General features: G+C 46.2%; 5 protein-coding genes and 1 long non-coding RNA gene across 14 annotated transcripts; 3 read left to right on the top strand and 3 right to left on the bottom strand.

The window, feature by feature from the left end:
- Positions 1-24220: 24220 nt before the first annotated feature.
- Positions 24221-46768, bottom strand: Abcd1 (ATP binding cassette subfamily D member 1). The gene is made up of 10 exons (XM_021656361.2): positions 45417-46768; positions 42202-42382; positions 33679-33821; positions 33428-33596; positions 32231-32325; positions 28683-28828; positions 28197-28342; positions 25869-25953; positions 25533-25658; positions 24221-25448 (listed from the first exon to the last, which is right to left on the bottom strand). Exons 1-10 carry the CDS (start codon positions 46314-46316, stop codon positions 25241-25243), a joined length of 2199 nt encoding a protein of 732 aa, XP_021512036.1. The 5' UTR covers positions 46317-46768; the 3' UTR covers positions 24221-25240.
- Positions 46769-46897: 129 nt separating this feature from the next.
- On the top strand, positions 46898-75039 carry Bcap31 (B cell receptor associated protein 31). Of its 3 annotated transcripts, none has more exons than XM_021656364.2 (8): positions 46898-47038; positions 48257-48392; positions 50883-50983; positions 55494-55641; positions 71457-71592; positions 72498-72618; positions 73252-73352; positions 74637-75039. In XM_021656364.2, the coding sequence occupies exons 2-8, from the start codon at positions 48301-48303 to the stop codon at positions 74673-74675; spliced, it is 738 nt and encodes a 245-aa protein (XP_021512039.1). In that variant the 5' UTR covers positions 46898-47038; positions 48257-48300; the 3' UTR covers positions 74676-75039. The 3 variants fall into 3 exon arrangements, with proteins under 3 accessions (XP_021512039.1, XP_021512038.1, XP_060231234.1); XM_021656363.2 differs by lacking the exon at positions 46898-47038 and adding an exon at positions 47049-47188; XM_060375251.1 differs by lacking the exon at positions 46898-47038 and adding an exon at positions 47310-47328.
- A 3722-nt stretch (positions 75040-78761) lies between these two features.
- On the bottom strand, positions 78762-88226 carry Slc6a8 (solute carrier family 6 member 8). Its single transcript, XM_021656377.2, has 13 exons — positions 87306-88226; positions 85588-85719; positions 84548-84797; positions 83999-84131; positions 82631-82765; positions 82434-82537; positions 82209-82333; positions 81587-81699; positions 81333-81470; positions 81153-81255; positions 80955-81055; positions 80711-80881; positions 78762-80372 (listed from the first exon to the last, which is right to left on the bottom strand). Exons 1-13 carry the CDS (start codon positions 87565-87567, stop codon positions 80232-80234), a joined length of 1908 nt encoding a protein of 635 aa, XP_021512052.1. The 5' UTR covers positions 87568-88226; the 3' UTR covers positions 78762-80231.
- Positions 87396-97374, top strand: LOC132650118 (uncharacterized). The gene is made up of 2 exons (XR_009588493.1): positions 87396-87534; positions 97042-97374. It is a non-coding gene; the product is annotated as an uncharacterized LOC132650118 (long non-coding RNA).
- A 2390-nt stretch (positions 97375-99764) lies between these two features.
- Positions 99765-104288, top strand: Pnck (pregnancy up-regulated nonubiquitous CaM kinase). 7 transcript variants are annotated; one of them, XM_021656383.2, is made up of 12 exons: positions 99765-99817; positions 101080-101149; positions 101501-101632; positions 101919-101993; positions 102090-102228; positions 102431-102554; positions 102760-102835; positions 102930-103042; positions 103123-103201; positions 103273-103360; positions 103487-103628; positions 103894-104288. In XM_021656383.2, exons 2-11 carry the CDS (start codon positions 101082-101084, stop codon positions 103619-103621), a joined length of 1029 nt encoding a protein of 342 aa, XP_021512058.1. In that variant the 5' UTR covers positions 99765-99817; positions 101080-101081; the 3' UTR covers positions 103622-103628; positions 103894-104288. The 7 variants fall into 7 exon arrangements, with proteins under 7 accessions (XP_021512058.1, XP_021512053.1, XP_021512056.1 ...); XM_021656378.2 differs by lacking the exon at positions 99765-99817 and adding an exon at positions 100199-100324; XM_021656381.2 differs by lacking the exon at positions 99765-99817 and adding an exon at positions 100357-100569.
- Positions 104289-117123: 12835 nt separating this feature from the next.
- On the bottom strand, positions 117124-121192 carry Dusp9 (dual specificity phosphatase 9). Its single transcript, XM_021656403.2, has 4 exons — positions 120997-121192; positions 119872-120431; positions 118873-119313; positions 117124-118567 (listed from the first exon to the last, which is right to left on the bottom strand). Exons 2-4 carry the CDS (start codon positions 120386-120388, stop codon positions 118236-118238), a joined length of 1290 nt encoding a protein of 429 aa, XP_021512078.1. The 5' UTR covers positions 120389-120431; positions 120997-121192; the 3' UTR covers positions 117124-118235.
- Positions 121193-140660: the final 19468 nt, after the last annotated feature.

The raw sequence follows: 140660 nt of genomic DNA, 5'->3' as shown, positions 1-140660 counted from the left end.
ACAGGAAATTTCCCCCAGAATGGCCTGGATCCTTCTGCTATAGGAGGGAAGGGAGTGGCAGTAGAAGCTAGCACCCCTGCTGCTTTTGTAGGGCATCTTGGGGCCAACTAGCCTCAAGGCCCACGATATAAGGTCCCTTCTAGTTAGTTTAGAGTTTATTACTTCTATAATAAGCAGCAGCAAGCTCCAGGGTGAAGTTCCAGGTAGCCATTGCTGAGCCGATTGGTTGGCTGTGGGGATGGGGAGCCAAACAGACAGCCTCCTTACATTGCATCCCATTCCAGGTTGGCTCCAGCTTTCTCATTTTAGGTCAAAAGTCTTGGTTCTTGCTCTCCTAGCTCCACTGCCAAACTCCCTGGGGGACACCATGCCTGCAGGTCTCATACAGGTGTCACTGTGGTGTCTGACAGCCTTTGCTTGACTAGCTTGGTCAGCCCAACAGACTCTGGCTTTTCCTTGTCTTTGCAGCCTTGAGGCAGTATCCTTAGACCCAGTGGTTCCTGCACATGATGCCCAAATTAGCCATAGCCCCTACCTACCTGTGGACCACCAATGATCTGAGGAGCTTCTGTGCTAGGAATGGTCCTGGTGGAGCTCCAGTCTCCCACCCCACAATTCAATTGTGTCCAGCCCAGCACATCCCACCTGGCCCAAGTTAGGAGCCCAACACATCCTAGCCCGCCCCTTTGTCTAACAGTACAAGGCAGGATTTTCATCCCTTTTGCTTGCTTCAGCATGTGTATGGTTGGCTATGAGGACCTGACTGGTGCTGCTAAAATCAGGCTACTGTCCTGGGTAGGCATTTTCTAGCGTCAGACAAAGTGCCCATTTAGAGAGAAAGAAAAGGTACATATACAATGATATTAACACATTTTGTCTTCCTCATGACTTCAGAAGGAGCTTTGGTCATTTCCTCCAGATAACAGGTGAGGAAACCAAGGCAAGGAAAGTTTCACAGCTAGTAATTACTGTTACCTATAGGGTTCTAACCTATATCCATCTGGCCATGTGGTCTTGAATTGTGAACCTTGGTAGGCATAGGGCAGGGTGGAAATGTGTGACATGCCCCTGTTCTGTTGAGGAAACAAGTAGTATTTGTCTTCTTACTGAAGCATAAGATTGGTAGTGGGTGCTGCTGAGCTCAACAACTTCAGCTTGCTTTTCCAGGTTTTCTCAACAGCTCAGCATTTTGTCAAGTGCAAGCAGACAGTCCTGGGATGAAGAATACAGGGGGGCCTGGACCAGAGATGCTGTGGCCATGGAAAGAAACAAGTGCATTGCAGATATGTTTGGTAGTGCAGACATAGGATCTTGAAAACTTAGTACTGGATAGGTGCAGGTGCAAAGATGGGAAAATATGGGAGCTCTATGTCCTGGAATGTCCTTTATCTACAGGCTGGTCAGCAGTGAGAAAGTGCATAGGGATGAGGAAGAAAGATGAAGGAGCCCACGAACAAGGGGAAATGGCTAATGAGACCCTTTGAATATGGGATGATAGCTTCTGTTGGGGTGACTGGTGTGCTCTGTGCTGATGATTGTTTAGAAAATTTCAAGCCAAGTCAAGCCTTTAATCCCGGCACTCAGGGAGGCAGAAGCAGGCAGATCACTGTGAGTTTAAGGCCAGCCTGGTCTACAGAGTTCCAGAACAACTAAGAATATACAGAGACTTTTCTCCAAGTTGGGTATGGTGGCACGTGCCTTTAATCCCAGCACTATTAAGATAGAGGCAGGCAGATAACTGAAAGTTCGAGGCCAGCCTGATCTGCAAAGTGAGTCCAGGACAACCAAGGGTACACAGAGAAACCCTGTCTTGTAAAACCAAAAAAAAAAAAAAAAAAAAAAAAAAAAAAAAGAGAGAGAGAGAGAGGAGGGAGAGAGGGAGGGAGGGAAGGCAGAGGAAAAGAAAAAGAAGAAAACACAAACATCTTCAGTTCAGTTCAGTTTTGAGAATATTTTTTCTACCTCTTTCTTCACAGATGAAAATGCACCTATGGACAAGCAACCTCATTCCCTGTAACTTCACATGTGAATGTCCTGCGCAGGCTTCTTCCACGCCACCCCCCCTCCCCAACACACACACACACACACAGACACACAGCAGACAGGAGCAGATGCAGCTGGTAACATCAGTGACATATGGTGACCCCAGGGGCAAACATCTTACATAAAGTGAACTATGCTGCTGCAATCCTGCACATAGCCAGTTCCTCTTACTAACACCCTTTGCAGATGTGTCACCCTGCTCTATATAGATTCATTCATTCATTTATTCATTTATTCGTTTATTTATTTATAGGTAGGGAGGCAGCCTTTACTGGTCTGCTGCCATCTCCTGGCTGTGTGCCTGGGTTTCCACGTGCTTGCTAGGAACTCACTGGTCAGAAGAAATATGGACTTCCTGCCTCTCCCAGCCCCCACTGCCACTGTACAGATGTGGTGTCTTCAATATACCCAGTGCACTTAGCACAAAAAAAATATTTTATTGGGGCTGGAGAGATGGCTCAGAGGTTAAGAGCACTACTGCTGGCTGTTCTCCCAGAGTTCCTGAGTTCAAATCCCAGCAACCACATAGTGGCTCATAACCATCTATAATGAGATCTGGTGCCCTCTTCTGGCTTGCAGGCAGAATTCAGTAAAATAAATTAATTAATTCAAAATTTTTTATGTTATGTTTATGGCTGTTTTGCTTGCATGTATGGTATGGTCCACATTTGTGCCTGATGCTTTGTGCCTGGAGAGGTCAGAAGTGAGCATCAGATACCCTAGAATAGGAGTTACAAACAGTTGTGAGCTGCCATATGGGTGCTGGGGACAGAACCTAGGTCCCCTGCAAGAGCAGTCAGACTCTTAACTATTGTGTCATCTCTTTAGCTTCAATATTTAATACTTTCTTTTTGAAAACAGGGTCTCACTGCATAGCCCTAGTTGGTCTGGGACTCAATCTGTAGATCAGGCTGGCCTTTAACTCACAGAAATCCTCCTACTTCTGCATCCTAAGTGCTGGGATTAAAGGTATGTGTTACCATACCTGACAGAGTTGGAGTTTATTAAAAGATTTTAAAAATGGATTTTAAACACTTGAGTTAACAGAAAGAAAGGCACACAAAAAAGTAATCCACACCAGAGAATCTATGGGATTTATGTTGCCTTTCGTGGACTACTAGTTTGTTTGTTTATTTTTCTTTTTTGGGGCAGAATCTAACATAGTTCAGGAGGGTCAGAAACACACTATGTAGCCAAGGATACCCCTGAACTTCCGATCTTAATGTTTTCAACCCAAGTGCTGAGATGACTAGTGTGTGCCACATCCTTGATCCCTTTGCCTACCCCTTGAATGCCAAGATTATAAGTGAGTGCCACCAGGCCTAGCTTGACCTCCAGCTTCCAATTTCTTTATCTTTTTTTTTTTTTTAATTTCAGACAGCGTGTTAGATTTATTACTGAACATGGTTTAGTTGGAGAGCATCACAGTGGAAGTCCTCAGAAGTAGAGAACCCACCACTTGGCCAGAGGTCTATGATCGGTGATATACTCAACACTGTGTAAACCTGGCTGTCCTGAAGCTCCCTCTGTAGACCAGGCTGGCCTCCAAGTCAGAGATCTGCCTGCCTCTGCCTCCTGAGTGCTGGGATGAAAGGTGCGTGCTACCACCACCTGGCTTCCTTGTATATTTTTGTCATCCCAGACTCTCATGGATGCTAGGCAAGTCCTCTTTTGCTGAGCTGTATCCCCAGCCAATAAAATGTCCCATAGATTTGCCTACATGCTGATCTTCTGGAGACATTTTTCTCAATTGAAGTTCCTTCTTTCCGATGACTCTAACTTGTATCAAGTTGAGAAAAACTAACCAAAACAACGGAGATTGCATCATGAGGAGACTGGATCTCTGACATCATCAGTGCATTATTCCAACCATGGATCTATAATTTGATACCCTTACTGGAAGGTTCCAGGGATGTGGAGTGTAGCTGGAAAAAGTAGGTCAGTGGTGGTGGGCCTTTGAAGGGCATATCTTGTTCCTGTCTTCTGCTCTCTATTTCTCTCTGCTTCATGGCCACTGTGATATGAACAGCCTCCTCTGTCACGTGATCTTATTACTAAGATGCTCTGCTTCCCATGGGTCCATAGCAATGGCTAATCTATTACCAAGGGTCACTGTCTGGATTAAGCGTTTCCAGGTTCTTGGTGTCTAATTAAAGGAAGTAAAAAGGGCACACATCTGTAGTAAAGTGACAGGGAGACTGCTTAAAAGTGAAGCAGTAGTACAAATAAAAAATAAGCTGTCACAGCCAGGCACAGTGGTGCACACCTTTAACCGGAGGCCTGAAGAGGTGCATCTCTGTGAGATCAAGGCCAGCAGGGTCTACAAAGTGAGTCTAGGACAAAACAAGACAAAAATAAATAAATAAAAGCTGTCAGAGATGGAGAGATCATCAGTTAAAAGGACTACATGTTCTTGAAGAGAGCCTGGTTCCATTCCTAGAAACACACAAGACAACTCATTATTGTCTATAACTCCAGTTCCAGGGGGATCCAATGCCCTTTTCTGGTCATTATGGGTATCAGGTACATGCATGGTACATGGAAATACATTCAGGAAAAACAACAGTAACAACAAAGCTTTGTATATTTTGTGGAATTTTTCCTTCCTTCCTTCCTTCCTTCCTTCCTTCCTTCCTTCCTTCCTTCCTTCCTTCCTTCTTTCCTTCCTTCTCTCCTCCCTTTCTTCCTCCCCTCTTTTTTTCTTTCTTTCTTTTGAAATGGTTTCTCTGAGTATCCCCACCTGGATTCACTTGGTAAACCAGGCTGGCCTCGAACTCACAGAGATCCACCTGCCTCTGCCTCCCTGAGTACTGGAATTACAGGTGTGTGCCACCAGTGCATAGCTTAATTTCATTCTTTAGAAAAGATATATTTTATTTCTAATTATGTGTATGTGGAGGGAAGTGCAGGTACCTGGGGAGGCCAGAAGATGGCATCAGGACCCTTGAAGTTGGAGTTACAGTCAGTTATGAGCTGAATTATTACTGCAAGAGCAGTAAGTTCTCCTAACTGATTAACCATCTCTCCAGCCCCAAATGTCATTCTTTTACATATACAAATAGTAAACTATTTGTTAAAAGAACTGTCCTTTCTTTCTTAGTTTGTAGTTTTGGTACCTTGTCAAAGGTCATTCTACCATATACTGAGGAGTTTTTTTGTTTTTGTTTTTGTTTTCTGAATTCCTTATTGTTTTCCATCAGTTTTTCTGTCTGTCATTTAGTACTTCATTGTAATATGTGTTACTCTGCAGTATTTTGAAACCGAGAAGTGTGTTTTCTGACTCTGTATTGCTTTTTCAGAATTCTTGTAGCTATTTGGAAGTGTCTCTTGAAATTCTATATGAAGTTAGGATTGATTGTTTCAAGTCAATTTTTTGTTTTTATTTTTGTTTTGTATTTTGAGATGGGTTGGGGGAGTCATGTTGGCAGTTTTTGTTTTGTTTTTCAAGGCAGAGTTTCTCTGTGTAGCACTGGTAGGCTGGCCTCAAACTCAGAGATTGCCTACATGTTTCTAGTGCTAGTGCTAGATTAAAGGCGTGTGCCACCACCACTCAACTCTCTCTCTACCTCTTTCTCTCTCTCCCTCTCTCTCTGTCTCTGTTTCTGTCTCTGTCCCTGTCTCTCTTTCTCTCTCTGGTACTGGGGATTGAACCCAGGACCTTTTGCATGGTAGGTGTTAACCAAGGCCACATCATTTTTAAAGTTCCTCCATTTTGGTTAAACAATGACAGTTCCCCAAACTAAGTAATTTCATTCCCAAAGCTAAAGTAACTTGTTTTTCTAGATTCTTGTCCTCTGTGTTCCTTGGACCACCCCCCAGTAAAAGCTACAGGAGATGTTTATCGGTCACCTGACATTCTTTAACTCACCACTTATCTTATCTCCCTAGCTATACCTAGCAACAGCAATCTGTGAAACAAAAACAGGAAAAATTTTCAGTCCTTTTTCCCTTCCTTTTCTTCCTTACAAGCCTCTAAGAGGCCCTCTGGGTCTTACAATAGCAATCCACCTTCCTCAGGTCTTTTTTTCTGAATAAAACCTGGACTGTAGTTGAATTGCCCCTTGTCTGTCTTTTCTTCTCACCAAACTTATGGCAGACAAGTGCTCTGCCACCCTGTTAGTATATGACATGTTCTTACTGAGTTACTCACACTGGCCTTGAACTCACTATGCAGCCCATGCTGATCTCCAATTCCTGACCTTCCTGCTTCCACCTCCCATGTATAAGTACACATGCTGGCTTCATTCTTATTCATATAATTAATATGTTCAATTTATTATTATTATTGTTATTGACATGATCTCACTATGTAGCTCTGGCTGTCCTGGAATTTGGTATGTAGACCAGGAACTTTGAGACCTTTGAGCTCACAAAGATTCTCCTGCCTCTGCCTTCCAAGATTAAAAGGCTTGTACCACACACTAATTTTTTTTTTTTTGTAATTCTTCTAAGTTTGCTATTTAGATCATATCCTTCCACAACAAAAGAATGGAAGATCAGTATGATGGTGGTCATTTGACAGAAGAAAAGGTGAGCTCAAAGTGCCATCCTCAGTTTTAGTCTTTGATAAGCAATATTTTTCCAGAGACATGTCCCTACTGTAAGGTTTCCGAATTTGTTATCATATACATTTTTTAATTTTTAAAGATTATTTTTATTTCATGTGTGTGAGGGGTTTACCTTCATGTATATGCATGCAGGGCCCAGTGCAACCAGAACAGAGCATTGGAGCCTTGTGTGCAGTGTGTGTGTGTGAGAGAGAGAGAAAGTGAGTGAGAGAGAGAGAGAGAGAGAGAGAGAGAGAGAGAGAGGTATCAAAGTCAGCAGACAAAAAAATAATCTCCTTCCACCTTGTGGGTCTGGGAACTGAACTCACTTTGTTAGCCTTAGGCTTGATAGCAAGCACTTTTTTTTTATCCACTTGAGCCACTTCTTGAGGCCTAAATTGTGACCCTCCTGCCTACCCCTTTTAATATATCCTATTGCCATATACCACCACAACTGTCATGTTGCCTTTTATTATTTTTTTAGTATTATTAAAATTAGCAGGTCAAAACAAGGTGCAGTAGCTTACTGTTTTGTTAGTCCCATCACCCCAAACAGAGGTGCAACACAGGACCTCACACCTGTCAGACAAGCATTCCAGCAGGAGCCGCACCCAACCCTGATCAACTGCTTTCAACTGTAAACATGGTTCTTTCATCTTGTTAAAGTCAATACACTTCAGAGAACACAAACCCTTTCCAGGAGTCATTTGAAGAATGATAATGAAGTCAGGCAGTTGGAGAACAGTATCTCCTATTCCCCCGGGGCCACTGTGTAGCCTTTTTCCTCGTCCCATAGAGCCAAAGCTCTGCCTTTCTTTGTTTTTGTTTGTATTTGTCCTAATGCAGAACTAAAAGATGGACTATATTTAATGTGACAACAGATTTTTTTAATCTGTTCTTTTTTTTTAATCTGTTCTTTTTTATAATATATATTATTGAAATTTATTTTAATATATGACTTTTTGACACAGGGATTCTCTATGTAATAGCCCTGACTGTCCTAGAACTCACTCTGTAGGCCAGTCTGGCCTCACAGATCCTCCTATTTCTGTCCGCCAAATGCTAGAATCAAAGGCATGAGCCAGCACACCTGGCTATTTTTATTATTTTTAATTGTGCATAGGTGAGTATGTGTGTGTGTGTGTGCATATGGGTATGTGAATGGGAGTTCAGGTGCCCTAGGAATCCAAAAGCAATGAATCCACTGGATCTGGAGTTTCAACTGAGCCACCTGATGTGGTGCTGGGAACCTAACTCAAATCCTTTGGAAGAGTACCAAGTGCACTTAAGCACTGAGCCATCTCTCTAGCTCCTGGTCTGTTCTTTTTAATTAGCAAACTACAATCACAATACAACGGATCTCAAGAACTTGTTCATTTTATAACTTAAATTGTGCCCTTTAGCTGACATTTTCCCCTTCCCCATGCTACCACCACAAAGCCCCCTTTTTAGCCTAGGATGACCTCAAATTCCTGATCCTCTTGTGTCTACCTTTCAAGTTCAAGAATTGCATGCATGAACTACCACCCCCAATAAGTTCAGTCTTTTTTTTTATTCCACACTGTTTGGAGCACAAATGTCCTTGTGTCCACAGAGCAGTAAGGAACCAGGATAGTTAAACATACAGGGGCCGCTCCTCAATGCAAGAGACAGAATACTTGTTTACCTGGCCAGAAATATTGGAGTGGATATTGTTAATGACCTAGTGACCCTTTTGCTACTGAGGTGATCTCACCCACCTTCTGCTGTAGAGGCAGACCAAATCCCCTAGAATGTTTATCCCAGACTCTCCCTCCCTATCTTCCATTAATTGAAACCACCCTTAGGGAGGGGGGGGTGTTACGTGTTCTTTTTTTTTTTCCCCTGAGACAAGGTTTCTCTGAGTGGCCTTGGTTGTCCTGGACTTGCTTTGTAGACCAGGCTGGCCTTTAACTCACAGAGATCTGCCTGCCTCTGCCTCCCTGAGTGCCGGGACTACAAGTGTGTGGCCACCTCACCTGGGTTGTTACTTGTTCTTCATGGACTGCTGACCTCTATGCTATCTCAGTTGGAGACCACACTAGATTCTAGACCCTTTAGCTATAAAACCTGCTCATGGTCACATGTACTTTCTAAGTAGTTGGCAGAGACCAAGAATCCCAGGCACGTAGTCACGACGAATGCTGGCGCCGGAGGCTGCAACTAGCCTTGACCACCTGAATAGATTGCTTCCTGAGACCGGGAACCACCCCTCACCTGATCTCCCACCTGATTCCCCCACCTGATTCCCCCACCTGACCGGAATCACGAGATAGCCTCCTGCCCCTCTCCCTCCAATTTTTTACTTCCCTATTCTTTGAGCTTAAAAGTAAAGCTTTGCCCCACAATAAAGGGACTTTGACAAGGAAAACTGCTTGGTCCCGTTCTTCTCCCTCGCCCGTTTTTCTTTCAGGCCTGGTCCTCTTTGAAGACCCCACAAATTACCAGTCCCGCAGGCGGGTACAGGTGGCGCCCAACGTGGATTCGAAGCAGGGACCACTGCCGGATGGAGGTTTGCATGGATGGATCTGGATCGCTCAGAAAACACCGCGATAAACCGAAAGTAAGATCGGCCGCTCGGGACTTGTAAAGACGTACGTTCCTGCCACTCCACGGGAAAAATACGTCGGGTAAATTTTTCTCCAACCCATAAAAATGGGCCAACAGTTGTCTAAGGAGGCTGTATTCATGACCTCAAGACATCGCTCAGGGAGAGAGGAATTAGAGTTAAGAAAAAGGATTTGGTCCTTGCGGAGCTCCTATCCTTTCCCCATCAGACTAACTCCCCTTCTTTCTTATGATTTACTGTACTCTGCCAAAGGTTTGGTCATGAGTCTTTGCTTTGAAAACACTGCTAGTTAGTCTTTCAGATGCGCTCAGTAGACTCCTGTCATACGTTCAATGTACATCCCATCTGTCATTCTAAAGGAGGATTGATCATCTTACCCCATGTCCGCTCAATTGATTATCTTTTTTAGGTGTATAGATTTCATTATGTTTATCATATCTTATAGGTCTATATAAGTGAGTATATCCCGTGTTTGTCTTTCTCCTTCTGGGATATTTCACTCAGAATGATCTTTTCTAGATCCCACCATTTGCCTGCAAATTTCATGATTTCCTCCTTTTTGATTGCTGAGTAGTATTCCATTGTATAAAAATACCACAATTTCTGTACCCATTCCACCATTGATGGACATCTGGGTTGTTTCCAGGTTCTGGCTATTACAAATAGAGCTGGACCAAATATATCTGGGCACAGGGTCTTTTCTGAGACTGACATTCAACCAAGGACCATGTATGGATATAACCTAGAACCTCCACTCAGATGTAGCCTGTGGTAGCTTAGTAACCAATTGGTTTCCCAAAGTGAGGGGAACAAGGACTATTTCTAACAGGAACTCAATGACTGGCTCTTTGGTCTCCCCACCCCCGAAGGGAGGAGCAGTCCTGTTAGGCCACAGAGGAGGGCTTTGCAGCCAGTCCTGAAGATACCTGATAAAACAGGATCAGATGAATAGGGAGGAGGTCCCCCCTATCAGTGGACTTGGAAAGGGGCACGGTGGAGATGAGGGAGGGAGGGAGGGACTGGGAGGGAATGAGGGATCAGGACACGGCTGGGATACAGAGTTAATAAAATGTAACTGATAAAAAAATAAAATAAAAGAAAAAGGATTTAATTAAGTTCTTTGTTTTTGTGTTGGATTAAGTTCTTTTGTTTTTGTTTTAAGTTCTTTTGTGTCCATGGTTTGCTATTGATGGGCCAGAGATATGCCTAAAAGTGGGATCAGGTTGGAGCCTGCCCTCTCGATGACCTTAGAGAAAGAGGTCCTCCGGCCGAGATAAAGATAATAATTGTCCCCCCATTATTACTATTACCTAGCTTTCCCCGTTTTTCCCAAAGAAGGCCCTGACCAATTAGACCCCTCAGAGGAGAGTGATTTGAAAGAAGAGGCTGACAGGTACCATAACCCTGATTGGCCGCCTACACTTGGCAGTGCAAGCAAATGTTAAGAGATAGTACAGGAAAAAGAGCTGGTACCAGAAAGTCTCCTAAAGAAGAGATAGACCTCATCTCATTAGAAAGTGAGGATAAAACAGTCAGGGGAAGAAACTGCTAATCTCATAGCCTACTTCCCTTCCGCCCAAAACAAAAAAGGCCCCCAGGTGGGCCCGGGCAAAGGGCGTGGAGCGGAGCTGTAGCACGAGGAACGGGGACTCTACTTGTCTCCTTCCCACTCCCCTACCGAGGGCCAGGCTTGCGGAGAACTGGGTGGATGAGAACGCCCAAACCCTCAGACCTTAGGCAAAGGCCTAAGATCTGCCTCTGCCAGCTGCAGAGCTTAGCAGGACTGCAGTTTACCCTGTCCCCTCCCACCGAATTCAGCCAGTGTCAGCTTCAGCCACCTCTCCGAACAGAAACCAGAAAGATAGAGCCACTTCTAGTTTTAAAGATTAAATTGTGTTCATTGATAAATTCTGAGTTTTTCTAGTTCTGACTTAAAATCATGGTTATGCTCTGTATATATATTTAAATGTTTAAAAAGCAGGTACCGAGGTTGTTTTTTGTCTTTGTCTCTGTGTTTTGTTTTTGTGTGCTGGCTGTAAGTGTCTAAATGTTTCTGTGCAATGTTTGTGCATATAGTACTTTCTGTTCTCTGTTCTGAAAATTCCTCAGAGCTCGAGGTGTCTGTATCTGGGTAGCAAGACGTGATCAAAGTGGTCGCACTGTTGGTCACAGCTGCTGAAGTTCAGGGGGACTATGAATAGGCCTAATGCTGATCATCCCAGTGAGCTGAAGACAGGAGCTCAGCCAATCACTGCTGATGTATCCAATGATCAGCTTAGCAGGGGTTGAAGACCCCGGATTCCCACCTAAGACAGGCACGGTTCCCTTGGGATTATGGCCTTGTAAAAATAAAATAAAGGGGGACCTGTCAGGGGCCTTCTGGCACCTTGCTGCCCCCTGAATTACGCCACTGATTTTCAGGAATGCTGGGTGTGTTACTCACCATGGCCACCCTTCTACGAGGGCATAGCCTTACCATTAGAAGTAATTACAACTAATGATCCTAATGCCTTACAGTGGCAGCACCCAGAGGGAGTCGGCCTCACAGTCACACAGGTGTCCGGAATTGGAACGTGCCTATTGGGACCTTTTATGCTTCCCCCGGTGGCCCTACAAGAAACTTGCAATATTGCTCTTGTTGTAAATTCAAGCTTTACATATATTGTTGCACCCAACGGCACTGATCTTGCCTGCTCCACTGGTCTTATCTGTAAGCTCCACCTTTTTAGCCCATAGAAATTATTGTGTCCTTGTACGGCTTTTCCCAAGACTGACTACATTCTGAGGATGAATTCCTTTGGTTTTGGGAAAAAGGGGTATGTCCAGTTAAACGTGAGCCCTTAACTGTCATTACTCTAACATAATTCTGGAGCTCAGAGCCGCTGGAGCTGGTACAGGCATAGCCTCCCAGCAACAATTTAATCAACTCTCCCTGGCAGTGGACAAAGACCTACAAGATTTGCAAAAAGGCTTACAGGACCTAAAAGATTCTATGGTGTCCTTATCTGAGGTAGTTTTACAAAACAGGCGCGGTCTAGATTTGGTTTTTCTCCAGGAAGGCGGACTTTGTGCTGCACTCAAGGAAGAATGCTGCTTTTACACTGACAAAACAGGCTTAGTGCAAAGCAGTACCGGTAAGGTTCGCTCCAGTTTGGAGGAATGAAAACGGAATAGAGAGAAACAAGAGTCCTGGTATCAAAATTGGTTTTCCACTTCTCCTTTATTATCCACCCTTCTTCCTTCTATTCTCGGTCCTTTTGTGGGCCTTCTCCTTCTCCTCCTTTGGACATTGGGCATTTAAAAGACTAACTTCCTTTGTTAAAGAACAGGTGGAAACGCTTAACAAAGGCTCTTCGTCAGTTCATTACCATCAGCTGGCTGTTACCGATAGCAGTCAGGAGTCCCCTGATGTGCCTGAGGAAGATACCTCAACAGCGTTTGACTTCACCCAGCTAGCCAGAGAGTTGCGCCCCCATAAATATTTTAAATGGCTGCGGAGCTATCAGTGACGGGAATATTATGATGCCAAGCCCAGGGACAAACCTACGAAGCTGTGATAGCAGTCAGTGACGGGAGTATTGTGAGTCCACACCTTGGAGGCAGGTCACATAGCCTAAGACAGGCTGGTCACCTCACAATAGCTGTGACCACAGCTGATGACGGGATTATTGTGAATCCAAGTGTGAAGCCAACTCACATAGCCTAGGACAGGCGGATCACCTCAGATAACGGTGCTGGGCTTGGATGCTCATCATATAGCCTAAGACAGATACTGCGCCCACTTTTCTTTATTACAAGAAAGGGGGAAGTAGTCACACCTTCAGCTTTATTGTGCATCTGGAATTAGATTTTTTTTTTTTTTTTTTGAAAACCTGGAATGGGAATGATTGTTGCCTGGAAACTTTTCCCCAAAATGTACTGTGTTTTAATTATGCTGACAGCGAACTTCCTGGCTATCAATCAGACTCCCCAAAGCCTGATCCAGGTTGATGAACTCAATCCTAATTGAGTATTTATTTATTTATTTGAGAAGTCACAACAAGATTGAGGCTGTGACACTTAAGTTTATTGCAAGGAATCAAACTTTTTAACCCTTACCAAATCAGAATACAATCGCAGCTGCCAGGATCAATAAAATGGTAGTTGCCATAAAACAATGTTGTGTGCAAGCTATACAGGGTATACAGATTCATGTTTAAGACTGATTGTCCAGTTCTATATGCTTTGACTTCTAGGGAACACCGGCAGCCTGAATGCTTCACTCCATGAATGTGCCTCAGTTTCTCAGGAACAGAAAGGCACACAGGAGCCATGGACTCTAACCTGAAAAACCAATGACAAATGCCTCCCAAGGCAGCTAGACAGGACTTCTGTGATTTACCATCCCATTCAAAAATTTCTAACAGCCTTTTTGTCCATAATGTCATAAGATTTAAAAATGAAATAATGTGTGCTTTTCACCACAATCTCTTCATTATAGGTATAGAATACATCATACACAAACTTCTATCACAGAAAAAACAGTCTTTCCTTTCCTCACCCATCATGGAAATGCATATGACCAATGTGGTAACTGCTTGTCCACAGAGTGAAAGTATTAATATATTTTATATTCATATGTTAACTATCTTACAATTAAAATAGACAACCTTACATATAAAATAAATATTTATTAATAACAATTTTAACATACAAATGATTCTGTCACAAAATTAAAAACATGGAAACAGTGACTTCTAGGCACAAGTGAGTTCACAAAGACTGTAGCAGATCACACAACATGTGCCACAGTTTCAAACTATGCATTCTGACCTAGAAGCTATCTGTAATTTATACCCACAACCAAAGGGAAAATCTATTTTCTCTAATGGAGTGTCATTGGGTTTACCAAGGCCCCATGTCCAAGTGTAGTTGGCCAACACAAAATAAATTCTAGGTGTTTATTTGTGTGTGTGTGTGTGTGTGTGTGCGCGCGCGTGTGTGTGCGCGCGCGCGAGCGCACTAAGGTGGGACTTTGTGTCTTGGCATTATTGTCTTATTTGTTTTTGTTTATATATTTGTTTTATGTTTTTTTTTTAAAGACAGAAGGGAAATTGGGTGAGTCAGGTAGAGGGGAGGAGCTGGGATGAATTTAGGGAAGGGAAAAGCATGATCTGCTGGGGCCAGCCGGGCAGAGTCAAACGGTTCTTGAGTTGGGAGTGAGGATTAAAATTAATAAAATAAACACACAGCACACAGGAAACTTTTTAAAGGTCCAGACTCGACAGTCACAGCAAAAGGCACAGCAAAAGGTAGGCTGCTTGCAGCAAGCAGTGCCAGCAGCAAAAATCTCGTCTCTGCCTCCAGCCTTCTGACCTAGTTCTTCCCCTCTTTCCTGTCCTCCGGCTCCTCCCATTGCACAACATTGTATCTAGTTGCTTTACTGTGTCCTGTTTACACAAGAGTTGAGACAGGATGCTTGGAGCATCATCTTCAGCCTTCTGCAGTAACTGTCAGCCTGTCTTTTTATTGTAGAGTTTCTAAGCCAGAGTAGAAACATCTCAGAACAATGGTTAATTCGCACAAGGAGCCTGAGGAAGAGGTGTAACCCTCACAAGCTATCCCACCTGTTGTCACAAACAAAAGGAGATGGACTTGCAAGTTCTCCTCTGCCATTAGAGAAGGTCCAGTAAAAGCAGTCTCCGCTGAGATTAAAATAACAAAGCAGGCTGCTGAGTCATGGCTCCCGACAATGATCAAAATATCTTGTATGAATTTTTGGAAACCAATACTATTTAAACATTGACAAAATATATGATTCTAAAGAGTATAGATTTTTTGGTTTTAATATTCACAATTTTAACCTCATAAAATGGTTTCTTTGATATGTTAGATTTTTTATTTTTTCATTTTATTTACTTTACATCCTTGTAGCCCCTTTCCTCCTTCCATCTCAGTCCTACCCTCTGTCCCTCCCCTGTACCTTTTCCTCAGAAAAGGGGAGCTCCCTTTCCCATCCACTCCAGCTCATCAAGTTGCATCAGGACTGAGCATGTTCTTTTCTCCCCGTGCCTTTTCAAGACAGTCGCACCGGGGGAAGGGATTTAAAAGCTAGCAAGTGAGTCTTTGTCTGATGCAGTCCCCATTTTCCTTACAAGAGCACCCACGTGAAGCCTAAGCTGCCCATCTGCTACACCTGTGTAGGGGGTCTAGGTCCAGTCCATGCATGGTCCTTGTTTGGTGCTCAGCTTCAGCAGACCCCTCTGAGCCCTGGTTAGTTGGCTCTGTTGGTCTTGTGGCGCTTCTGTCATCCCCAGGTCCTTTTCTGTCTCCTCCCGCTTTTCCACAAGACTCCCTACACACCACCCAGTGTTTGGCTGTGCAGTCTCAGCATCCGTTTTGAGGCATTGCTGGGTAGAGTCCCTCAGAGGACAACTCTGTAGGGCTCCTGTCTGCAGGCTTATCTGAGTATCATTCGCAGTGTCAGGGGTTGGCACTCTCCCATAGGCTGGGTCTGGTTGAGCCAGGCATTGGTTGGGCATTCCCTCAATCTCTGCTCTACCTGCTCTGTCTTTATCTCTGTACATCCTGTAGGCAGGGTAAAATTTGGATCAAAGTTTTTGAGGCTGGGTTGGTGTTCTCCTCCCTCTACTAGGGGACTAGTCTAGTTAGAGGGTGTTCTCTTCCGTCTCTGTGGTCTCTGCTACTAGGAGTCTCTGCTTGAATCCCCCTCACATCGTCGCAGGAGCCTACCCTGACGTGGGTCTCCAGCTTGTCACAGAGCTGCCCCCACCTCAGTTTCTCTTGTTTTCTACAGGCCTTCTGTCCTCTCACCCTTTCCTCAGGTATGATCTCCACCCTCTTAACTCTCTGTGGCCCTTCTCCTAACTTGAGGGCACAAAGAATAAACATTTTTAAAGATTAAAAAAATTTAAAACTACAATAGCGAATTAATGACTACAGAAAGAGGGAGACTTAGTCTCTTGTAGGGATAAGCCCTCTAATTTAATTCAACATAAAATAGTTACACACTACATAGCCAAAGCTCCCACTTTCTTCTCCAGGCTCTAGCTCAGTGAGTTTCCCATGACCTCCCCATCCATACCTTCTCATCTATGCCATTTCAGTCATGTTCATTACTACTCTATTCACAAGAGCTAGAACAATAATTATTTTAAAAAGAGGTCATAAGTTTGAGATGTAATGGAGAGGCATGGGAAAATTTGGAGAGTGGAAATATTGTAGGGGACCAAGGAAGGAAAGGGAAGGGTGCAGTGATAGAATTTTTGTTTTAATACATTTATCACAGAATTTAAAACATCTACAACTTTAGAACTAGAGATATTGTGCACTGATTAAAGTGATCCTTGTTCTTCATTAGAACTAAGGTTAAGTTCCTAGGACTTACATCAAGTGGCCAAACTGCCTGTTATTTCAGCTCCGGGGAATCTAACACTTTACTACCTCAAGTATGTGAACACACATAACATATAGAAACACACACAGAGATTTTAAATTCAATAAGAATAACATTTAAAGTATAGCTGGAGCCACAAGATACTACAGAACTAATCAAAATATTACCTCAGAAACACAGAAAGAAATCTATATCTCGTGTGGAAGTTCAGAATGGTCATTGTGGCTTCTGTTTGTCACCAGACAAAAGGATTATCTTTACAATAAAGGACTTCCAAAAATGACAAATGAAGAACTCTATATTAAACAACCTTAATAAATATTCTGTAAAAAGAATGAAGTAGCCTGGCAGTGGTGGTGCATGCCTTTACTCCCAACACTTGGGAAGGCAGAGGCAGCCTGGTCTACAGAGTGAGATCCAGAACAGCCAGGGCTACACAGAGAAACCCTGTCTCTAAAAACAAACCAAACAAACAAACAAACAAAAGAATGAAGTATAGGAACTCTAGATAGTTGGCTACTTGTATCTCCTACTTTATGTATCTTGGTTAGTGTTTCACAAGCTGACCTGTATATTTTTGTTTAGTTTTGTTTGTTCGGTTTTTCAAAACAGTTTCTCTGTGTAGCCCTGGTTGTCCTGGAACTCACTTTGTAGACTAGGCTGGTCTGGAACTCAGAGATCCACCTGCCTCTGTCTGCCCAGTGCTGGGATTAAAGTTGTGCACCATCACTGTTCAGCCAAGCCTGCAGTTTTAAATGTTTAAAAAAGTATATTCTGAAACTGAAGAGAAGAACAGTGATTGCTCTTCTGGAGTACATGGGTTTGATTCTTAGCATCTACACAGAGGTTTACAAACACCTGTAGCTTCAATTCCAGGGGATATATAGCACAAGCTAACCTTGAACACATCTTCCTAGCTCTAAATGTTCTGGGATTACAGGTGTTTGTCACCACACCTGGCTTCTAGAAGAAGCAGCAGCAGCTGCTGCAGCTGCTCCTCCTCCTTGTAATTTTATTTCCTTTTCTGGTAGAAGCTGCTTCTGTTCCTCCTCCTCCTTCTTGTAATTTTACTTTTTTTTTTTTTTTTTTTTTGGTAGAAGCTTCTGGCCTTTATGGGCACTGTATACACATCATGAACAAGACATATGTGCAGCAAAACACACATATAAACATTTAAAAAGTTAAAAAGAATGTGTATTTTGTTGCTGCTTGCCTGGAAGATTCTGTAGATATCTGTGAGCACTGCTGTTGCTGTTATTTTGTAATATTCAGGACACCTGCTTGCCAAGCCCTCCACCACTGAGCCATCCATACTTTTGGTCCCTCATGTAGGAATTTTTAAACTCAATGGAAATGGAAACACATATCTTCCTTTTGAAATGTACTGTTTTTGCTCCATGTTACATTTGTGACAGGCATCCAAGCTGCTGTGTACCAATTCAGCTTGTGTTGCTGTGTGGTATCTCAGTATGTGACTCACTGATATTTTTCCTGTTCTACTAATGGCTATTGATTAGGATTACTTCTGGCTTTTGCTTGCGGGAAACAGAACAGCTTTACAAGTGTACTTTAGGGTCATTAAGTTTTCTAGAGATTGCCTAGGAGTGAGCTATTTGTGCTATAAACTTGCTTATCACAACAGAAAATACCTATTGTTTTCCAAAGGGCTTGTCCCAGTTCACATGCACCAGATAGGGGAGCTCCACATCAATGTCAACAATTGCCACTGTTGAACTTTTCAATTTTTGATTTTTGCCAATCACTGCACACACAAAAATCACTATCACTTTAATTTGCATTTCCACAGACCATGTGCTCTGCCCCTGGTCATATGCATAAGGTAAGGCCGATCACCTTTCAGTATGTAGGCATGATTATTTGTGTGCCTGTACTATATGCTTGTGTGTGTGTGTGTGTGTGTTGCGGAATGCTGAGACAGGTGCTCGCTATACGACCTGACTGGTCCTCTACCTCCTACATGCTGGAATTATAGGTATGCACTACCACACCCAGCTTCTGAAAGTTTCTTTCTCCTTGCCTTCTTCCTTCCACCTTTCAGTCTTTTTTCTTCCTTCCTTTCTTTCCTTCTCCTCCTCCCCCACTTTACATCAATTAGGTCTCAGCCCTGAAATGTGATATATAGTACAAGACCTTGAACACTTCTTCCTAGCTCTAAAATGTTCTGTGATTATAGGTATAATCCCACCACGCCTGGTCTCTGGCAGCAGCAGCAGCAGCTGCTGCTGCTCCTTCTTGTAATTTTACTTCCTTTTTTTTGGTAGAAGCTGCTTCCTCTTCTTCTTCTTGTAATTTTACTTCTTTTTTTTTTTGGTAGAAGCTTCTTATAGGGATTTTCTATCTATTCTTTTGTTCTACATACCCCTACACTCATCATTTTGTTTTCTGAAACACCTGGAGCCTCCAAATTTTATGTCTACCCATTCTTACTTCAGGCTATCTGTCATCATTTTTACCCTAAGTGTTCTAATTTTTTTTTTTTTTTTTTTTTATATTTCGAAAGACAACATAATTTTTGTTAGCATATAATTAAACAAAAGAATACAATATGTAGAAATAAGAACAGGCTGGTGGTGACATAGGACAAATGACAACTTAGAGATATTTTCTACTGTTTATATTTAAAAATGGGAGCCAGAGCAGTGGTACATGCCTGTAATCCTCTGGGAGGCAGAGGCAGGAGATCTCTCAGAGTTAATCTCAGCAGCACATGAGAGGCAGAAGGGATCTCTGAGTTCAAGGCCAACCTGGTCTACAGAGTAAGTTCCAGGAGAGCCAGGGCTACAGAGTAAAACCCTGTCTTGAGCCCCCCTCTCAAAACAAAACAAAACAAAACAAAACAAAACAAGAGTTCATGCTTCATTTTCAAAGTTGGAATATAAAGACTTGTCTTTGAGTTTGCATTCTGTGCTTGCACTGTTTCAAAGCAAAGGGTAAATATTTCTGTTATCCCAAAACTCACAGGCCAGTAGAGGAGGTAAGTATGTAAGAAAAGAAATTAAGCTAGGTGTGGTGGTACACAGAGGATCTCAAGTTCTAGGCTAACATCGACTACAAAGCCAACAAAAATCAAAGAGGAAAGGAGGGAGGGAAGGAGTGAGGATTGGCTCTTATGATTTACCCATACTGGGATGTGGTTCTGGCCCATATCAGTTGAACTGAATCGAGTCAGAGAGCCAGTGAAACTGGAACATTTCTTTAAAGTGATGCCATCACCAATGCAGGTGCCATCCAGAGTCACTTGTCAGCGGTGAGCATACTTAATTTTACTTTAAGATTTTTTTTTTCTGGACATGATGGCCTTGAATTCAGAGATCCACCTGCCTCTGCCTCCTGAGTGTTGAAATGAAAGGTCTGATAAAGCCTCATCCAATTTGCTTAAGTCTTTTAGGAGCTGTCTTATTTTTCTATTGCTGCTATAAAACACCATAACCAAGGCAACTTATAGAAGGAAGGGTTTATTTGGGATTCATAGTTACATAGGGATGAGTCCATCACCAAGTGGGGAGCCTGGCAGTAGGCAGGTAGGCATGGCTCTGAAGCAGCAGCTGGGAGCTTACCTCTCAATCCACAAACAGGAAGCAGAGACAGCTAATTTGATTCTAATTAAATGGCAGGAGTCTTTTGTAAAACCTCAAAGCCAGCCTCTAATGACATACTTCCTCCAACAAGGCCACACCTCCTAACACTCCCATCCTAAAAAGTCACCAGCTGGAGACAGAGTATTCAAATGACTTATGGGAGGACATCTCATTCAAACCACTACAGGGACCTTGACTCAGACAAAATCCACAGTTCTTGCCTCTTACACAGAAAGCCTTTCAGGAGAAGCCACAATGAAGCAAGAGTTCGGATTTATTAAAAACAGAAAGAAAGGGGGCTAAGGAAATAACTTAGTGATTAATAGCCCTTATGGCTCTTGTAGGTGACCCAAGTTCAGTTGCCAGCATCCACATTAGGAAGATCACGTCCACTGGTAACTCCAGTTCTACAGGAATCCTATACCTCTGGCCTCTGAGGATATCTGCATTCATGTGCATATACTCACACAGACATGTACCATCCGTAAAACTAAAAGCAACAAAAAAGTGCTTAAAAGGAATGAATCCAATCAGGGTGCAGTGGGGACACACACCTGTAATCCTAGCACTCAGAGAAGTAGAGGCAGGTGGATCTCTGTGACTTTGAGGCCAGCCTGGTCTACAAAATGAGTCCAGGACAGCCAAGGCTACACAGAAAAATCCTGTCTTGAAAAACAAAAACCAAGAAACAAAACAACAAAAGAAGAATAAGTAATACCCGAGAACATGTAGACTTCTGATGGAACAGTTTATTAAAATTCTTTTTGAGCGGGACCTCACTATGAAGCTCTGGCTGTTCTAGAACTTGCCTGCCAAGCAGTGGGATTACAGGTGTGTGCCACCCAGCTAAAATGCATTTTGACATAGATTTTAAGTTTGGGGGTTAGAGAGGCACTTAGGGAAAGCATAAGGCATACTCAGAAGGCTTCTCAAGGAAGAGTAGAAACTAAGTGTCTTAGCACTAATCATATATACTGTTTTGGTAACTCTTTAAGTTACATCTCAAAAGTTGCTAAGAATTTTTTTTTCACATTCTTTCTCTTTAAAATTTTTTCTTAGATTTACTTTTTATGTATATGAATGTTTTCCCTGCATGTCTGTCTGTATACCATGTATGTGCCTGGTGCCAGAAGAGGGCATCAGATAAGGATGGCTATGAGTCACATTTAGTTGCCAAGAACAGAACTTAACAGAAGGGCTACCTCTGCAGCCCCCTCTCTCCCTTATGACACCCAAGATTATAGGGTGGCTCCCAAGTTACCTTGGATAGGGTTAGAAAACCAAGAGCCACTAGGGTTAGAGAGACACCACAGTGGGTAAAGGTGCTTGATGATGAGCCTGATGAATTTGATACCCAAGACCCACATGGAGGAGAAACAGACTTCAGAAGTCACCTCAACTCTTCAACTTCCTCTACTACCTGCCTCTTTGATGGCCCTTGCTCAGCTGAACACCATGGGCTGTAAGGGCTGCTACTCATGGCTTCCTCCTCATCATGGGGGACTACATCATCTCCACATATCAGCCCCCTTTTTCCAATCTGTTTCTTCCTGAAAGGGTACTACTCCCCCAACACACAGCCAAAACCCTGGGTCACCTTACCATCCCAATTGTCAGATCTCCTCTTTAAAATTCCAGACCTCATGTCCGCTCAATTGATTATCTTTTTTAGGTGTATAGATTTCATTATGTTTATCATATCTTATAGGTCTATATAAGTGAGTATATCCCATGTTTGTCTTTCTCCTTCTGGGATATTTCACTCAGAATGATCTTTTCTAGATCCCACCATTTGCCTGCAAATTTCATGATTTCCTCCTTTTTGATTGCTGAGTAGTTAGTCTGATGGGGAAAGGATAGGAGCTCCACAAGGACCAAATATATCTGGGCACAGGGTCTTTTCTGAGACTGACATTCAACCAAGGACCATGTATGGATATAACCTAGAACCTCCACTCAGATGTAGCCTGTGGTAGCTCAGTAACCAATTGGTTTCCCAAAGTGAGGGGAACAGGGACTATTTCTAACAGGAACTCGATGACTGGCTCTTTGGTCTCCCCACCCCCGAAGGGAGGAGCAGTCCTGTTAGGCCACAGAGGAGGGCTTTGCAGCCAGTCCTGAAGATACCTGATAAAACATTATCAGATGAATGGGGAGGAGGTCCCCCCTATCAGTGGACTTGGAAAGGGGCACGGTGGAGATGAGGGAGGGAGGGAGGGACTGGGAGGGAATGAGGGATCGGGACAGGGCTGGGATACAGAGTTAATAAAATGTAACTGATAAAAAAAATAAATAAAAAAAAATGCTAAAATTTCAAAAAAAAAAAAAAGAAAAAAAAAAAATTCCAGACCTCATTTGAGGCAAGGCCCTGCTTGTTTCTCTTGCATCCTCTCAGCATCTATCTATCTATCTATCTATCTATCTATCTATCTATCTATCTATCTATCTATCTATCATACCTACCATCTATCATTATTTTTCCATCATCTGCTATCTATAAATAATCTTTCCTGAATCATCTATGTATCTACTGCCCTTTTTTAAAATTTTTGGCTTTTTTGAAAGAGGATCTAAGTGTTGGCTTTAGTTTACCTGGAATATACTAGATAGCCCAATATGGCCTCAAACTTATGCCAATCCTTCTGCTTCAACAGATTGAGATTATATACCCAAGCCATTATGCCTGGCTAATTTATTGTTCTACCAATCCATCACCTATTTTTCTATCTTAATAGCAATCTATGTATCTGTCTATCCATCTATACCTATTTATTAACCACTTGTTAGTGAAATTCACATAGGTCTCTTTGAAGTACACAGTTCAGCTGTGTTTTGTAAATTTTCAATATTGAACATTTTCATCATCTCCCCCCCCCAAAAAAAAAAAACCCTTCTATTCATTAAACAACTTCTCCCCATATCCATTCTGTCAAACTGCCACTGTACATTTGCTTTGTGTTTCTATGGATTTGGCTGTTCTGGATATTTCATTTAAATGCAATCATATAATACTTGGATCTTTGTGTCAGTCTTCTTTATGTCAGTAGTATGTCTTTAAGGTCTGTGCATGTTATAGCATGTGTTACTGTTTTGCTGCCTTTTGTGGTCAAATATATTCTACTGTATGGGTTTGTCTGTCTTTTGCTGGGCACTCAGGATATTGTGAATACTGTATAGAAGCTATACAATAACCATCTATCTGTGCCATGGGTTTCTAACTTGGTTCTTTGGAATGACTTGAGAGTAGGAATGCTGGGCAGTATGGGAACTCAGCTTAGTTCTATGAGAGCTGCCCACACCATCCCTTCCCCATGTCTAGCAGCACTGTTCTGCCCTATCTTTAGCAAGGGTCCACACATAGCTCCACAGCCTGCTTGACACAGAACCCAAGGCCAATCCTATCATGCATAAGTCCCCTTAGTGACCTTTTGTCTCAGTCCAAGCCTTTCCTTCCCTCTGCACTGGATTCTTTCTCTGCACTCACCCCTGGACCTTTGCACAAGCTGTTTCCTCTTCCTAGAAGGTTCAGAAGCACCAGTGCAACTCAATCCCAAAACCACTTCGGTGCTCAGCTTACCTCCCTGGCAGCTCACTGGCTTTCTATAAGCAGGGACTAGACAGGGTTCCCTTCTCTCCTGCAAAGGGATCAAAGTCATTTGGCCTAAGGTATTTTAGAGCAATGATTGGTAGCTCTACTTCCCTAGGGTACAAGTGGTATAACCAGAGAACACTGACTTTGAGTCAGCTGTTGGCACTCTTTGAGTCCCATGGGATTAGCAGCTGGATCAGTTTCTCACTTGGGCCCACGTCTCTTCTTTTTTTCCAGCCAACACTCTGACCTACCCAAGAATTTTTTGTTATTGTTTGGGACAGGGTCTCACTATATAGCCCTAGTTGTCCTGGAATTCACTCTGTAGACCAGGCTGGCCTTGAATTTACAGAGATCTGCCTATCTCTACCTGTCAGGTGCTGGGATTACAGGCATGTGCCCCAGTGCCTGGCTCACTCCCTAGAACTTCTACAAGACACCAAGTCCAGGAGGCAAGAGTGTTTTCCAAAGGTTTTTACTGAGGACTGAAGGGGCACCACAGCCAGAGGGCTGAGGGCCCAGGAAAGGCACACAGTGGCAGTGGGGGGGGGGTCTTCCTCTTGGTGAGGGCTGGCTTAGCAGACACAACACCTCCTGTGACCCCTCTTTGGCACTGAGCTGGGAACATGGTGCCCTCACTCCTGCTTAGCTGGCAGAGGACAACCCCAGTGGCAACTGGCAGTGTAGGCTGGTGAGGGGCCAGGTTTGGCACCAGAGGCTGGGTAGATTGAAGGGTCCACCCAGTCACCTCTTGTGCTGGCAGGGTGTTCATGTTGACAATCCAGAAAGCTATAAATTGGGAATCCAATAAATTAGGTTATAGAAGGTAGAGGAGTCGGAGGGCCAGGGCTACATTCTTATCATGGCTCAGGAAAAACACTGTCATTCTTGGGGTTACAATGGGGAAGGGCACAATTTAGACCCTGTCTGATCCTGGACCCCATTTGGCAGAACATGGCACACAGGCGGGGGGAGGGGAGCGGCAGTGTCCTGTGGGACAGGGGTATTGGCTGGCCACCCTAGGGGATGGCAACAAAGGGATGGACCAAAGGAATGATGAGGATTTGGGTTTCAAGAGGGATGTAACCCATAACCACTAGGCTTGTCACATATTCTGGCTGCTGGCAGTAGGGGGCCAGCTCCTACTTACTTCCTATGGCTCAGCCATGCTGGTGTAGGGTCAGGACTGAGGACTTCCAAACCTTCCACCCTTCCCCAGAGAAAAGTAAAGGACACATTGCCCTGAACAGGGCACAGTTCATGGCACAGACCCTAGAGTGGAAGATGGGCTGGGAGTTGGAAGTAGAGTGTCATATTCATATCTACTTGCTTAAGAGTGGGATCTTCAGGGAAGTCACGTAACTGGCTAGAAGGCTTGGGAGAAGACATGCAGGGCAGGGAGGGTAGGGTAGGAGTTGCAGCTTCCTTCATGTAATCTGAGAGCCTGGAGAAGGGTGGAGGCTGGGGGAAGGTGCTTAGTCAAGAGACCAGGGCCTGAACTGGGGCTGCAGCCTCGCCAAGGATCTGGCGGAGTTCTTGAAGGCGCCCCTGCATCTTGGGGATGCCTGCCAGTTGCTGCTCCAGGCGCTGCTTCTCCTCAGTCAGGCTCAGGCGGGTCGCAGAGTCCAGCTTCTCAAACTTCCAGCCTCCCTCCCCATCAAACTGCAGCAAGTGTGTGTGGTACTTCCTGAACAGGAGAGGGATGGGAGGCTGTCATAGCTGCTTTCCCACTTCAGGTAGCAGCCTCTCCCACAACTCCAAGAGCACCTACCATAGGGAGGGCCGATGGGTGATGGATAGCAGTGCGATACCAGCATCCTTGGCTGCTTGGAAGATCTTGCCTTCCACATCAATGCTCACTGCACTAGTGCACTCATCCAGGAGGGCATACTTGGGCCTTGTGGCGGGGGTGAAGAGAAAAGCTGTGAATTACCCACCACTCTTCAGCTTCCAGCCCCTGCCAACTACTTGTAACCTACAGCCCTGCTGAACTGGAAGGGGTGAAGCTCCTCCATGTAGCTGTCTTCCTCTTACTGGGAGCACCCATTTTACCTCTCTTGTAGGGTCCAAATTAATGAATGTCCTTGAAAGTCATTGCAGTGCTCACCTGTGGTAGAACATGCGTGCCATGCCAATCCTCTGCTTCTCACCTCCAGATAGGACATCCTTCCAGTCACACACAGCCTCCCAACCTGGGCAGGAGGTGAGGGACTCAACTCAATTAAACGAACTCAGTAGAAGTTAAATGAGGCTGATGGAAAGCCAGGCCATATTTGACCCTCGTAGAACTTGTCTCGCTGCAGACTTCTGCTTGGTGTCTTCATCTGCCTGTAACACTAATTACTGAGAGATTTGGAACAAAAATTTTCTCCAGCCTGGCCTTTGGAACAAAAATTTTCTCCAGCCTGGCCTAGTGGCACACACCTTTAATCCCAGCACTTGGGAGGCAGAGGCAGGCAGATCTCTGTGAGTTTAAGGCCAGCCTGGTCTACAAAGTGAGTCCAGGACAGCCAGGGCTATACAGAGAAACCCTGTCTCAAAAAACCAAAACCGAACAAACAAAATCTACCTGACAGGACACATGCTGCAGGCTTTGGAAAGAGGGTCTTTCCAAATGTGCTCAGGTTGTGGTCAAGAGGGCGAACCCTAATCCAGTGTGACTGGTACCTTTATAGAAAATGGAAATTGAAACACAGAGACATGTACAGAGGGAAGATGATATGAAGACACACAGTGAGAAGTTGGTGAGCTACCAGCTGAGCAGAGCACCTCATAGTCTCTGAAGGAGCTAGCCTTGCCACACCCAAATCTGTCTCCAGAATGGCAGAAAACAAATTTCTTTGCTAAAGCCTGTGAGTCTGTGGTACTTAGTCATGGCAGCCCCAGGACACCTAATTACTTGCCAATGAAGAACCTGTCAACTCTGCCCTATGCAGGCAGCAGGTAATGAGAGTAAAGAGCCTCAGGGATGGTTAAGTGTTCCCCCCAGGACAGAGGCCTTTGTCAAAGGAATTGGGCTTTATCTCATGATCTAGTGCCACTATGCTGGCATAGAGGACTGATTAAGCATGTGAGGAAGGTGATTTGTCAGGAGTATATGACTGAAGTCCTCTCCTATCAACCATCCTGTGTTTCTATATGCCTAGAAGTTTCCTTAAGACATGTGAAACACTTTAGGTTGTCCTGTGGTGAAGGGTAACCATGGTGCTAATTCTAGCCACTGTCATACATATAATATTGGTGGAACCTGCTGGGAAGACAGAAGGCAAGCACCCTTTGTCTCTGTCCTTCACCACTTCCTCCATCCTATGGTCTGGGGGACTGTATTGTGATAGCTAGAGCAGTCATATTGTATCATAAGGTAACTTTAGGAATGGAAGCCCCATGCCCAGCATCATAATTTTGTATAAGAGTATGTATCCTTGGAGTCTATAGTGAACACTTCTGCCCCCAACTGTGGTCTATTTCTTTTGGAATTTACAGCACAGTAAGATAAACCTATAAATTATTTGAAGCACTATGGGAACCAGCATGTTACCATTACTCAGAGTTGAATTCAAGCCAAAAAAGTTGCAATGGTTGGCTGCAGGTACTAGCCATTAAGGGCAACCACAAGACCCTGGAGATGTTGCTCAATAAGCTTTTTCTTCTCAAAAGCTATTTTGCCACCTGCTCCTCCTTCTTGAGGACTCTCCTCAGAGTTATGCATAACTCTGCTCTCTACTCAGATTCCAAGCTTCTGTGTAAACAGAAACATGTGCCTGGGGTTGGAGAGATGGCTCCGTGGTTAAAAGTACTGACTGCTCTTCCAGAGAACCTGGGTTCAATTCCCAGCACCCACATGGCAGCTCACAGTGTCTGTAACTCTAAGATATGACACCCTCAAACAGACATATACGCAGGCAAAACACCAGTGCACATACAAATAAAAATAAATATAAAAATGTAAAAATAAATCTTAAAAAAAAAAGGAATGTGCCTTGCTATCTAACCCTACCAAGAGAGAAGGGTCAGGCTTGCTTAAATGTAAAATTGACACCCTTATAGACATACATGTAGGCAACACACCAATGTATATATAATATGAACAATATTAAAAAAAAAAAAAAACTCTGATCTGTCAGTTGGTTACCTACAGCCTTAGAGCTTTCAGTGTCTCACAAGCTGCAGTGGCATCCTGTCTTGCTGTCATCTCGCTCCCCAAGGGTCTCCTAGGTACCCAATGAAGTAACTGCTGTGCTACAAGTCCCCTTTCTTGGCATCCCTGCAACCTGTTTACCCTTCCTTCCTGGCAGGCACTTTGAACTCCTAAATGCTGAGGTAACTCTTGTCCCCTGGGACTGGGGTAGAGGCCAGAGGTAGGTTGGCAACAGGGTCCCCATCAGAATCTTGGGACAAAGGGTGATTGGTGTGTAACCCTGTGCCCTGCCCCTACCTCCCTCCCGTTGCAGGATGTGGCGGAGATGCACAATGCCCAGGATGGCTTCCAGCTGCTGCTCCGAGCAGCCCTTCCTCCGCATGTCCTCCACAGAGTCGGGATAGATCACTTGGTCACGCAAGGAGCCCACGGTCATGTAAGGCCTGTAGAAAAGATGCATGTCCACTGGGGGCAAGGGGTCCCTGTTTCCCAACAGTGCTATGTCTTAATATGCTTCACAGCTTTCTAACTGCTGACATACCACACCCAGGCAGTCTCCCAACTAACATGTCCATATAGTCACATATGTGCATGGACATAAGTATGTATATCACCTTCACAGACCCCCCACCCCCACCTCCTGATCTGAAATGGACAGGAGTAGTTTGTGCTCTTGGCTACTGGGATCTTGTGTAACATCCTGGCATCCTTTCCTGAGAGGTAGACTCTTCAGATGCACAGATGGAAAGAAGTGGAGAAGGCTTAGTGACTGGGTTTACTCACCTCTGAGGAATATAGAACATGCGCTGGGGTGGGGGTTTATAGAGTACACCACTGTATGTGGGCCAGAGTCCACCCAGGATTCGGAATAGAGAGCTCTTGCCACAGCCATTGGGGCCTGTGATGAGCAGGTGCATGCCTTCTTCCACCTGTGGAAGAATCAGGGCATGACATTCAGAGCTTAATTCTCTTTCCCCATACCCTGGATTACTGTGCCCTCCTTCTCAGTCTCATAAAGTCTTTTACATCTGGGATGGGATATAGCTCAGTTTGTAAAGGTGCTTGGGGAGCACACAGACCATGGGCTTAATCCTCAGCACCACATAAAGCATGTATACACTTCAGAGGTTGAACCTAGCACTTCAGAGGTTGAAACAGGAGGATTATAAGTTCAAGTTCAATTCAACTTAGCTACACAGCAAATTCAAAGCCAACCTGGGCTACATGAGATCCTGTCTTAAAAAAAAAGGAAGGAAGGAAGGAAGGAAGGAAGGAAGGAAGGGAAAAAGGAAGGAAAGAAGAAAAGCAAGGGAACCAGGTTTCTATAGACAAGGTGGCAGGTGGGAGGGGTCTTGCTATGTTGCCTAGGCTGGTCTGGAACTCAATCTTCATGTCTTAGATTCCCAAGGGCTGGATGAGATTTTTAAGTGTGCTACTAAGCCCATTCTTGTTGGCAAGTGACTACAAGGCCACAGGGATGAGGTCCAGAGTATGGCATTATGCATATTCTGTATTCTGTATTCAGGTGAATACTCAACTGAATGCTAGGTCTAGGATACAGTGGAATGCATAAGGCATAGTGAATGGGTTTACTCACCTCTGAGGGATATAGAACATGTGCTGGGGTTGGGGTTTATAAAGCACACCATTGTATATGGGCCAGAGTCCACACAGGATTTGGAAGGGGGAGGAAGGGAAGGGAAAGGAAGAAAAAGGGAATAAAAAGGGAAGGAAAGCGAAAAGAAGGGAAGGGAAGGGAAGGGGAGGGGAGGGGAGGGGAGGGGAGGGGAGGGGAGGGGAGGGGAGGGGAGGGGAGGGGAGGGAAGGGAAGGGAAGGGAGGAAGGGAAGAAGGGAAGGAAAGGGAAGGTTAGGGAAGGGAAGGGAAGGGAAGCAAAGGGAGGGAGGAAGGAAGGAAGGAAAAAGGCAAGCAAGGACTTGGTTCTGTCCCCTAAGGCCCCAACATTCCTGGATAGCACAAGCCAAACACAGGGACAAGAGCCCACCCCCCCCCCCCAACACACACCATGGTCAAATGAATGAGTGCATTCTAAGATAGTCGAAAGTAGTCTATGCCTTCTGACTACCTCAGTGGGATCCAAGTGTAGTTTCAAGAGGTTTTCTAGAACTGTGTAGGGAAGCTGGAGGAACTGGCACATGGATATAATCTCAACATTTGGGAAGTAAAGGTTAGCTTGGTCCACAAAGCAAGCTCCAGGACAGCCAGAGCTATACAATGAAACCTTGTCTTACACACACACACACACAGACACACACACGAACTGCCTGGGTAAAGTTTTTTGTTTTATTTTGAAAATACAAAATAAAAAAGGTTCTAAACTGGGTGATAATGGCTTATGCCTGTAATCCCAGCATTGGGGAGGCAGATCTGTGAGTTTGAGGCAAGCCTGATCTACAGAGTGAGTTCCAGGACAGACAAAGCTACACAGAGAAACCCCATCTCAAAAAAAAAAAAAAGTTTTAGATGTCAAGACTAACCTGTTAGCACATAGTCTACTCTGTCCTCAGGTACCAGGGGTCACAGAGGATGGCCCCTGGGCTCAGCACTAAGGGCCTCAGTGGCCTTTAGGCCACAGAGTAGCTGTTCACTGGAGTTCTGGCAGCACTGGCAGGAATGAGAGTTTAGTCCATTCAGTGCCACTGTTAGCTAGTCAGAGAGCCTGGGTCACAGAGGAGACAAAGCACTCCACAGCAGAGAAAACATTGGCATTCCCAGTGTCATCATCCTCAGTTCCTTTTTTTAGTGTAGGTGTTTCCTTATCTAGAAGTGATAAGGGTATTGCTCCATAGGGTTTCCAGGAGGATCTAGGTTCTGGCCTTTGATTTGCCTTGAGCAATGTGACAGGTTGACCTGTGTCCCCTGAACTTATCTGAAGTCCTATGTCGTACTGTGTCAGATTGAGACCTGTCATTGTACATGCAATTAGCTAAATTAACACTAAGGCCTACTAGAGAGGAGTGGGCCAAATCCAACATGGCTGGAGTTCTTACAAAGAGGGAAGATTTGAATAGACACAAATAGAGGAGTGTGCATGTGTATGAAGATAGAGACAGAGAGTAGGGTGACAAAGCAAAAGCAAATGAACCCTTTCTGCACCTCAAAGCTAGACTTCTGACCTCCAGAATATGGAAGGAGGCCATTTCTGGTGGTAATGCCACCCAGTCCAGAGGAAGCCCCAGTTTAGGGAAGCCCCAGGACATTCAGCAGGATGGGACAATTGGCTCTAGAGAACAATAGTGTCATGAAGTATCAGGGTCCCTCAAGGCCCAGCCCTACTCCTCTACTTGACTCCTAGTCAGTGTTGCTCTCTATCCAGCTGCATTCTGCTCACCCAGGGTACAGTGTCTTTCCTTCCTATTATTTCTTTCCAGGGCCAGCCGGGAAACTATCTACTTTGGGTCCATCAAGGACCACTCTAATATGTTGTGATGTTTTAGGGAAGGGGCATGCTCCGTCTACTGTCTCAACTAGCTTTCATGAATCTTGCCCTTCTTCTTCCTCTCTAGGCTCAGTCAACCCCTCAGTGAAGTCAGGAGCCTGATATTCCACCTCCTTTTGCTTCTTTCCAGCTTCCTTCCTTTTGGAGACATGGCAGGCCCTGGCCTCTTTGTCTCTTAGCTCCTAACTCCTGTTGTGTCCACCTATCCACCTCCTGTACTCTGAAGAAGGGCCTCTGCTCATCAAATGATAATCAGACTTTTGGTGGCCCTTACTGTACTCTAGATCAGAGTCTAATTAGGGACATTTTTATTTGTTTATTTACTTTTTTTTTTTTTTTCAAGACAGGGTTTCTCTGTGTAACTGTTATGGCTGTACTAGACCCAAGGCCAGGCTGGCCTCGAACTCATAGATATTTGCCTACCTCTGCCTTCCCAGTGCCAGGATTAAAGGTGTGTGCCACCATACCAAGCAGTGGGTACTTCTTAAGGGCACCCCACTCTCTAATTTACCTATGGTTTCTAATGCCCAGCCTAGAGTTCAGAAAAGCCTGGTAGGATGAACAAATGATCTGAACAGGAGCACTTGGGTAACCCTTGGGCAACCCTGGTAATTGTTAGTCTCTTTTATCAGCACTCACACTATTGCTTCAGAACTCATAGTCAGAGATACGTTGGTCTCTCAGCCTGACCTTGGCCAATCTTCCACGCAGACTTGGGGACAATGTCGCTGCTAGCACAGCTAAGAGAGATGCCAAAGGCTAGGGTTCACTGATGCAGGTGGCGAGATAACCTGGAAGTGTACCCTGTCCCCAGCTCCTTGATCCAGATTGGTCAGTAATTTAGGTTGGGCATGCTCTTCCACTTGACCTACCCTGATGTTGAGGCTGGCCACTACCACCTCTCCTGTGGGTGTGATGATGGGTATGTTCTCACAGATGATCCCCTGCTCCACATCCACCACCTGGCCTGTAGAGAGAAGGCATGGAAGGACAGGAACACAACATTTTACTGCTTTCCTGTGCCCTGTTGCTTATCCCTTGTTCTGTTGGCACAGGCTTAACCTATCTTAATAGCAGACCCCTGGTTCCCCAAACAGTATGGTGTGTTACAGGGCCACATGGGAAAACAGAGGTCTTCCAACAAGTCAATAATCTCAGATTCAAGTAGCATGCCCTAAGCTGCCACCTTTTTTTCCTCTGGAACCCGAGGCATTTAGTGGGTACTCTTGTCCTACAACAATGCTCACGGTGACATTGTAAGATCAGCTTCAATGCCTGGGCTCCTTTGCTGCAGTACTCTGACTCCTCTGAATTGGCTGCTGGCTGAACTTTCTTTTGTGCTTTCACGCTCTCTTGACTTTTTTTTCTTTAGTTTCTTTTTGGAACAGGGTCTAAATACTACAGCCCTCACTGATCTTGAATATGCAGCAATCCTGCCTAAGCCTCCCAAAAGCTGGGATTACAGGCATTAGTCACTTAAGAATTTAAACATTTATTTATTTTAAAATATCTTATTTATTTATTTTATTTTAGACAGAATGCTGATCTTGACATCACCAAGCCTGCTTTATGTGGTAGTACAGATTGAACTAAGGGCCTTATTTATGCTAGACAAACACTAACTGAGCTATATACAGAGCCATATAAATCTTTTTTGTTGTTGTTGTTGCAGTGTTGGGAAATGAACCCAAGTTCTCATACATGCTAGGTAAACACTCTATTGTTGGACTACATCTCCATCCCTCACTGCCTTAACTTCTCTATTTGCTTTGTATGGGTGTGCAATACCTAGCACTTAGAGGCCCCTCTCTCTTAACTAGTAACTAAGACCAACACATTTGGAAGAGTGTGTCAGCACTCAACTGGTAGCCAGTGCTATGGAGAATGCAGGCTGTTGGGCCAGCCCCCTCCTGAGTGACCTAGTCTTAAATGACCTTTCTGGCAATGAGTCCTGAATGGATGAGACAGGGTACACAGGGGTCTCTGAGTGGGTGGTATGGGAGGAGACAACACAGTAGGTAGAGAGGTTGAAGAAGCATTCTGCACAGAGGGTATCCAAGGTATCTTACCTTGGATCTTCAGGGGCCCCTCTACATGGACACCAGACTGTATTATGGCCCCAGGCTCACCCTGAGCCTCTTCTAGATCTCCTGTCCTCTTAAAACGACAGTGTTGGACATCATCAAATACTTGGAACATCTCGTATACCCTGGCCGTGTAGCCAGCCAACTCTGTCACCTATAAGGAGGGTGACATGAGCTCAACCATAGCCAGTTTGGAAGTGGGAGGGCAGGCAGAGTGGGAACTACACTGGGGTCACCTCCTTGTAGGATGACATGATCCTCTCGGTGGCATCCGCAGCAGCTGTGAGGAGGTTTCGGGCAATGGTGAAAGCTTCTGTGCGTTCGCTAACCAGCTCCTCCTCCTTCATTTCCAACGCTGCCTTCTTCATGGTCTCTGAGTCTGCAAGCCAAGATTGGTGGTAGGAGAGACAGTGGAAAGTCACAGATTCATCATGGAAAACATAATAATTGTATATAAAATGTTATGACAGATACACAGGGCACTTATGTTCTTCACCTCACAGCACGGATGAAAACTAACTCACAGGAGAAAATGGGCAAAACTTGTCGTTGGATATGATTTTTTAGCTATGAGACGAGAAACACCAGCAACCAAAGAAAGACAGATCAACCAGAACTTCAAAATTAAACATATTGAGCACTGAGGGACATCATTAGTAAACTGCAATGGCAATATGCAGACTAAAAAGGAATACTTTTCAACCACATGGCTAGTAGAGGTGTAGTTCTCTGAAACTTTCCTTAGCCCAGAGCAACCCAGCATTTGGGTGGTGAAAGCAGGAGAATCTTGAGTTTAAACAGCTGGCAAATGATCCAAATAAGACCCTTATATATAAATGGGCCATTTCAGTGATAGGTATTTCAGTTGTCTGAAGGCTAAGGCAAGAGGACTGCCACATGTTCAAGGTCAACCTGAGCTAGTATGAAATGTTTTCTTAAAAAAAAAAAATTAAAGACATATAAAGAGCAATAGAATGAGCTGGTGAAGTGGCTCAGCTGGTAAAGTTGCTTGTCACTAAGCCTGATGATCTGAGTTTGATCCCCAGCATCTATATGGTAGAAGTTGAGAACTGACTCCCAAAAGCTGTCTTCTAACCTCTATATGTGTGTAATACCATGCACACTTCCTCATCCGACTAACAAAATAAGTAAATATTATGCAAATATTAAAAACATTGTTTATAGAAAGTTTACTAGACACCATTCATCATTAAGGAAACTAATATCACCAAGAAATAATATGTCATCTTGACCAGGGAAGCTGCAGCAAAGGGAGGTAAGAGGAGACATTGGCCAGGTGAGAAGTAGGACCCCTATCCATGCCTCATCCAGGAGGAGATCAAATGGAAAAACACTTGGAAGTTCCTCACGAAGTTAAAGAGTGAGTTACCAAAGGACCTAGGAATGCCTCTCCTAATTATAAACAAAAACATGAGCTCACACAGAAGCTCATTGTATTGAATGTTCATAGTAGTGCTATTCATGATAGCCAAAAGGTGGAAACAACCAGCCTTGTCTGGCAATGGATGAGTAGATAAAGACACTAAAGTGTACCTTTGTTTTTTGAGACAGGGTTTCTCTGTGTACCCTTGGCTGTCCTGCACTTACTTGCTACACACACCAAACTGGTTTTGAACTCACAGAGATCCACCTGCTTCTGCATCCCTGAGTGCTGGAATCAAAGGTGTGTACCCCCATACCCTTAACATATATCTTGTAGAAGAACAAAACTGGATCCCTCTTTCTCACCCTGTACAAAATTTAATTCTAAACGAATCAAATGCCTTTGTATATTGGTATAAGGATACACTATTGAAATCCCAGCACTTGGGAGGTGGAAGATGAGGCTCAAAAGTTCAAGGCCCTCGTTGGCTACATAGTAAATTCCAGGTCAGCTTAAGCTACATAAAATCCTGACTCAAAAAAAAAAAAACAAACAAACAAAGAAAAACAAACAAACAGGCTGGTCATGGTAAAACAAACAGGCTGGTCATGGTGGCACATAAGTTTAATTTCAGCATTTGGGAGGCAGAGGCAGGTAGATCTCTGTGAGTTCGAGGCCAGCCTGGTCTACAAAGTGAATCCAGGAAAGCCAAGGATACACAAAGAAACCATATCTCGAAAAACCAAAAAAGGGATGGGGGCAAATTCAACGAACAGACAATTCTTAAAAGATGAAGTACAAATGGTTGATACATATACATAAAATATTTAACACACCAGGCCAATGGAATGGCTTAGTAGGTAAAGTGTTTGCTGTGTGAACCTGATGACCTAAGTTCAATTTCTGGAATCCATGTAAGGTGAAAGAGAACTGATTTCGCCGTTTTCTGACCTACACATACATTCTGAGTCTTATGTCCACCACACCATACACATACAAGAAATAATAAATGAAAAAAGAAAAATGTTGAACAGCCTAGCCACCAAGGAAATATAAGTGAAACTATCTCAAAGTTCTAGCATCCTAGTGAGAATGAAAAAGAAAAAGAAAGGGGCTGGAGAGACGGCTCAGTTGGTTAAGAACACTCACTGGCTGCTCTTCCAGAGGACCCAGGTTCAGTTCACTACACCCACATGGCAGCTCACAACTGTTAGTAGCCCCATTTCCAGGGGGTCTGACACCAATACTCACAGACAAAAATACAAGCAAAACACCAATGCATATAAAACTAAAAAGAAATAACTTTAAAACAAAAAAGGACAGGTTGAAGAGATGGCTCAGAGGTTAAGAGCATTGGCTGCTCTTCCAGAGGACCTGGAACCCACACAGCAGCTCACAACTGTCACTAACTCTAGTTCGAGGGGATCTGACACCCTTATACAGATAAACATACAGGCAAAACATCAATGCACGTAAAATAAACGAATAAATAATAAAATAAAGTTAAAAATAAAAGGAAGCTAGGCAGTGGTAGCACATGCCTTTAGCACTTTGTTTTTTCTTGAAAAACCAAAAATGCCACCCCTGACACTAGTAATAATATTCTGCTGTACTTGCAGACAGGAGCCTAGCATAACTGTCCTCTGAGTGGCTTCACAGAGCAGCTGATGAAAATAGATGAAAAGACACACAGCCAAACATTAGGTGGAGCTCAAGGAGTCTTATAGAAGAGGGGGACCTCTAACAGCAGGAGCAGGGGCTGTCTGTTGCCTGCCCACAAATCCTTTTCTCCTAACTGGTCAACCTTGTCTATCCTTGATGGAAGATGTGCCCAGGCCTACTAAAATTTGATATGCCAAGGTGGATTGATATCCATAGGAGGTTGCCCCTTCTCTGAGAAAAAAACAAAAAAACAAAAAACAAACAAACAAACAAAAAAAACAGCCATGAGGAAGGGGAGAGGAGGGAGGGACTGGGAGGAGAGGAGGGAGGGGAAGTTCTGATGTAAAGTAGATAAATTAGGGCTGGAGAGAAGGCTCAGAGGTTAAGAGCACTAGCTGTTCTTCCTAAGGTCCTCAGTTCAATTCCCAGCAACCATATGATGGCTCAGGCATACACACAGACAGAACACTATGTAATAAATAAGTAGGATCTTTTAAAATTAATTACTTAATGGAAAAAAACCCAAACCAAACAAATAAAAATAGAATGACAACAAATGCTGGAAGGATGTGGGAAAAGGCGAGCCCCTTTATATTTCCAGGCAGGAACGAAAACGGGTGCAGCTGCTATGTCATTGTAGAGGTTTCTGAAAAAAGTAAAAGTAGAATTCCCATATAACCTATCTGTACTACCTAAAGGACTCTAAGTCCTACCACAGAGTTACTTGCACAACCATGATTATTGCTGCACTATTAACAATAGACAAGAAATGTAAACAGCCTAGATATCCATCAATAGATGACTAGATAATGAAAATTGGTACATATATACAATGGAGTTTCATTCAGCCACAAAAAAATGAAATTATGTCATTTACTAGAAAATGGATACAAATGGAGATCATCATACTAAGCAAATGCTGGATTCAGAAAGACAAATATGTTTTCTAAAATTTGTGAAAACGGAGACTAGCAGGGGCAGGGAGAGAGACAGAAGAATGTAACAGGAGCTAAATCTGGTCAGAGTACATGATATAGTTGAATAAAAACACCATTATGAAAGCCGGGTGTAGTGACACATGCCTTTAATTCCAGCACTTGGGAGACAGAGGCATGCAGATATCTCTGAGTTCAAGGAGAGCCTGGTCTACAAATTGAGTTCCAGGACAGCCAAGGCTATACACAGAGAAACCCTGTTCTGGAAGAAACAAACAAACAAACAAACAAAAATGCCTTTTCTTTATGAAACCTATCACTACATACAATGAATATGTAGTTAAAAAAACAATTATAATAGGCCAGATGGGATGACACATGCCTATTTCAAAAGAACATACAATGAAATATTAGTCAACCATAAGAGGGAGCAAAGGACTGGTTCATCTTCCAACACAGATGAACCTTGAAACAATTTTGCTCAGTGAAAGAAGCCAGACAGCAAAGGTCACATACCATAAGATTCCATTTCTATGAGATGTACGGAATAAACAAATCCATAGAGATAGAAGGAAGATTAGAGGGTGCCAGGGACAGAGTGAAGGAGGATTAGGACTGATAATTGATCTGGAGTTACCTTTAGAAGTAATAAAAATGTTCTGGACTTAAGAGAGTAGTGATGGCTGCAGAATTGTGAATACATGAAAAAACCTGAGGTATATGTTTTAAAAGGCTGAATTTTACTGTCTGTTAATCACATCTCAATAACACCTATAAAGAAAAAGATCTGCAATACCTTCAGTCACTACTGCTGAACATCTGGATCTCTTCGTCCAACACCTAGTGAGCTTTTTTTCTGAAGTGTGACTTTTCTCTTTCTGACTTTGCTTTCTCCACCCAAATTATTCCTCACATCCTACTCTGCACCATGATTTCTACTCCTGCCAACAGCCATCTCTGATTTCTCACAATTATCAGTCCTGTTTAAACCTGTTTTTTTGGTCACAATTTACATCCCATGGTTATGCCCTTGAAGTCTTCTTAGTTGACAGTTTTGATTTTCTTGACTTTGTGATCCACAGAAGAACAAGACTATTATTATTATGTAATATGTGAGCACACGTGCACCACTGCATACATGTGGAGGTTAGAGGACAGTTTTGTGGAGTAGGTTCTCTTCATTTTTATGTGGGATCCAGAAATCAAATTTAGGCCAGGCAGTGGTGGTTCATGCCTTTAATCTCAGCACTTGGGAGGCAGAGGCAGGTGGATCTTTGTGAGTTTGAGGCCAGCCTGGCCTACAGAGCGAGTTCCAGGACAGCCAGGGCTACACAGAGAAATCCTGTCTCAAATAAACCAAGACAAACAAATCAAATTCAGATTGCCAGGTTTTCAAGGCAATCACCTGTAACTGCTAAACCATCTTATCAGTCCTAGGAGCAAGATTTTTACACAAGGAACCTGGAAATGATAGTAGGTAACAGGAAGGAAGCCAGCTCTAAGGGCCCTTGGGTTCAGATGGGTAAATAATAAGTGCCCACTGGGGAGTCATCAAGGAGCCAGGGCTCTGGAGCTGAAGCTGTAGAAAGAGGTATCCAGGATATATGTGGCCCTCAAGTGGATTAATGGCAGGGGTTGCTCAGGGAGGAAAAGATACAAAGAGTCACCTCAGAAAAGTTTGAGAAGGAAAGGGAACAGGATGGATGGATGCCTTTGGGGCCTGGCCCAGGAAATGGGGGAGGGGAAATGAATGCACTTACGGGTGTGGTGAGCTAATTCTAAATATCCTCCTTTCTACTGTGTCTTCAAAGACATAGCTCCAGTAGGCAGCAGGGACACTAGCCTTCCTTCCCAACATCCCTTCAGCTTTTCCTTTGACATAAACACAAAGGAAGGGGCTCCACAGGTTTTTGTGGCTAGGACATTCTGGCAGCAGCTAGCATTTTCTAGAGGCAGAACCTCCTAGGACCTTTGGAATTAAGGCTTTGCAGGAGAAGCTTACAAAATACTGCAATCCCACCCCTTTTCCAGCCCTGGTGCTGCCAATGCAGGCCAGCAAAACAAAGCTTATCTAAAATCATCCCCAGTGGTTAAGTGGCTTCCTCTCTGGCTTTCCTTGAATCACTTGCCATATCTACACCCTAATCCAGCTCACCATAAAAGGTGAGGAAGAGAAATCATACAAAAAAGTGACATACATAGAGAAGCAGTATTTAGGTGAGCAGTAAGATAGAGCACATAAAGGCTTGTGGTCAAGATAGGCAGAAATTGTTAAATGCTTAAAAAAAAGTTTAAGTTGTACATGACTGAAGGAAAAACAACAGGTGATCTCAAGAATTTTTGAGCAAAAAGAAAGACTGAGATGCTAGAAAGCCTAAATATGGCTCAGTGATTAAGAGCAGTTGCTGTTTGTTGTGGTTTGAATCAGAATGGCTTCCACAGGCTCATATTTTTGAATGCTTGGTCCTTAGTTGGTCAAACTGTTTTGGGTAGGATTAGAAAGTAAGGCCGTGTTGGATGAGGTATGTTAAGGGAGCTGGGGATGGGCTTTGAGGTTTCAAAATCCCAGGACAGGCTCAGTCTCTCTGGCTCTTTGCCTCCAACTTGTAAGTAAGATATAAGTTCTGAGCTACTGCTCCAGCGCCATGCTTGCCTCCCTGCTGCCATGTTCTCTGCCATAATGGTCATGGACTCATCCTCTGAAACTATAAGCAAGCCCTCAGTTAAATGCTTTTTGTTTTGTTTTGTTTTGAAGATAGGGTTTCTCTGTGTAACCCTGGCTGTCCTGGAACTCAGAGACCTACAATTGCTAGGATTAAAGGCGTGTGACACTATGCCTGCCTCAATGTTTTTTGTTTTTGTTTTTTATAAATTGCCTTGGTGTTTCTTCATACCAATAGAAAAGTAACTAAGACCTCTTACAGAAGACCTTGGTTTAGAGGTTACAACTGTCTGTAACTCCAGTTCCAGGGGATCTGATGCCCTCTTCTGGCTTCTGCAGGCACAAGAGGCATTCATTTGATACACAAGCATATATAGAAAGAAGCAAAACGCCCATATACATAAAATTTAAAAAAAAAATTAAAAAGAAAAACATGCATATTTGAAAGAAACACAAGTCTGATGAAGGAGTAGCAGAAACCCACATCTAAACACATTGCACTAAAGCTGGAGAATACCAGAGAAAGAAAATGATAAAGATACCTAGAGAGAAAATGCATAATACTAATAATTAAACTGCTTTTAAAAAATTTAACAGCTATTCAAGAAGTGAGAAGACAATGAAATCTTGTCAAATGACTAGAAGAAATGAACTTTGTGCTAAAATTTTATGCTTACTCTAAGTAGCTTAGAAATAAGTGTGAAAAGCTATTATTTTCAGACAACAAGCTAACTGAAAAAGACCCCATAATACTTTAGCTAAAAGAATGTTTTAGCCAGGCACAGTGTAATACCAGCACTGGGAAGGCTGAGGCAGAAAAAAGGCAAGTTCAAGGCTAGTCTGGGCTACAAAAAGAGATCACATTTCAAATAAAAACAAACCACAAGAACAAAGAGTGGACTTCTGAACTAAGTCTATTGGGAAGGATGATTGAAGTGTAGGAAGGGAATGTTGAGCAGAGAAATCAGTAGGCACATGGGTGAGTTTACCACACATCACACAAAGCCATATGGAGAATGAAATGTACATGATAGTCATGTGTGCTGGCACACAGCAGTAATTCCCAGCACTTGGGAAATGGGCAGGAGGATCAATAATTCAGTCATCCTCAGCTACATATTGAGTTCAAGGTCAGCCTGAGCTGTAAGAGACCTTATCTCAAAAATCAAAACACACAAAACAAACCAAAAGGGAAAAAAAAAAAAAGAAACTAATGAAACTAAATTTCAGGTTGGGCTGTAATGACTAGTTTTATGGGGGTTGTTTCCCTAGGTAAACTATTTTTTTAAATTTTTATTTCAGTTTTATATTAATCACAGTTTGTTTACTTTGCATCCCAACCCCCTCCCTCATTCCCTCTCAATCCTACTCTCCCTCCCTTATCTCCTCCCTGCCTCTTTCCAAGTCCACTGATAGGGGAGAACCTCCTCCCCTTCCATCTGACCCTAACTTACCAGGTATCTCCAGGACTGGTTCCATTATCTTCCTCTGTGGCCTAGCAAGCCTGCCCCTCCCTTGGGGGGGGGCAGGAGAGGTAAAGGGGGCAGGAGAGGTAAAGGGGCCAGTCGTTGAGTTCATGTCAGAAATAGTTCCTGTTCCTCTTACTAGGTAGGTAAACTATTCTAAGGCTTGGGAGGAGGGCCTTCAAGGACAACCACTAAAAGTTGAGTGGATAAACTGCAAACCAATAAAGGAACAAACAGAAATAAAGACAACCTGACCACCACCAAAGTTAGCAGGTAGGGCAAGCTTCCTCCCCCTCACTCCCAAAGGCAATTCGTCAGAGCAATTGTTTGGAAGAAACCAAGGCTGGGGTCATGAAGAGGCTCACCCAAGCCATGTTCTATGCTTATCTTCAATTAAAATTGGACTGAAGATATGTGGATAAAGGGTACACATATGTGGAGAAGTGTTATATAGTATTCCTAAGTTGTGGTCCTGTGTTAGGCTTCTTGGCACCAAGGATCATGAGATACATATGTGGCAGCAAATTGCTCTGAGGAATACCTGACTTCTGATAATTGGAAGACCAGTAGGGCCTCAGCATACCCAGGTAGAAGGGGAAAGTAGGCTGGTTGAGCTCTGGGCCCTAAGTCCATGGAACCTTGGCTCTTACCTGACTCTGCATAGCCAGTGGCTGTGATGATGGGGACAGCTACCATGAGCAGGCCAGATGCACTCCACACATATTTCATGAGGAACTGTTCCAGCATGACATACCATAGGCGCTCCAGCAGGATGAGGTTGATTTGTGAAGCCAGGTCTTGATAGGAGTGCTCTAGTAGTGCCAGTTCCACCTGCCAGGTAAATAGATATTCAGATGTCTTGTGACAACTCCTGGGGGGTGATGGTAAGAGTCTCTAAGTAGGGCCTACATAAATGCTTCGGTGTCTGATGGCCACAAGGCCAAGGGCTTAGCAACTGTATTTGTGGTGGGGCCAAGTCTCAAATAAGAGTGATGGTAAAGGACTGTCTGATGTTACAGGGCACCTCCTATCCTCTCAACTACTGCTGTGATTGGGACACTCACCATTCCTCTCTGTACCCTGCCTGGGCAGTTTCTGGATCCAGGCCACTGAGGGTAGTTGCCTTTCATCTTCTGCTGACCCCATTTCTTTGAGCTCCCTCTAGTGCCTCCCCACTCCAGACATCAAGAGCAATAGTTTTTCCACCTTGAACTAAGCAAAGAGCATTATAAGAGAGAAAATGATAAAGTTCTAGGTTTTATAAAACTCACTCAACAATCTCAGTCTACTTAGACCTCATTTCGTGCTATATTCCCAGGCTCTTTTCTGTAAGAAACTTACACTGAATTTCCCCACCAAAACCAGGTGAATATGCTCTCAAGCCTAGTAGAAGCTACAGACAGGCTCAAAGGAGTCTAGAAGTATCAGGAAGTACTCACGGCAAGGTGACTGTGGTATTTTGGATTGCTCTGCCCTCCACCCCCATGCCCAAACAGCACCGTACCGTTTGTCAAGTGTTTTTACTTCTTTCTCCCATTTTACTGCCACACACCTCATTGTGCATGTTCTCATGTCTATTGTAGGATACAGAAGCAGACAGAAACAAAGTGACCTGCTCAAACTCATATTGCCTAGACGTTGCAAGCAGTGTAGAAATGTAGACTGCATAGGCTGGCCTGCTAAGAGAACCAGATTCTTAGTTTTGAGGTATTGTGGGTAGAACCTAGGGCCTTGGGCATTCTAGGCTTCAAGCATGCTAAGTGAGCACACTGTGCTATATTCCCAGCCCTAGAGAATGAAACTTCTTTTTATTTTTATTTTTTGAGACAGGGTCTCATTATATATTCCTGGCTGGTTTGGAATTATTTATGTAGACCGGGGCCAACCTCAAATTTGTGGCAATTTTACTGCCTCTGCTTTTCAAGTGCTGGGATTAAAGGTGTGTACCACCATGCTTGACTTTTTTGTTGTTTTGAGACAGCCTCACTCTGTAGCCCAGAAACTCACTATGTAGCCCATGCTGGCCTTAAACTCACCGGGATCTTCCTGCCTCAGCTGGATAGCTAGAGTCTTACAAATGAAGATGATTTAAGACTTACTTTTTTAGTTGGGAATGGTGGCACACGCTTGTAGTTCCAGCACTCTGGGAGGCAGAGGCAGCCTTGTCTACAAATTGAGTCAAGGACAGTGAAGGCTACACAGAGAAACCCTGGCTCAAAAATCCAAGAAGGAGGTTGTGTACACTAGTAAGAATATTGTGTACTCCCAAGCCACCCATGGTGGCCTACCACCCCATACAGCTTTATAGATGAGGATTAGACAAGCAGGCAAAACATATATACAAGGTCCATGTGTCCCAGCAAGTGAACTCTATTGCTGAATGTGCTATTTCCTGAAGCTATCCCAGAAGTCTTTTTAAAAACAAGTTTTCTCTCTTTTGTGCCCTCTGTGTAGGCCTGCTCATATAGTCCAGCTTTCCTTAAACTCAGCCTCTCATTCCTGAAGTGAGTGCACCACCTTGCAACACCCTGGTAATCTAGGCTCGTGGCTTGAGCTGGTAGCAGTGCCAGCTAAAGTTGATGGTGTAGCTATGGGTATTGTGCCAAAGTGCCTCACCGAAGGCCCTGGCTGCTTTCCAAGGCCCTGCAGCGCAGCATTCACGAGAAGAGAATGGAGAGGGGTTATAGTGAGGGTGAATTACTTTTTTCTCTTAATTTGAAACCTGACCTGGACCAGCAATACCTCTCTCTCTTTTCAGAATGTAGAGATAAATCTTTTTTAAAAGTCAAGGACAAGCCTGATTCTCTAAATGATATGCAGCCAATGGGACAAGGTCCTGGGGCAAGTGGCTACCTGACCCAGGAAACATACACAGGCCTTCATGAAATGGGTGCTTTTGTGTCCCTCCCCGGCCCCAAGCACTGAGGAACTGAAACCAGTCGCCCAAACGGACACAGCCTGAGGCAGCTGCAACTATAGGCACAAGGAAGGGGACGGGCTGCTTCAGAATAAAGCTTACACTGGCCTAAAGTAGCCTTTCCCACTGTCTGCCAGGATCCCCTGGCCCCAGCCCACCTCATGGAGTGGCTGGGATCTGGGCGGAAGGGTGGCTAAGAGCAGACAGACTGGGGGAAAGGCCATGGGGGGAGGGTGGGAGAGGAAGCTTGTCAGGCCTCCATGGCAGAGGCTGGGGCCAGGCATCCCCAACCCTGGGGGTGGGGTGGGGGGAGGCAGCTAGCATGTTGCTTGCTAAGCCTGTCAGTCACTAGCCAGGCATGCCTGGGGCTCTGACAGCCTTGACCCTGAGTACAAACACAGCAGCAGCCGCAGTGCTGAGCTCTGCTTGTTAACCTCTGCTTGGGCTGAGTCATGCCCATAATACCCAACAGCCTAGCCAGCCAGCTCTGCTGGACGCCAGCCTTCAAAGGGCCCAGAGATGCAAGAGAGGTTAGGTAGCAGGCTGTGTCCTACCATCCCTGCTCCCAGTAAGAAGGAGTCTTTAATTCCTTCCAGTTGGCTGCAGGAATGGTTGACTGAAAGATTGGAGTGAGCTGGACCAGTAGCATCTCAAATCGATACAATCCAAAGCTCCAAGTCCAAGACAATTTTACCAAGGATGCAGAAGTGACCTGGAGGTTGCAGGCAGCCAGCATAGAGAAGTTCCCACCCAGTGGTAACATTTATCCATTTCTGCACCTTAAGACTACAGCCATCCAAGACCTAGCCTGAAGCTCATCCCAGTGCCTATTCAGAACTTTAACATTAGCCTGAGTATGCCTTTGGATTTCCTTACTGCTATAGCTGGCTGCCATGAGTCTCCCAGCCACTTCCTCTCCTATATAAACAGCATCTCAACCTGCCCCACCTCATGGCCCCCGTAGAAGGCAATTTCCTCTGAGTTGGCCACCACTCGAGAGTGCATGTAGCGCAGTTGCCCCTTCCTCCTTGCCTCCTCTGCCACCAGCTCCCCAAACTTAGGAGAGAAGGCTCGAAGCACATTGGCTGTGAGGAACACCACCAGGCCAGCAATGGCTGAGGGCCAGGCTGTGCCAGCTCCTCGGGAGCGGGCAGCACGAAGGAGAGTGTAGGAGGTCACAGCCACATCCAGGAGTGGCTTGGTCAGGTTGGAGTAGAGGTGGGCTACAGAGGCAGCGAAGGTTACCACATCCTCTGTCAGAGACTGGTCAGGGTTTCGAAGCCGTCCATCCATGTTGCTTACTCGGTAGTAAGTCTGCTGGGAAAAGTACAGGCTGTAGGCATGAGCTACTAGACGGCTTCGGAAAGACAGGGCCAGCTGGCCTTCTAGGTAGCGGATGGCACTGTTGATGAAAGTGGCAGGAAGGGCGATGAGGAGCCACTGGAGCAGTTGCCAGCTAAAGGCCCTCGGGTCCTTACGTACAATGCAGCGGGCCAGTCTGCCGTCCAGGCGGGCAACATACACAGACAGGAAAGTTCGGCTTACCAGGGCAGCAGAGTGCAGGGCCAGTAGCCCTGTTTCCCGGCACAAAACTCGGGGGAACAGCAGCCTCAGGAGCACCAGGAGCCGCTGCAGGAATACCCGGTTCATGCCAGCCTTGGCTGCGGTGGCCCCAGAGGCCTCTTGTGTGGGCTCCCCAGCTAGAACCTGAGGGCTTCTGGCCGGAGTCAGACATTGCCGTACTAGAGGGTAGATTTTGTGGATTCCATAAGCTGTGAGGGCCAGGACCACAGCTGTGCGCTTCAGCGTGGTCGCCCGCGAGGGTCGCGGAGTGGAGAGCACCGGCATGTCACCTGGATTGGTGGGCAGGCAGAGTACTGGAACTGCTGCCCGAGGCTGCAGTTGAGGCCAGATGCTGGAAGGGTTGTGGCTCAAACCCAGGGATCGTTGTCTAGGCAACTGGAAACCTTGAAGTGATCCCTGAGACTGTTGCTTTAGAACCCCGGGGTGGTGCTGGGGCCCCTGGATCAGTTAGCTTAGGATCCTCCAGGGTCGTGGCCTCTTCAGGCAGCACAGGTGGAGGAAACTGGCTTCCTTAGTCCCTGAGGTCAGAGCCTCGAGAGGTCTTAAGCAGAGAGCCTCTCCCTTCCCTTCTACCTCCCTCCTCTTACTGCTCCTCCTTTCCCTGGTGACGCCCCTCCCCGGGGCACCAGGGGTTTTGTCCGCTCAGCAGACCGGCTACGACGACAGTGTCTTCGCCACCTCACAGAGTCCCCACCCACCCACTCCTCCCCAGAGGTGAAGGGAGGGGGAGGAGGCGGAGTCCGGGCTAGGGGCGCTCCACCCCGTTCTCGCCCCACGGCTGGGCCCCGCCTCCACTCAGTTCACTGAGATGAGATGACCGCGCAGGCTAGAGAAGCGGCATGAGCATTCCCGCCAAGGTTCCTCCGAGCTCCACCCCTGCGTGTCCAAAGTGTCAGAGGCGCCTCGGTCGGCCATTAGCCTCCACCCTCCACTTCCTCTCAAGACTTTGGCAACCAGCCTGAGGCCTGGGGACCAAGCGGGAAACGGTAGTGGGCGGAGCAGTTTTGGACCTCACGAGGGCTTGTAGGCGGGGCCCGACACTCGTTTCCGGTTTCCGGCCTCGGGCTAGGGGGCGGGCCAGAGCCTTGGTGAGAGTTTGGTAGTTGCGGTGGGGCGTGTGCGTTGGCTGAAACTCGGTAAGCTGGGTCCGCGAGCATGGCTGGCTCTCGGACCGTTGAGCTTTCCCCAACCCCTTCATGAGGGACGAAGGAGACCATCCCAGAAAGACTGGGCATTCTGGGAAATGTCGGGATCCGGACTGACTTGGGATTTTAGGGTAGGGTTAGGCAGAGAGATGTTGGGATGACAGGTGGAGCGTAGCTCTAGGGGCGTGAGGGGGGCCCAGTAGTGAAGTCCCACCCGGAGGAGCTGCCCAGGTAGGCCCAGCTCCTCGAAGGTGAGATGTACTTGGGACGTTGTGGCGTACTAGGGCCTCAAGGAGGTCGCCTTTGGCTTCGGGCGAGACGTTCTGGTTCTGGAACTTTCTCTGGGTAGGGCCTTGGCGCTTCTCAGTGAAGGCCTGCATTTACTTTTGGCCTGAATTCCTACCCTCTAGGAGTCGCTCTTGTAGGCCTTTTGAAAGTACATTGAGGCCTTACACCCCATGCATCCGCATGAGCAGTCAGAAGGCCGGTTTAGTTTCAAAAAGCAGCCATAGAGCCATAGAAGGAGGCTGGAGACTGCTATGGTTATTTATCCCCCCCCCCCCCAAGCATTTTGGGAGGAATGGGCCTCCTTGCTTGTGCGGAGGCCGAGGGTGTGGCGTTTGTAGAAGGTACACGTGTGAAGATTGCAGTCCTAGTCCCACTGTAGCAGCGACTGAAAGACATGTAGTTCCTGCAGCTGAGGCTTCTGGTCAGGGAAAGGACCCCGATGGGTGCTGAGAAAGTCGTTCTGTTCGTGTACTATTCTTATGAGAAATATCTTTTCAGTTAAACAAATCTAAGGAGTCTTGGACTCCCCCCGGGGAAAGGAATTGTCAGCAAAGGTAATGCACATGTTGAAGGGCCACAAGTAACTTTCCCAGTCAAGGGAAGTTTGTTGGCTAAATAGCATCATTGGCCAGGTATCCCTGTTGGGTTAAGCTCTGTTTCAGCCAAGGTTTCAAAAGCTCTGAAACAGAGTTCCTCTCTAGGGTCCCTGAACTAGATGTCAGTGTGTGCCCAGCTCTCATTGTTCTTCCTGTTCCCTTTGTGTCCTGCCAGGAAACAAGTTGCCATCACTGTGTTGGAAACCTTTAAGTAACAGGATGAGTCTGCAGTGGACGGCAGTTGCCACCTTCCTGTATGCAGAGGTCTTTGCTGTGTTGTTCCTCTGCATTCCATTCATCTCTCCCAAAAGGTATGGTCAGGGAACAACAAGGCATATGGGGAGGGTGCCTGTTTAACCTTGAATCTTATAGTTTCCGTGTGCAGCATTGGTGGACCCTGAAATTGGGGCTAGATGGAAACAAGTAAAATCTGTCTGGAGTGAGGGTGGCAGGAGTATGAGGTTTTTTTTTGTTTTTTTTTTTTTTTTTATCACTAATCTTGAACACTGTTTTGCTTTGTCATCTCTTCAGTTGTTTTCCTGTGCACGTGGCTGCCTTCTGGTCTTTGCAAAGGAAGATCTAGCTTCAGTTTTATGAATAATATTCTCTTGCCTATCCTTGGGCCTCAGGGCTGTGGGGGATAGTTGTGTGGAAACCAGAATGCTTGCACCATTGGCTTACATTGCTGATGATTTGCTGACTTTTGTCCTCCTAACTAGCTCCTACTGGCATTGCTTAGTAGGCTCATGAGCATTACTCAGCCTATGAAGGATAAAGCCATATTCCCTTTTAACAAATAGGATTTGCTAAAAGTTAATAAGTTATTAATTTTTAAATTATTCATAGTACATCAACAATTACTTCTATTTAAATTAAGATGTTATAAAATCACCATAGTTAATAATACCTAAGGAATACTCTTGCCAAAACCCATGCTGACATCCAATTCACAGGAAATACAGAGACCAAAACCCTGGTGGAGCTGTAGTAATCTTGCATGCTTTATGGGACAACTATCTTTGTTCCACCACTTAGGAGATGAAGGCAGCAGGATCAGGAATTCAAGGTCTGTCTTGGCTACATAACAAATTCGACATGAGATCCTGTCTGCAAAGGATAAGGGATAGGGAGAAGGCTATGTCAGTAAGTGCTTCCTATACAAGTATGAAGATCTGAGTTTGATCCCCATTACCCATGTAAACCTGTGCCCGGTGATACACTCCTACAGTGTTGTAGAGGCAAAGATCAGGAATATAAAATCAGTAAGCTCCAGGTTCAATGAGACCATTGTGGGGAAAAAATAAAGTGGAGAATGAGTAAAGAAGATGCCTAGTTAAGGCCCCTGTACTGGCACAAACATGTATATGAAGACACATTGGAAAAATTGAAAAACGGAGAAGAGCGTAGGGATTGATTAAGACCAGGTTAGAATACTAAATGCAAGTTCAGAATCATATCAGGTCATGTTTCTAACAAACCACAACTGTTGATTTTTAACTCTGCATCTGATGATACAGGTGATGAGGTCTCACTATGTAGGCTGGCAACACAGAGATTTACATGCCTCAGCCTCTGCCTCTTAAGTGAGAGGATTAAAGGGCATACACTACCATGATCAGCCTAGCTTGCTGGTTTTTAACAGTATGGAATTCCTGAAAGGCTTTTTTTTCCCTTTAGACATGGTTTCTCTGTGCATCTCTGGCTGTCATGGAACCCATTCTGTATTCCAGGCTGGCCTTGAACTCAGAGAGATCCATCTACCTCTATCTTCTGCGTGCTGGGAATAAAGCATTACCTGCCCCCCTCTAAGATTCATTCATTCATTCATTCATTTAAGTTCTCTATTTGCAGGTATGCCTGCATGACAGAATAGGGAATCAGTTCCCATTATGGATGGTTGTGAGCCACCATGTGGTTGTTGGGAAATTACTGAGAACCTTTGGAAGAGCAGACAGTGCTTTTAACCACTGAGCTATCTTTCTAGCCCCCTCTGAAGGATCTTTAGAGCCATATCTTAAATATTTATTTATAGAGATAATAGAGAGTCTGGGTTCCTCTTTATAACCTGGGGTGTTAGGAGTCTAGACAAAAAAAAAAAAAAAAAAAAAAGACAACAATGAAAAACGATTGTCAAATATTAGAATGACAAAGGAAAGCCAGACATAGGGGTGAAATTTTTTTTTTTAAAGATTTTATTTATTTATTTTATGTATATTAGTGCTCTAAGAGGGCAGTAGAAGGTATAGATGGTTGTGAGCCACCATGTGGTTGCTGTGAATTGAACTCAGGACCTCTGGAAGGGCAGCCAGTGCTCTTAACTGCTGAGCCATCTCTCCAGCCCCAGGGGTGCATTTCTTTAATCTTACCTTTGGGAGGCCAAGGCAAGTAGATCTCTTTGAGCTCAAGGACAGCCTGAACTATATGGTGAGTTCCAGGAAAGTCAGAGCTACATAGTGAGACCCTGTCTCAAAAAAATAAAAAAGGCTAAAAAGGAAGAATAACTGCATTCTTGGCAGGTGCTTCACCTATTACAAAGGGAAGTACAATTAAAAGTAAGTTACCCTTACTGGAAACTACCAGTGTTTTAAGACTGATTTTTCCAGGTGTTTCTGCACATGTACAAAAGTCTTTTTACTAAATTCACCTGAACTTAATAAATAGGAGAAATATAAGCAGCAGCTGAGACTGATTACAAGCCCCTTGGCCACTGCAGATGAGCATCAAGTTGTGTTTCCATTTTGTTCAGGGTTTGTATTGCAAAAGTGTGTTTTCTTCAGTGTCTGTCTTCATCTCCTTCACAGATGGCAGAAGATTTTCAAATCTCGGCTGGTTGAGTTGGTAGTGGCGTATAGCAACACCTTCTTTGTGGTTCTCATTGTCATCCTTGTGCTGTTGGTCCTTGGTGAGTGAGCTGCAGTAGGGGATTGGTGCCTGACCAGATCCTGTTCCATGGCTTCTAAAGTCCTGTGCCACACTGGATGAATAGAAAACAAGCTTTCTCAGAGACAAACTAAGTGCCCTTTTGTTCATATGTTAAGGAAGTGCTACTAGCACTTATTTTGAGAGAGAATTTCTCCATGTGCCCCTGGCTATCCTGGTATTTGCTCTGTAGACCAGGCTGGCTTCAAATTCACAGAGCCACCTTCTAAGTGCTGAGATTAAAAGACAGTGTGTGTGCCTGGCAGCTTTTTTTGTTTATTTTAATTTTTTTTTTCTCATCTTAAAGACACATGAGTTTTTTGTTTTGTTTTGTTTTTTAAATTTTGAGATAACATCTCTCCCCTTAGTCTAGGCCAGCATTAAAGTAGTTTTTTTCTTTTTTTTTTTTTGAGACAGGGTTTCTCTGTGCAGCCTTGGCTGTCCTGGACTCACTTTGTAGACCAGGCTGCCCTCGAATTCACAGAGATCCACCTGCCACTGCCTCCTGAGTGCTGGGATTAAAGGTGTGCACCAACACTGCCTGGCTTGTACTGGCTTGTACTGGGGTTACATATATGTACCAGAATGTCTTCTGACAAAGGACTGGACAACCAAGTAAACAGCCTAGCTGAAAAGGGGCTTCTGCCTTATCCTATAATGTGAGGTAGAAAACTAGGTGTTTGGCAGTATGACTTAGAGACAGAGCTGAGACCTCTTGGCATATGTATAGATATAAAGTCTTTCCAGGTCTTTCAGCTGTATTGTTTTGTAATTCTAACATTTATATACATATCTGCAAGACGTTGAAAGATAAATGAATCAAAGGGCAGGCTCAGGTGTTTGGGTGTAATAGGTGGTATAGGATGGTGGTAGACAAGCAGGGTGGTGGTACATGCCTTTAATCCCAGCACAGTGGAGGTACTTGCAGGTGAATCTTTGTGAATTGGGTGTTTGGTTTGGTTTGGTTTTTTCAGGGAGGGTTTCTCTGTGTAGCCCTGGCTGTCATGGAATTCTTTTTGAGACCAGGTTGGCCCTGAACTACTTGCCTCTGCCTCCCTGAGTACTAGGATTAAAGGTGTGTGCTACCACCACCTGCTTAGATCTTTGTGAGTTTGAGTCCAGCCTGGTCTATGTAGAAAGTTCCAGGATAGCCAGGGAAAGACCCTGTCTCAAAAACCAAAAAAGATGAAAGGGCAACATTTTACATAGAGACAAGGAACCAATAAAGCTCTTGTCTGGTTGCTTGTCTTGTTGTAATAAGCAATAAGTATGTTTCCCAGCTTAGACTGTATTCTTTTCACCTCGCTGTTTCAGAAATGTAATGCCCACGTAGGCACAGAGTACTCCTTTCCTCAGGTTCACAGCAGATACATAACAGGATAGAGTGTGGCTTAGTGTTGTATACAGCCCCATCCACTAGCTGTAGCATTGGACGTTTCCCTTTAATGTTCAGGGCTTGATGGGATTTGCTCAAGCAGAACTTCCTCTGAACAGGCTAGATGTGGCTTATAGGTTCCCAGGCATAGGCTGTTGGATGCTAGTTGCTCGCATACCTCTTGAAATGCTTTTGGCAGGATTCCAAGAGGCAGTTTTTTCCACTAAGGGTCTGAGCAGTTTCTGGGATAAGAGCCCATAGGGAGTGTGCAAAGTCTTGGTTAGAGTTGAACTTCATGAAATAAGAGGTGTTTTTTTTTTTTTTTTTTTTTTTTTAACTAGGCTTGTGTGCTTGCCTTTGAGTTTGAGGTAGAGCCACAAATTGTAACAGCAAGGCACATATTGGGATTATTCCATTAGTCTTGCCCTGTCCCCTAATGAAAGCCACAAGTCTTTGATTTCATAGTACAGCTTAGTGTGCCAGAGAGACCTATGTGGAAGCTACTAGTTGACAAAAACTTGATTGTTTTTGGAGATCAGAGGTATCTGCTTGGGAATTCTAGGAATGAATATGGCTCTCATGACTGTTAACTTCCTACTTTAATGTTAAGCATAATCTAGGAGGCTAAGAAGATGGCTCAATGGATAAAAACACTTGCTATGCAAGTATGAGGACCTGATTTCAAATTCCCAGAATTCACATAAAAGCCAGATGTTGGATATGAGTCTGTACACTCCCAGAACTCCCGCAGGGCAATGGGAGATAGAGATAGTAGACTCCCTGGAAGCTTGTAGGTTCTGTCTCAAACAAGGTGGAAATCAAGGACTGATACTTGAAGTTGTATCTCTAACTTCTGCAGGTGTCCAGGGATACTTATGTATGTTTGTATTTTTTTTTTTGAAACAAGGTTTCTCTGTGTAGCCTTGGCTCTCCTGGACTCACTTTATAGACCAGGCTGGCTTCAAACTCACAGAGATCCGACTGCCTCTGCCTCCCTGAGTGCTGGGATTAAAAGCATACACCACCCAGCTGCTCATGTAATCTTTTGTATTATGCTTTTCTACTCACTTGTTGTACCTTAGACAACTTTTGATAGCAATTGCATTCTTTAAATAATGCATTATATTCTCCCATAATTATACCATAGTTTAATTCCCACTTTATAGGTATCCTTGCACTTTTATACAAATTATTCTGTGAGATAAATTCATACAGGTAGACTTGCCTTTTTCTAAGACTTAAATTCATAGAGGTAGAATGCTTTTTTTAAAAGACTTATTTATTATTTATACAGTGTTCTCTCATGTATGCCTGCACGCCAGAAGAGGGCACCAGACCTCATTATAGATAGTTATGAGCCATCATGTGGTTGCTGGGAAATGAACTCAGGTCTTTTGGAAGAACAGCCAGTGCTCTTAACCTCAGCCATCTCTCCAGCTCCATGCTTTTTATTTTCTACCAGGTGTATTATACCAGTTTATTATCCTACTGGCAGCATTTGAGAGTACTGGCACAGATGTAATGTAAAGATACTAGGAGGGCAGGCACGTTGTAATGAAAGCTGAGCTTGAAGACCAAATAGTCTCAAAGAAGAAACTACAAACTGAACAGTACCCAGACGATGATATCTTGCGTCTCTCACATGGAGGTGTGTTAAGAGCTTTCTTCAGGCATCACACCTCCATGTTTGAGACAGGGTCTCATCCTGTAGTCCTGGCTAGCTGCTAAGTTGTGACCCTCATGGCCCATTCTCTGAAAAGGCAGGTTTATAGGTGTTGTACAACCATGCCCAGCACTTTAGGTAGATTTTTAGGTACTGGCTTTTTCTTTTTAAGCCCCTTTTTTATTGTTGTTGTTGGAAGATTGTGTCTCATTGTGTAGTCTTGGTTGACCTGGAATTTTCTACATAGACCAGGTTAGCCTCAAACTCATAGAGATCTGCCTGCCTCTGCCTCCCAAGTACTGGGATTAAAGGTGTGTGCCACCAAGCCCATCTAAAAGTCTTTACTGAGGTAAGAGCTGGGGAAGATATAGTAGATACACTAAGGTTCCATTTCTGCATTACAGATTAAAGATTCTGAGGACATATATTATTAAATCAGAACATTGTGTGTCTGGCAGTGGCTCTTGGGGGAGCAGAGGTTGCTTGCTCACTCAACAGTAGCCATGTTGTAGGTTCTAGGGGATATAGAGAAGGCTTTTGCTCTTAGTTTGTAGTCTTCTATGAAGAAGATGGATAGGACACATGGATTAAAGACAATTTCAGTGACTAGTGTATGTTACGAAGCAGATGACTTTAAAACTGACAGCTCTGTATTTGTAGATATAGAGACCCTGCTGTAAGTGATTGTATTAAGAGATTTCTTTTTATAATTTTGCTGTTTTGATGAGCATGAATTCCTCTTTTTTTTTTTTTTTTTTTTGTTTCCTGAGACAGGGTTTCTTTTGTAGTCCTGGCTGTCCTGGACTATCTTGTAGACCAGGCTGGCATTGAAACTTTAATTACAGTTTATTGGGGATAGGGGACACATGTATGCCACAGTGTACATGAAGAGGTCAGAGGACAACTAGTAAAAGAGTTGGTTCTATCCTACCATATTGGTCCTGGGGATTGACCTCAGGTGGTCAGGCTTGATGGAAAGTACCTTTACCCACAGAGCCATCTCTTCAGCTCATGAAGTTATGTTTAATTAAGTAAAACATAATAATGCTCATTGTAGCCCATGCCTCCTGGACAGGTCTTGTGAGCATTGTACCAGCAGGACCCCCAACTTATCAGTTGAGTGGCTGGCAGCCTAACTTGAGAGAAAACAACAAACTGAGGTTGGGAGTATCATAGAAAGAGAACCTATCTCCAATGCCAGCAATGCGTCAACCTTGAATAGTATCTTGAAGCGTAGTACAAGCTCATCATGTAACTAGAGTAGGCTGGTGCTTGGTGTGTAAACAGTTAAGAGGAGAAGGTTGTGGGGACTTTTGGTAAAGCTTCCCATAAAGGGTGTTTGAGGAATTAGTACAATAGAGAAAGATAGATTTGAAGAAAAGGAGTCTGGCTCATCTTGCTACCTGTTTTTCTTTTCAAAGTGATACCTAAATGGCCATCTCTGCTCTACCATAGATGCTGTACGTGAGATCCGGAAATATGATGATGTGACAGAAAAGGTCAACCTCCAGAACAATCCAGGTGCCATGGAGCACTTTCACATGAAGCTTTTCCGTGCTCAAAGGAATCTCTATATTGCTGGATTTTCCTTGCTGCTGTCCTTGTGAGTAAGGAGGAGCCAGGGGCTTATGGAGGAAGCCTTGGGCTAGCCAAGGGTATAGAGTTGTGAGTTTGGCCTTCTTCTGTGGCTTCAATTTCTTCTCTGTGTGTCTTGGGCCCAAAGACCCCGTTTGTGTTTGATAAACTGCACAATTGCCCCTGACCTCCAGAGGCAACATGGAGATTGGGAGGGGGTAGAACAAATTCCAGCAGACCTTACCCTTTTTAAAAATTTTTTTAATTAACTTTGTATCCCACTCCCTCATTCCCTCCCAATCCCACCCTCCCTCCCTCATCTCCTCCCTGCCCCTTTCTAAGTCCACTGATAAGGGAGGACCTCTTCCCCTTTCATCTGACCCTGGACCTTACCCTTTTTGAGAGAGGGTCTCATTGTGCATGTGTCACTGGCTCAACTGGGACTCGGTATGTAAACAAGGCTGGCCTTAAATTTATTAAGATCTACCTGCCTTTGCCTCCCAAATGATGAGATTAAAGCTGTGTGCTAGCATATCTGGCAGAAGACCTATCTTACCACATTTTGTGGTAGGTCAAATGAATTACCATCATGTGCTCTTCCTCCTGCTTGCAGACTGAAGGAAGTGACAAAGCTTTCCCTCTAGGAAAGAATCTTTGAAGCCCATCTTATAAGGGTCTAACTAGTTTGGGGCCTTTTATATATGAAGTACTGGGTTGGGTAGAATGGGCAGAAGTAGCATGATGGGTTTGAGACTGTCCTTGTCCTCAGGACCCTCCCTAGCGTAAATTTGTATTCAGAGCATGATGTGATCTGTGGTGCCTTGAATATTTCTGATCATTTCTTGCAAGATGGAGAGCCTTGACCAAGGCTGCAAGGGTAGCTAATTGGATAAGATCAGATGAGTACATACAAAATGCCTATTAGATCTTAGAGCCCTGTTTTCTGCCTCCAGTTTTATCAATGGACTTTGTTTGTTTGTTTTATTTTGTTTGCCCTCCCCCCTTTTGGTTTTTTTAAGACAGGGATTCTCTGTGTAGCCCTGGCTATTCTAGACCAGGTTGGCCTCAAACTCAGAGATCCACCTACCTCTGCCTCACCAGCTCTGGGATTAAAGGTGTGTGCTACCATTCCCGGCTCACCTTTAGGCTTTAATCCAAGGGACTGGCAGGGAAGTAGACAGACCAGACAAATGCTTAGACTAGGACAGGTGAAGGTAATAAAAAGGTATCAATAATAAGCTGGGAATAAAGCCCAGTAGTAAAGCATTTGTGTGATATGTGCAAGACCCTGGGTTTGTTCCCTTGCATTGTTCAAACAGAACAAAAACAAACCTAAAATGTTGGTTGCTCTGTGGTTCAGGTCCAAGTGTCTTAGTCCATTTGTTCTGTTGTAATGAGAAGTGCATTTTTCACTCTTTCAGAGGCTGGCATGGCCAGGCTTGGTGTCTAATGAGGACTGCTTTAAGTTTCTGAAATGTTGCATTCTCTGGAGAGGAAGAACACTGTTCTCACATGGTAACGACATAAAAAGCCCAAGCTAGTTTCCTGTGGACTTTTATAAGACACTGATCCATTTATGAGGATAGAGCCCTCAAAGCTTAATAATTTCCAAATAGGCAGTACTGCTTAGTATCACCAGAATGGAGATTAAACTCAACATATGAATTTTGGAGGCTATTCAGACAGTGATACCATGTGACTATGTGGATTTTCATGTTAGGTTTGCAGATAGTGATTCCCACCTAGCTTTGGGCCAAAAGACTCAAGATTTAGTGTTTAAGGGATTTTTTTTTTACCCTCTTAATCACCTGGCATGTCATGCTTTACTATGTATTAGCATGACTACCTATCTACATTTTAGCCTCCCAGAAAACAGCCCTTCATATGCTCTTGGATTTTCTGGATCCAAATTGAGACTGAAATGTGAAGGCAAGTAAGGGTATATGTGTCCACTGACCTTTGTTTCAGTATTTTAGTGTACTGATTCTTTTCTAAAGTTTTATCTCCCTGGAAGTCCTACCTCCCTTTCCTGCCTTTGCTATTGGCTGTTTAGCTCTTCATTAAACCAATCAAAAGGTGTTAGAGGGGGTGTGTACAAAAGATGATGCAGCCATAGGAATAACAATATAAAGTCCCTCTTATACTCAGGTCTCTGCTGGTATAAAAATCAACATTTGAATAATACAAAGACAGTCTTTACACAGTGCACATATCACTCCAACAGGACTCCACAAATGTAAAGCACGTTATGCTCTAGTACTACATTTTTTTCAACTCGTAAGACAATTTTAAGATTATATATATTTTTGATTTTAATATTATATATATTTTCAAGACAGGTTTTCTCTGTGTTGCCTTAGCTGTCCTGGACTTTTTAGACCAGGCTGGCCTCGAACTCACAGATATCCACCTGCTTGAGTGATGGACTTATGGCATGTGCCACTGAGCCCAGCTTATATATGTTTTTTATGTGCATGTGATTGTAAAATAAATATTTTTGTGGTACTGAGCCTTGAACTCAGGGACTCTTCCATACTAGGCACTCATTGTACTACTGAGCTATATCCTTTGCTTTACTTAAAAATGTTATTTTTAGATTTATTTTTAGTTTATGTATATGAATGTTTGCATGCATGCATGTATGTGTACCACATGCGTGCCTCTGATTAGATGCTCTGGTACTAGGGTTATGGAAGGTTGTGAGACACTGTATAGGTGCTAAGAATTTTATCCATATCTTCTGTAAGAGCAACAAGTACTCCTAACCACTGAGCCATCTCTCTCTAGACCCCTTTACTTTAAAATTTGATATGGGATATCACCACATTGCCTGGGCTCGTTTTCAGAGTTATTCCTCCACTTCAGCCTCCTGAATAGCTGAGAGTATTAGGTACATGTCAGCTTACTTGGCTTAAAGAAGTATGTTTGATAACCTTCAAGCTTAGCATCTTCAAATTTAGGAGAGTGAGGAAATGAGAATGCTGGGCGAAGTTGACACATACCGTAGAATTTTTAAAAAATGGTGGGAATGGGGCTAGGCAGTGTAGCTAAGTAGCAGAATGCTTAGTGTGTGCAAGGCCCTAGGTTACATTCCTAATGTGTACACACACACACACACACACACACACACACAAGCCCGTAGTATAGAGAGTGAAAAACCTACTGTTAATTCTGGATGGGGAAATGAGAAGAACTGGATGGAAAGCAGGCTTTACATGGTTATGTTAAATAAGGAGTTGGAAGACTCCATATAAGGCCCTACCAGAATGCCAAGCTTCTTCAAACAATTTAAGTTCATTTAGACATGATGAAATTATATCCAGAAACTAAGATCAGTTAGAGATAGAATTGCTACTGATCCTTGAGGAATTGCAGAATGGGATGAATGTTGGAAGACAACAAACATGCCTACTTCCCAACTGCCAAGTAGAAAGGGTGGATGGACGATAACTAGAATGGGAAGAAGATTTAAGGTAGATGTGAAGTCATGTTTTAGGAAAGTTTGTTTGCTTTTGAGAAGGGATATGAATTACTGGAGAGTTTGTTTGTTTTTGTTTTTTTGAGACAGGTTTCTCTGTGTAGCCTTTGCTGTCCTGGAATCGCTTTGTAGACCAGGCTGGCCCTGTACTCACAGCAATCCACCTGCTTCTGCCTCCCTGAGTGTCGGGAAGTGTGCGCCACCATACCTGGTGACTTCTCTAAGTCTTATTCCTCTCTTCTATAGATTAAGCATAAGATTCTCAGTAGTGTTTACAGGCTGAATGTTCTCATAGACCCAGTGCTAAAGTGTATGCAGAGTGCTGGTCTAACCAGTATACTTAAGTGCAGTCTAGTTTACATGAGTTCCTACAATGCAGATCAGTGACTTTTAAGTAGAGACCACATACATGAGGCTTTTTTTACCCTTGGCCTATTTTGTGCATATAAGGTTGTAGTGACCAGATATGGCAAGAAGTAGACACTGACAGAAATAGCAAGTAAAGGAATGACCTTTCAGCATCCTAACTGTCTAGATGGCCTTCCTGATAGGCTGGCTGGAATGCTAAAACTTGAATTTTTAATGGGAAGACATTTATAAATGTGCCAAGGAAGACTGAGTTAAGTAGGAACACAGACTTAGGGAGTGGGACTTGTTACAGCTTAGTTGAATTAGTGGCAAAAGCTCATCAGTAGGGACGGAACCTGTGGCTTAGTTAAGTCCTAAGCATTAAAAACAAAAACAATGTCCATCCTGTTTGTCTTTTTGAGTGAGGATTGATTGTCCTACACAGGGTCCTCCTTCTTGCTTGGTTTCTTTAGGTATACAGATTTGTGTAGGTTTATCTTATATTATATGTCTTAGTACATGGCAGCTCAGTATCCAAGTGAGTTCCCTAGTAATGGGAACAGGGACTGGTTCTGATGTGAACTCTGTGGCTGGATCTTTGACTACCTCCCCCTGAGGGGGAAATAGCCTTGCTAGGCCACAGAAGAGGACATTGCAGCCAGTCCTGATGAGATCTGATAAGTTAGGGTCAGATGAAAAGGGAGGAGGACCTCCCCTATCAGTGGATTTGGAGAGGGGCAGGGAGGACACAAGGGAGGGAGGGTGGGATTGGGAGGGAACGAGGGAGGGGGCTACAGCTGGGATACAAAGTAAATAAACTGTAATTCATATAAAAATTAAAAAAAAAACAAAAGCAAGCAAACAAAAACTCCAAAAAAAACAAAGTGCAGAGCAGTTAAAAGCACTTGTTTTTGCAGAAGATCCAGGAAGTTCAATTCCTAATCCAGTGGTTTACATCCATCCTTAATATCAGTTCTAGGGAATCTGACACCCTCTTCTTTTTCCCTACCCCCAAGAGCATCTCACTATGTAGTGCTGGTTATCCTGGAACTATTTTGTGGAATAGGCTGGCCTGGAACTCACTTGCTTCTTAAGTGCTGGGATTAAAGGTGTACGCTACCACGCCTGACTTCGTTTAATGTGCATGGATGTCATGTCTGCATGTATGTTTGTATAGTACATGCGTGCCTGGTAATAGACAGTTGTAAGCTATTGTGTGGATACTGGGAATTAAACCCAGGTCCTCTGGAAGAACAGGCACTAAGCACTAAGCCCTCTCTCCATCCTGATAACCCCATTTCACCTCTGTGGGTACCAGGTATGCACATGGAACACATACTTATAAGCAGGAAGAACACTCATAAATTAAGAAGTTAATGAAGCCGGCAGTGGTGGTGTATGTTTTTAATACAAATACTCGGGAGGTAGAGGCAAGCAGATCTCTGTGTTCGAGGCCAGCCTAATCTACAAAGTGGGTCTAGGGCAGCTAGGGCTACACAGAGAAACCCTGTCTTGAAAAACAAAAACAAAAACAAATAATAATAATGAAAGGTAAAGCTATACAAAACTAAGAATCAGTGTATCTTTATGGGGCATGAGTATATTACTGGGGTGCTCACCTAGTACACATAAAACCCTGGGGTTTGAGCCCAAGCACCACATAAAGTGGCTGTGCACATTTGCGATCTGACCAGTCAGGGGGTGGATGTAAACAGATGTTCAAGGCCATCCTTGGCCACATAGCAAATTTTGGGATCAGTCTTGTAATACAGACCATTGCTCTGGTGGCAGGAGGGGCTGAGAAGTGAAAGTGAAGGAATACCGTACTATAAGCTTTATAAATACTGCACATGGAGACTGCTTTTCTTTTAAATTTTACTTTTCGACTTTTGTAATCACAGTATAAACACATCCCATTAGATGGTTGCACGAAAATATTTCAATTGTTATTCAATAAGGTTAACTTTTTACTTTTATTTTTTACATTTTAAAGTTTTTGTTAAAACTAGGATACAAGCAAAACCAGCCCAGGGCTGTGTAAGGTCAGAATCATCAGAATTGCCGTTTTCCACCTTTACATTTTGTCTCACTATAAGATTTTCAAGGGCAATAACACATGTGGCGTTGTTATCTCCTTTGATCTCAGTTATCTTCTCAAGGATCTACTTTAAGTCTTGAAGTGTTCCTGTTTTAAGAAACATTTTGGGAAGTTGAGGTCAGTGTTTTCAACCTATTTTATTTTCAGTGCTGAGGACTGAACCCAGAGTCTGTTGCATACTAGGCAAGTATTCTACTTGCCTTTTACCTCCAGCCCTATAGTTTTTTTGTTTTTTTGTTTGTTTTTAAGTAGCTTATTGAGATCTGTAAAAACTTCTGCCAAGCCTTTCATTGTGAATTTTTAAGTTATAACGTGCAGTTTTCTGTTTCAGTGTGTATTTACTATAGGCAAAAGCTACGTTATAATCTCATAAGATCCCTGTCATATGGGTGTATTGTTGAACAAAGTGTTAGTGCATGAATATGTAATGAAATCCTCAGTTGTGAGCACACAGTTCTGTATTTTGTTGTTTTGTTTTTTCCTTGTGCTGAGGATGAAACCCAAGGACTCGTGCATTCTACACAAGTGATCTAACACTGGGACCATCTTTAAATTTTTGACAGATTCAGACCATCAGGCAATACCATAATCAGTATACAAAAGTATTTTGCAATTCTTTCTGATATTAATGGGTACCTTCAGATAAAAGTAGATCTCAAGCTGGGAGTGATGGCTTATGCCTATAATCACAGCACTCTGGGAGGCAGAGAAGAGTGGATCACTGAGAGTTTGAGGCCAGCCTAGTTTACAAAGCGAGTCCAGAAACTACACCAAGAAAACCTGTCTTAAAAAACAAAACACATGCACATGCAGGCACACGTACATCTCATATCATACAGTATTCCCAGAGTGATACTTGGAATGGAATACCAGAGTCTGGTTTGGGAGCACCACGGAATGTGCTCATATGGTCCTAACCCTATATCTGGTATGTTGACAACTACTGTTTACTCCTCTTCCTTTGACCTTTGACAAGCATATGAGGCAAGACAACTGCTGATTTAACTTCTTGCTCAGATTGCTTAATCAGCCACACGTCTTCTCCATGAGCTACGTGCCAGCTGTCTTGCTCTGCCAATAGCACCCTCCTGTGGCTGCATTCAGTCACAAAGTAGATCTTGTGCTACATCTTGTAAAAATATTGTAGCAATTTGAAGGGATCAGTGTAGTTTTACCAGTTGTTCACATTTATTTAATAGTTTCTAGAATTTTACTGGAAATTTGCATCCATGGTCTAAGGGTCAGATTTATGATAGTGGCTGTAGCCCTTAAGGAACTTTAATCTTTATTTATTGAGATAATTTCATTTTCTTGCCCAAGCTAACCCCAAGTTCTTGGTCTCAAGCAGTCTTCCTGTCTTAACCGCTTGAGTAGCTGGGGACTATAAGTATATGCCATTACACTCAGCTGGAATAAGTTTCTTTTCTCTCTCTCTCTCTCTCTCTCTCTCTCTCTCTCTCTCTCTTCTCTCTCTCGTGGTAGGGCAGGGTGTGGACAGTATCTCATTGTATTCTAGACTGCCCTTGAACTCACTGTAGCCCTCTCCTATCAGCCTGTCCTAATACAGCGAAATTTTCTGGTTTTTTTGAGGCAGGGTTTTTCTTTGTAGCCTTGACTCTCCTGGAACTTTCTCTGTAGACCAAGCTGGCTTTGAACTCAGAGTTGCTTGCCTCTGCCTCCTGAGTGCTAGGATTAAAGATGTACACCACTACCACTACCCATCTAGAATTTTTGTTTCTGTGTGATTTTAGTCACAGAAATTTGTTCTTGTTTATTCCATATATCTGCAAAACTTATGTGTTACCCAGAAAACTGTAAAAATAACCATTCTTTTAATTTTTTTAGTTATAGAATTATTATACTCAGTCACAGACAGGTATAAACAAGAATCTTAAGTCTTCAAACTGTGGAAGAAATGTCACACCAGGAAGTACATAAAAATTCTCTGTTTTTAAGCATGAGGACCTGAATTCAAATCATTAGCAGTTATGTAGAAAACATATAAATTAGATGGGCCTATAACTCCAGTGCTGTGAGCTAACAGACAGGAGGATCTTTCGAGCTGTCTGCCCAAAGATTTTTGCTGTCTGCCAGCCAAGCTCCAGGTTCATTGAGAGACACTGTCTCAATGGGAGACATGATAGAATGATAGAGCAGGACATCAGATGTTGTTCCTTGGACTTAACCAAAGTTCATGGGCATAGTTATACACGCGTGCACGTGCACACACACATACATATACACACATGAGAGAGAGAGAGATTGGGAGAAAAAGCAAACCCAGAAATTTCATACTTGGATATGTTTAGAGTTATACCCTACCATAAGCAAAGCTCTTGGCATCATTTAAAAAAAAAAAAAAGCACAGAAATATCAACCTCCTGTTTTTGGTCTTATTCATAGAAAGACCTACAATAACATGAGAGATGCTTGTAAACTTCAGATTGTTTGTTTCTTTGAACTAAGAGTCTAGCACAGACATACTAGCTTCAGACTTCCAGTAGTCTTTCTACTTTCTTTTATAAGTATGTTCTTGAATCTGTCAACAAATGCTGTTGGTTGGCCCTAATTAATAAATAAATTTGGCTAATACCTTTTACACCTTTGTTTTTGTTCTACATGTCCTCTTGTATATAAGTCCCTCCAAACTTAGGTCCTTTTTTTTTTTTTTTTTTTTTTTTAAAGAGATAAGATTTTACTATGTAGCTCTGGTTGTCCTGGAACTCTGTGTAGATCAGACTATGTATAAACTCATAGAGATTTACCTGCTTCTGCCTCCTGAGTTCTGGGCTGAAAAGCAAATACTACCCCTTTGCTATTGTTTTTGAGACAGGACCTCATGTTTGCCATCCTGCCTCAGTTTTCCAAGTACTGGAATTTTATATAGATGGACACCATCATGCCTAGCTCTTACATATATATTTGCATATGATGTGTACATGTTTGTGTGCATGTGTGTATGTGTAATTTTGGAGGCCAGAGGTCAGTGTTAGTATCTTCCTCTTGCTCCGCCTTTTTTTGAGGGGGGTGTGTTGAGTCTCTTCACTGAACCTGGAACTCACTGTGTCATCTAGTCTGGGTAACCAGAAAACTTTAGAGATCTGCTTTTACCCCTCTTCTCCCACCTCTGCACTGTGGTAATAGGCATGTGCTATCATTGGTATTAGGAATCTAAACTTATGTCCAAATACTTGCAAGGATTTTGAACATTAAGCCATCTCCTAAACTCCTCTTACATATTCTTAGCGGGTAATAGGTATGTTTCGCATTCCTGTGTGGACTATCAAAAGTAATGTCTCTTTACTATGTTAAATTTGATTGTGTTATGAGAATTTTTTGTAGGACTTCTAGCAAACCTTGGAGCATTGTTGTGCATAGGACACCGCTGGGTTGTTCCACAGAAAGGTAATAAATAACAGAAAGGGAGATAACACACTGAATTGCTCTTAGTGTATCATATTTGAGTCAGGGCAGAGAGACACTCATGTTCTGTGGAAGCAAAGCTGAACAGCAGACACCTTCTCACAGGAATGAGAGGTCAGGGCACTTGTGTTCTCATACCCATGCTTCTCTCCCAGCAGTTGTGTGGCTTTAAATAACCAGCCTTCCTCTCTAATCCCCCAGTCTTCTCATTTGTTAAACAAGGGCTTATCTAGGACATTGACCAGCCACATGATGTCCTGTGTGTGTGTGTGTGTGTGTGTGTGTGTGTGTGTGTGTGTGTGTGTTTGTATGTGTTTTTGAGTCTAGTGTGTTTTGTTTGGGTTCTAGCTGAAACCAGGAGGGACCTTAACAACTCTTTATAATTAGGTGGGCCTTTGTAAATAGAGGACACTCAGGAGAGACTGCCATACCCAGAGCCCATGCCTGACATGGTTCAGGTACCAGATTCCTTGCAGTGTGGCTTTTGTTTTTGTTTTTCTTTTTTGAGACAGAGTTTCCTTGTATAGCCCCAGCTATGCTAGAACTTGCTGCCTTTGATTCCAGCACTTGGGAGACAGAGACAGGCAGATCACTGAGCTCAAGGCCAGCCTGGTCTACAGAGCTAGTTCCAAGACAGCCAGGGCTGTTTTCCATAGAGAAATTTTGTCTTGAAAAACCGAAACCAAAACAAGGGGGTGTGGGGAGGGGAGGAGCTCTGTGGACAGCTTCATTAGAAGGCTTCTGAGGGAGTAGGCCATATATAGGGGTAGCAGAGCACACTTGTTGGGGGGGTGCCTGAGAGGACAGGGCAGACGAGCTGGATTGGACACAGACAATCAGGACTGAGTGTATTGCAGAAAGAGGAAGAGGTTTAGGAATGGCAAAGGACAGGGAAGATGGAGTGTGAGTGGTAAGAGAGAGTTGGGTACACTTACCCATGGAGGATGGTATGGTTTCTGCTAGGCTAAAGTCAGAACACATGAGGTTAGCCTGCTTCTGCCACCTTTATAAGACTTGGGCAACTTTCCTACCTCTTGGGGAAAATACCTAATTATATACTTGCCATTGTCACCATCTTAAGTAGTATTAACAGACTTTTATATTCTTTCTCAGTATCCTCCAAAACTCTCCTCTTCAAATCTGAAACTATACCCAAGGTATAACCTGTGGGTATTTCTCTTCTTTAAGGCTCTCTTTCTCACCCTTTTGGACCACTACCACAGCAGTCACTGTTACCCTTTTGTGTCAACTGTTCTACCGCTAGCCTTGTTCTATCTATCTAGTTTGTCTACTGTGCCCTGGTGAAGAGCTTTCTGACATGTCACCTTGGGCATAGAGACTTGACATAGATCCTTGATGATGTTATCCCAAGGAGTCTCTGTTCTACTCTCTGTCATGAGTCAGCCATGTAAGTCTCTTTGGAGAGCCTTGAGTGTTATGCATAACCCCTTTTCTTGAGCATACCTGGCTTGACCCTCTATCTCTTCCTTATTTTAATGACTGATGGTGCTTGAGGTTGAGAGGTCTGGGGCAGTGGAAGCCTGGATACTACCACTTTATATCACCTGAAGCATTGCCTGGCCATCTGCTGGTTGTGGTTCCTTGCCAGAGTATCCACCTCATCTTTTCTTCCAATAGTTGAGGCATATTCGCAGAGAGGGATGGCCACAGTATAAGACTTTCCTAGACTGTGACAGCATAAAGTCAGCAGGTGGCACTGTGACACCAGTGTCCTACTTGGCATGGGGCAGAAACTTAGAAGGGGTTGTGTATACAACTTAAGTCTACAGGGGTGGCTTCTCAGCTGAGGCTGTTCTGGGCCACATCATGGGATCTTTCAGTTCGGACTTACTCATTCTTCCTCATCCTGTTCATGTTTTTTTTCTCCTGTATTCTCACTGGGGCAGATAGGTGAAAATTGCCTGTGAGCCTTGTCTCTCTACTTGTTGTCCTTGGCCTGTTTCTTAGAGGCGATAGAGAGAGAGAGAGATTCAGTTTCTCCTGCTTTCTCTTGTTTACTCAGCCTTTAATAAAAGTATGATAGCTCCGATTAGCATCCAAGAACATTTTACTAGGAATACCAAGTTGAGTTTAGGTATTTGTCTGCCAAGGACACATCTGTATTCTGTTAACTTTTGTTCTGTGGGTTTCATGTCTGAGCTTGGATTCAGTTCATTTGAACCCTGAGCTGTTGTGTCAGTGACTACCCAAGACCTTTAGGAACTTTCTTTGGCTCTTAGGTTTTCATCTATGCTTTGCTTTGCTTTGTTTTTGATTCTTGTTTCTTTGTATTTCAAGATGGGTTTCTCTGTGTAACCTTGGGTGTTCTGGAACTCACCCTGTAGACTAGGCTGGCTTTGAACTCACAGAGATCTGCTTGCCTCTGCCTTTTTCTTTTTTCTTTTGTTTTTGTCCAAGACAGGGTTTCTCTGTATAACCTTGGCTGTCTTGGACTTGGCTTGCAGACCAGGCTGGCCTCAGATTCTCAGAGATCCACCAGCCTCTGTCTTCCAAGTGCTGGGATTATAGGCATGCACCACCACACCCAGCTCTGACTCTACCTTTTGAGTGCTTGGATCAAAGGTGTACACCACCACCACCCCGGCTCATTAAATGAATAGGTATAAGCAGTAAATCTGGGTAACAGTTTTCAGGAGGTAAAACAGAGAGTAACTCATGATAGGTAACACAACAGGAATAGAGGTCATGAAGTGGTTATTTCTGATTTGTGTAGGCTAATGTGTTTTTTTGATCAGAGTATGACAATTTTGAAGCTTGTCGCTGTTTACCATAAGCTACACTCAGTTTTAGGGGCCTGGAAAATGCCATAAAGAACATAAAGAGTGCCTGAGAGATGACTATCAAGTGGGATATGGATGGGTAGCTCAGTGTAAGAGAGCAGTAAAATGTTCCAGAAGGCTGGCTCGTTGGACTGGCAAATGCTGGCCAGCCCACTAGGAAGGGCCTAATCTGTCTTGCCAAGGCCCTAAGATTTGGGGTGGAGGCCAGAGCTTGGGTCTCTTCCCCAGCTTGAGGTAGTGGATTGAGTTTCCCATGTAGCTTTTCAGCTGCCACTCCAGCCAGAAACCCAGCTTGCTCGCTGATACAGAGTCTGAGCCAGCACCTTCCTGCTGCTGTCTTCTGCCTCCTCTGTTGTTATATAGAGTGGTGATTGCTATATCAACTTATTGCACCCTCACCCCCACCCCTATGCCAGGCTTCCAGGTAGACATGGGTTTAGCAAGAAAAGGGGGACAGGTTTGGACCTGACAAGTAGCCTCAAACACACCCCTTCACCTGTCAGGGAGTGTTCCCTGTCTCAGGAGTGAAATTAGGTCACCTAGAAGGCTTCTTTTCATTGTACCTACTCTGGGGGAGGGAGTAGAAATGACATGTATAGGGCCAGCCTAAAGGTATTTGTAGCCTGATAAGGGCAACCAGATGACTGAATATCCTGAGAAAGTAAGTATAAGAGCCTGTAATGTACTTCGGAGACTGCTGTGGGAGCACTATAGGGTACCTCCCCAACAGGAAAGGCTTTCCTGAGGGTGGTGATGGTTGAGCTGGCTAGGAAGGGCATAGTGTCTGATATGTAGAACTAGACATGTTCTAGGGATGGTGAGGGCTTGGCATTATTCCCACACAGTGGCTCAACCAGAGGAGCAACCAGTCAAATTTGTCAGCTTTGGGGTGGATGGGAACGTTGTACAGATGTCAGTAGGGAGGAAGCACCAGGCATTGACCATGAAATGAATTAGGGGTTATCCTCTGTAGAGGCAAGGAAAGCACTGATAGTGACTTGGGGTAAGGGTCAAGGATGCCAGAGTCCAAGATAGCTTTCATACTTGTCACTGCAGCAGCGATACACTTGGTAACTTGTTCTGATAGAGTAAGGGAAGGACCCATCTTGGCAGGCTGTCTTTGGAGTGTTTGTGTAACATCAGAAGCTGATGTTTAATAGGGAGTTGAGCTATGAGTCTGTTGGCAGATAAACCCTTTAGGGGATAAAACTAGCTGGAAGAAAGTATAGAGTAGACAGTCAACAGCTGAGGAAGATTCTCAGGTGGGAGACCTCTTAAAATTGACCTTTCAGTGGCAGCATATGTTACAGAAAACTTGAGTGGTTGAAAGATGAGGCAGTTAGGGAGCAGGGACAAGTGGGAAGGAAAGAATATAGGCTTAAGTGGAAATGGCAATAAAGTTGATGAGTAGAAGTTGTGGGCAAGGGCATGAGATGAAGTATACTAGGGAAAATGACCCATAATCAGCCTTGGATGGATTAGATTCATAGCTCTAACACAGGTGGTGTGAAAGAACTGTGTGTCTGTGTGTTTGTATCTGTGTGCAATTAGAATGTTTGCCTTTAGAGGCCAACTTAGGGTGCCCTGGAAGGGAGGTGGGGAAAATGTCCATGACAGTTGGCCAGAGGAAGAAAAATCAGGGCCAGTATGATTCTCTTGTTAATGGCTGAAAACCAAAGGCCAAAATTGTGAACAGACACTATCCAGAGTCTTGTGCTTGGATTCTGTGGATGCTGCATTCTGTGGCTATCCTGGACTATATAGGAAATCCTGATTTGCAATATCTGAGGAAGGCCTAGGATAGCACTGAAGAGAGCTGTTGCACTAAGACTTGTTCCTGGCAGCACTACCTTTCTGGTTGTGGCAGTCATCTACCAGCTGGCTTGCCTCCCTTGGTAACTGAGGTGACAGTTGTGGATGCTCCGTAGCAGCCATTTGCCTGGCCAGGTAGAGGTGGCAACCCTTGGTTTTACTCATCTTTATTAGGACCCAGCAGTGCCCAGGGGTCCCATCTTTACCACCAGGTAACATACATGCCCCTTCCCTCATTTCTAACCAGGGAAGGCCCTCTTAAACTTGACAAGGACCTGTTCAGGAACCAGGAAGGTTCTGTGCTGGGAGTTGGGGCTAGTCACACTCGCCTTTCTTTCTGGCTTCTCTGATTTGTGGCCACTGTGAGTCAAGCCCATGACTTCTTGCTGGCTGCTTGGGTGCTTGGTAGCTTCTTCTACTTTCAGGGCTCTAGCTCAGTGGGGGCCAGACTGGTGGGCAGCTTGGGGCTGAGGCAGGGAAACCTGAGCTCTAGGCCACGAGGTCTGAGCTGCTAATTTTAGAGAGCACATGTCACTGGAAACTCTCCTCTCATGCCAGGAATCAACAGCCTGGTTCTCCTTGTGCCACCAGGGACCCCTGGGAGCTTCTCCCAAAAGCAGGACCCATAGAGCCCCTCTATTCCACATGTGCATTCCCCAAAAGGGTTCTGCTAGAACTCTGCAGAGCCTGGGCTAAGGTTGAAAGAGTTCGTAGTCTCTGCGCTTCTGGTTTCCTTGCCTGCCCAGGCTGGAGGTGGGGATGACAAGCGTCTGCCAGTGCATGATGGACCAGAGAGACCATCCTTGGAGCACGCCACCAAGGCTGCTGTTACTCTTCTGAGCAAGCACTTTTGTTGAAGTTCCCTGGAGCAGGCATTAGGCATGTTTTCTTCCTTTCCCCCCCAGGCCTCTGCATGCACTTTGCCTGACTCCAATTGCTGTGGCTAGATTTTCTGAGGCATGTGGGAAAATACTCCCCTTTCCTGGCTGCCTGAGCAGCGCCTTTCTCAAGCAAGGCTGCAGCAAGTCCTTCTGTCCTCTCTCTCTGCCCATCCAGTCTTACTGTTCAGGGACCAGTGCTTATCCCTACCTGCTACCTGTTTATAGCTATTTGAGACAGGCAAACAGCACTTGTGTCTTGATTCTTCTTTCTCTGCCCCAAGTAATGGAAGACAACCTCAGCTTAAGTGCTGTTATATAACAGATACAGTGTGCCAGCTGGTTGTAAGATGTGTTTGGGGAGGGGATTTGGAGGAAGGGAGTTTTTCTACTCATGTTAGGACCTGGAAGCTGAGAGAGTATGTTTTCCAATGTAGGTTTTGGAGTGTAGTAGATTGGTGCTGGAATCCTAGCTATGCACATTTCTGGCTCTTAGACATTTCTTTACCTTAGAATGTTTCACCCTCATGAACTAGACACATTGCTTCACCCTGCTAAACTTCAGTTTTCTGTCAAATGAGAGTAGCAGTAGCAACTACCTCATGAAGTAGCTATGAGGAATTCTCTTGGCAAGTTGGAAGTACCCAAATTTATTATCTGACATTGTTCTCCTAGGGAGGCAAGCCTGGCCTCGCAGGGAGGAAAACAGTGCTGAGGCTTGTCTAGCACATCTAGACCCTTGCCTGAAAAGTGTTGGCATTCCAAGACCTTTTGCTATATACTGGGCTGTGCCTTGGGTGTGCTCCTGTTTCTGATCCCTCCTTGAGATACTTCCAGAGCCTGATGTAGCTGTTTGGGGAGGTAGCAGAGGCCACTTCCTGGGCCCCACTTTGTGTTGCCAGGTCCGTTCTGGAGGCAGACTGTTCAGGTAGCAGCCAAGAAGAGTTCCTGCCAGGCCCTTTGCTCTCGTGCTTCTCACTTCTCCCTTTTTGTAAACAATTACAGCCTGCTTAGACGCCTGGTGACTCTCATCTCCCAGCAGGCCACACTGCTGGCCTCCAATGAAGCCTTTAAAAAGCAGGCAGAAAGTGCCAGCGAAGCGGCCAAGAAATACATGGAGGAAAATGACCAGCTAAAGAAGGTGAGTCTGCCTTCACAACCTGAGTGGGATGCCCAGAACCACAGTACAAAGGCCACATTTCTAAGGGTCCATAGTAGTTACTGTTAGGCTAGGACCTGTGTGAGAATGCTGTTGCCTGACAAGCTTTTAGTTGGGAGAGAGTGCCTGTTAGAAGGATCCATGGTGAGTCTGGTGCCTTCTGTTAGCTCATGAGGACATGGTACAGGAAGAGGGTATTGTTACTCTTTATCCTTATGCTGGTTCTAGTGGCAGTCTTCTGATGAGAATGAATCTTCTGGGAGCAGAGACCTGTGCTGGGACTCTCAGTCTCTCAAAGAAGACCCTAATTTTCAGAAGTTAGCTGTCAGCTGCAACCCTTAGGAACATGGGGCTGATGGATCCCTTGGTACTAGGGAAGAAGCAGAGACCAATTTGTTGGCCTGGCAGAGGAGGTAAAGTGTAAGACAAGCTAGGAAGGAGAGTGATGTTTTGGAGATTGGTGGGGTGCACCTGGACAGGAACAAATTTTGGGATTTTTGGCTGCAGTGAGCTACAAGAGTCAGAAAGAGGAGTGGAGTGGTTTGTTAGGTTATCTGGGCAGAGAGCTCCAGGTGACAGCAAGTTGAGTCACTTGTTATATTAGGTGGGTAAACACACAGCCATTGAACTTACTGGTGGGAAGGTAGGTCTAGGGGCTGGGGTAGGCAGAATGTATAGCCTGTGAGTGAGCTTGCAGCAGATGTCCCTTCTGACCATTCTGGTCTGTGCCTGAGAGCTCACAGTGGCCCAGTTCTGTCTGGACATTTCCAAAATGGCAAATAATTGCTGGAGGAAGGTTGAAAAATCACAGTTCTATGGAGTGTAGTGGTCTGAAGCATCACCTTCAGTCCCTTCTGAATAACCCAGTTACTTGACACTTTTCTTAGGAAGCAGCTGAGGATGGAGGCATCTTGGATGTTAAGAGTGCTGAGGTGAAGTTAGAAGAAAACAAGAGACTGAAAAAAGACCTGAAGAAGCTAAAAGATGAGCTGGCCGGCACCAAGAAAAGTGAGGATTGCCTTTCCGTTACACCCAGACACTTCACTGCTTGTTGCTACCCCTTGTTTCAAGTATTCATAGCACACTTCATGTGAAATCAAGAGTTGGGTGGAAACAAACACAAAGCAGTCTGAATCTTTATACCCAAATGTGACCCAGCGAATTCACTGCTAGAACATCTCATTGATTTGAGTAGGCTTTGGAGAAGCCCTAACAGCTGCTATGTATGTTTTAGTAGTACCCATTAGAAGTTTCCTGTCAAGACAGGCAGGCAGGGGGAGCCCCAAGATGCCTTAGAGAGCTAAGAACAAAAGGAGAGTCAGAAGAACTTGTGTAATCCATCCTCCCTTTCTCCCTTCTTTTTCCTTCTCATCCCTAGATTGAGTCTAGACTCATTCAGCATTGTAGTCATTGGCCAATGATACTCTGTATGGCATCACTATCACTAGGGGTCTTGATGCTGGAACTTTGCTCATTGCCTCACACTGCCAGACATTTAAAAGGTCACCCCTTCTGAGAACCATTAATGTCCATCCATTGAAGGGACTAAGGGGACCAGTGCTCTGACTTTTTGTTCCATCTTGATCTTGGGTCTTACATAATCTTTTAATTTCTTCCTGCATTCATTTGTGTTGTTGCTAGAACTTGAGAAAGCTGAAAATGAGACTCTGGCCATGCAGAAGCAGTCCGAGGGCCTTACCAAGGAATATGATCGCCTGCTGGAAGAGCATGCCAAGCTGCAGGTCAGTGTTTCCCCATCTGTAGGTGCAGGTTATAGTATAGGTCCTACAGCATAATTCCCAGGGTACTAAATGGGGCTAGAACCTCTAAGGGCAGTCCTTGTCAGTACATTGGCTCTTTCTTCTGAGCCTTTCCTACCTTAAATTCAATGTCAACCCTGTAAAGAGGGGGTATTTAACTCTAGGCCAACCCAGCTGTGGAGTCGGATTTCATTAGGAACATTCGTGGGAAAGCTGGGTGTGGTGGCCATACCTGAAATGCCAGTAGGAAGCTGAGGCTGGAGAATTGCAAAAGTTTCAGACCCTGCCTCAGAAATTTTTTTTTTTTTCTCAATAATGTAGTGTCCTGCTTCTCTCCACCTCTCCTGTGGGATGGGGGTGAGAGTTTAACAAAGTTTGAAGTGAGGAGAAAGTTTCAAAGGGTGCCTCACCTATTAAGTACTAGTTGAACTTAGTTTTCAGGCTAACCTCACAATTCCAAATAGAGCTGGAAGCTCAGGTAGTCAGGAAGGTGAGTGGAAAAAACCAAGTAAATACCCTTAGATTTGTATGGTTTTCATCAAAGGTAGGAGGAAGGGTCCAGCCTTACAGGTAGTGCCTAGGCCCTCAGAGTATACCAGGCTATCTGGGAAGGACTTGGGGATTGGGACCCATGCACATGTCCCCACATGTATGTGGACACCAGAGTATCACTCCTCAAGAGCTATCCATTTTGTTTTATGAGGCAGGATCTCTCATTTGCCTGAAGCAAATCTGATCTACCTCGACAGCTCTGGGATTACAAGAATCTTCTACTACATATGGCTTTTTAATGTTCTGGGGATTGAACCCAGGTCCTCATGCTTTTATGGCAGATGCTATCTCTCAACCCCTAAGGATTTGACTTTTAAAGAGCAGAAGGTACACAGTGGTAAAAAGGCTGTAAATTAGGACTTAAAGGCTAGCTTGTTGAGTGCTTAGAAAAGGGCTTGGTTTTGCTCTCACTAAAAGAGAGCTGTGGTGGACACCTCCAACTGCCACCCTACCCCAAAGGGGCTCAGCTCACTGAGGTTCTACCAGTTCTCCCCTGGTATTAAGTCCAGGCTCTTTCCTAGTGGATAGGATAGGTTGTCACATCCACCCTGGCAAGATTTTGGATGCTCTTGAGGGTATGGCAACCTTGCTTGCCTGGGTACTTGTTATCAAAAGGAGAGAGGAACTAAGTGCTTGGGAACATTGTACTAGAGGCCCAAGGGGTGGGCCCAAGCCCTGCTAACTTATTTCTTTGGGGTTTCTTTCCTTTTCTAGGTCTCAGTACATGGTCCCGTGGACAAGAAGGAGGAGTAAAGGCTTGCTTTTCCCCCTGCCTACAGCTGGCTTCCACCTGAACCATACTCACTGCTTCCTCACCTCTCAACCTGTTCCTCTTGTGTTTACTCCCTTCTGTTTCATCAGTTTTCTTCCACAGCATATAGATTTTGGCTCCTTTACACATACTGCCATCCTACTAAAAGGGCCCAATTTTGTTCATTAAGAGTAATTTTGTCACTGTCTTGCCTGGCCAGGGTACTTTCTACTTCCAGAAGTATAGAAAAGCACTTGTGACCTGGCTTGCAATTGAATCCCGTTTGTTTTGCCATGTGTCCTAAAGGAGGCTGTGAAGCAGGTCAAGTGCTTTACCATGGTGTCAATAAAGGTTGTTACATTACAAGGTGTTTGTATCTAATTGGGGCTTTGGGGATGATTCTGCCGCTCCTTAAGTTGAGCTTGTTTCTAGTCCCAGAAGAGCAGACTCACACTTGCCCTCAAAGTTCCTGCTCTTTCTTCCCTGCCCTTCCCTGTTTTGCTCCCCTTCAGCCAAGACAACTCTGCTTTATGGCTTTTGGGGAGTGTCTGTCTTGTCAGTCTCCCTGGGAGTTGGCAACTGTCTGGGAAGCCCGGTAAACCAGCAGGACTTCCTGGTGCCTTCTCTGGGTTCCTATTCATCACATTCAGGACAGATAGAATGTGGCAGAGTGCCACCAGTCACTCCCTGCCCAACCCCCTCCTGAAGGTTTACAGCATGACCTCTGACTAATGCTGACTGGGAGAGGAGACTGTCCTTGGCAGTGACCTAGAGCTTGCTAGCACAGAACAAGGCAGTGGAGAGGGCCTTCAAGGCAATTGAGAAAGGAGTGCATAGTGCTTGGGTCTTCGTGCTGCCCACCAGCCCTGAAGACTTACTGGATATGATCCTGCCTCTCTGCAGTGGCTTGCTTTGCTGACAGTTCCATGCCCTCTTCCTTAGAGCAAGATCAGCCAGGAGCTAGGCTGCTCTCCAGCAGGGCACAAGAAAGGGCCTGTTCCTGATCAGGTGCTTGTCACCCCCACCCTACCCTCCTTCATCAGCCTTCCTTTGAAGGGTGTGCTATGCCTGCTGTTTGTGGAGACTGGGTGGAGAGATTGTGGGAACAGGTTAGAAGTGTCTATTGGAATTGGAGTGACTCCTGAAGGTGTTGATATTGGCTAAATAGTTGACAACTATGTTCCTACTCCTGTCTGAACTGTCTGGGACTAGGCCAAGCCGTTGCCTTATCAAGCATTCTGTCACTCCCACCCTCAAAGCATGGCTACCCAGTGAGGAGTCTACCCCTTTCCCAGCACTCTAGAGGTGGTGCCCATGGGAACAGAGGCATTTAGGCAACACCCTCTGGTTGCTATGCCAAGGTTTAGGACTAGTCCACTTTTCCAGGAAGTGTTCTGGACTACTTTGGGCCTTCCTGAGCTTGCTTGTCTGTGCTTTGGATGGTTAAAGTCCAGATCACTTCTCCTGCCTTTTCACTCTGACCCTAGCCACTACCCTCTCTGGCCCAGCTTCTGGAGCATTCTCTCTGATGGTTTGCCAATCATTTTCTCATTCTACTTGGACTTTTTGATCTCAGTTTCTTAAACCTTTGTACAGGAGCAGCTTTCCTGAGTAAATAGGTCCCATCTGTTGTAGCACCCAGTTAAAGGCACAGCTCTGAAGCGGTTTTTCTGTGATGTCATCATTTTCTCTCTCTGGAGTTGTGACAGGTTGCTGGGAAGGCCTTTATTTAGCCTGAAGGGGAAGTGACTGTAGACCAGAGCTTTCATCCTGAATAGATACCTGGTGGAGAGAGCCTGAGGCTGTGAGTTCCTTCTCATGGGTGGAATTATTTGAAAGAAAGGGTGGTGTGAGGCCTGGGGAATGTGCTAGTGAACCTTAGGAAGATCTTTTGCAGCTGATGATAACAGGCTGAGATTTTTTTTGGACAAGAGCAGGGTTCAGTAAAGGAAGACAGACTGCTGAAGTGTGCTGAGAAGGTAGGGAAGCTCCAGTATGCTCCAGGTGATGACTGCTTCCTGCTCTGTATGGAACAGAAGTGCTTTGCACAGAACAAAACTAGGGCTGTGTGGCCACCATCCCTCCTGTGGCACTATATAACCCTCAGAGGCAGCCCTTTCTATGCACTAGGTTCCACCCTGCCAAGACCTGCTCTCTGTCACTTTTTTATATGGTGGTAAAGCATAAATTTATATGTTTGTAACACATAAACCATCTTTACTGTTTATTTTGTTTGTTTTCATTTTTCGAGATAAGGTTTCTCTGTAGCCTTGGCTATCCTGGACTCATTTTGTAGACCAGGCTGGCCTCGAACTCACAGGAATACACCTGCCTCTGTCTCCCTGAGTTTACAGACATGCACCACCATGCTCAGCTACATCGTTACTATTTTCCAGTGCATACTTTAATGGCCTTAAGCACTTGCACATGTAGAAACTGACACCCTTGTCGAGATACGTGTTCATCTCCCCATACTGCAGCTTAAACCATGTTTCCTTAACCCCAGCTCTTGGTCTGGGGTTAAGCTTCATTCTACTCAATCTGTATGGATTTGCCTGCCCTAGAAGTTTCTTGTGAGTAGAATCATACAATGTTCTTTTGGAAGTAGTTCATTTGACCAGTCATCATGTCCTTTAGGGCCATCCATGCAGCATGTATCTGTTTCCTTTTTCAGGCTAAGGAATAGTGTATTCTGTGCACAAGCCATTCTTTGTTAATTTATTCATGTTTATTTGGGTCTCTCCCTCCATTCCCCCATTGGGTATTGAACCTAAGGTCTTGCAGATGCCATGCAAGAGCTGTTATCTCCTGCTCTTGAGACAGTTTTGATAGGTTGCCCAGGATGGCTTTAAAATTGCCTTGTAGCCAAAGAAGACTGAGTTTTTTATTCTTCTGCCTTAGCCCCCCCAAATAGCTTGGATTACTAGACTCGGCTTACCACCCATCCCACCCCCAGTGCCATTGACAAACCTGGAAATTAAACTCAGGGACTTGTATATGCTATGTAGGTATACCATTGATCACATCAGTAGCTACTAGGCAGGCCTTGAACTCTATAGCACAAGCAACCTTGAACTTTTGATTCTTCTGCTTCAGCTGCTGGTTTAACAAGCCTATGCTACTTGGCCCAGGTGATGTTTTTATTCTCATTTTTAATGAGGGTTTTGCATGTTATCCAAGACCAATCTTTTCTGTGTCTCCATGATGTGTTTACCACACAGTGAACTATAGCACCATTATTTTTGACCCTTGAAGACCAGCCAGGGCCCAGGATGCTGTTCTTCATTGAGTTTCCATCTGTACCCATTTATGCACCACCCCCAGCCCTTCCAGACTCAGGACTCATGTGAGAACTTAAGAAGTTTTAGCTCTAAGCCAGACTTTCTAGAACTGCAAAGTCCTATGTCTATTTGCCAACCAGAGATTGCCACTTGGATGGTATTTCCCGGATGACATGCCCAAAGCCAACTCCCAATTGTCCCCATCATAGGACCTGGCAGTACTGTTCTTCCTGTGGCTCAAGCCAAATCTCTGGTATTTGTCTTGACTGCTCAATCCTGCATCATGTACTCATCCATCCTCTGGCAGGGAAGGTATACCCCAATCCAAGGAATTCTTCCACTTAGCTCCAATGCCACCAAATAGGTACAGATACTTATGCCTAATAAGTATCATTGGATCATTGCCCCACCTTACCTCTTGCTATCTGTGATCCTGGTGTACCCTTTACTTTTATATCTTGGAAAGCCACTTGCTCAGGAACATACTTCTATTGATCCCCCTGCCTCAAGTTCAGGGCTTCTAGGCATGAGCCACCATGCCTAGTTTAGAAAAATTCTAGTAACTCATAGCTGCAGCCTCTTTCTGCTGCATTTGTTCCTATTGAACTTACTATCTCCCCATGCTCTTCACTCTAGGGGATTGAAGCTTTATGCCTGCCTGCTTTCCTTCCCTGTTCTGTTTCCAGTTTCTGACATGGTACTAGGTGCAGAGTCCCTCTCTGAATGCAAAGCTGGAGCTGGAGGAAGGTTCCCACACCTGCATCCCCACCTCATTCCTCTTCCAGAGAAGCAGAAGCAGAAGCCAACTTTGGAAAATGAAGTGTTTTTTTATTGCTATGTTTGCAGTGGCTTTTTTAGCACAGTAAGAATGTCCCCAAAGGCCTGCACCCTTACCCAGCCCCACCTCCCTGGCTTAGTCTAGCCCTGTGAGAAGGAAGACTTTCTAGGGGCTACTCGGCTGTTTCAGGCTTGATGGGACACAGATGTGGGTTTAAGCTGCTACACGGAAGACTTGAGATGTCGAAAGTACATCAGCTTGGAGGTGGGAGCTGTGCCCAAGATCCCTTCCCTGGGCTGTGTCCATGGGCGATCCCTGCAATCATGCCCAGCCCAGGGAGCAGGGTGTGGGGCAAGCCTGAGCATGCCAGGTGAGCAGACCTAGATCCCTGCAACAACGCTATAGCCTTCCACCCCATAGACTTAGAGGCAAAGGGACAGTGTGGGGACACTCATGAGGCCCCGACTTTCCCACTCCAGTCTCTAGCTGGAGCCCACACAGAACATCCACACAACACTCACATACTCAACAGCCTGAAGCTTTTGTTTTGCCTATGAAAATTAAGTCTATAAATTCACACTCCTTGGCTAGGGTCAGAGAAGAAAGGTGGGGATGTGAAGGAAAGGAGTGGTAAGAAGGTAGGGGTAGTTGGGGCTTTTTAGAAATATACAAGCAGAAGTCTCACTCTCAGGTTTTTTTGTTTTTTTGTTTTTTGTGTTTTTTTTTTTTTTTTTACTTATAAAATGTGCAAAATACAAGCCTCTTTTGACCAGAGGCTCTGTTTACTTCTGGTATTCACCTTCACTAAGAGAGAAGAGATCTACACATCTTCTACACACACACACACACACAGACACACACACGCACACACACGTGCACACATGGGTGCAAAACAGAGAGACATGCACTCAGACCCAAGCTCATACAATTACTATTGGTGGCAATTGACTCAGGAACACAAAGTTCCATTGCTGACTGGCTCTCTAGCTTCTAGAATAGGGGTAGGAAGAGGGGTCTAATTCCGCTGAAACATTTGCCTTGGTTCCATTGTCCCTCTCTTGTCTCCTCTCCTGTCCCACCTTATTTTTTCCCTCCTCTCCTGTTTCCCAAGCTGCCACTGTTGTTTCAAGGGTGAAGGTGTGTTAGTTACAGAGCAGAGCTTGGGAGGCAGGCAGGTGGGCTTGGCAAGGGTAGGAGATGGGTCCTGGGCTCCAGGAGGAAGGACAGAAGGTGGGGCCTGGAAGCAATGCAAGTACCAGCGTGGCTGGGAGGTGGGGAGGAGAGGCATCTATTTTTGGTGGGTTGTGATATTTTTGGCGTTTTATTAAAAATGGAAAGGTTATTTTTGTTAGCACTCATGGTGCTTCTTCCCCTCCCCCCCAAGGCAGACCCCAAACTGTTAAGGAAAGGCAAGCCCCCTGGAGGCATGGGTGAGGGCTAAAGCAGGGGCTGCTATGGCTACCAAAGGATGAGCTGGTGATGTGAGCTGGGGGTGCCTGTCACATGACACTCTCCACCACGACGACCTTGCTGCTCTCAGACACTGGAGTCAGGGTGGTCAGGCCCCTGACATCTGTATCCTGAGCTCTGTATTCCAAGTGGTGGAGGCCCCAGATAGGCTGGGTCAGGTGCTGCCAGCGCTGTAGGAGAGGAGGGCATGTTGAACCTCGAAAGGGTCATGTGCTCTACCCCATGGCAACCACATCTGCTGCTCTACCTCCTACTGTCTGCCACCAAGGCAGGTCTGCTTCTCTTAGGGCACCCTCTCAGACCCCGCTCCCTGAAATGGGAAGCAGGGTTGAGTGGTCCTTGTGTGGAGCTAGGGAGGTGAGAGGTGGGTCCTGCTTCCTTGCTGTCACATGAGGCCATAATGGTTTAGCTTTCCTTCCATCTGTCTCCACCCCCTCCAATCTGAGGTGGCCATGCTTCTGAGTGATGGGTCTGCTCTTGGCAGGGAAGACTTGGGTTGGGACCTTACCTCTGCCAAGGTTCCTTTTGCCCTGAGGAGACAGCCTAGGAGGTGGAGGGGCACACACAGCATGGAAGAGAGTGCAAAGGCCCAGCCCATGGCTTCACCCCACCATGGGTACACGTAGGTATTGTTGTAGACCAGCGGCTCATAGTACACAACATTGAAGATGAAGATGCCCTGTAGATATAGATGCCTACAGTCACCGGTTCCCCGTTACATCACACTATTTGCCAATCTTCCCCAGCCTTACCATGCAGACCAGTGGGGTGAAGAAGGACCAGCACCATTTCATCCAGGGGCAAGGTCGGTACCCAATCATACAGGCAATGTCATCCATGAAGCGGTCAGCTCCTGGAATAGGGTGAGGTGGACAGGAAGGCTAGAGTTGGAGACCATCCACCTTCATTATACTCTACAATTTCTAGCCCAACCCTTTATCTTGACCTACCGTAAACCCAAGCCACCACCACACACTCCCAAAAGGCTTGCCAAAGCAGGGTAGTGCCACTGGCTGAGTAGTAGTCAAACAGCTGGAAGACGTACATCCCACCCTGAGGAACAGAGTCAGGTCAGGGAATATGATAACCCACAGCTGGAGAGTGACAGTAGCCCACCCTGTTCCACTCACATCAGTCACCATGGAGAGATCGATGACAAAGCAGAGGACACAGCAGAGGGCCACGGAGATCTCCCTTTGGAAACGGAAGTAATAGGAGGCCGGGAGGAGATCCAGGAGCCCGGTGATGAAGCCCTCCACACCTACAAACTGTGGCCAGGGCAGCTCAGGCCCAGGTCCCCCATGTTCCCGTGCACCTGTTGCCCAATTTACCAAGTCCCCTGACCACCAGCCGCTACCCCATTCTTGCCCTAGCTCCTGCAAACCTGGCTGTCCAGACCGAGCAACAGCAGCATGAAGAAGAACAAGGCCGCCCAGAGTGGGGCCACAGGCATCAGTGTCACAGCCCGTGGATAGGCAATGAAGGCTAGGCCAGGCCCTGAGTGCAAAGATGCAAAAGAGACTGGCCTTCAGCACCATCCTGAGTACCCTGATGCTCAAGGTCACACCCATCCCCCAGATAGTAAAATAACAAAAACCTGGGGACTACTTGTGCCTCAGCATGATTAGGCCCACTGAGGTCCTACACAGCTCACAACCAGGGTTCTGGAAGTCTGTGGTCCTTGGCAGCCCCACCCAGTATTAGCAGGACTCCTGATTCAGACTATTCTCCCTGGGTTCCAGCAGCCAAGGCAGTGGCTGGTTCCTGAGGTGACACAACAGGGGCTGAAGGAGTATCTCATTTTCTTTCTATCTACAGCACTGAACACACCCTGCAGCCCTGGTGGTGGTGGTGGGGGAAGGCAGGGTCCCCCCAGCCTTGTCTCAGTTGCATAGAATCTGAACAGCTAGCTGAACCCATCTGTCACATTTCAGAATGTTTTTGTTTTTGCCCTACATCAGGGTAGTTCTGCTGCTCTGGAGGTGGGCTGAGGTCAGGCAGCTCACCTGATTCTGCCACTTTGGAGATGTGCACACCCTGCTCTGTGGCCATGAAGCCCAGGATGGAGAAGACCACGAAGCCAGCAAAGAAGCTGGTCCCGCTGTTGATGAGTGCCAGGATGATGGCATCCCTGGAGGTGGAGGGGCAGAATATTTTGGTTTAAGCAGCTCCACTGCTCCAAGGAAGGGCAGGGCAGGGCAGGGCAGGGCAGGGCAGGGACGGGTGCCTACTTGTAGCAGTTGTTGTTGAAACGATTGTAGCTGCCTAGGGCTGTGAGGGCTCCCAGGCCGATGGCGTAAGAGAAGAAAATCTGGGTCCCCGCATCTATCCATACCTGGAAGGGGTGAGCCAAGAAAAGAGTCACAAGAGACCCTGCTTAACAGGCTGTTTCTTCCAATCCTGTTGCCACAAGCTACCTTTTTCTCACCTGAGGGGACCCCAGCTTTGACCAGTCAGGCTTGAGATAGTAGATGATACCATCCAGGGCTCCAGGCAGCAGCACCCCTCGAACCAGCAGCACAACGAGGACCACGTAGGGGAATGTAGCAGTGAAGTACACGATCTGGGGGGCCAGGGTGCTCAGAGATGTTCTGGATCCCTGCTCCCCCTTAAGAGGCCTCCTGCCTAAGCTTGGTGGCTGGCTCCCAGTGCTACTGCGAGCTGACAAGATGGGCCGCAGTCTTCTCCCAAATTGTAGTCATGCTCAGAATTTGGGTTAAGAAAGCCAGTAACACTTATTCTATTCCTGAATGAGTAACTACCCCCAGAGAAGCTAGGGGACAGGCTGGGGCCCATGAAGCCTGATAGCAGGCACAAGTCAGCTGTGAAGGAGGGGAGAAACAGGGCCATGGAATTCCAAGGTGAGGGTCCCTAAGTGTATCTTATGTTTAATGAAGGAAAGCAGGTCATGGGGAGTGAGACAATGTGAAGTCTCCCGAGGGGCATCTGGGTATGTCCATGTGGGGGCATGCCTATATGAGGTCAGGAAGGTATGAGGAGTATGGGCAAGAAGAATCTGTGGCAATGTTACAGAGGATTCTAATAAGCATATATCCCTCAGAGCCCTGTGGTCCAAACTCCAGGTCATCCTTGATAGGCTGGTGGGCTCCTTAGCAGCTAGGGAATCTAGCTGGGCAAGGGAAAGACAGGGGTGGATTTGCAGCTTGGTGTTATTGCTAAAGAGAGAGGGAGAGAAGGGAGAGGGAGAGAAGGAGGGAGGTAGACACTCAGCACTCGAGGACCCTGCTGTGAATGAATCTTGATGCACTGGAGTTTGGCCCTCCATGGACCTGACCATTGTCCCATGGCTTAGTACTTTTAATGTGTTGGTTCATCTGTCTTTGTAACCTGAGAGGGAACCTCTGAGGAGGGATATATGGAGTCTTCCTTGGGGGGCCTGAGGATCCCACAGCTGAGTAGAGCCCCCATAGATCAGGTCCACCAAGAGTGACAAAATCGACTTAGGCATCTAGGAAGGAGTAGGGAGAAACAGAGGGAGAAGCAGTGGGAGAGGGAGGAAATAGAAAGGGCCAAGATGGGGTGGTGGACACAGGGAAGGGTAGCTACTGCCTGGACCTTTAACTCTCAGGGCTGAAGGTTACTGTCCCTGGATGCGAAGATTGAGAAAGAATGCCCACCAACAGGTGGGAATAAAAGCTATGAGTTTACGGACCCATCCCCTCTGTAGGCTTGAGTCTCAGTCCAGTCACCTCCTTCTTGTCATTGGGCCCCTTGCAGACATGCACCCCTCCCAGGCAACCAATGATGCCCCCACCCTTCCTGCTTCCAGCTATACCTTTCCTGTTGACTTGACCCCCTTCCATACACAGAAGTAGACCAGCACCCAGCAGGCTAGCAGGCACAGGGTCACTTCCCAGTTGAGGGTCCCTGGCACCTCCAGCCCTGAAGAGAGCCTCAAGACTTTGTTCCTAAGTTAGAGAAGAAAGGAAGACACCTGTGGGTCACGTCAGCAGATGGCACAATGGCTGGGATTTGCTGTGGAGTTGGCAGGTCCTCCCTCATTACATCCCTGGTCCTGACCCCACCATCAGGTGTCTGGAGGACTACTCCAGGTCATCACCATTACCCCAAACTTCGACAAATATGCAGTTTCAGCTCCATAATGAGGTGAACATGACAAGACAATGGCAAATGTCATGTTGCTACAAGAGCAGTGTCTATTCAAGTCCCAGGACTGGTGTAGGTACTCCTGGAGGATGAGGACAGACACAGCCCAGGAACAATTGTTTTTGCACCCTTGGCCATGCACACCCAGGGCTTGATCACATATGGAGAGCTCAAGGGATGAGATAGGAAGGGCTTGGCTCAGAGACACCCTACTCACTCCCAGAACTCGATGACAGGGGACCGACGGTCAGCAAGCTGGTCACATGTGAGGTTGGCCAGGCTAGCATTGGCACAGTCTTCATGGCGAAAGATCTCCACACAGTCAGGAGTGTTCCAGGTATGGCCACACGTGGCCCAGGGCAAAGTGGTGGTGAAGGACTTGACCAGGTAATAAAAGCCCCAGGCCAGCACCATGATGTAGTAGGTGTTGCAGTAGAAGACAATCACCATGGAGGCATAGCCTAGACCTGAGGAGGAGTGAGAAGCTGCCTTTCCTTCTGGGATCCTTTGTGGCCATCCTACCACCCCTGTTATCTCCCCTTCCAGAGCTGGCACTGATTCCTGCTGAGTTCCTGAAAGCTTACTCCCTGTACGTCTCTGCCTCTCCCTGTATCTTCTCCCTCCTCATCCTGCCTCTGGGCTATCTTTCCTGTCTGTCTCCCACTAACATTTGTCCTGTTCTTCCATTACTCTCTGTGCCTCAGCTCTTCTATCTAGCCCAGAGATAAAGATAGTGCTCCTCTCCTCCCTTATGTGGCTGCTACATCCTGTTGACTGTCTAGCTTCAAATGCTTGCCCATTCCCAGGACCCACTGCCACCCTGAAGTCACAGAAGGCAAGCCCCCATCCCAACTATCCAGTAGCCTCCACTACATATCAGCTGCAAGAACTTTCCAGTTATCTGAGGCACTATGGGAAGTGTTCACCCCTTCAGTGGGCAACCTTGGCAAATTGCTTCACCCCTGTGTACTCAGCTTCTTCAAGGACAGTAGTAGGACCTCTGTAGGGAGTCAAGTATGTTCAACACATCCTGCCCCTAAGTCTGGCTGTTTCTGCTCTATCCTTTCCCGTTTAAGCAAGCCTGCCATCCCACCCTAGTTTCTGACTCTTAAGTTAACTGTATGATCTTATGTCCTGTAGGTTCTCTTATAAGCTCAGGGCAAAAAAAGATTTCTTAAGTGGGTCACATATTCTGTTCCAGTCCTCATCCCAATAAGTGGAAAGAGGAGAACTGAGAGTTGGACCAGGGTGGCTCACCTTTGAATAGGGGACAGATGTTCCAGACATTGATGCTGCCGGCCTTCATGAACTGGCCCAGTGAGATTTCCAGGAAGAAAATGGGGATTCCTCCAACCAGGGAAATCAGGACATAGGGAATAAGGAACACACCTGTAGGAGAAAGCACGGTGTAGGCTCAGGACACCTCCCAATGACCCCCTGCAGCAGGAGAGGCCTAACCCAAACCCATCAGCCAAGCTGGCCAGGCCTCATAGACTAGCCCAGACTCCAGAAATCCTAGAAGGTGCAGGCAGAGCCCCAGCTTCAGCCTGCACCCCAGTCTCATGACTTCCCACTTGAGTGAATCAGTGCAGGGGTGGCCACTGACTCAGAGGCTCAAGGTGAACAATCCCAGGACATGAGCTCTTACGTCTGTTGGGAGAAGGCACAACAGCAGTGTCTAGCCAGTATTCCCTGTATCACAGAGAGCCCTTGGATCAGAGAGTTCTGAGCCTGTGGACACCTAACAGGCATCAAAAACGCACAGGCTTATGTATGCAGGCATCTCTTGTGCCATAGCTCTTTTTGGCAGGCAGCAGAACAGGAAGGAATGGCTAGGGTGTGTTTGTGTGTGCTAGGCTGGGTGCTCAGGCTTTGGGGCTTGTCCAAAGGCTGTGCGTGAGCCCAACTACCCTGTATTTTATAATCATGAGGGTCCCAGGAGGAAGCTGAGCAGGTGGCAATTCTCTGCTTAAGGGGGTATTGGTGTAGGACAAAGGGAAACAAGTCAAGGAAAAGAGGTTGAGGCAGGATTCCAGTAATTACATGGGGTGGTAGGAAGGAGAGGAGAGCTGAGCAGCTGTAGCTCTGACCTACTCCCGCTGACTGCTCTCTAGGACCCCTAATCTGCCCCATCAGGTCTCTCTGCTACTCAGTGACAGAGTTAATTGCAGTTTGCTGGGCTCCTGCTTCCAGCATCCTTCCTGTGTGTGACCTTGGACAGAGGCCTCCCCTCTAGTACTCAGTTTTCCACCAATCACCCAGCTGCTCCATCTCTCCAGAAATCCAGTGTTGCTTCGCAGTCCCAGGACAGGCGAGTACCCACTACTGTTGCTAAGCTGGGCTTCAGCAACTGGGCATGAGATGTGCACACAGCGTGTCTAGTGGCGGCGCCAGGCGGGCCAGGCTGCAGACTTCCCAAGCCTGACTCAAGCACCCAGTGTTCCAAGCCTGGGCCAGAGGGGAGGGGAGAGGAGAGGAGAGAAGGGAGGAGAGGGAGAGGAGAGTGTGGGGGAGGGACAGAGTGGCCCATTGTGTGTGTGTGTTCCTGTGTATACACGTGTGGGGGGGGTTCACACAATGTGTCACTTGTGTGCCTGACCCATGGGAGCAGCCAGGGTTCCTCACCTCCTGGAGCCCCCTCCACTTGGGGGAGGCCTTCCCTTCCCACTTCAGTAGCCAATCACTCCCAGCCTGGGCTGGAAGTCTGGGAGGCAGCCCCTCAGTTCATCAGGAAGCTCTCCTTGATTGCCTCCCCCCACACTGCCAGGCACATGACCAGTGAGGGGGGTGGAGGCTGCTGTGCTGGGTCACCGAACGCTTGGTCTGTGAGGGGGCACCACGGCCCCCACGAGCTCTGGGCGCGCCTCCCCACCCTCTGGACTTTGCCCCACTGCTCCGGTGGGCCTGCAGCAGGCTAGGGGTGGGAACTGACCACTGATGAGAATGCTGGGATGCTCAGGGGCGGGGGCACTCACCTCCACCGTTCTTGTAGCACAGGTAGGGGAAGCGCCACACGTTACCGAGGCCCACGGCGAAGCCCACGCACGACATGATGAAGTCCATCTGGCGTGTCCAAGTCTCTCGCGGCGGCACGGCAAGGCGGTTGCCGGGCGCCCCCAGGCCCGCGGGGCCATCGCCCTTGGCCGGGGCACTGTCGGGCCTGGGCACGATAAGAGGACCCTTCTTCTCTTCGCCAGACACGCTGTAAATACCGTTCTCGGCGCTCTTCTTAGCCATGGCCCCTGGGGCCGCGAGGCCAGGCCGGGGGTCGCGGCGCCTCGAGGGTGGCGGGCGGGCAAGGGGCTCCGGTGGCACCTGGAGAGAGGGTCCCGAAAGCGCGGGCCCGCCCGGGGGCCTCGGGGGCGGCCGGGCCGGGGGACGGGACGGCGGGAGGGGTGCGGGACGGCGGGGGCGGCGCAGTCAGAAGCAGTCCACGAAGCACTTGAAAGTGAGCCTGAAGAATCTCATGTGTGTCGGGGGCCCGGGAGCGCGCGGGCGGTGGCGGAGCCTGGCCGGGCGGCGGCGGCTCCGGAGACTCCTGCCCGCGGCTCGGGCGGCGGCGGCTGCGGCGACGACTGTTCGCCCGGCCGGAGGCTCACACTAGCGCGGCGCGGGTGGCATCGGACGCCCACTGTCTGCAAGCTGCAGCCGGAGCAAGGGGCCTGCGGCCCGCGTCCCCCACCCCCCACCCCGGCCCGGCCCAGCCCTGAGCAGCTGTCCTGATCGCCTGCGGCTCTGCCGGCACCAAGGGCTCCGGTGGCCCCGGGCGCGCCTCGCCCCCTCCTTCCTGGCGGCGGCGGCTATAGCCGCTCTCCCGGCTGCGGCGGACTCCAAGATTCGCCACAGCACTCCAACAGTCCCTCTCTCTCCCGGCGCGACCAGCTGCTGCTTAAGAACCGACTCCCGGTGATGTCACTGTCGCCCCACCCCCACGACCCGGCTGGTCCCCCCTCCCCCCTCCATCCCGCCCTCCCTGTCACTCCGCCTACCTCCTCCTCCTCCTCTGGAGATGCCGCTCCAGTAAGGAGCAGGATGGCTACTACCTGGGGCGCTGGCCAGCACCTCCTTTTCTGTGGGCCGAGCCATGATTCCTTCCACGATCGCTTGGCCCGGGTGGGGTCAAAGTCCCCTCAGGTTTTTCTGAACCACCAGGAAATCGGAGTCTCTGACTGACTTCCAGACATGCTTAGTCCTCCCTACTCTCCACTCTTTCTAGCCTGGAGTGTTTGTTTTTTTTTTTTGGTTTGTTTGTTTGTTTTTTTTAGGGGTGTGTGTGAAACATCCTTCACCAAGGTCTGTCCAGCCTTCCTCACGTTTCATCTCCACTTCCAATTAGGACCTAGAAGAGTTGGGTACCCAGGTGCAAAGTTTCTTGGTCCCTGCACAGAAGTAAGTGCGATTGCCTCCTGAAGGGAGGCCCTGTGCTGACCTGGAGAGGGGCGCTATCCCTCCAGTGGTTCTGTGAAACTTTTCCAGAAGCATTGAGTTGTCTCCTGAAAATATTTAGGCCTCCCTAAAGATACCACCTAGAGGCTGAGGATCGAGGTGTCAGTTCTGGGGGTGACCAATTTCTGTTTGTTTCCAGAGTGGGCAAAGGGTAGCTTGCTTGGTAGAGGATCAAAGTTACAATTTATCACCAAGGAAGAGGACTCTATAACTCAGGTCAGTCTACCGTTTGCCTGGTGTAGGGGCTTGTGACCTATGGATACTGGGGTAAGAATAGGGTAAGGCTGCCCCCTGGTGCCTGCTGGATGTACAGACCCTCCCCCTAAGCTGAGCACCTGCCTGCTCTGCTCCTAAGGGACTTCCAGGCTTCTCCATCAGCAGCTGAACAGCTTCTTGGGAATTTTCCAAGGCCAAGACTAGCCTGGGGTAATCTAGGAAGGTGAGGCGTGCCCATTTCAATCCCAAGCTCCCTGATATGATCAGACACAAAGTCCCCAGATGGCTCATCCCATCACGCTAAGCCTGCAGCCATCCGGCAGCTTTAGAAAGAAAAGCAGTTCCAGCCAGAGCCAGATTGAGCCTGATAGGTGAGGATAGAGGGAGGGGCAGCATCTCCACCCAGGCAAGCAGGAGGAACTGTGTGTGTGTGTGTGTGTGTGTGTTACACGTGCCTCTGTCGTGGTAGAGTCTCCTTACTCATCAGAGAACCTTAAACTTAGCTCTTCTCTGAGACCAAAGTCCTCCTGGAGAAACAAAGGCCGTAGAGAAATTACCCATAGCACAAATATCCTGGAGAAGCTGGAGCCATGCAAGGAACAAAGAAAAGAGACATTTAAGAGAAGAAAAAACAGGATTCCAAAGAATGGACACAGAGGACTCCATGAAGTAGAAGAACAGAGTGCAGTTATGAGACCTATAGGGGAAAGGAGCTGTTGCAACAGTGACCTGGATGACGTGTGGGCTGAGGCCAGCAATAGGAAAATCAGGCTGTGGAGCTACTCTTAGGAATTTAAGATCCTGCTTGTCCAGGGAGCATGGTTGGGGGGAGGTGGTGAAAGGAAATAGTGGCCTGAAAAAGATGTGGGTGAGCTGATGACACTTTGAGGTGGTGGTCACTGCTGTTTGTGGGGAGGTCCAGGGTTCAAAAAGTCAAGACTAGGTGCAAGGGTGAGGAATTCCCTCCATCCTGGGGCTGTGCTAAGCATCTGCGTGAAGAAGGATGTGCCAAGTCCAGGTACAGGAACATAAGGAAGGAGTATCATCTCCACCTACACACAAAGAGGCACTTTAAGGTACTAGTCACCCATGCTTAGGCCCCTGGGATTGCCATTGCCTTTCTGGGCTCAAAAGGTAGCCAGGGTGCAGATAAATGGAAAGCAGAAATGAAAAGCCACTGAGAATAATCCATGTGACCTTGAGGATTCCTGGGCCTCTACATCTCAGGGGGCATAAGTTCAACAGGTCCCAAGGCATGATTCCATGCGCTCCCACTTACCCCTTGCCTGGTAATGACATTACATTTCAGCTCACCTCCAGTCTGTTGGTCTTCCTAAATTCCCTGCAACCAGTTTTCCTACTCACCTCATCTCTTAGGACCAGAACCTGTCCATATCCTAGTGGCTAGCTCCTGGCTAGGGCCACACCTGGCACACTGGCATCCTGCAGTGGCAATGGTTCTACTTCTTAACTGATTTTCTGTTGATGGTCATGAGCCTAAAGAATGAGGCACTGGCAGTGATTACCCATGAGCCATTTCCCATGAAGCTAAAAAGGAGAGTGAACCAAATAGAGTGCTGTAAGTTTCTGTGCCTGTGGTCTGTGATCCAACCCAGATGCCTATGGAAGTATGTGTACTGATGGGGGCATGTTTAGAGACAGTTCCTAGGAGGCGCAGAGAACTAGGGAGAACAAAGGCATTGGACTTTCCAATCCTGGGCAGGCTCTCTCCAGGACATGTTCCTGCTGGGGGGTAGGGGTGAGTGTAGTTAGTAGGGAGGAGCATGATAGGCTCCCCAGGATCTCAGGCTCTTTCCAACTAGTACTGTCCTTCAGAGGCCTGGTGTTCTGGTCATGAGGGCATTGAACTGTGCTGAGAACTCCTAGTAGCTGGGGTAGAAACTGAGAGCAGGATGGTGTGGAAGCAGCAAGCTGGAAGAGGGCTGCTGCAGGGCCCTTGTTGATGTGGGAGGCTGGCAAGCAAGGCTAAAGTTGGACCCAGTGCCTACCAATGCCTGAGGTGGCCATGTACTGGAAGAAGGCTGGATGGAGGTCATCACCTCTACAGTGATTCTGTAAAGAGCTAGGCAGCGGAAGGCAGGGTTGGTGCATCTCGTCTTCTGGACGTCCAGCATGATGAGCTTTGAAATTAGAATGAACTGGGAACAAAGGGAAATCTGGGGTCCACCTGTTAGGGCTTTGTACTTCTAACTCCTGAGCCAGCAGGCAAGGAGAATAAATGGGGCTGGGCTGTAGAGAGATTTTAATCCAGCAAAATAGCTACTCTGGTTAGAATACAGATATGCCTAAACACACACTTTTAATCCCTCTGGCTGGAATACAGATACACCCTTAGTACACACCTATAATCCCAAGTTAGTTCCCGAGGTGAAGTTAGTTGATGAAAGGAAGCAGCCATGTTTGAAAACGCTGTCTAATTTAAAGGCAGACAAAGTGACGAATCAGAGAAAGATTTGATAGAATAGGATATGCCCAATTCTCACAAGAACAGAGAGGAAAGGGAGATGAATTAAAAGGGAGCAGTGGAGAGGGAGAGAGAGAGAGAGAGAGAGAGAGAGAGAGAGAGAGAGGGAGAGGTTTTAGTGGGACATTTGTACAGAAACATGTTTCAGAGAGAGAGAACAAGCTAGACACAGGTGAAGACTGAATGAGCCAGAGAATGGGAAGGAGCCAGAAGCTTAGAACAGATTGCTAGAGTTAGTTTGAGGACAAACAGACCAATTTAGTCAGAAGCTGAGATAAGATAGTTTGAATCAGTCAGCTTGGAGAGGAGTTTGAGCCAGAACAAATGAGAACCAGCCAGCCAGAGTTCAGAAAGAGCTAGAAAGGGTGAGCTTATTCAGCAGTAAGTCTCAAGGCTGAAAACATTCTAGGCCTAGGTTAGATTGTATAGAGGCTGGAAGCTTCCAGGACTAGGCCTAGGATAGTAGATGGAGGCAGTAAGCCTCAGAGATGACAATTTAATCAGGTGATAAAAAATAATTTAACACTGGAGTCAAGATTCATGGAGCTAGGATGAAGCCTGGGGACTGCTGAAAGGCAGAAGTTCCCTCCTCAGCAGAGTCTACCTTGTTTACCAGCTCTGCTCTCACACACAAACAATCTGAAAGGTTTCATAACTTACACTTTGACATAAACTTTTTATATGAACCACATTTTGTTATTTAAAACTCCTTTTCTGTTTTGGGGGTGGGTATGGTGAGATAGTGGCTGGCCTTGAACTTAAATAGATCCTCTTAAAAAAAGATTTATTTATTATTTATATAGCATTCTGCCTGCATGTATGTCTGCACAACAGAAGAAGGCACCAGATCTCACAATAGATGGTTGTAAGCCACCATGTGATTGCTGGGAATTGAACCTTTGGAAGAACAGACAGTGCTCTTAACCACTGAGCCATCTCTCTAGCCCCCAAACGGGTCCTCTTGCACTGAGATTACAGGTATGAGCCACTACATTCAGGCTTAGAGCAATAGTTTTCCAACATCTTGAGACGAGATCTCATTAGTTCAGGCTGTCTTGAACCCACTATATAGCTGAGGGTGACCTTCTTCTTCTGATCCTCCAGTCTTTATCGCTAGAGTGCTAGGATTCCAGATGCTTAGATTCCTTTTAGATTTACAGAAAAATTGCTGAGATAGTAGTGACCACCCCCACACCCCTCTGCCATATCACAAAATTCTCCTGCTAGACAGTTGCATTTACTCCACTTAGTGAGTCAACAGAGGTCTGCTATCAAGTATAGTCCAGTTTATTCAGCTTTCTGCATCGTTTCTCTAAAGTCCCCTTTTTTTGTCCCAAGATCCCATCTGGGATCCAACATTAATTTTGTCTATCATGTTCACTGTGACTGTGAGGAGGGCTTTGTTTTGATGACTCTGACAGTTGTGAGGTAGAATGCCCTTTGTTGGGTCTTCCACCATTTCTTTCATAGTTATCTGGGCCTTATCGGTATTGGGGGCTGTTTAAACAAAATGTGAGTCATATAAGGCTTGATTAATGGCTTGCATGCTCGCAAGTGTTTATGCATGAGAAGACTGATTCTTGGTCTTATCTTGGTGCCTGAGCAAGTACAGAGTAAACGGTCCATGAACTTTAAGATGCATTGAAAGGAAAAACAATAAGATAATTATTAGTTATCTGTAACTTAGTTATCTGTAACTTAGACTGCACTTGTTGTTTTAGTTATACACCTACAAGAAGCATATGTAAGGGCTGTTGAATATAAATAGTGGTCTGAAAAAAGAAAAGTTGTCTCAGCATTTGTTGACAACTTCCCGATCTTTGTCTCTTTTCATTTCTTTTCATTTCTTTTCATTTCTTTTCATTTCTTTTCTTTTCTTTTCTGTTCTTTTCTGTTCTTTTCTTTTCTCTTTTCTTTCTTTTCTCTATCCTCACTCCCTCTCTTAGGTTCATGTTACCTGATGGAGTGAGCTTGGTCATAAGTGTTTGTAAGGCCTTGCTCATCCATCCTTTGGGGTGTCAGTGCTTGTAGCACCATTGGTCAGTGTTGACAATGGCTGTCTGGTAGAGATGTGTCAGACTCTCATCCATCAAAGGGACCCCCTCTCCTCTTTCCATACAGTACTCTTTACAAGGAAAGCATCATGTCCTTCTCCCTGAGGCTATGTCAGTCACTTCCCATTCCTGTTCAAACACCTTGGCAAAGCAGCTTACAGAGCTTAGTTTTAGTTCACAACTTTTGGAATTTCAGGCCAAAGTCATTTGAATCTGCTGTATTTGTAGTGAGGCAGAACACCATGGCAAGGGAGTATGGCAGAGCAAAGATTCTCACCCCATTTTGTCCAGAAAGTCACAAGAAGAGGTCTCTAATATCCTTTTCAAAGATACATCCCAGTGACCTAACTTCCTGTCACTAAGGCCTACCTTCTAAGTGTTCCACTTCTCTCCACAGCACCATAGTCTGAAGCAAGCCTGTACTGTATGGCCTTTGAAGGACAGTTAACACAAACTGTAACAAATGGGAGTAGCTATGGTGATTATGTGGCATTCTTCCACAGAGGAATTTTATTTATTTTGTGATATTTATTTGTTAATAATGGATTTATTACAGTTTAGACTTAGGAATATTTACTTTATACTTTTTTCTCTTTTTACTTTTATTTTCTGTTGTTTCTGTTATTGCTGTTTTGAGACAGAACCTTGCTATGTAGCCTTGGATGGCCTGGAACCCACTATATAAACCAGCCTGGCCTCTAATTCAAAGAGATCTACTTGAATCTGCCTCTCCAGCAGTAGGATTAAAGGCATGCATTAACACCTCTGGCTCTCACTTGTTATTTTGAAATAGGGTTTTACTCTATAGTCCTAACTGGTCTGGAACTTGCCATGTAGACCAGACTGGTCTCAAACTTGAATTGATTCTACTGCTTCTACTTCCCAAGTGCTGGAACTGCAGTAGTTTATATTTTTCTTTATAACTCAGTAGTTTTCTAATGTGTTGCTTACATTTTCTGTCTGTGACTCTTGGAGAATCTTTCAATTGACTCCTGTGGCTGTTGGGCCCAATTTGAGAGATCCCCAACAGACCACCAAGAGTAGAGTCTGTTGTAAAACACACACAGTTTATTTGCAGTTTGAGCTGGACTCTTATAGACACTAAGGCATTGGTATACAGCAGAGAGCACCGAGCTCTGGATTGTGGGTGATTTGTAGGTCCCAAGTCCGACCCAGTGCTCCCAAAGCAAGGGATTCTAGCCTGGCAAGCTTCTAGTGGTTAAAACAGAAAAGGGCATGCTACATTTCAAAATTGTTTGCTATGGGAAAGTGCCAGGACCATGAATGGTTCCAGATGAGTTGGGGGCCATCTGGGCCAGTTTCCTGGCAATTTTATCTTTAAGGAGCAGCAAGGTCAGCTCTTCCCTGCAGTTGGTTGGATCTGCCTAGAAGCAGCAAGGTCAACTGGCCTGATGATAGGTTTTAAACTTTTTAGCTTAGTACCCCAAAAACCTAATTTTTAATTCTTTGGTCTCTCATGGCCCCCTGTCTTAGGGACTTTTCTGGGTACTGTGACAAAATACCTGCCAAAAGCAACTTAAGGAGGGTTTATTTTGGCTTATGGTGTGAGAGGTACAGTCCATCATGGCAGAGAAATCATGGTGGCAGTAGCATGAGGCATTTGGTCACATTGAGGTGAATGCTGGTGCTCAGCTTGCTTCTTCTATTTTTCTTTTTCAGTCTGGAATCCCAGCCAATGGAATAGTGATGCTTACAGTTAAGGTGGATCTTCCAATACCAATTAACTTATTCTACATAATCCCTCACAGGCATGCCCAGAGGCTTGTTTTTTTTTTTTTTTTTTTTTCAATAGTTCTAGATCCTATCAAGTTGACAATCAATGTTACTTCTCATGGGCCCTGTTAAGTTTTATTATTTTTATATGTATGGTTGTTTTGTCTGAACGTATGTCTGTGTACTGCTTGAGTGCCTGAGGCCAGAAACAGATGTCAAATCATCTGAGACTATTGTGAGCCAACATGGACCCTTTAAAAAATTGCTTCTTGGCACTGTAAGGAGAACCCCATGTGTTTGTGCATGCTAGCCATGTGCTCTTTCAATTATCTTTTCTTCCAACCTACTTCTGTATCCCCTTGACACTTCCTCCTTCACTTGTGTGAGTGCACATGCCTGTTTGAGCACTTTCTTGCGTTCTGGCTGCATACCCAGGTTATATATTCCTAATGTGGATTTTGAATGAGTTGTTTCTTCCAAGGAGTAATTCATTGGAAGTGCTCATTGGTATGGACTAGTGTTTCTGGGCCTTCTCAGCAGACAGAGCAAGGAGACTTGCAAAAGTCATCACTCTCTGCATTATCTATAAATAGACATGTTTTGGTGTCTGCATTAAATAGGAATTCAAGCTGATATCTCTCACTTTAGCCCATTACCATTTGGATCATTCTAGCTTCTTCCCTTTGCGTTCCTAAGAGCAAATAACCCATCTTCCACCTCTGGCCACAAAGTAAGTAATTGTTTAAGTGCACTATAAAGATCTAGTGGTCTTAGAATTGTTAACTCATACCCTCCCAATGCACCCATCTGCCCTTAGTATTTTTAAAAGACTATGTAGACCAGGCTAGCCTCGAACCCTTAAAGACATGCCTGCCTCTGTTTCCTGAGTCCCTGAATTAAAGGTGTGTGCCACTATGCCCATCTGCTTTTAGTCTTTTTTTAAAATGTGTATTTAAAAGTGTGTGTGCTCGTGCTCACTTGCTCATGTGAGTGCAGAAGACAGAAGTCAATTATGAATGTCCTTCTCTATTTCACTGATCACCTTATTTCTTTATTTACAGTTCTTAATTACATTCTTAAATTTAGTTATTTATTGTGTGTTTGTGTATGCCATGTTCAATAAGTGGAGGTCAGTGAAAATTTTTCCAGAATTTGTTCTCTCTCTGCTGTGTGGGATTGAAAGTCAGGTCTTTGCCAGTTGGTGGTTGCATATACTTTTAATCCCAGCACTTGGGAGGCAGAGGCAGGTGCATCTATGAGTTTGAGGTCAACCTGGTCTACAGAGTGAGTTCCAGGATAGCCAGGGCTACACAGAGAAACCCTGTCTAAGAAAACCAAAAAGAAAGGAAGTCGGGTCATTGCACCTGGCATCAAGTACCTGCTGACCCATTTTGCTGTCCCTCCACTTTATTTATTTATTTAATTTGTTTTGAGGCAAGATTTCTCACTGAACATGTGCTCACTGATTCAGATATGTGAATTCTTGGGACCTCAACTCAGGTCTTCGTGTTTGGATGGCAAGCACTGATTCACCAATCTCTCCAGCTCTAGTCTTAAATACATGTATTTATTTATTTTAATGTTTTAGAATTTTTTCAAGACAGAGTTTCTCTGTTTAATAGAGCCTCGGCTATCTTGGATTCACTTTGTAGACTAGGCTGGCTTTGAACTCACAGAGATCTACCTGCCTCTGCCTCCTGAGTGTAGAATTCATTTTTCATTTTTATGAAAAATATGATAATATCACTTTCTCTCCCTCCCCTTTCTTCCCTCTAGTCTCTCCCATACAGTTGAGCTCTTTTTGGTCACAGTCTGCAATACGCTGTATGTAACTCCTCCATCTCCTAGAAGATGACCAGGCTTGTAGACGCTGCAGTTTCCTCTTCCACTTTCAAGACACTTCTGCTGAAAGTCAACCTCTACCATGCAGAATGGATTTACTACTCTCCAAATCCTCTATACTTCCCCTAGTAAAACACAGTTCCTCCTCACTTCCTGATGACTGCTGATTTGTTTCTTGCCTTGATAGTTTTGTCTTTTCTGGCATGTTCTATATAAATTGAGTCTATTGTGGGTCGTTTGTTCCCACTGGCTCATTTCACTTAACAATTTGTTTGTTTGTTTGTTTGTGGGTGAGGGCTACTGGAAGGTATCCTTTCCTTGCTTCCAGTCTTCACTATGTACAAATAAATACATGTATAAATAAAGCTGCTGGGTTTTATATAGACATAAGTTTCCAAGCCTGTGCCATAATCACTGGACCATATGGCAAAAGCAAATTTAGCTTTATTAGAAATTGACAAGCCTCCATCAGGCAGTGGTACACCTTTGATCCCAACGTTCTGAAGGGAGAGGTAGCAGGATCTCTGAATTCAAGGCCAGCTTGGTCTACAGAGCAAGTTTCAGGACAGCCAAGGCTACACAGACAAATCATGCCTTGAGGAAAACACAACAACAAAATTGCCATGCCAGGTGTAGTAGCACCAAACAAGGTTAAATTAAAAAAAAATAAAAAATAAAAAAATAAAAAAAAAAGAAAAGAAGAGAAAGAAAGAAAGAAAAAAGAAAAAGAAGTGGCTGTTACAGTTTTCATTCCCACCAGCAGTGATGACTGTCCCATTGTTCCTGTCAGTTTGAGCTGTTATCAGTGTTCTGGGTTTTATCACAGCAATATAAAAGAAATCAGGACAACTGGTGTCAAAGAAAAACTAGGATGACATTTTTATAGGGTGTCATTTAACTGACGCTGATCTGGAACTCTAGCCTCCACTACCCAAGTGTTGGGATTGCAGGAATGCATCATCATGCTCAGCTTGTGACGTTTTTTCTCAGTATGTTGTATAGGCCTCCCACGTATCCAGGACTACAGGCCACTTGCAGCTGAGTGATTTTTTTCACATGACTAGACACATACAAATTGCTTCATGAGTGCTGAGAATGAAACATAATTGGCAGAGTTCTAGCCTAACATATATAAAGTTCTGAAGTCCAACTCTAACACTGCATAAGAAGGGGTCTGGTGATACAGGACTATAATCCTAGCATTTGGAGACAGAAGTAGGAGGATCAGAAGTTCAAGGTCATTCTCATCTATATAGTAAATTTGAAGTTGGCTTGGAATGCATGGCACACTTTCTCAAAAATAAAGAACCCCCCCCCCCCATGTGCTAGTTAAGGTGCTACAAAAACACCACGACCAAAGCAACTTAGGAAGAAAAGGGTTTATTTCAGCTTATACTTTAAAGGTAACAGTTTCATCACTGAAGGGAGCCAGGACAGGAACTCCAACAGGACAGGAATCTGGAGACAGAAGCTGAAGCAGAGGCTCTGGAGGGGTGCTTCTTACTCACTTGCTCCCCATGGCTTCTCATAGAACCCAGGACAACCAGCCCAGTGGTGGCACCACCCACAATGAACGGTACCGTCATACATCAATTAGTAGTAAAGACAGTGCCGTACAGCAGGCTCTAATGGAGGCATTTTCTCAACTGAGCCTCTGTCCTTTCAGATAACTCTAGCTTGTGTCAAGTGGACATAAAACTAGCCAACATATCCCTCAACAACAAAAAAGAAAAAGCCAAACCCCCAAAGAAACAAAAATCACAAGTGTTATACCCATCCCCAGATCAGGAAATAGGCCTCCATTTGGTATCTGCTGTTCTCTGGGAGTCTCTGAGGCTTATCTTGCTTAATGTGGATGGTTTCCAGTTACTCAGAGACAAGTGTGTATGATACATTTGTAACATATAATATTTGCAAAATAGCAGTTATTTAACTTTTTTTTTCATGACTCTTCCTCTTAATCATCATCAGGGAGTGAGACATTCTGGAGCATTGGAGATTTGCAGGGATCTTCACAAGAACTGCGTGTCCTGTTGTACCCCTTCAGCTCTCCCCTGCCTTTTCATGCCACCTGAACAGGTGACGGGATTGGATCTAGGCTCAGTTAACCGAGAGACAGCTGGAAAAGGCCAGGGGGCAGGAGCTCAGGACACTAGAGTCTACAACTTACCTTTAGTCCCTGTGACTTGGCAGAGGCCTGGTGACAGACTTGTCTGGATGTGCTCCTGTGACAGTTAATAGACCCTCGTTGCAGAAAGGACACAGCTGTGGTAGGGCTACAAATCACCTTGCCAGGTGTTCTTCCCCAAAGCACCTGACCCAACCCAGAGGAGGCATTCAGAAAATACTGAAGTCAACCTTCACCCAACAGTTAGAGGATTCCTCCACATCACCTTCACCCCATGCAGCCCTATCACAGCTCTGTGTCCTGAAGAGGGGATAGAGTCATGACCTAGAGAACTGGCAGGCACAGGCAAGGGAGGCCTGTCAGAGGAGGCAGTGGGCCAGACTAATTAATGAGTAGACATCTGGCAAAGATGGTCAGTGCATGCAATGGCCAGGGGGCAGGTGCAGAGGAGGCTGAAGGGGGAAGAGAGTCATCAGATCCTGCAAGGACTCCTAGCTTGCTAGGGAGTGGCGTATGTGCCTCCAGGAGCCACATGACCTCAGCAAAGGAAATGCTGTGGTGCAAAGGAGGAAGGCCACGGAGGTAAGGGTGGAAGCAGAGGGAGTCAGACAGTGAAGACTTAAGGTGTGATGTCATCAAGGTTTTGGGGACTGGCAGGGACTAGGAAAAGAGGCTGCTCTATAGCAAATGGCCTAGGCACTCTGTTTGTGGACAGCGTGTTAAAAACAGCAGGGAAGGCAGACAGACAGGCCCATGTATGGCAACACTTTTGCACTAAGTCACTGGTAGTGCAAAGGCCCTGGGGCCTCCCACTAGGCTACCAGGGCACTGGAGCACCCAGTCGTCAGCAAGCATAACTAAGGAGCCAGACGGTGGTAGCCAGAAACCTGGAATTGCCTTTCAAAGCCCCCTGCAGTGCTGCGGCCAAAGCCACCGAGTGCTCTCCTCCTCGGCTGCCCAGGGCTCGCGGGGGCGGGGGAGCGCGCGGAGGAGGCGGGGCTGGCGGGCGCGGGCGGGGGGCTCGGCGCCTCAACAGCTACTGCGCGGTGGTGGTGGCGGCTGCGACGACGACGGCGGCGGCGGCTGCAGGTCCGCACCGCTTGCTTGCAGCTCTGGGTTGGGGGCAAGCGGGCGAGCGGGGGCAGACAGGTTGGGGCATACAGGGTCCAGTTCAAGGGCCACCTTAGCTCCGCAGCCCCTTCCGCCGTCGTCCTCCCCCCTCCCGCGCGCACACCTGTCACGCCCAGCGCGGCCCACGCAGCTCTGGACGAAGGCGGTCGAGGTTGCAGAGTCCCCCCACTCGGAGGCGCCAGGGACCAGGCAGCGGTTAGGTGGTGCGTGGGTGGCTTTGGTCGTGACAGGTGGCTGCGAGCAGGTTCGCCAGTGCATTCGAGCGGGTTGGTAGCCTAGGTGGTGTGTGCTCGAGCTGTGCCACGGTGGAAGGTCTGGTGGGGGAGGGGTACGGGCCTTATACTTGGAGGTGGGCCTGGATGAGCCAGGATGGGAGTGTGTGGAGCCTTCTGGAAAATAGCCGGCAGCACTGGCTCCATGTGTGGAGACAGAAAGGGGGTGTCGTAGTGTTGGTGGCCTACACTACGTATGCTCCGGATGCTGGAGTGGGGGAGCACAGGCTGGCAGCAGCATACCTGGAAAGGAGGTAGCATGCAGTGGCCTGCCTCAGTGGGAGTCTGGCCCTGGCTCTAGGAGAGGAAAAAGGTGTACTTGGGCTGGGGAGGGGATGACACCATGTTGAGTTGGGGGGGGTGATCTAGCTTGATGGGCAAGGGAGCTGCATGTTGCCAGGGGGCCTCGCTCCATCCCCCCACCCTCCCCTCCCCCACCAGACATGCTGCTGCTCAAGAAACAGACGGAGGACATCAGCAGTGTCTATGAGATCCGGGAGAAGCTGGGCTCGTGAGTGTGCATGCTGGGCTGTGGGAGTGAATGCCTGCGTATGTAAGGGATGTGCACATGTGAGAAAATGTGCGAGGGAGCTTGTGAGTAGTGTGTGTGGTGTGAATTGTGAACATGGGGGTGAATTGTGAGGTATGTTGGTGTCTGCGTGGGAGGTGGTATGTGAATGTTGGTGAATATGTCAGTGCGTGTGAATGTGTGTGAGGTGGCGTGGAGATGTGTGTGCATACTTGTGGGTGTGTGTGTTAGGGTGGGTGGTATGGTCTGAGCATCTCCTCCATTTCTGCTCTTCCTCCTCCTCTCACTGGCATCTTCCCCCTTCTTGCCTCCCACCATATGGCTCTGCGGCAGAGGTGCCTTCTCTGAGGTGATGCTGGCCCAGGAAAGGGGCTCTGCTCATCTTGTGGCCCTCAAGTGCATCCCCAAGAAAGCACTTCGGGGCAAGGAGGCCTTGGTGGAGAATGAGATCGCCGTACTTCGAAGGTGCTCCCACTTTTCCCTTGGGCTGGGGAGACCTGTGGCCGCAGGCTGAGTCCTCTTCCCCTTTGAGTCTGTGTGTCTCCATGGCAACAAGAGGCACCTTATCCATCTGTGCTTTATAAATGGCCTACAGAAGTGTGTGTTCTAGGAAGACCTGGGCTCATGGGGGGCAGGGGTTGGTAGGGAATGGGAGCCCGCGTGAAGGAAGAGAAGGGGAGGGCTCAGGATGGAGGTATTCTAGATGATGAGGCTGAAGTGGTCCACAAGGAGCCTTTTCTGTCTGTTTCAGGATCAGCCACCCCAACATTGTGGCTCTGGAGGACGTTCATGAGAGCCCTTCCCACCTCTACTTGGCCATGGAGCTGTGAGGAGGGCTGCTGGGGAATGGGCAGAAGGGGGTGCAATGTCTAAGTCTATCCCCAGGTCTGTTGACCTCTGGCTTCATTCCTTCCACCTCCAGGGTGACAGGTGGTGAGCTGTTTGACCGCATCATGGAACGTGGCTCCTACACAGAGAAGGATGCCAGCCACCTTGTAGGGCAGGTCCTCGGTGCTGTCTCCTACCTTCATAGCCTGGGCATTGTGCACCGGGACCTCAAGGTGCCTGGCTGTGCCTTCCACCCTATCCCACCTATGTCTGGCCCTGAGTGTCATTTTTTCCCCTCCAGCATTGACTCTGGGAATGGGGAAATTAAGTCTGGGTCTGGGGAAATTAAGGGTGCTGAGGCCCAACCACCCTGTCCCAATGCTGAAGCCATTCTGGGACTCATAAGGCCCTTTCACTGGCCCCATGTGTCAACAGCCTGAGAACCTCCTCTATGCCACACCCTTTGAGGATTCCAAGATCATGGTCTCTGACTTTGGCCTGTCCAAAATACAAGCTGGCAACATGCTAGGCACAGCCTGTGGGACCCCAGGATATGTGGGTAAGAAGGAAATGATCTAAGGCTCACTGTGGTGGGTAGGGAGCCGGTGACCCTGGGGATACTAAGGCTCTTTGACCTGGGGCAACTGCTACCTGTGGCAGTCTATTCCTGGGCTGAATAGGTACACTAGGTGGCCCTCAAGGGCATGACATGTGTGCAAGCCTGTGCAGACATGTCTGTCTGTCTGTCTGCCTCTGGCCGCCAGCCCCAGAGCTCCTGGAGCAGAAACCCTATGGGAAGGCCGTAGATGTGTGGGCCCTGGGTGTCATCTCCTACATCCTGTGAGTGACTGCTGCGACAGCTCAACTCCTGCCTGCCTGCCCCTGCTGGGTTGGGGAGGGGTGGACATCTGGGTGATTCATCTGTGGGTGCCAGGCTATGTGGGTACCCCCCCTTCTACGACGAGAGCGACCCTGAACTCTTCAGCCAGATTCTGAGGGCCAGCTACGAGTTTGACTCTCCCTTTTGGGATGACATCTCTGAATCAGGTAAGCGAAGGCTGACCCTGTCCTGGGGAGTGCCAAAGGGCAGCAGGGACAGGTCAGACTGACCTTGGCCTCTGCTCCAGCCAAAGACTTCATCCGGCACCTTCTGGAGCGCGATCCCCAGAAGAGGTTCACCTGCCAGCAGGCCTTACAGCATCTTTGGTGAGTGGGATGCCTGGTGGGTGGCACAGGGGTGGGAGAGAGACCTTGGCTGAAGCCCAACTTTTCTCTAGGATCTCTGGGGATGCAGCCTTAGACAAGGACATCCTAGGTTCTGTCAGTGAGCAGATCCAGAAGAATTTTGCCAGGACCCACTGGAAGGTGAGCACCCAAAAAGCGATTACCGTGCTCCTGTTTCAGGCTGGGGCCCCTAGTGTCTTGATGCTGGTCTTCAAATTGGTCTTGGTGCTGGGCCCTCCTTGGCCTGACCTCACTCTCTTTTCACAGCGTGCATTCAATGCCACATCATTCCTGCGTCACATCCGTAAGCTGGGGCAAAGCCCAGACGGTGAGGAGGCCAAGCAGGGTATGACCCGTCACAGCCACCCAGGCCTCGGGACTAGCCAGTCCCCCAAGTGGTGAAAACCAGGTGTGTAGACTCTGCACCCTCTTGGGAACTAGCTTGTTAGGGACCCTAGAGAATGGTAATGAACTGAGTGGGGTCTGGAGGGTTAAGGGCAGAAAGTGTCAGAGAAGGAGAAGCTGGACAGAGGGGTACAGCAGACATCTTATGCTAGTAGGATAGGGGCATGATCCCAAAGCTTGGGTAAGATGCTGGGAAGGAGCCAGGAAGGTTGGGCACCTCTTGAACCTGTTTTTCTCTTCCTCTTTCCCCTCCCCTCCTCTCCTCCCAGGTGGATGCCAAAGAAGGCTAAGTGGACTGACTCCAGCTTTTCTCTCCTCTGGCCCTTTTGGTCTCCTTCCCTGCCCCTTGTCCCCTGGGGTGGCCTCTTTTGGAAAGTCTGAGACTGTGGGTGTGGTGCATGGCACGGGGTAGGGGGCTTCCTCAGTATGTCCCCCAGCCTCTACCCTTACCTATGGTGGAAGCTCCCCTCCCCATGTTGTTGCTACCTTCTGTAGAAACTGTGGAGGCGTTCACAAGTGAATTTGGGGGCCATCCTTCCTGCACCTTGCACGCCCACATGCATCGCATGGCTGTTCTGTGCTTTCTTGACTGTGGGTGGTCCTGCTTGTGTCATGGCTCTTCAGTTCCTCTTCCTCCCAACCAATAAAGACAAACAGAACAATGCCTTGGTGCTGAACTGGACATGGGATGAGTGTGGGGTTGTGGGTCACTTCGAGGAAGGACATGAAGGAAGCAAGTCCACTGCTAGTGGATCTGCACAGGGTCTTCTGCTCTGCCTCTTGTACCTTTTTCTGCTGGGATCAAGGCACAGGCACTGTGGCTAGTTCAAGGACTTCCTGATTCTGTCCCTCACAATGCCACCAGCAAGTGGCTGCCTGCTTGCCCTGGGTCTGAGAGAAAATGGACGCCAGCAAGATCTACTGGGATGCCAGCAGGGGGCGATAGCAGGAGGCATAATTCAGCAGCAACAACAGCAGCATCTGCTCCAGATCCCCAGGGCTGTACAGATAGATGCCCTGGGCTGGAAATCGCTTGAGCCTGTGGGGAAGTGACCAGAGTTTGGGATACTTCCCTCGCACTGCTGCTTCTGTTGTGATGAGCTGTGGGCTATTATCTGATTCTAGTGGCCCTAACCCCACTTACCACCAGTAGGCCAGGACTCCAGAAGCCTGTCTTTTTGGGTCCAGCCAGAGTATGGAAGAATCTCTGCTTACTCTTTCTCCCTTGCTCTAGCTTCCAGTATATATGGTGGATTTTAGAACCTGACTGGGACGTGTGTGTATGTGAAATCTTGTCAAATTTTGGGAGACACTGAGGCCCAAAACAATGCTGGGCTAGGTTTCAGGGGCAGAGCTACTCTGGGTTTCAAGATAAGAGCCAGAAGTTCTGGAAGCAAGTGGACAGCTTCCTCCTCTGTGCTCATGGTTACCCCAGGCCATCCTGTGCTTCAGGCTTTGGGCCATGTATCCCTGACATGCTTGCCCAGTGTCCTGCTATTTCCCCCATGAGGTCACTGGAGGGAAATCTTGGACATCCGGTACCATAAATGGGTCTCAGCAGCTTGCTTTACTCACCTCCAGTGACCTGTCCTGGGGCCTCACTGTCTTTTGGTCACCTTTGCCAGTCTCTTTTGGCTGCCCTATACATCTCATCTTTTTCCTCAGTCATGTAGGACACCTATCTATTCTTATTTTGTTGACGCAGTACTGATTGAACTTCTGCTCTGCAAAGGAAGGCTCTTAGTGGGTGAAGGGGGTGTTTTTTAAAATTTATTTATTTATCCACTTTACATCCCTATCGCAGTTCCTCCCTCCTCTTCCCCTAGCCCCACCCTCTCATCGTCTTCTCCCTTTCCCCCTTCCCTTCTCCTCAGAAAAGGGGAGCCCCCCAGCCTATTCTGGCATATCAAGTCACATCAGGACTCAGTGTATCCTTTTCCCCGGAGGCCAGACAAGGCAGCCCAGCTTGGGGAAAGTGATTCAAAAGCAGGCAGCAGAGTCCATGTCAGAAAAAGCCCCTGCTCTAATTGCTAAGAGACCCACATGAAGGCTAAACTGCCCATCACTTACATATGTGTAGGAGGCCTAGGACCAGTACATGCATGCTCTTTGGTTGGTGGTTCAGTCTCTGTGAGCCTGAAGGGGGTGGTTTTATGGGGATGATATGCACAAGAAAAGTATTCATCTAGCTACTATGGCAGACCTAAGGATGAGTATCAGAGCTAGCCTTCCAGAAAGAATCAGCACTCAATTCAGACCACCAGCTCTTCCGGACTAGGCGTAAGGCCAGATCTCTTCAGCTCCCTTGACACAGACTAGCTTTGGCACAGGGTGCAGTATGCCCTTATCACCAGCAGGGGATACTACAGGCATATGTTTAGACATAGATAGCCATCTTTTATTCCTTTACTATCCAGGGCAGGAGCTCAAATCCATTCATTGCTGGCCAACTCCCTAAATCCTGCCCTACATAAATCTGAACTGGGGAGAGAGGTCCATCCTGCTCATTTTGGAGTGAACTGCCAGGGACACCCCTGGGTCATACAGAGGCAGCATGTCCTTTGTCCTTCTGAGATCTTTCCATTGGAGGAGAGCACTTTGAGAGAGCAAGGCTTTGGGGTCACCTAGCAAAGTGACTGACTCCTCTGCCTGTTACTGGAAGACAGAAGCGCTGAGACAGCATTGCAGGCTTAGGCACTGAGGCTCTATGACAGAGGAAGGAGCCACACCAAAACCCGGAAGGGGACAGAATGCTGCAGAAGCAGCATTCTTGTCCAGTTTGGGGTGAGAGCTAGGCTATAAAAGTCAGGTGCTGTGAATCAGGAGCTGAGTCCAGCCTTTCAGGGACAGTCAGCACTTGTGGGTATAACAAGAAAACATTGCCTCACCAGATCTTGGCCAAATAGGGCTCATGCTCTGTCTTGGAACAAAACTGAATGGAAGAGGTTTCAGAGAAGCTCAACTTGTAGGGCCACACAGGGGACAGATATGAGCTGGTTTTATTGTTGTTTTGAGACTGAATGTCATGTAGTAAGCCTGACTAGCCTGATACTTGCTATGTGGCCATGGCTGGCCTTTAACTTCTTGAGTGCTGGAATTCCAGGTGATGTGGTGCTGGGGAGCAAGCACTCTGCTAACAGACCTTCATCTCCAACCTGAGATGGGAGCTCTTTAGGAGTTGGGTGGACGGCCTTGGCAACAAATGTGGAGAAATTTCAGCTGGGATGGCTTTGGGGGAGAGGTAGTAAGAACATTTTTGGATATGGTGAATTCGAGATGCCCAATGGATCCAAAGTAGAGAAAAAAAAAAAAAAACTCACTCTTTACCCTCCTCTTAGCAAATATGTACCTAGCTTTAGAGCTAAGATTTATGGAAGGATTCTCTCTTGTAATAAGAAGGAAGCTGACAATGACTCTTTATTAAGCATTTACCTTATGCCGGGCTTTGGAAAGCTTCATGTGTATTCACTTAAAGCTCTCCTGTGAGCCTGGCATGGTGGCACACATCTGTAATCCCAGCACTCAGGGAAGCAGAGGCTATGAGTTTGAGTCCAGCCTGGTCTACAAAGTGAGTCCAGGACAGCCAGAGCTACACAAAACAAAAAACAAAAACATGAAATAACCCCTAAAACAAACAAAAACAAAAAACAAACAAACAAACAAAAAAAGAACTCACCTGTGAACAAGGTAGCTGCTTTCATTATCAACATCCTTATTATCAATGTGGGAAAACTGAGGCACAGAAAAGCTTAGTAACTGAGCAAAGGTCAAACAGCCTGCGGCAGAGTGAGAATCTTAAAACTGTTCTTTCACCCTAAATCATCCTGCCTGCTTCTGTGTGAGGGAGGGGGCTTGCTTGGGACGTAAGGATTGGGTAAATTAAGAAACAGAGAGTTCTCTCAAGCCCCTCTTATCAGTGTTTCCAAGGAGAGAGGGTAGATTTCAGTTTTGACTTTAAAAGATTTTGTGTAACTGTTAACCATCCTCTGTGTCTTCATTTAATGTCCTGTTAAATAGAAACCAGGGAAATCTTCCAATAGCAGTAGGGGTAGGGATAAGATCTGGACCCTAGAAGATCCTTCTAGAGCTCAGGGTGAAGAATAGCCTAGAAGTGGAATAGGAATGGTGACTCGGAAACAGACATTTGAGGGTGCACATGAGGAAAAAGGCAAATAACACAGAGAACGTTTAGCTAAAGTGGGACTCAGTGGAGGTGTCCTATCAAGGGAAGAGCAGAAATTCGTCATGGGTGAGCCAAGGATGTGGTCAAGAACCCAGGAAAGAGCTATGGATGAAGGCCCTGTGGACTGACAGTGACTGAGTTGGCAATATAGCCACAAGTTCCTTCCTGCCAGGTGTATGCCCAAAGGATGTGTTATGGGGATCACACACAAATAGAGGCATTTTGCCAGCTCAACAAAAGTACCTCTTTAAAATACTTTTCAATATATTCAACCTGATATGGCCATTTGAACAATATTAAAACCTCACCCTAGCCAGGCAGTGGTGGCACACTCCTGTCCCAGCACTTGGAAGACAAAGGCAGGGTTCGGGGTCAGTCTGGTCTACAAAGTGAGTTTAGGATAGCCAAGGATACACAGAGAAACCCTGTGGAAAAAATGCAAGCAAACAAAAAATCCTTTTTCTTCCAATATTAAAATTTTTTATTGGGCTGGAAAGATTGCATAGTTGTTAAGAGGACTTGCTGCCCTTGCAGAAGACACAGGTTCAGTTTCTAGTACGCACAGCTGATTCACAATAACTCCAGTTCCAAGGGATCCAACACCCTCTTCTGGCCTCCAAGAGTGCCAGCCATGTATGTGGTATACATACATACATGAGGGCAAACTAATACACATAAATTAAAATAAATCTTAAAAACATAAGCTGAGTGTGGTGGTGCAGGTCTCTAATTCCAGCTTCTGGGAAGCAGAGGCAGTCAGATCTCTGGGATTTCAGGGACATCCTGGTCAACCTAGGAGTTCTAGCCAACTAGGTCTATACATTGAGACCCTGTCTGAAAATTTTAAAAAAAAATTTTTTTATTGGGATAGAATTCACTCACAGTACAAAATTCATCCCTTAAAGTGTAAATTTTGTCTAGGCATGGTTGCCTAGGCCTGTAATCCTAGCACTCAGCCTGGGATACATGAGTTACTGCCTCACCCTCAGCCCCACTATCATGTACAGTTTAATAAGTTTCACAATCATCACTGATGTCTAATTATTACAAAAGGAAACCCTATACCCATTAGTGGTTACTCATCCCTAGTCATTCAAGGATATTTTCTGGGCTTTAATTTGCATTTCTTTGATGATCATTTATGTTATATACATATTTTCATGTATTTATTAGTCTGTGTGTGTGTGTGTGTGTGTGTGTATTTGAGGCAGGGCCTTTCATTGGACATACTGTTCATGACTTACGTATCTGAGTCTACCTAACATTGGACTTCTGATCTTCTTCTTGTTCATTTTTGAGTCATTTGTCTTTTTTGTTAATGAGTTCTTTATATTTTCTAGTCAGTAGATCTGTAATTTGTAAGTCTTTTCTCCCACTGTGTGGGCTATCATTTTACTCTTTGCTGCACAAATGTTTTAAACTTGTGATAAACTCCAATAGTTTTCTTTGGTTTCCTGTGCTCACAATATATGTTGTCTGACTTCTCCTGGAGAAATATGAACAAATGTCTGTTCATCTCAGACCACTGATGACAGACCAAAGAAACGATTCCATCAACTGTAGCTCAGTGAACTGCCGAGTTGACTGGTGTTCCTTACAGGAGCACAGGTGAAGGGTTACTTACAGGAACATGGGTGACTCAAAGACAGCTGTATCTCTGCAAAGCCTATCCCAGCACAGATGATGGATGACTCATGAAAACTACATCCCTGGAGCTTCCTGCACAATTTGCTAGCAGCTTGGCTTACAGTTGTTTACTGCTTTTCTAATCTTGGGGAAAGAATCTTGTAAATTTTTGAGCTCTTAAAGCCTTAGAAATGTCCTTATTTTCCTGAACCAAATAAGTTACATGACCTTCCCTCCTCTCTCCAGGAGGGAATATTTCAGTTTGGAGGACATACCTATACAGTCATATGTAAAGAAATATTGTGTAGGGTGGGTGAGGTGGCCCACACCTGTAATCTTTGCAATCTGGGAGGCAGAGGCAGGCAGATCTCTGTGAATTAGAGGCCAGCCTGGTCTACAAAGTGAGTCAAGATCAGCCAAGGCTTCAAAGAGTAAACCTGTCCGAAAAACAAAACAAAAAAGAACTATTGTCTAATCCTGATTACAAAATTGATGCTCATATTTTCTTTTAAGTGGTTGTTGTGTTAGCTTTTTGGGAATACGTGGATAAGCACATATTCACTCCAAATAAGGCACTAACAAACCAAAGAAATCATTCCACCATGGGACCAGTACATTTATTTGGGATTACTTACAAGAGCGTAGGTGATGGGTTACCTAAGGACCATGGGTAACTTGCCAGGAGCTGTACTACTGAAGGCCTTTTCCTCCTTTAGAAATTGAGAACTATTTATATATCCTTGGGGAAGGTTGGAACCAATGGACCTCATGAGCCAGATAACCACTTTCAAGAGGGAACATTGGGGGTCCCAGTCTTGACACTCTCTTGCTGTAATCACAGCTGCTCTGATTTCAAGATGGTAATGCCATATCATGCTGAGGCCAGCACCCCACAGCAGTAGTTTAATTTCTTCATTTTTGTTTTTAATATATTTTGAGTTGATTTTTCTATGCCACTTGACATTAGGATCCAATTACTTGTGCGTGCACGTGTGTGTGCATATGTTGTGTGATACTTTTTCCTTGGGACAAGTGAACAAATGTCTTCTCTCCCAAGACAGGGGAACTGCTGACAGACCAAAGCAAACATAAAGCTAAAGTTTAGCTTAATGAATTAATGAGTTTGTTAGGCTTACTTGTAAGAGTATGGGTGAAGGGTCACTTACAGGAACATGGAGAAATCAAAGATAACTGCATCTCCAAAAGCTACCTCAGAATTGGTGAGAACAGATGAACGAAGGAACTCCGAACATCTCTGCACATGTTTCAGCTCAGTGGTTCAGAGAATGTCTCCTTAGCAGTCCTCCTACTGTATATATAAACTTGGAAAGGGCGGGGCCTCGTGGAAATAGTAAGTTTCAGGGACTTCTGCAGACTCCGGGTTGTTTACTTCCTAAGTCTTAAGGAAGAGCCTCCTTTTAGAACTTCCTGAATCCTAATGAACAAACTTCCTTCCAAGATGGAGTTTCAAGTGAGATGAAATTGTTACTGAACTTTGTGTGTCTGTGTGTGTGATGTTTGTATAGTGTATGTATGTGAATGTACAGGTGGTCAGAGCAGTGTCTTGTACATCTTCTATCATTGTCTATCTTTTAGCCTTGAGAATGGGTTTCTTTCGAACCAAATGCTCACCATTTTGGATAGGCTGGCAGGCCATTGAACACTGAGAATCTACATGTCTGTGCTCATCCACCAATGGGGTTATACGCACATGCAGTCATGCCAGGCATTTAATATGAGTGGTGAGGATTTGAACTCAGGTCCTCATACTTCCAGAGCAAGCACCCTTATGTACAGAACTATCTTCCCAGTCTGCAACTTTCTTCTTTTACATAGTTTGTCAAGTTGTCCTGGCACTATTCTTTCTCTTTCTCATTTTTTTTTTTTGAGGTGGTGACTCACTATGTAGCTTTGACAGTCCTGGAACTCACTATGTAGACTAGGCTGGCCTTGAACTCACAGAGATCCTCCTACCTCTGCTTCCTGAGTGCGGGGATTAAGGTATTATAGTACATGAATTATTGTAGCTATGTGATATGTTTTGAAATCAGGATGTGAGAGTCCTCCAACTTTGTCCTTTTCAAAATCGTTCTGTCTACTCTAAGATTTTTTGCATTCTTAACACCGGTTTGTCAATTTCTGAAAAAAAGGGCAGCCAGAGTTTTGGCAGAGATGATATCATTGAATCATTAGATAATCTGTAGGTTGTGATGGACCAAATGGGTTTGCTCTCAATTCATGTGTTGAAATTCTACTTGTCATTAGAATTCTAATTCTAATACTTGGAAACTGGGCCTGTAAGGAAGTAATTAATGAAGTAATCAGGATGGGACCACTATCTGATAATATTAGTGTCCTTAGAAGAAACACCAGAGAGTTCACTTGCTGTGTTTCTCTACAGGCACATACTGAAGAGATGTGATGTGAGGACACAATGAGAAGCTGGCTGGTAGCAAGTCATGAACAGTGTTCTTGCCAACCTCTGAACTAGCTGGAACATTGATTTGAGCCCAAGAAGATAGGAAGGGAGACCTGTTACAGCAAAATAACTTAGAGTGCTGAGATCACAACTGACTCTAGGGAATCTGACACCATCTTCTAGTCTCACAGGTATTCACAAATATGTTTTCACATATATAAATCAATAAAAACAAAATAAAATCTTTGGAAAAAGCGGGAAACACATTTCAGAGAATGGTTGGATGCAGTGTTGGGAATGAGAATCAGAGCTTTGTGCTTGCTGGACAAGCACTCTAAACAACTGAGCTCCATCTGCAGCCATAAACTTTTAGTTTTTAAAGTCAGGTTTGTGGACTTTTTGTTTGATAATACTGTTTCTTTTTCTGCACTCTGAATATATCATTCTGCTGCCTTCTGGCATACTTTGTATCTGACCAGATGTCAGGTGTTTAATTGCCTTTTGGGGTCCTTTTCTCTCTTGCTATTTCTCAATTTGTGTAGCTTTGTCTTTATACGGTGACTGTGAAGTATCTATGAGTGGCTCTCTTTGTGTTTGCTATGATTGGGTTACAGTTAAATTGTGTCTCCCTCAAAGGTTTATGGGTTGAAAGACTTGGACTCCAGGGTGGCAGGACTGGAAGGAGGTGGCCCCTTTAAGTGGCAGAGCCTGTGAGAGGTGCTAAGGTCATTTGGGGTGTACTCCTGGGAAGCAGTTTTGTGTGACCCTTGAGTTCTAGGATGTGCTGTTATAAAATGAGAAAGGCACACAGTTCCCCATAGTTCCTCTGTTTCTGTATTGAGATGTGATAGTCACTCGTGCCATTGCTATCATCTATGCTCTGAGGTGATTTAGCTAAGTCGTGGCCCTTTCCTGAGGGTCTTTTTTATGTTCTTTCTGCTTTAAATTTAAATTTCTAAAACTGTGACCTAAATTCACCTCTTTTCCTCATTATTAACCTGTGGAAGAAATGACTTTATACTGAAACATTGACTGATACTTAGTTTTTCTGAGTAAGGTTTATTGAATTTCTTCCATCTGATTATTTTTCATAAAACTTTTTTGTAATGGAAGTTTTGGCTTCTTTGAAAAGTCAGTTATGTTATGTAAATATGGCTTTATTTATTTATCTATTTATTTATTTATAGTTTCTCCAGACAGGGTTTCTCTGTGTACCCTTGGTTGTTCTAGACTTGCTCTGTAAACCAGGCTGGTCTCAAATTTACAGAGATTCACCTGCCTCTGCCTTCCTGAGTGCTGGGACTACAGGTGTGGGCCACCACACCCAGCTATGTAAATATGTTTTTGTTTTAATTCCAAGTGTGGGATTTTAATTTCAGTTTTAGTTTGTGGACAGCTGATAACTGTCTCATGCGGGGCATGGTCATTGTCTGCTGGTAATGGTCTGCCTTGTGCAGCACAGAGACGGGGTGGTCTAGGACTGTGAGGGGTATAAATATGAGAACCCAGAACGAGAAGGTGTGGCATATGGTCGTGACATGTGTCAACTGGCAGTTTGGAGAGATCAGAGACTGGTGGTGTGGCAGCTTGGAGACAGACAGAGAGAAACAAAGGTTTCAACACAGTGGCTTAGAGGTGACTGCTGGCTGCATCTACTACTGATGGAGATTAATGTAATCCCAAAAGAACCCATCAACCCTAAACAGCCGGGAGAAGTAAAGAGATCTGCAACCCTTCTCCCTACTAATCTTCTCTCTCCTACCTAGCATTGGTGGTTGGAAGGGAGGGGCTTTAAGGAACCCCAAATAAAATACTTTTAAAATGAGTGTTACACTTTTTTTTTTTTTTGAGGCTCCCTGTGTAGTCTTGACTGTACTGGACTCACTTTGTAGACCAGGCTTGCCTCAAACACACGGAGATCTGCCTGCTTCTACCTCCTGAGTGCTGGGATTATAGGTTTACACCACTGCACCTAGCTTCATAAAACTTTGAAAGTATTTAATCTTTGGTTTTTTAAAATATTTATTCTGCCTGTTTAGTGTAGCTATTTCCTCTTAATAGAAACATTCCCCCAAGAGGACTAAGATAACTTATAAAGCTCAGGAAGTTTATAAAACCTAGAAGGCTCAGGAAGCTCTTGAAACAAGATTCACATGGGCCTGCCCCAAGATTATGTAAGCAATAAGCAATTTTTTTTCATTTTGTTCCCCAAAGACATTTTTTTCCTAGCCAGGGCTTCTCTGTGTGTAGCCTTGGCTGTCCTGGAACTTCCTCTGTAGACCAAGCTGACTTTGAACTCAGAGAGCCATCTGTCTCTGCTTCACAAGTGGTTAGATTAAAGGCAGGTGACACCACTGCCCAGCCAAAGATTTATTTATTTTTTTTAATTTTTATTTTATGTATATGTGTGTGGGCCTGAGTGTATGTATGTGTACCACATGCATGCAAGTGTTCTTGGAAGCCAGAAGAGTACATTGGTTCCCCTGGAACTGAAGTTACAGGTGGTTGTGAGCTGCCTGATATGGGTACTTAACCCAAGTCCTCTGCAAGAGTTACTCACTGACATCTCTTTAGCCTCAGTAGCAAACATTGTCTGAGGAGAGACTCTCCAGTAGGCCAAGCGGCCTGCAAGTTGTTCAGGGACTCCAGAGACAGAGATTTCATGAGTTGTTTACCCATGCTAAGATAGGCTTTTTGGTGATGCAGCTGCCTTTGAGTCATTACGCTCTTGTAAGTAACTCCTCACCAATACCCCTGTAAATAAGTCCAATAAACTGATTGGTTTACTAAGCTAGAGTTGGGTAGAATTGTTTCTTTGATTTCTTGTTTGGTGGTGAATACATGTTTATTCCTATCTTCCCCAGGAAAAGTCATCAACAGTTTGTTTTTCTTTCTCATTCTTTATATATCCAGTTTCACACTTTGGATGATTAATGCTGTCATCTTATTTTATGCTTTTTATTTATTCCACTGTTCCTGTTTCTTCATTTCTCTCTTGACTTCTGCATTAACAGAGACTTTTCTTTCACCATTCATGTTTTCCTCTTATAGTCTGGAATTAGTGTACTCTGTATTCTTTCTAGAAGTTGCCCTAGAAAACTAGTGTGTGGTTCATTGCAGAAGGAGTTAGGAAGTCTTCACCATGCTAAACAAAGCCAAAGCAACTGAAAAACAAAGCACTCCATCAGCCATCCTCACCAGGTTGGAATGGAGCAGGCACAAACACTAACCCAAGGAACCCAGGAGCCACCCAGGATGATTGAAGACCTGCTACACAGAAATTGCTTGAATCACAGAGGCTCAGATTGGAGAGGCCAAACTATTAAAACTTGCACAATTGCATGCTCTTGGGGGCTTTCTCTTTAGAAGCCTTGTAGGACTCACATAAAGAACAAGCTCATGATGCTGGCTGGGGAAGAAAACCTGCACATTTAAAAACTTATCCAAAGCATTCTATTTTTTAACAAGGCCTGTCCTCAGGAGAAGCTTCACAAAGACAGAGTCTGCCTTGCTGGGCTTTATTGAAGTCTGTGGCAGGGGTGGGTGGACCTGGAAAGGGAATCCTCTATGGTCATCTTACCTCACCTTTGGGGAGACAAAATCTGAGAAGCATAGGTCAGGGGTACAGGCTCCCCAAGACACACAGAACACTGTAAAAAATGGCCTCTCCCTACCACTTCACTACTACACCACAGGAGATCGTTATTGTGATTCTTTTCCCCTGGTAATCAGGGGGTGACATTTTATTTTCACTCAACTTTGGCCCAATCTAAGTTCAAGATAAGCATTCATACTCATTTGTTTCTGTAGGGGTATCTGTCAAGGTCACCTATTACATTTGCTTGATGCTGTCACAAATTACCATAAGTTTAGTGACCTGCCACAGCACTTTCCCTGGTGTGGTGGTAGTACTTGCCTATAATTCTGGCACTTGGGAGGTGGAAACAAGAGGATCAGAAACTCAAAGACATACTCAGCCTCACAGTGAACTCAGTGAATCTGAAGCCAGCCAGAGCTTCATTTCCCCCTGCCAGAAAGGGTGGGGAGAAAAATCTCATAGTTTTATTCACTAACAGGTATGGGAGGCTCCTGGCTCCTGGTCGTAGGCTGTGTCCCAGGCCATCCTCACTGTTTTTTTTTTTTTTTTTTCTCAGAACTTTTTGCTTATTTTCTTACAAGCTCAGCCATTTGGTCACAGGGTTTTAAATTTCACCCACATTTCAGGGCTTTTGGACCAGGAGTGCAACTTAAACATCTTGCTATTCCTGAGTCCATTGCTGCAGTTGGGATATTGAATGCCCATATTTAAAGGGCTTAGTCCCTCAGGTGGTGCTACTACTGGGAAATGGAGCCCAGGGGGAGGGGAGATGTCCTCTTGAGTGGTGTTTGGGGATCTCAGTCCCTTCTTCTCTTTCCCATCTTGCTAATGAATTGTCCAATTGTGTTTCACTACACACTCTCCCTATTTGATGCTGCCTTGCCATAGGCCCAGAGTGAAGGGGCCAATCAGCCATGGTTTGGAACTCTGAAATGTGAACCCAAAATCAATCTTTTCTCTCTCTCTGCAAGCATATTGCCTCAGGTACTTGTAGTGTGGACTGGAAACCAACTAAAAGAGCCAAGCCTCCATTACATTCTCCCCTAAACATGCTCCCTACCCACCGTCTGCTGCCTTTGTCTTCTTTAAGCCTTCAAAACAGCTTCCCAGGCCTGCCAGCTGCAGTGTGAAGGCACTGGCAGTGTTGAGAGGAGCCCTACCTGAAACTTAGGTGACCCAATGATGTAGGCTCTACTTAACACTTCTGAACACCCCACCTTAGGGCTCTCCCTCCCCTTGCCCAGGTTTGCGCAGCTTTGATTCCACATTGTATGGTATAAAAAGCCCATACCTTTCCCTGTTAAAGTCCTGGTCACCCTCAGTATAATACACAGGCCACTTTGACTCACAGCTTGGGGATTCACTTGCAACTTCATGACTGATTTGGGGTATTTGATTCCCTACTGTCATTGTGACACTGGCCACACGCTACATCACATTCCCCTTTGGAAATGAGGCTCTAAACATGCAGCTTCTTCATGTTTGATTCACTGTTGTACCCCAGTCCCTGAAGCATGTGCTAGAATAGGAGTTCAAATGCGTTGTGAGTAACCTGGTAGCCAATAGGCATTGTACATTGGTAGGAAATGATGAATGGATGAAGGGCAGGCTTCCCTTTCCTCTCCCTCCTTTCCCCCTAGGAGCCCAAGAAGCAGCAGCGTCTCTACACCATATCTTATATAAACCATTTATTCAGGAGGAACAATTAAAGAAGGTGATTATGATGTGAATTACAAAAACAAATAAGCACAATCCTTTCCAGGTTCAAAGACAAGATGGTCCTGCTGCCACAGGTACTGCCAGTCCCAGGCTGAGTATGTGAGTGTGCTAGTGTGCATGTGTGAACACACACACACACTGTCTACAAAGGGGTGTGGACTGCAATAAATGACCATGTGTGTGTCTGCAGCTTGGCCCCTTCCCTGCCCCCCAAACCAACAGTGGCTGTGTGAGACACACAGCAGCAAAATTGAGGCCTTCATCCTTCTCTCCTTCTCCCTCAGCTCTCACTCTGAGACCCCATCTCCTCTGGTGGCAGTTTGACCACCCTCAGTCACAAAGAGTCTCAGTGATCCTGTCAAGACATCTGGGGGAGGAGGAAAGAAACAGTCAGGGCACCAGATGTGTGGCTAGGATTCTGCCCATTAGCTCCCAGGTCCATGCCTTCCCATGTGACACTACCCAGCGAAAAGCAACCCCAAGAGGCTGCCCCTTGTGGATGCCAAGAGCAGCCATTGTGTTTCTGGGTCCACATCTCAAAGCTCCATGAAGTTTAAGCCCTAGTCAGAACAGCAGTAAGGAGATGACACCAGTGAGAGTAGTGAGGCCTTTTCCCACAGGTGGACATTTGGGGACAGGGAAGGAACTGAGAGCAGGTCCCTATGGCAAAGTGTGACATGATCTTCCTGAAGAGGAAACAGCAAGAAGGGCCAGGGTCCAGGCAGCAGACAGTAATCTGCAATAGTCTCTTGGATAAGAAGCCCCACTCTCACCCTGAAAGAATTGAGTAACAGTCGAAGAAGAGGCAGGTTTTGGAGCGTGGTCCACCTTAAAGCAGTGCGGGTTAGGCCCATAGCCATGGGCCCACCCATAGGCACATGTAATAGAATCTGGGGCTGGCCCCAAGTGGGTAGGGCAGGTTTCTGCTCTATTCCTGCCTGGCTCCACCACCCCCTCATGAGGTATTGAGCTTTCCCTTCCCCCCTCCCCCTGCTTATGGTTGCATCCCATCCCTGCTAATACAAGGGGTCACAGGTAGGGACCAGCCCAGCAGCCTCATAGGGCTTTATGTGAGGTCTAGCTCAAAGACCCCATCACTGGTGCTGGTAGGGGTAGTAAAGTAAGAAAGTGGGTCTGAGACAGTGGACTCTGTTCCCCCACTGCCCTGCTCCTCAGAACGATTCTCTTCTAGGTGCAGACTTCTCTCAAAGTCTAGCAGCTGCCTCATGAAGTTGAAGTTGGGTGAGATGTTAGACTTCTTCCGCTTGACCAAGTCGTAGGCATCATTAAGTGAGATGTGAAGCTTCTGCATGAGGTAGGCCACGGTGACGGTGACAGAGCGGCTGACCCCCGCCAGGCAGTGGACGAGCACTCCACAGTTCTGAGACAAGGCCTCGTCTAGGTAAAGCAGGACAGACGCCCCCAAGGGTCAGCATGAGTGAGGCCAAAGCTAAGTGAATTTCTGGGGGCATCATTACAGTCTCCCCACTCTTCCTAGACCATATTTGGGAAGTTTCACTGGGAGTTGACCTGTACCTCCCCAAGTGTCATGAGGGCTCTGCTAAGCTGGGCAGGAAGGCAAGAATTCCCTTAGAGGAGAGGGTAAGTAACAGAAGACTGACAGGGAGTCAGTTTGGTGGGTGGAGACAGGGAGAGAGACAGGTGGGTGGGGACAGGTGGGGGGTGGGTTAGGGAGGACTCACCAATAAATTCAATGGCCTCTGGAAAGAACTGGGACAGATTCTGGCTCCAGTGGTCAGAGATGGGGATCTGCTTGTAGTGGAAGTCACCATTCTTCTCAAAGAGGTTAGGGAGATTAGGGGTGACATTGAGGATATAGCAGATGTTAAGCTTGCCCAGGCAGTCCAAGTTAGCTGAATCTTGGGCACTGCCTAGGTAGAGATTGGGTAGGATCTGGACTGGGACAGGTGGTAGCTGCCCAGATGGAGGGGATGTGGTGCCACAGCTCCCAGATTCGCGGTCAGCCTCCGATTCGGCATCAGAGAAATCAGAGCTCAAGCACAGACCGCCCAGCCCCACCACAGGCACTGGGTTAGGCCCTCTGGCCACACTTGGACCAGCTAGACCACTGAAGCCGGTTTCACACAGGTGAGGACACTCGGCCTGGAATTTGCTGAAGCCACCTGTCAGGAGAGAAGGGGGATATTTTGCTAATACAGCCTTCTGGGCAGCCAGGTATCCCAGGCTGGGGCTATGGAGCTGACTCTACACAGTCCAGGAGGAAGGGGGTGTTGCAGATATTGCCAAAGGCAACGCAAAAACCAGCAGATTCATCTATACTGGAGCTCTACAGGTGGTGTGGTGTCTGGTGGACATGTTTCCACCCTCACTCAGCACTTGTGGCTATTCTCTGGATGGTTACGTGCCCAATGTAGTCGCTTGCCCTAGGCAGCATCCTGTGAACCAGGTTGCCTCGTGTCAATTCTCCTCATATTCCAGACTTATAAAAGAGCTTGGAAGGATGATCGACTTGTCCAAGGTCATGCTCAGGTCTGCCTTTCCAAAAGCTGTCTGCCAGGTCATTGGGAGGGAGAATCTTAGCTACATTTTAGACAAAGTAAGATGGAGTTTGCCAAAGGATAAAGTAATTATGAAATTCTCCTGGGAAGGCAGGACCTATTCTCCTGTCCCGAGGCCACTCCAGGCCTGTACCCTCTCTCAGCCCACTGGCCCTCACTTACCCTGTAGATAGTAGGCCAGGTAGCCTTCTTCCCGTAGCTTCTGGAGCATGATGCCCAGCACCGAGTCAGCATCCCATTCTTCGGTCTCGGCTTCGGCTTCGGCCCCGGCTTCAGTCCCGGCTTCGGCCCCGGCTTCGGCCCCGACCTCAGCTCCGGCCCCGACCTCAGCTCCGGCCCCGACCTCGGCCCCGACCTCGGCCCCGACTCGGGCCTCGGCCCCAGCACAAACATCGGCCCCGGCATCTCCAGGCAGGCACAGGCCACTACCCTGGTCGTACAGGAGCACAGGAGCAGGGGGAGGAGGCTGCAGCGGTGGCCCAGGCAAGAGCGACCGCACCGACAGACTCCCTCTCCGCAGGCGGCGCAGCATCAGCGAGGGCAGGGACACATTCAGCGCCCCGCAGACGCGCGCCGATTCATACAGCTCCTGGCTGCGGCAGTCCAGCAGCAGAATCTGCGGGCGCGGGGACGACAGCTCCTGGCGCAGCCACAGGCTTGATCGCCCTAGTCTTTCCATGGTCGCGCAGCGATCGGCACTTCTGCACGTCGGACAGCAAGTGCTGTAGAGGCAAGACGCGGAGTGAGTGCAAGTTTGTCTCTACTCCTGCAGCGTGGACCAGGCTACTGAGATGGGAAATCAGTCCCTGTCCTGAGGGCAGGCGCCCAGTGTCCCCTCAGGGACATTCCTCTACCTCCTGCTTCTCTCCTCGCCTTCCACCCACAGTGAGAAGACCAAGGAAGGTGCCCCAGGAAAAAGACCCTAGGTTGCTGCCGCTAGGGCTCTGCTCTCTGCCCCGCTTAAATGGAGTTCGTGTGAACCCCAGAAGATAGCTGGGTGGGTTAGTCTAGCTGCCTCCTGAATGAAGGCTTTTTCTGAGGTGCTAGGAGGACTAAGACCAGTTCCCTCCACACCCCCTTTCTGACTTTCTCACTTGCTCTGGTTTCCATCACTCCCCAACTTCGCCTTTAGATGTGTGGAGAAGTTGGGTTCAAGGCCTGGATCTCTTCTATGGCCAGGAAGACCAAGAGAACGGGGTCACCGAGGTGATGGGCCTCGGTGAGTCTTGTAGGAGCTGACCCGGCCCCATCCCTCCCTACCCCAGGAGAGAACAAAAGGAGAGAGACCTGAAGCGAGATCCAGAGGCAGGCGGCTGCGCGTGGACGTCCTGGCCACAGCTAGTGCCTCTGCAGGAGGCAGGTATCGTCCCTGGAGAGAGAGTCCTCAGGCTCAGAGCTCGGAGAGGGCGGGGTGGCAGAGCAGGCTCGCACGTGGAAGCCTCGCCTCGCGCCACTCGTGTGCTGGCAACTTCCCGGCAGCCGGATCCAGCTTCTACCTTGGAAGCCTCTGCCTTCGGACCGACTAAGTAGCAGCTCAGAGGGGCGGGGCGGGGCGGGGCGGAGGGGCTGTGGGGCGGGCTCAGGGGGCAGGAGAGCCAACTAATGCGAGAGAACAGCCGGGTGGGAGTTGCAAGCCGCGGGCTGAGCTAGGGCTTCCACCCAGGCGGGACAGGGTCGGGGCAGAGGCCAAGGGCAGGTCGGGGGCCCAGCAGGCGACATGTTGCAGTTGCCCCTGCTCGGCGCCAGTCTGGTCCCTGGAGGCAGGAAGAGGGGTGGGGACAAAAGCCCAGAGCCCCAGAACCAGAAACTGCCTCAAACCACTCACTTAATAATCCTGCGCTATCAGCCCTTGTCTGGAAGTAGATGCCTCCCATCTGTATAATGGGCTAATCAGAGCTGTCTAATTTGTGCTACTGTGAGATGCCACTGAAAAACTAAAGGCACAAGGCAGCTCCTGGGGCCCCTATTCCCATGTGGGCTTCATTTGTACTGGCCTGGCTAAAGGTACTCAGGAATTCTGGGCACCCGACTCTAAACTAGGCAGGGGATACTGTGCTCTTATCACATGATGAATCCTAAGAGTCAATTCTGGTGCTTCCCCATAGCCTCCTTCCCATAATACCCTGAATGGATCCACGCGGAGGGAAGTCGCTTTACTGCAACACGCTCCTTCTGTCTTTTGCACTGACCGTGGCTGCTGAAGTCATTATTTCAGTTTCTGAAACTTCAGCTTGTCCTCCACCCTGTCCCATTCCAGAGCACCATTCACCCCCCCCCCCCAAGGGCTGGTGGACTCCCACTAGCCCACCAGGCAGGTGATGAACAGGAGAGACACACGAGGACTCTCCTTGCCTGGGTCCTCCAGTCTAGGAGGACACACAAACAACATGCAAAGATACTGGATAAGGTAATGGGGTGATAAGTGCTGACAATGAAAAGAGAGACAGGGTGGCTTCTGAAAAAGCCCCATCTGGCCATATGTCCTTTCTCTGCTAAAAGCCCAAGAAAAGCAAATAACAGTGTTAAAGGAAAACACACAACAGATAAGATAAAGCTCGCACAAAATAATCAAAGGGTTAAGACCCCACAGATAAATGAGTAAGGAACTCAAGGACTGCGTACTCTGCCTGAAGGAAGGAATGTGATGGGGTAAGAATATTTGGGGAAAGGTTGAAGCTCAGGCAGAGAAGGAAAGCCGATTCAAAAAAACAAGGAAATACTTCCCAGTCACTACATTAGTAGAATGTTCTCAAAATGAGAACACCCAGTGTTGGTAAGGCTCTGTGAAACAGGCATGCTGTTCTCATCCTAGGGGGGATTTTGTTTTGGTAGTTTGGAAATGAATGTAGAACCAGACGAGAAAGCTGGATGGGTGTGGTGGCTTTGGGAATGCAGAGGTGCTCCCGTCTCTGTGAGTTTGAGGCCAGCCTGGACTACAGAGCTAGTTCTAGGACAGCCAGGGTTACACAGAGAAACCCTACCACAAATGAAAAACAAAACAAAACAAAGCAACAGCAACAACAAACCCCCAAACAACAAAAAAGAACCAGACAAGAAAACCCCACACTTGTGGGCTACTTCTGGGCTCCAGCTTAGGGAACCAAAGACAAGAAGGCAGACCTCTGTGTACAGAATGGGTACTGCAAAGCATTTTTCTGAGGAGTGAAAAATGCAAACCTCCTGAAAGAGCAACATTTAGCACCACTGCATACCATCTATGCCTGTTGAAAAGACTCCTCTCATGAGCCAGAATTAAGATGAGATGCTGTGTGAAGAAGCCAGCCACACGGGTTCAGACTATCTCAAAGGGCCCTCTAGCTTTTCCCTTTTCTCCACCGCTCTAGTGGACCACCAGGCTCAAACTACTGAGACCCATCTTACCATGTCCTCGTTTCTAGGATGAGTTTCTAGACTGTTGATATTCAAGGGTTATGGGCAAATGGGGCTCTATGGATACAGTCCAACCCAGGTCCCCTCTGTTGGCTGCTCATGCCCCAACTCCTATGTTCTGTGGTCTCATAGGCAAGCCTGTAGGCTTCCTTCTGTCTCAAAAAGGCCATGCTGTGGTACTGCTCATTTTTCTTTCTTTCTTTCTTTCTTTCTTTCTTTCTTTCTTTCTTTCTTTCTCAACTTTCTCCTTTTTCCTTCCTTACATACTAGTTCCACAGTGTTCCACTCCTGGTGCTGCCTAGCCATGAATATCCGGACTGGGTCCTTCTTCCATATTCCATTGTACCCGTAGGTGAGGCCTTGGGTAGGGCAGAGGTTGAAGACAACACAGAAATTCTGCAACATTTATGAGTAGGGCTGGCTGGGGCTTTTTTAGGTTGTGGATGGGGTAGTGGTGACATGAGGCCACCATACAGTTGGAGAGACAGTATCCCACCCTCCCAGTCCTGGAGGCTGTTTGCTTAGAAGGAGGATCTCCAACCAGAGGGAAATATTGGTACTCTCATTAGTCTAGATGTGCTCTCTGGAGTAGGCTTTCTGGAGGAAGTGATAGGAATTGCTCTGGGGATGAGCATGGGAAGGAGGCACCCTGCACTGGTGAAGGAAAGGGAAGCCTAGGTGTCAACAATCAGCCCCACTCCTGCCCATATCTGAAGAGTACTTCCCCTACACTTAGTTCTAAACCCGCGCTGGCAAGGCCCCAACCTTAGCTTAGGATAGGGAGAGGATGAGGGATAGTCAGTCTCCCAAGTCAGTGCACAGTGCCTGATGCCCGAAGCCTGCTGCGCTGCAGTGCCAGCAGACAGGACAAATGGGAACCTGTTGCCACCCCCGCACTGCAGGGTTCGGTGCAGCCAAGCCCCCACCCTCGCCTGCTCCCACTCAGGCCCCTTGACAGCGTCTGCTCATGCGCTGGCCCCTCCCCTCGCCTGCATTCTCAGGGCTACCAAGATTTGGGAAATCCTCCACATGTGGGGGCCTCCCCAGGCGCCCTTTGGAGGGTGGAGTCAGGCGGTGCGCTTGCGACTCGCTGCAGAGTAGACTCTGAGCTCACGGCCGCCCTTGCTGGGAGCCTCAGGACCTCGGATTGTCCTGGCCAACGCCCCCCACAGGCCCGGTGCGTGCCGCGGGCGCTTTCAGGTCTCCAGAGACGCTGGAGAGGCACACTGACAACCCCTCTTCCCCTAGACCAATGCACGATTCCCGCCCCGCCCCGTGGCAGAATTTCAGCTGTTGCGACTAGGTCACATGGCTAGGAGCGCAACTCCTAGAGACAGCTTTTCTATCAAATCCAGTGTCTTTTCCACAAAACCCACTTTCCACTGGAAATGGCGTTATGCTTTTCCTGGTCGAGCTCCTCAAGGGACTGGGAGTTCCTCCAAAGCAGGAATGGGCGTATGTCCAGTCCCAAGCTGGCCCCAGCTGCCCCCCCCCCCCGAGTGAGGGCCTGGTACACAGGCCGGGTGCTTCCAGAAGAAATGTTCATTAACAAAGACGGCATGAATGAATGAAATCAGTTGTTGCCTGGGGTAGCCCAAGAGGGTGCTGCTGCTCCTACTTTTTCCTTCTAGTGAGCACATACTCCTCACAGACACGTACTAGCACACGCGTGCACACAAAGCACTCCTCACAGCATACACGCAGGCTGGGACACAAACAGTGCGTGCTGACTCCAGCCCTTAGGGAAGCAACTCACTATGAACAGAATCCCTTTGGTCTCATCTGGGACTCCTCCATTTTAGTGCTTGCCTCCCTCTGTTCTTCCATCCCAGCCGCTCTTTGCCTCCACACCTAAGTACTATACCTTGGGCCCCAAGTGCCTTCTTCATTTGATAGGAAAGAAGAGGTCAAGTCAGTTCCTGGGGAATCTCAAGGTTTTTTTGGGTGGCACCTGGAGGGGTGTCCCAAGCTAGTGAGCCACTGCCTATAGTGGTGAGTGGTGGGTATGTACAGTATAGGAACCTGTGTGCTAGCAACTGCGAAGCTGGTGGAAATGGCAGGGGACAAGGAAAGCTCATGGGCAGGGTGGCAGGGGTGTGTAGTGATAGGACCTAATGGGTCCTGTAGATGGGTTTGGTCCTTTGGGATGTGTTTGGCAGGACTATGGGGGTCCAAGGTGGAAGAACACCCTTGGGATAGGCACTCAGGAGGAATGGGGGTGGGGTTAGGGCCAGAGCTCCTCTGCTTACCTCTGCTAGCCTCAGCTTGGTCCCTGGCTCTGTGCTTCGCAGCCAGGAAGTCTCTGTAGCTCAGGCAGTGGAGAGGCAGAGCTGCCACCGGTAAAGAACACCAGAGCTCCGGAGGGACCTTGCCTGGAGCTTAGGGGCCACCGCAGTGATTGGAAAGGAGCTCCCAGTAATATGCTGAAGCTATACTGGCCTCAAGTTGAGTCAGAAGTGTACAGCCGCAGTTGAACAGTTGTACAGGATATCAGCTAATTCCAGGTCTCAATTCCAGCTTTGGGGGAGAAGGGCCTGTTCTTTTCAGGGCTCCCAAGCAAGTCATGGGTGAGCTCAGGAAGTTCTATGGTGGGGAGATGCTGAGACCAGTCTTTGGTCAGGCACTGCCAAGGGCTGGCTACTCTGCTCGTGAGGAACAGAATCTAGTGAGGCCAGGCAGGCTAGGATGCCAGCACCTCCATGGATTGGGGGCAGCCAAGGGAGCTGTGGTTGCCCGGCTGCTGGGCTGTTGGCTTATGTCTGCAGCAGTGCAGAATTCTCCTGAGTCATCCCTGCAGAAGAGGGAAGGAGGCAGCTTGGCCTCCAACAACCAGTTCTCCCATCTCTGAGGTTTGGTTTCTTGGTCTGTACATTTGGGAAGGGAAGCAAGATTCTGTAATCTCCAGGTGAGTTCCACAGCAGTATCAGACACTGATGTGCAATCTAGAGCACAGTGTGGATCCCACAGCCTGGCAGGACCACCATGCTCTTGGGTCTTGGTTACCCCTTTTAACCTCAGCTTCAGGAAAAGGCCAGCCTCTTCTAGGCAGGAGCCAGCATTATCACCTTCTCCCTGCCATGGATGGGCACCAGATTGGCTTTCAGCTTGCTCTCTCGACCATTCCACTCTACTCTGGGTTCTTGTCCTTTAGCACCAGCCAATGGACTCAGGACTTGATCCTGCTGCAGCACACAGGACAGCATCTTGGTTCCTTCCTACTTCTGGGCCCAGGTCTCTTTGCCAGTCCTGACTATGTCTTATTCCAAGGTTATGGGACCTTTCTTTAGAAACCAAAAGAAGCTGAAAACTGTGCTCTACCATAAAGGACTCTTTTCTTTTTGTCAACACAGGAAAATACACAGGGCAAGAAAGATGAAGACAGTCATTCCCTGCTCCTGTTTACAGAGAACACAGCAGCTTTGCATGTGGCCTGGACAGTCTTCTGATGAACAGACTCATATGCATTTCTAGACAGGTTTGAAGCAATCCCCTGCATCCATACTTTAGTGACTCAGGGCTGAGAGGCTGGGGGAAGTACATCTGCATTGATTCTGCTGGCCCATCCTTGCAGAACACCCACCCGGGCCTCCCACAGTGGTCACTGCTCTCCAAGCAACAAGACCCACTCTTTGCTATACGAGAAGAGAGTCAGGCTGATCCGAAGATGTCTGGGAAACTGAAAGGCCCAGGCCTGCTTGGCTTCTGGAAACAGCGTCTCCTTTCTATCTCTGGGGATTTTTCTTGAGTAGCAGGGCCCAGCCTGTGCTCTGTTGAGGTTTTGGGGAATAAAATTTAAAACCTTTTTGACAGAAATTTGAGTGCAGGTTTTCACTGCTGAACTGGGGACACAGCTGGCCTCCACCTCTGCAGCAGTCAGGTTGACATGCTTAGGGTCTGGTGGTTCCTGAAGATTGTTCAGCTCTATCCCTTGCCCTGTCTATGCCACCTTCTCTGAGTTTGTTCCAGCTAGTCCTTTTGCTTCCTAAAAAACCAAGGCACTCAGCACTAGTACAGGGCTACCAACATGTCATGTCTTTTCTTTCTATTCCTTGGGGATAGCCTTTGGGAGAAGCTATCTCATTTCTTTTACAGACCCCATGCTCTCTTAAATTCCTCAGTTGCTCCTCCAAGACTGAAAATAACCCCAGGAACTTCTAGTTCCAGGCATGGTGGAGGAGCTAAGTTGACAGGTTTTCCTTGGATTGAGAAGTCTTCAGCCTGGTAGTGTCACCCATGTCTGGGCCAGCTCTGCCACTCCAAGCTGTAGTAGTTCTTTAGTTCTTTGACTAAAATCACCTGTAACTGTTAAGGCACACTTTTTTTTTCTGGTCCCAATTCTGGGCCACTCTCCAAGTTAGTGAAACTGTGGAAGAAGCATGGGAAAATAATACCTGCTGAAGCCTCAGGCTTGGTGCAGGGTTGGCAAGCTCAGCAGAGAGGAAGACTTTTGTCTGCCCTGGAGCTCCATCCTACTCTCAGCTCTCCACAGCCCCTTCTGTGCCTCGAGGCATTGTGCTTTGAGTGCTGTGCCCACTGCTCACAGGTGAAGGCTTCTCGCACGGACACCCTGTTCACATCTTGGCACACTTGGAAGCACGCACATGTGCACATACACACACCTGCCCTCAATGACAGCTCCCCAAGCGGCACTTACAGATGAGGTAAAAACTGGGCTATCTAGACAGCCGAATCCCAGGGCTCCAGGGTTACAAGTTCTAAGCAGGGACAAGAGAGTGAGAGAACAGGGAGGAGAGGGTAGGGTATAGAGAGTCAGTATGCAGGGTGGTTGATTTCTGGGTCAAGGCCTCCCGAGGAAGATTCAGTAAACACCTCTGGCTGTTGCTATGCACCCACTCCTTGTCTTGTCTTCTAGAGAAGCATTGTGTGTGTCTGAATCTACATTGCAAATGACATAACCCTTTTACCAGGAGAGAGCCAGATTCACATACCCAGTTTCTGGTCAGGCAAAGGGAGGTGACTCTTGTGCAGAAGAAAGAAAGAACAGGAAAGTCAAGGACTTTCAGGCTTATCCAAGGGATGTCAGTGACTGAAGGGGGCCAGGAATGAGGTGAGCTAACAAGAGTGAAAGAACTTGGTTGCACAGACAAATGTCAGCTCCCTTGCTTTAGACAACCACCATTGCTTTCTGTGTGGGCCAGGAGAAAGGCCTCTGTGAGTGGCCTTTGTGGTCACATCTTTGAATGGCCTTCCCACCTCCTACCAGGATTGTGCCTTGCTGGTTAGGCTTGCCATTCACAAGACACAAGGTAATACGTGGAGCAGACAGCCATGGACAGTCTCAGATCAGGGCTCTTTGCAACCTTTCCCTGGCTCAGATGTCAGTGGTAGGGGAGGGGGACTTCTGGAGAGGCTGTATAGGCCCTTGTGTAGCATTGAGAACCCCAACTGGGCTGAAGAGATGGCTCAGCTGTTAGAGGCTAGGCTCACAACCATAAATATAAGAGAAGCCCAACTGTCTTGTCTGTTGGCTCCTCTGGTGGCACCCTTCTCCAGCTATCACTCTTCCCCACAACTACAGAGCTCAGGACTCCATTGGCTTCCTGTCCCTTGAGTCCCAGGCTGGTTGAGCCTTAAGTGCTCCTGTTCTGCCTAGCCTGAGACTTTCTCAAGTCTCTATGATGAACTGAGGTATATCATGGGGCAGAGGCTGGGCTTCAGGTACCAGAAATTATCTTCTATGCAAGATTAAATGCTGGATGAGCTAAGTACTAGGCTTGGCTAAGGCCTGTAATCTTTCCCTGACTGTAGCTTGATTGTTTTTTAAACCATTACTGCCTCTATATTAGCTTTCCACCTTGAAGCTCAGAAATGTCAGGAGGAGTCTGCTTAGATGTAGGAAGTCTTTCTCTACAGGGCTTTTGGGTAATGAGCAGCTCAGTGGACTATGTGAAGGTCTCATTCAAGTCATGGTGACCACTGTCTAGTAGTGACAGGATGCTTGTGATCTCATTTAGTGCTCCTAGATACTCCTGGAGCACAGAGAGAAGAGATGGAGTTAGTTCCACTACTACCAATCAAGAAACCAAAGCCAAATTGACATCCTTCACCAGGTTAGGTCTCAGTCTGTACAGTGGGAAGTGACCTCTGAACTTGGGCACTAGGGTCACTCTTTCCCACTGGCTTGGGAGTAGCCTGAGGTCTCTGTGTATCCTACCAGGCCCCATCAGCCAGCCACCATGATAGGGAAGAAGTCAACTCCTTCTGCTCCTGGCTTCAAAGAACTGCGACTGCAATTCAGATGGACAAAATGCTGATCAGGAAAAAGAGTGGGGCCGTCCCACCAGAGAGCCCCAGTCTGAGGATACAGGTAAAACTAGGCTGGCAACTTCCCTACCCTTCCCACTTCTCTGCTGAGGACTGCCTGCCACAAGAAAGGCTCAGGATATTTCTGCATGAACATAAATCTGTGGGGATTTTTCCATCTAAATTTAGCAAACAGCTATTCCACCTCCATACCTACTTCCCACATTGGTAACTGATTGGTGTTCTGAGAGAGCCCTACAAGAAGGACACAGATGCCATGTCATGTGATCTGCTTGTCCTGGGGCTAGGCCCTGGGCAGTGAGAAGGTGGGAAGAGCAGTGGGCTGAGGCAGGGGACAGTGAAGTCTCAGAGAGGCAAGCTCCTTGTTCTGGGCCAGGACTTTCCAGAGAGGAGCCATGATGTCACTAAGCTTCCTTAGGGCTGGATGTTTACTGTCCTACCTGCAGATGTTGAATTGTCTGAAGTACTGTTTCCTTTAAGCAGCTGTTCAAGTTGTGTCCAGTGTCATTGCATTAACAGAAAGAACAGAGAACATGGTGACTCTGGGATCCCTTCAGTTGGCCACGGGTGCTTGGCTGTTCTACCTGGAGCAGAGACCCGAGACTTGGTTTTCTAGCAGTGGAAGCCTCCAGGGAGAGTTGCTATGAGTAATATGGGATGTGACTGCGAGGGTGACCCATTCTTTTAACTTGCAAAGCTCAGCTCTGGGGTCATGGAGTTGGAAATCTGGCCAGAGCATGAGGGCTGTGTCTCAATACATGTGTGGCCTGAAGGTACTTGCTCTCTGCAGTTTCAGTGGAGGAAGAGATGGGTCAAGGACAGAAGTTCTAAGGCTACATACAGGCCTGGGAGGACTTTGCAATGGTCAGAGCTGCCAGTTAGGGATTGGCTGCTCAGAAGAGTGACATAGGCTAGCCAGAGGAAGGTTTAGCAGCCAAGACTTGCTTCCTGATGTCTAAGTCCTGGGCAGCCTGCAGGCTATGGATAGGGACCTGTTCTCAATGGGTATTTCTCCAGGGGCTTGGTTTGTACCTCCCATTGCTCATGGCCAAGCCACACACTTTGAAGTCTGATGTAGAAATGTTCCAGGTATACTGGTGCTGGTGGCAGGCAAATATCTTTTTTGTTTGTTTGCTTCTCAAATTTTTATTTGTTTTTAATATGTTTATTTATTTATACATCCTGAGCTCAGTACCCCCCCCCCCATCCAGTCCCTCCCCTTCTGCTCCTCTCCATCCACTCCTCCTCCATTTCTCTTCAGAAAACGGCAGGCCTCCCATGGATATCAACCAGCCATGGCATATCAAGTTGCAGTAAGACTAGGCACCTCCCCTCATATTAAGGCTGGACAAGGCAACCCTGTAGGAGGAAAGGGTCCCAAAGGCAGGCAACACAGTCAGAGACAACCCCTGAGCCTACTGTTAGGATGGAGACCAAGATACACAACTCTAATGTATAAGTAGATCACCTAGCTCAGTCCCATGCAGCCTGTCTGGTTGTTGGTTCAGTCTCTGTGAGCCACTGTGAGTCCAGATTAGTCACTTTTGTGGGTTTTCTTGTGGTGTACTTGACACCTCTGGCTCCTTCAATCCTTCATCCTCCTCTTCTATGAGATTCCCAGATCTCCACCTAATGTTTGACTGTGGGTCTCTGCATCTGCTCCTATCAGTAGCTGGATGGAGTTTTTCTGATGACAATTGACCTAGGCACTGATCTGCGAGTATAGCAGGATAAAATTAGGAATCATTTCATTGACTTTTTCTCCCAGGCCAATATCTTTACACCAATGCTGTTTTTCTTTTCTTAACACTTGGATCTTATGTAGGCAAGGTTGGCCTCTGACTCTATATATGCTCAGGAGGACTTGGGACTTTTGACACTCCTGTCTCCCTCTCCCCAGTGCTGGAATTATTGGTATGTGCTCCTATACCTGGAGTTTTACAATCATTCTGAATATCTCTTTCATGTCCCAGCCCTAGCCAGAGCCTCAAGGAGCCCGGCAAAGCTAATTACAGGCTCAGGTTCCCGTGAGGGTCTGGCTACCTTCTGGAAAGCCCTTGCTTGGCATCTGGATATTGTGACTTCAGAGCTTGCAATGGCATTACCTATTTCTTCTGTTGATAAGTGATTGTTGAATCATATTGGTAGGAAGAGGAGGAGAAATCCTTTGTTGGGAAATTCTGTGTTCCATATTTGTGAAATCACCTTTGTCCACCAGTGTCATGGAGTAGGGTCTATTGTGAGTGCTCACACTCTCAAGGACACTTCTCTGACAATACTGTTGACCAATGCTGACATGCTGACCCACATCCTGAGGTTTATTTCCTGGGCCCAGTTGCACTCAGGGTGGCTTTCTTTGTATCACTCAGAACATATGTCAAATTTGCATGTCCCAGAGACAAACCTCATGTCATTTCTCCCAGTGACAGCTCTATCTACTCACAGGCTGTTTGACAAAGGTTCTGAAGGCTACAAGTAAGAGTAGTGTCTAAAACTTGCCTTCAGAGCAAGGATTTTTGTGTTTAGAATGCCCTCTCCCTCTTAGCAAAGCTTGCCTCCCTGCCCCTGCCCTACTGCCGTGGATGTCACCTCCTAACTGATCACTAGTCTTGACTTCACTGAATTCTGTTCATTCTCTTTCACTGGTTCTCAAAAGCTTCCCTGTCCAGAATCTCAAGACCCATCTATGTGTGCTTACCAAGTGGTCTTATTTCAACTTTTATTTTCCAGGCTCCTCCTGTGGGTGCTATACCTTCTCCTCCACTCATCTCCCCAGAGTCCTGACCAGGAACCATTAGCTACATTTCTGTCTGTGACTTGTCCCATGTGGTCAGACTACTGAGTAGAGGAAGCACTATTCCCCTACCCTTTGCTGCCAGTTTGCTCCTCCTAGTGACTTGGTTTTGCCTTATCCCTCCATTCTGCACTCCATCCCCAGGGTAGATGGCTCTGATAAGGGTTGTGCAGGAGGGACAGGGAGAGGGAAGGGCTAGATTTCACAGAGCATTCCAACAGTTTGCCTTCTGGCCACCTGGTGTCCAGACACACAGGAGCCATTTGCTTGTCTTAGGTCAGCGTCTTCATTTTTGCTCTCTGACCCATCAGCACAGGCCCTCTCCTTTGCCACACCACCCTGCTTTCTTCCCATCAAAATGCACACGTATCCTCTTTCCTCCCTCTTCGAGTCCTCTGAGTGCTGCCTCACTCTGCCTAGATGGAACAGTTTCCCAGCCACTGTACCCAAGGCCACCTATCCTCCTACTTGCTGAGATGCCCACAACCTAGCTCTGTGGGCAGGCCCTCTTTAGCTGCGCTTGCAGCTGTAGTGGTTCTCCCTCCTAGATTCCTAGCCTTCACTCCCTTCCCCAGCCGGCCAAGTTTCTGCCTTGCTTTCCCTCCTCCTGGCTAGTTGCCCAGGCACCCCACTTCTCTTCATATTTTTTTTTTTGTGATCTCAGCTTCTTTCCTTGGTCCCAACTGTGACACTAGTGTCTCTGAGTATCTTGCCCATAGCACTCCCCTGCCAGGTATCTATTGCACCTGGAAACCCCGTGGCACTTCAGATGTTCATCCAGAATTGAGTTGATGGTCATTCTTTCTTCCCACCTCCAGCCTGATCTGTCCATGATTTCCACATATTGTTACAGACTTTGAAAATGTATATACATATCCCTTTGGCTCTGTCAAGTCCTGTGCCTCTTGGCCCGTACTGTTCTGTCATCAATATCATTTATTTCCAGTTCCCATTCCCATCCCAAAGCCAGATGGATTGTCCTAACATAGATACTAGTTACTCCTCCCTTTAAGGCCCCTTACTGGTCTCTTGTGGCCTTGAGAACAGTTAAATCTAGTTTGGAGGTCCTACGTGACCTGGCTTTTGTGCCCCCCCCCCGGCTTCCCCTCTCCCACTTCCTCCCTACCCACATTCCAGACCTATCTTTATTTGAAGTTTCCAGAATACACTGCCCATCCTAAATTAGTTCACATTTTGAGGTTCCAGGTGGACTCATATTTTGCGAGGCCACTATTTAGCTTAGTAATTCCTCTTCACATCAGCAGCATGTAGAAAACACATTTATTCTATTCTGTCCCTCCTGTAATTGCTCTGCTTACCCTCACCAGTCTTCCTGTCTTCCAGGAAAGAGTTCACTTTTTTTTTTCCTCTCTGCTCTTCAGTTTGTTTGTTTGTTTTTTGTTAGTTTAAAACAGGGCTTCTCTATGTAATATCCCTGGCTGTCCTGGACTGACTTTGTAGACCAGGCTGGTTTCAAACTCACAGAGATCCACCTGCCTCTGCCTCTTGAGTATTGCTCCTGGCTGGTTCACTTATTTTTTTAAACCCCAGTTGCACCAACCTTGGGAAAGGGCCGTCTCTGTCTCTACTATCTTGGCCCAAACTGGATCCTGGAAGCATTCTAACAAGGTGGTTAGAGCCCAGGAATGAAATGAGGTAGAATCCTGGGACTCCTGCCCTATAGTTCATTTAGGCTGTGTGTAGCTGGACAGGACAGTGAACAGCTAGTTTCAGGCAGGGCCTGGAGTCAGAGACCACAAACTATTTGTTGCTTTGTATCCCTCCACCATTTTTTAAAAAGAGAGTGAACCCTTACAACATTGTACTCTAGTATTAGTCCTGAACTAAGCTATGAAGAAGCCCAAGAATCCGGCCTACCTCCATAAGTGGCATTTCTAGCACAGTCCCAGGGCAGCTGGCTTCAGTAGTTGCTGTCATTTGCCTGAGGCTGTCAACTCTGCCCGTGCAGTCAATAGGCACCTTGTTGTCTCATTTACTCTTGTGGCCTCATTCTTGACTCCAGGCAAGGATTCCTATTCCCCAGAGTAGGCCCTGATATTTGCCTTCAGATCCCTGTCTCCTGTTCCCTGGTGCCCCAGAGCCTGAAGGCACCGCTGGCAGCCTTGAGGCTCCAGATTCTTTGGTCCTCCTGGTCCAGGCTCCCATCAGGCTCCTCTCCCATTGTCCCTCACCTGTTATTACCATTGTTAATCTAGTCTTTGTTTCTGAGATTTTCTTTCCCAGAAACTAGCCAATACTATCAGATACCTTCAGCCGTCTCAGGCCAGCACCAGCTCCCTTCCCCCCAGTGGTTTCACCTTCCACCCCTTCATCTGGTGCTGGTACCTCTTCAGGGCCTCAGGGCACTTCAGGTGGTTGGGCTGTCTTAAGAGGCAAGTGTGTGCTTGTTAAGGCTTTGCTGGCCACAGTCCTTTCTTTCCTTCTTCAGTTGGCCAACCCCTAGGTACTGTAGGAGGAGGACAAGCTTCCATCTTATCACATTAGTGTTCCCTGGAACACCTCTGCCACAGGTTCTATGACCAGTTAGCTGCATAACTCTGTTACTAAGAAAACCATAATGAGTGGTTGTCGGGGAAGAGGGAGAGCACAGAATCCCACCAGACAGACCCACAAACTTGCACCAACAGTTGTGGTCCCTAGGAAATATGGGACAGGACACTATGACAAGGCTGGTCAGGGCACATGGCTGACACACAGACCTACAGCCAGAGAGAATGACAGCATGGCCACACATGTCTGTACAGGCATAGGCCTTCCCAGGGATTACAATATACTTACTGTTCCACTGAGACAAACTAGCAAGGAGGCTGTCAAGCTGAGGACATTAACACTGTGAAAGAGGAAAGTTGGAGGCATCTGACAGAACTTTTGGGGTGCATTTTGGGAAAGAAAGTATCAGAAACAAAGACTGGGACAGAGCAGCAGGAAGCTGAGCGTGAACAGTGACAAGCAGGTAAGGAGGTTAAACTGACAATAGGAGTTAACAATAACTGAGAGACCTAAATTCTCTAGTATAACAACACTCATAGGGTGCTTATTATGGGTTTCATTTCATACTCTGAAGTCCTAAAATCCAGTACCAGGGAATGTGACTTTATTTGGAAACAGGCTCTTTGCAGATAGGGATGTGGTCCCCTAATCCATTAAGACCAGTTGTTACAAAAGAGGGGAATTTGGACACAAACACACAGGAAGATGTGAAGATGAAGGCAAAGATTTACAAGACAAAGCAGACCAAAGGTTACAGACCAACCAGCAGAGTCCAGACCAAGGGCAGGAACACATCATCCCCTGATCCTTCAGGGGCAGAAGGTCCTGTCAATACCCAGGTCCTTGGACTTCTGTCCTCTTGACTAGTGGAAAAATAAATAAGTGTCTGTTGTTTCAAGGCTCCTTGTGGGTTGTGTTTTGCTAACACAGCTCTAGAAAGCTATTTCTAAAGTGTTTTTTCATATATCATTTGATTCTAAAATATTTGTATGAAATAGATGTTCTTAATTTTTTATAGATGAAAACCCTGGGATTTAGGACATTTGAGTAACTTTGCCAGGGTAATTTAATCAGTCTGAGGTACATTCAGAACTGAGTTCAACTCTTGGGACTTTATGGTAGATCTAGTAGACTTTAAGAGCTCTAAGCACCTGAAGATTTCGAATATATACTGACTTTACATCTCAATTCAGAACTGTATTGTGCTTGTATGTGCATGCAAGTGTGCATCCCACAATGTGCATGGGAGTCAAAGGATAACTTCGGGATTCAGTTTTCTTTCCATCATGTGGGTCCCAGAAATCAAAGTCAGGTCATCAGGCTTAGCAGCAACATCTTTACCTTCTAAGACATATTGCTGTCCTCCTAATTAAAATTTTTTTTTTAATTCATTGTTTGAAAATTTTATACTGTGCATTTTAATCATATTCACTCAACTCCCCAACTCCTTCCAAATCCACTCTCACCTCCCTACTCACCCAACTTTGTGTTCTCTCTCTTTTCTAAAACAAAAACGAGTTCAATTTGTGTTATCCAAATATTTTTGGCTGTGGGTCCCTAAGATTTTTAATTAATTTTTAGCATAAAGATAATGGGTTCCATTATGACAATTTTGTATACATACATCTGAGCAATTTGCTTTTATATGCTAAAAATATTTATTTTTATTTATGTGTATACTGTATGCCTAAGACTTTGTGTACCATGTGTGTGCAGATGCCCCTCTAAACCAGAGGGCATGACATCCTCTGGAACTAGAGTTTACAGAAGGTTGTGACCCACCTGTTGTAGGTGCTTGGAACCCAACCTTGGTTCCTTTCTGTGCTCTTGACTGTTGAGCTATCTCTCCAGCCCTGCATGTATACAGTTTCAATTTTCTCTTACAGTGTATATTTCTCAAGTTTAGATGTGACACATATTGTTGATTGAGTCAAGCATTACTTTCATTGCATTCAACCAGTTTTCCCATGTTGTAGTTTTACTTTTTTTTTCATTTCAATGTGTTAAAATTTTCTTCCTAAACAACAACAACAAAAGTCTTCTCTTCTGACTTCTTTGTATTAGTCAGGGTTCTCTAGAGAAACAGAGCTTACAGAATGAGCCTGTCTATATATATAAAAGGGATTTATTAGAGTGGCTTACAGACTGTGGCCCAGCTAGTCCAACAACACTTGTCTACCAATAGAAGGTACAAGAATCCAGTACTTGTTCAGTCCATGTGGCTGGATGTCTCAGCAGGTCTTCATATATATTATAATCCTGAAGAGGTAGGCTCGAATGCCAGTGAAGGGACAGACTTACTAGAAGGATGGGAGGAAGCAAAGAGCAAACGATACCTTCTTCTGTGTCCAACAGAAGCCCAAATTACAGGTAGATCTTCCCACCTTGAAAGATCCAGATTAAAGGTGAGTCCACTTCAAATGATTGAATTAAGAAAAATCCTGGTTCTGTTGTTCTCCTTATGGAGCTCCAGTCCCCTCCAGGTCTTTCTATCTCCCCCTTCTTTCATAACATTCCCTGCACTCTGCCCACCGTTTGGCTATGAGTCTCAGCATCTGCTTCAATACCCTGCTGGGTAGAGTCTTTCAGAGGCCCTCTGTGGTAGGCTCCTGTCATGTTCCCTGTTTTCTCTCTCTTCTGAGGTCTGTCTCATTTGCCTTTATGAGTGAGGATTGAGCATCTTACCCAGGGTCCTCTTTCTTGCTTAGCTTTTTTAGGTGTACAGTTTTTAGTATGATTATCCTATATTATATGTCTAATATCCACTTATAAGTGAGTTATACCATGTGTGTCTTTCTGCTTCTGGGATACCTCACTCAGGATGTTCTTTTCTAGTTCCCACCATTTGCCCAGGGGTCTTTTGTGAGACTGATACTCCAATCAAGGACCATTCATGGAGATAACCTAGAACCTCTGCACAGATATAGCCCACGGCAGCTCAGTCTCCAAGTTGGTTCCCCAGTAAGGGGAACGGGGGCTGTCTTTGACATGAACTCAGTGTCTGGTTCTTTGATCACCAACCCCTGAGTGGGGGGGCACCTTACCAGGCCACAGAGGAAGACAATGCAAATAGTCCTGGTGAGACCTGATAGGCTAGGGTCAGATGGAAAGGGAGGAGGACCTCCCTGATCAGTGGACTAGGGGAGGGGCATGGGAGGAGAAGAGGAAGGGAGCATGGGATTGGGAGGGGATGGGGGGTTACAGCTGGCATACAAAGTGAATAAATTGTAATTAATAAAAAAATTTAAAAAATCACTTAGCAACCACTCATTAAGTGCTTCTATGATATGTCTGGCCCTAAAATGGGCACAAGAAACAAAATAAAACATATGACCCTGGAATTTCTTCATGAAAAAAGGAAGAAAGAAAGAAAGAAAGAAAGAAAGAAAGAAAGAAAGGAAGAAAGAAAGAGAAATCTTTCACAGTTGTGCCCAACTGTGTGGGTTTTAGTTAATTCCAGAGAATATCCACCACGCTCTTGGATACACGGATTGTTTTTATGATGCTGGGGCTCAAACCCAAGATCTTGTTTATGCTAGCCAAGCAGTCTACTACTGAGCCACATGCACTGCCCAAACAGTGAATTATTTTGAGATGGGTTTAGATCTGTGATATATAGAGATTTTTCTGTTATTGATTTCTAGTTTGTGTTGTGATTGGAGAACACACTGAGTATGATTTCAGTTTTTAAAGTTTGTCAAGCTGGGAAATGGTGGCATACACCTTTAATCCCAACACTTGCGAGGCAGAGGCAGGTGGATCTCTGAGTTCAAAACCGGCTTGGTCTACAGACTGAGTAGACAGGCAGCCAGGGCAACAAAGAGAAAATCTGTCGCCTCCCCGCCCCCCCCCCAAAAAAAAAAGCTTGGTAAAGCGAATTTCTAATCCTAGCACTGGAGAGGCAGAGACAAGCAGCTCCCTAGGGTTCACTGGCCAGCCAGACATGCCTACTTGCTGAGTTTCCGGCTAGTGAGATACCCTGTGTCAAAAAAAAAAAAAAAAAAAAAAAAAAAAAAAAAAAAAAAAAAAGAGCACAATTCCTGAGGTACAACTTTCAAACTTAACCTGTGACCTCTGCTTTTGTGAAGGTATGCACATATGTAATGAATTGCTCATGTGTGCACAGATACACACAGAATTTGTCAGAAGCTTTTTGAAGTCTTCATCCACAGTTCTGGATTTGCCTTTTTTTTTTTTTAAGTTATTTGTTTAGCTGGATGTGGTGGCATATGCTTGCTTTTAAATGTTTATCTGTCTATCTATCTATCTATCTATCTATCTATCTATCTATCTATCTATTTTTGGAGACAGGGTTTCTCTGTGTAGCCCTGGCTGTCCTGGAACTTGCTCTGTAGACCAGGCTGGCCTCAAACTTACAGAGATCCACCTGCCTTTGCCTCCCAAGAGCTGAAGTTAAAGGGATGAACCACCACCATCCAACCAGTAAGTGTTCTTAACTGCTTAGCCATCTCTCCATTCCCTGGATTTGTTTTTTACCTTTTACCAGTTTTTGTTTCAGACATTTTGCAGGTTTATTGTTTGGTGAATACTAATTTAAGATTATGATGTCCTGTTGGTGAAATGACCCTAAATTATACATGATTATGTTGAAATGTAAATTTTAAGAAGTTTGTACAGATTCTTATTATTTTCTCAATTATAGTTGTCATGCTACTTGAAGCACAGTGACAGGGAAAGACCTCAAGGAGGTTAGGAGGTTCACAGGAGATTTGTTTCTTTGGCTGTTCTAGACCCAGACTGAAGAAAATAAAGGATACAAAGTCTGTAACTTCTTGAGTTCACCATCAAAATCAGAACAAGATTGTTTCTTTTCAGTACTGAGGATGGAACCCAGTACCTTGTTGCCTGGTAGGCAAATGCTCTACCACTGAGCCACACCCCAACTTTCCTATATATTTAAATTCTGCCTCAATTACAACCTTCCTAAATGTGCATCTAGAGTAATAATTGATTATTTGTTGTGTTATTCAAGGAAGAAGTACAAACTCTTGGAGAATGAATGTGTGGACCAGATTCATTAGCAGTCAGAGTCAATCCGGATCTGGCTGTAGTTTGGGGATAGTAAGAGAATCCAGGAAGAAACTGACCAATTTCAACAAGTAGCTTGCAACATCCCTCCACCAGGAAGGACAAAGGAAAGTGCCCCAGAAGGTAGCCCACCTGGTTTCTTGTTGAAGCGGGAGCTCACTAAATGCCTCAGGGAGGAAAGCCATATCAGGCAGGAAGACTGAGCTTGGTAAGAGTTTGGAGGTATTAGAACGTAGCTCACAGAGCAGACATCCGGCATATGTCTATGGCTGGAGTGCACTGTGCCACAGGTCTTCTGTGTGTTGTGCAAGTGTGTGGGAGGAGTCAGCAGAGGGGCCCCTTTTGTTTAAGGCCTGAAGATCCTTTCCAAATCCCAGCTCAGCTCCTGGAGTGCCTGGGACAGAGTTATGCTTGCTCCCTGGCTTGTGCACTTGTGCCATATGTGCACAGGCAGACAGACAGACAAACACAGACCTCATTCTTCCCAGGCACAGATGTTCTCCTGCCTACCATAACGCAGTCACAGCCTCCCTGGGTTTAGACTCTGTACTTACCCATGCTACCTTGCCTGCTTGCTGTTGCCACTTGTGCACATGGGCACACTCACACCCCCAACCCACACACTCACACATACAGTGCTCCGGGCCTGGGCTGAGTGAAAGCTAGGCAAGACAGTCCTTGGTGATATCCCCCTTCATTACTTCTCCCTCCATTCCCACCTTCCTCTTTGTAGGCTGGCTTCCAAGTGGTGAGTGTAGAGATGTAGTTGAGGTAGGGCACGATCCAGAAGACCTGATTCTCATAGGGTAAAGGAAAGAGACCATTGTTTGTTGTTTACCATGTTGGCCCTGGGGCTAGTTACTTCTTTGAGCAACAATAGAGGGACAGTTTGACTAAGCCACACGCTCCTTGGAGTTGTCGC

The sequence above is a fragment of the Meriones unguiculatus genome, chromosome X, assembly GCF_030254825.1.
Source record: "Meriones unguiculatus strain TT.TT164.6M chromosome X, Bangor_MerUng_6.1, whole genome shotgun sequence".
In the NCBI taxonomy this organism is placed as follows: domain Eukaryota; kingdom Metazoa; phylum Chordata; class Mammalia; order Rodentia; family Muridae; genus Meriones; species Meriones unguiculatus.
Note: the sequence above shows the minus strand (reverse complement) of the source record. Positions and strands in the feature narration are given on the sequence as shown.

Excerpts from the sequence above, each read along its gene's own strand:
- Abcd1 (XM_021656361.2), bottom strand. The coding sequence starts at position 46,316 with ATGCCGGTGCTCTCCACTCCGCGACCCTCGCGGGCGACCACGCTGAAG. Across the intron at positions 25,954-28,196 it reads CATCCTGCAACGGGAGGGAG|GTTGGGAGGCTGTGTGTGAC; the intron begins GTAGGGGCAGGG and ends CCTCCTGCCCAG. Across the intron at positions 25,449-25,532 it reads ACCCATCGGCCCTCCCTATG|GAAGTACCACACACACTTGC; the intron begins GTAGGTGCTCTT and ends TCTCCTGTTCAG.
- Bcap31 (XM_021656364.2), top strand. The coding sequence starts at position 48,301 with ATGAGTCTGCAGTGGACGGCAGTTGCCACCTTCCTGTATGCAGAGGTC. Across the intron at positions 50,984-55,493 it reads CCTTGTGCTGTTGGTCCTTG|ATGCTGTACGTGAGATCCGG; the intron begins GTGAGTGAGCTG and ends GCTCTACCATAG. Across the intron at positions 71,593-72,497 it reads AAAATGACCAGCTAAAGAAG|GAAGCAGCTGAGGATGGAGG; the intron begins GTGAGTCTGCCT and ends CACTTTTCTTAG.
- Slc6a8 (XM_021656377.2), bottom strand. The coding sequence starts at position 87,567 with ATGGCTAAGAAGAGCGCCGAGAACGGTATTTACAGCGTGTCTGGCGAA. Across the intron at positions 84,132-84,547 it reads CCTGTCATCGAGTTCTGGGA|GAACAAAGTCTTGAGGCTCT; the intron begins GTGAGTAGGGTG and ends TCTCTAACTTAG. Across the intron at positions 82,334-82,433 it reads TTCAACAACAACTGCTACAA|GGATGCCATCATCCTGGCAC; the intron begins GTAGGCACCCGT and ends CTCCACCTCCAG.
- Pnck (XM_021656384.2), top strand. The coding sequence starts at position 100,835 with ATGCTCCGGATGCTGGAGTGGGGGAGCACAGGCTGGCAGCAGCATACC. Across the intron at positions 102,229-102,430 it reads TTGTGCACCGGGACCTCAAG|CCTGAGAACCTCCTCTATGC; the intron begins GTGCCTGGCTGT and ends ATGTGTCAACAG. Across the intron at positions 102,555-102,759 it reads TGGGACCCCAGGATATGTGG|CCCCAGAGCTCCTGGAGCAG; the intron begins GTAAGAAGGAAA and ends TCTGGCCGCCAG.
- Dusp9 (XM_021656403.2), bottom strand. The coding sequence starts at position 120,388 with ATGGAAAGACTAGGGCGATCAAGCCTGTGGCTGCGCCAGGAGCTGTCG. Across the intron at positions 119,314-119,871 it reads CCTGGCCTACTATCTACAGG|GTGGCTTCAGCAAATTCCAG; the intron begins GTAAGTGAGGGC and ends CTCTCCTGACAG. Across the intron at positions 118,568-118,872 it reads AGAGGCCATTGAATTTATTG|ACGAGGCCTTGTCTCAGAAC; the intron begins GTGAGTCCTCCC and ends TGCTTTACCTAG.